General features: G+C 42.9%; 2 protein-coding genes across 3 annotated transcripts; one reads left to right on the forward strand and one right to left on the reverse strand.

Annotated features, from left to right (window-relative positions):
* Window positions 1-8,932: 8,932 nt before the first annotated feature.
* On the reverse strand, window positions 8,933-90,007 carry TOX3 (TOX high mobility group box family member 3). Of its 2 annotated transcripts, XM_020800032.3 has the most exons (7): window positions 89,767-90,007; window positions 31,507-31,572; window positions 24,346-24,603; window positions 16,452-16,721; window positions 13,766-13,993; window positions 12,541-12,621; window positions 8,933-11,012 (listed from the first exon to the last, which is right to left on the reverse strand). In XM_020800032.3, exons 1-7 carry the CDS (start codon window positions 89,866-89,868, stop codon window positions 10,287-10,289), a joined length of 1,731 nt encoding a protein of 576 aa, XP_020655691.3. In that variant the 5' UTR covers window positions 89,869-90,007; the 3' UTR covers window positions 8,933-10,286. The 2 variants fall into 2 exon arrangements, with proteins under 2 accessions (XP_020655691.3, XP_072836563.2); XM_072980462.2 differs by lacking the exon at window positions 31,507-31,572.
* Window positions 89,867-96,193, forward strand: LOC140702148 (uncharacterized). Its single transcript, XM_078380550.1, has 5 exons — window positions 89,867-89,879; window positions 89,914-89,930; window positions 89,997-93,992; window positions 94,130-94,323; window positions 95,438-96,193. Exons 1-3 carry the CDS (start codon window positions 89,867-89,869, stop codon window positions 90,921-90,923), a joined length of 957 nt encoding a protein of 318 aa, XP_078236676.1. The 3' UTR covers window positions 90,924-93,992; window positions 94,130-94,323; window positions 95,438-96,193.
* The last annotated feature ends 47,986 nt before the right edge of the window (window positions 96,194-144,179 follow it).

The raw sequence follows: 144,179 nt of genomic DNA on the forward strand, positions 1-144,179 counted from the left end.
AGGTGCCTCAGCTTGCGTCACTTACTGGATCAAGATGAACATCAGTGTGTAGATGGTCTCTGGGTACACGCTTCATTCTTTTTTTATATACGCTACAGCATCAAATGCCCCTTCTGATCTATATTTTCTAGCACACCCAGTCATGTGTAAACGTCTCTCAAAAGCACAGCCAAAGCTGAAACAAGGTGGATATTTTCGCCTCATTTCGCCTATCCCTAAAATATCTGATTCTGGATTGCCAGCTTAACCTCATCCTCTCAGATTTCAGAACCCAAATCCTGAGAAAAATGTCTTGTGATGTCTAAGAGGTTAGACAGCCAAAGTTTGAGGCTTGGCCTACTTTCTGAACCAACTGGTTGTAGAAACAGGCATGAGAGGGAAGCTGGGTAAGTGACAGAATAATAACTAGCCATTATGGCAACCTAGGGCAAACAGGAGCCTCTACTATCCATTCGGCTGTGAGGCATGAGTATTAGCCACCTTTATTTTTTAAAAAAGGACTCTGAACATGCGTGTCCCCCATAAGAAAGAGAAAGCTGATTCCTTCCAGAAAGAGAAAATAAGCAGGATGAAATGTGCCGCTGTTTATCTTCTTGAATCCCACCAGCAGCTTCATCTCCAGATCTTTTTGCTCTCTCAACACTGGTGCCCCAGTTCCTCTTCTCTAGTTACAGCCCCAACGAGGGAGGCCAAAATCTGGGTAAAATCAGGCTAAGTGGATAAAACAGCAACCAGGAGTGGAGGGGGGAAACCCATTTTCCACCTGGACAGGTGGCAAAGTGTACCTTAACACCAGCTAGGAACAAGTCCAGGTGGGCACCTAGTACTTTAAAGCTTCCTGATACACAAAAACAACACTTCTTGCTCCATCTGTAATGCTTGGCCTGGGATTTATCCCCTTGCTTAGTAACTTCAGAAAACATACCAGCTCAGGGAGACTTTCACACCTTGAGACCTTACAACTCTGGCTTGCATCACTAAATTTGGAGAACTTTGTTCTCTCTCTCTCTCTCTCTCTCTCTCTCTCTCTCTCTCTCTGTGTGTGTGTGTGTGTGTGTGTGTGTAAAAATGGTGTGGTTTGGTTTCTTCTTTATTTATTTAAAATGTGGTCACCCCTCCTTTCTCCTTAAAAAGCAGCTTACGTCATTAAAAAGATGTTCTCTTTTCCATTTTGTATTGTGCTTTTAAAACAAGCGCTGTTTCCCCACTGCTCTGATCTAGGAAGGTCCTTTGGTACATTGTTGTTTTTTTTCCAAGGGGAAAAAAAAAACCCAACAGAAAGAAATAAGCGTATAAAAATGCATCAGTGCCTTCAGAAACATTTTCTTAAACCAACATTCTCTCGCTTCGCTCCTGTCTACTTAGTTAATTAATGCGCATTGTTACAGATTCACATGTTCCTCTGATGGGAAAGGGGGGGGTCGAAATCCCCATGGCGTACCAGACAACCACAGTGATAGATTACATGTACATGCTGTGTCATATCCAATTAATTCAAATTGACTGTGCACTGCATTATGTTGTTAGTGTCTGGAAGATCAATAAATATGGAGAGGGGGGAAATATCCAAGAAGTCTTTCTTCGTTCTCCTTCCTGGTTCGAGTTGGTCTGAGACAGATCATGCTACTGTGATCTGCACGGCGGCGGCTGAAGGAGGCAGGTGGTGCATAGACACCATTCAAACTTGGCCTATTCAATTGGAGTTCCTCTAACTCTCCATTCATGCATCGCAAAACACCATCTGGTCCTCTTTCGCCTCCAGCAATCACAGCTGACCAAAAAACGATAATAACAGCTGTTGCGAGACAAAAGACAAACAAAGCCGGGAGAGAGAAAGGTTAGAATGAAGTCCAGGGCCACGAAATACTCTATGGAGTGGGGGGGAAAAAACGGGAGAAAGAGCTATTCATGCATCTCGGGAGGGGAGGAAGGGAGAGAGAGAATGGGAGAGAAATCATTATATTAAAATAACCTTTTGTAGGGAATCGCCCTGGTTAAACTTGAAATATTTAATCCATCTGTTTCCAAAAGCGTGGAGGAAAATAGCCTCCAAGCCACCATAGTCACCTGATAATATATCAAGAAAACTCTGCCCTATCAAGGCATTTAAAGCTTTCGCTCGTAGTTAGTAACTAATGACCCTATTTCGGCAAAAAAATTAAAACCCCTTATGTTCCTTCATCATGTGTCAGCCTAGGTTAATGCGAAAGTAGAAGGCAGTTAACCAGGGTGATAAAGTGGATAAACCTTGGGAACCAGAAGGGAGAAGGAAGGACTTATTAATGAAAGGAGTGGGAAAACATCATTTCCACAGGTGCCGGACAACGAAAGAAAATCGCTTACATGCTGTCCCTTTCCAGTCCAGTAATACCACTGGAAGCGATCTTGCTATCTCAGTTTTGGCGGTATCAAAGGCCTTGAGGTGGAGAATGCGGTGAGACAGCATTGAAGCAGCTCCCATTAATCAGCAGATTTCTGATCCATTGGGAAGCCAGTAGAGAAAATGCTAGTATTGTAATATATTTAAACTAAGAGACAGGTAAGCTAAGATGAAGGAAGGAAGGAAGGAAGGAAGGAAGGAAGGAAGGAAGGAAGGAAGGAAGGAAGGAAGGAAGGAAGGAAGGAAGGAAGGAAGGAAGGAAGGAAGGAAGGAAGGAAGGAAGGAAGGAAGGAAGGAACTGATGATGGAAGGAAGGAAGGAACGAACAAATGAATGAACAAATGAACGAATGAAGAAATGAACGAACAAATGAAGATGTCAAATGTGCAGGCCTCCTTTGATGCTTCTGCTATTCCATGCATGTTTACTAGAAGAACTAAATCATGCTGTGTTTGGTGTGGCCCTTGCTGCCTTATTTACGATTTTAGCCTAAGACATTCATTTAGAAAGTTACTTTTAAGAAGAATAAATACAGTGTGATGCTGAGAAGAGTTCCAAAGCACTCTCCTACCTCTGCTCACTCCCTTGCATTTTTATGTTTATTCTTTTTAAAAAATAATAATAAATAATTACTTAAGCTTGGTTTTTTAAAATTCTGACTATTTCCCACCCTCTCATGCCCAAGAAAGGGCCATCACTGGATCTCCAACTTTTCATCCTATGTGATAAAACCCAGGATTTATGAAATCCTTTAATGACTGGGACAGCACCTGCTTCTTTCTCCAAGATGGGGAACAGAGACTTCTTTCAGCATTAATCGTATGGTATTCTCTCAAAGATGCATTCTGGCTTTTGCAAGAGAGTGTAATTACAGGCCAGATGCATAATTCCTGTCCCACTCATTTTAGCCATATTTTTTCCATCAAAGATATTTGGTTAAGAAATTTGGAACATGCAAAGAGGAAACTGATTGCTACTGTTACTTAGTTTAACTGAACAAAGGGGAAAACACACACACACACACACACACACACACACATGGGAATGCAGTCCGCAGAAGCCTGTGCCACAGGGTCAGAAGACCAAGCAGTTGTGAGATCGAATCCACGCGACAGAGTGAGCTCCCGTCGCTTGTCCCAGCTCCCGCCATCCAAGCGGTTTGAAAGCATGCAAATGCAAGTAGATAAATAGGGACCACCTCGGTGGGAAGGTAACAGCGTTCTGTGTCTACGTCGCACTGGCCATGTGACCACGGGAGATTGTCTTCGGACAAAAACGCTGGCTCTATGGCTTGGAAACAGGGATGAGCACCGGCCCCTAGAGTCGAACACGACTGGACAAAAAATTGTCAAGGGGAACCTTTACCTTTACCTTGTAACTGCAAAACCAGAAGGGATTTTATAGATCAGTGGTTCCCCAGATGTTCTTGGACTGCAACTCCAAGAAATCCCAGCCAGCACAGCTTGTGGTGAAGGCTTCTGGGAGTTGTAGTCCAAGAACATCTGGGGACCCAAGGTTGGGAACCACTGTTATGAAGTGTCACCTCAATATGGAGGCACCAAAAGGAGGGGTCTTTCTTGGGATGTTCTTTGAACAGTCAGATAACTACCTGCATCTCTCTACCTTCAACAGGAATGAACACAATTATGATCACCTGAAAACCATCCTACAGTGGACCCTTGACTTACAGACGGCTTGACTTACAGACTTTTTGAGTTACAGACTTCTCTGGCCACAAAATTTAGGTTTGACTTGCAGACTGAGATTTGACTTACAGACCAGAAAAAACCCAAAATGGAACAAAAATGGCCTGTTACGGGATTAATCGGTTTTCAATGCACTGTAGGTCAATGGAGACTTGACTTACAGACTTTTTGACTTGAGAACCGCCTTCCAATACGGGTTAAGTTCTCAAGTCAAGACCGCACTGTATATTTCTTTGAGAACACATCGCTTAAAAAAAAGAGACTCTGAATATTATGTTCTATAAGCATTGGAGATGGGATTTATTTATTTTTTTGGACTACAGATTCCATATTTCTCTATTCTGAGAGTTTTACTAGACACACTGACACCTAAATGTGGGTCACCCAGTTGAAAGGTCTCAACTGGGAGACTCTGAGGCCTAGCTAGGCCTAGCTGTCCCCAAGCTTCCTGTTCTTGTCCTGATGCTAACTGAAAGGTTTCTTTTCTGAACAGGAAGCTAGGTGGAGCTAAGCCTTAGGGCCTTTTAGCTGAGCCTTTTCTCCTAGCTGAGCCACATTTAGTATTTATAAAGTGTCTGTATATCAGAGAGACCTCCTAGAATGGTGAATTATGAATTTGTTATCCCAAAAAAATCCCAAAAATCCCATCGCTAGTAAGCACAGTATCCAGATCTATGGAAGTGAATGGAGGAATGAAAAAATTCTTGCTGGATTCATGTGTATTGCAATGTATTTGGATGCAGCTTTATATATAAAGCTGTATGGATTGATATTTCACTTTGTTCTGGTTTATATCTCATAAACAGTAACAACAGAGGCCATCGAAGCTCTGGCTTGTTCTCTTTCCAATTAGGATTCCACCCAGGCGCCTCGCTTGCTGTTTTTAATTTTCATTTTATCACAAGCGGTTTAAGATTGTTGCCAGTGATAATTTGCAATTTTTATCAAGACCTCTTCATTATAGCTTCTGACAGGACAGATGCTGTAATTAATCATGCAAGACAACTGGGGATAGTGGTCGGACCGCTCTCCTCCAGCAAGGGAAGGGAAGGGGGGGTGGGAGAGAAAAAGGAGGGGCGAAGCATGAATTCATGAGAACCCTCGAGATCCTTTAGACCACAAATATTGAATGCCTGCTGAAAAGGAGAGTGGTGGATCCATTTGCAAATATCCATTGACAATATTTGTTCTCAGTCCATGACGGGATTTACAAAGGTATGCTAAAATAAGAAAAGATCTTAGTGCCGATAATTAATACTAATAGTTTTGGAGCAGGATTAAGGGTGAATGTTTATGCATAGCACCTTGACTGTGAACTGTGTTCAATTTAGTGGACTGTAGAGTGTGTATGGTAGAGTATTATAGTGCTAGACTGCTATTGGGGATGACTAGGTTTACCCTCTCCATTCGAGCTATGGAACGTACAGGATCATCGTAGGCTACCATATTTTTCACTCCATAAGACGCACCTCTCCATAAGACGCACCAAATTTTTAGAAAACAAGAAAAAAATAAAAAAATTGGTGAGCCTTATGGAGAGGTCTGTCTTATGGAACACACCCTAGGACCCTTTGGAGGCTCACCCAGTGAACCTCCAAATCGCCACCTTCAGGGACTCTTAAGCTTCCCAAGCCTCAAAAGAATCCCAGAAGGGGGCAATTTCGCCCCATCTGGCCCTGTGGGGGGGCAGGGTGAGCCTCCAAAGGGTCATAGCGTGTGTTCCAGGACCCTCGGGGGCCAGAGGGGGCAAAATCACCACCTTCAGGGACTCTTCTGAAGCTTCCCAAGCCTCCAAAGAGTCCCAGAAGGTGGCAATTTCACCCCCGCTGGCCCCGTGGGGGGATAGGGGGAGCCTCCCAAGGGTCCTGGAAGGTATGAATGCCATACGTACAAATCCTGCATGTCATGATGACATTTCCTCTTTCTGTTGAGGACCAGATAGGAAAGCTTTTAGAAACAGGGTATGGCAAATAACAGGCAGTTGACCAGCTGGGAAAAGGTTTGGGAGACAGCAAGAGTCCAACTGAGGGAGTCAAAATACCAAAAGAAAATAGACCATTCAGAATAAGGATTCCAAGCCCATATGGCATAACCAGAGAACCCTGCTTAGGAGTCCTTCATAGTCATATTCAGGCACTATTCAACCAATGAGGAGAGGAGTGCTTAAGCCCCAACCCTAGGTTGTAGCATCTTTCACAGTTACACCACTGGGAATGAAGAAAGAGAGGCTCTTGCTTATGTGTAGGGAGTTACACATGGGGGGAACCTTGGAGAATCTGGACTATACATGAACTGGGTTGTTCTGCACATCCCCAGTGTGGTGACTACAAAGAAAATGGTGGCAGAAGGTCTACAGCGAGCTTCTCACCTCAAAGTGTGTTCCCCACACTGAACTGAGGAACACATGAATATAATTTCGGCATAGGAGCGCAAGTGGTGCTGAGGGGTTAAACCGCTGAGCCACTGGGCTGTCAATCTAAAAGTCGGCAGTTTGAATCTGTGTGACAGGGGTGAGCCCCCATCACTTTGTCCCAGCTCCTGCCAACCTAGCAGTTCGAAAGCATGCAAATGAGAGTTGAGGAATAGGTACCACCTCGGTGGGAAGGGCGCTGCATTCCATGTCTAGTCGTGCCAGCCACATGACCATGGAAAGTGTCTGCGGAGAAACACTGGCTCTTGGGCTTACATGACTGGACTTCTTTGTCAAGGGGAACCTTTGCCTTTCTAGGGAAAGCACACCTAAGAAGGCAGTGCACTAGTCTTACCATTGCATCCAGTGGGAGAACATGACAGCTTGAAGGAGACTGTAACATCCATCTAAGCTTTCCATGTGAGCCAAAACATGGAAGGGGGGGGAACCAGAGTCTGGACTTCACCACGGCCACAGATAATCATCTTACTGTGGTCGCAATTACTTTCAACATAGGAAAGCTGCCTTATACTAAAGTCAAGCTTTTGGTCTATCTCACTTAGGGTTGTCTACATGGGCTTTACATCTTATCCTCATAGCTTCACGGGAGAGTCCCTGCCTGAGCAGAAGATGCTAAGGATTAAATCTGAGTCCTTCGTGTAGTGCATGCTTTGTAAATGAGCTGTAGACCTCCAAGACACAATCTTTGACAAGCGAGTTCTTCTCAGAAGCAAACAAATATGCAGACACAAGGATTGGGTTGCTTTCATTCAAGGAATGCAGGACTCAAAGGCATCACTGTGAAGGACGTTCCTTTCCACGTGCCCCTGGCATCGACGCTACTGTCCTGTTTGTTCATGTAAAACCATCTTGAACAGATCAGACATCGAGAAGAGTCCATGCATCGTCTAGCGCTGTACAAGTGTCTGCAAATTCATCTCATTTCACTGGCCACAAACAGGTCCCTGGCGGCGACAGGAGGGATATAGGCAGCAAGTCAAACTAATGGTCCCTCTAGCCAAGTATTGTTCACTCTAGCTGAGAGCAATGCCTGTTCAGGGATTCAAGCTGGATTCCTTTCTACAGGAGGCCACAGAATTGGACCTGGAATTTTGTGTCCTGCTACCAAGGTCCAGACACTCTTTACCATCTCGGAGTTTCTAACACTCAAGAGTGCTCCTGGGCACAATGGTTTGAGACCATCTTCTGAAGAGGTGTTTTCTTGGAATTGTTGTAGAACAAACGCTAAATACGAGCCAACAATGTACAATGTGGATCCAAAAAAAAAAAAGGTCAATGCTATTTTTGGTGGCATTAACAGAAGTATAATCCCCAAATTCCATGAGCTACTAGTTCCTCTCTAATCAGCACTGGTTAGGCGTCTAGAGTACTCTGTCCAAAATCTGGACACCGCAGTTTAAGAAGGAAGTCAACAAACTGGAGTAAGTTCAGAGGAGGACAACAAGAATCATCAGGATCTGGAAACCAAGCCCTAGGAGAAAAGACTCGAAGAACTGAGCATGTTTAGCCTTGAGAAAAGAAGACAGAGGGGAGATACAATAGCACTTTTCAAATACTTGAAAGGTAGTCATACAGAGGAGGGGCAGGATCTGTTCTTGATCACTCCAGAGTGCAGGACACGCAACAATGGACTCAAGCTACATGAAGCCAGATTTAGGATGGATTTCAGGAAAAGCTACGACGATGGACCCAATGACCTCAGGAGGTGGTGAGGGGGCATTCAAGAGAATATTGGAAAGTTATCTGTACAATCTGCTTTGATTTGGAGTCCTTCCTTGAGCAGGGGATTCGACTCGATGGCCTTATGGGCCCTTTTCAACTCAATTATTCTATGATTCTATGAAGATTAACAGGTATCCTTCTCTACACATTTGGGAGTTGACTCTACACGCGACAGTGTTGCCAATCAGAGTGTACCACATTTCCTCATGTGTGATGAGGAGGAACTGAAAACGTATTTGCAGAAATCCCTTGTGGAGGTTGGGAAAAGAGAATGTGACCCAAAAAGAAGTTTTTCAGCAAATGAAACCGAATCTTGCGAATAGCGCTTTAGTGCAAAATCACATTTTGGAGCAAATGCATAAAATGAGGATGGCAGCTGCATTGTCAGATGGTTTGTTTTTGAAAGTGCTCATGTCTCTCTCTGTGTGTGTACACAGCAAAAGTACACTGATTTTGCCTGGAGGGCCGTTTAACAAATTATAGAGCTTTTCACAAATTATAAGGGAGGAAGATGTTCCTTCCCCTGGTTTTACCTGGAAGCAAGAAATCTCACAGGGCTTGAAAATTCCCCATTGAGGTTCTTCACTGAGCCGAGGACACCAAAATTGACAAGAATAATTTAGCCGGTTTTCTTTGTGTCCACATTACAAAACCACAGTGGGAGGGGGGAATTATGCATATATTTGTATAGGATTTTTTTTTTACTGAAATGTGTTTATTCTATAGCAAGATAAAAGCATTTTTCTTAGATAAGCAAAATACAAACAACTTAATTGCTGCTATCAGAACTCATAAAAAAGTATAAAACAGCGTAAAAACACAATAAGCAATGTTGCAATTAAATCATTCATGTTACCAGTGTTTACATTAAAGCCTCATTTATGAAAACTTTACAACACATGATATGAAAACCTTTTACAACTTTTCAAAGAAAATATTTACAGATTTTTTTCAGACGTGTCAATCCTCTTAAATAGTCGACTGATATTATACCGTTTTAAAAATAACAAAACAAAAAAAATCCCTCACATTTTTCCTTCTTACCTTTCTTCCCTAATAACCAGTTTTATTTAAGTGCATTTCCTTTTTTTAAAAAATACAGTGTATTAAATCTGAAAGTTGGTCACCCAAACACAGAATAAAATATTCACATTTATTTATTTATTTATTTTAAAACTGGAATGAGCAGAGCGGGGATAAGAATATATTGTATAACAAAGGACTGTAGTAGCTGGAGAAATTATAGCAAAGATGGGAAGATGGGTGTTTGATATTTCAGAACTTCTACTTGCAGCGCCCCCCCACACACACACTCCTTTCCTTTCAAAGACATTTAAAAAAGAAAAAGAAAAAAAACGGAAGGACCTTTGGTTAAAAAGTCTGTGATTTTTTTTTTTACATTTTTTTTCCAATGACAGAGAATAACACCATCAACTATTCTCCCGCAAGTGTGATTGCATGAAATCCAATCATCATTTTACAGGTAGTTACAGCTGTGCTTTTAAGGGCTTCATGAATTCAAAGGAACAAAAAAAAAAAAATTCCCAAACCCCACACACCCTCAAACCAACCGTTTTGAAGTGCATTAACCAATTTTGCAAGAAGGAACGGTTTTCATCTAAAAACTGTAAAAAAAAAAAAAAAGGCCATTTATTTTATATATATATATATTCCAGTCTTAATGCCCAGGCTTATCAAAGAGTATCTGATTCACATATTTGTAGGTAAAGCTGAAAATAAATTAAAGAGGCATTGCATGGCGATGAAAAAAGAAGAGCACAGCTTTTGCTTTTAAAAAAGAGAGAGAGAGAATAAAAAGCAATCGGAAAAGAAAATTTAGAGTCAGCTAAAAGAGTATCCGCAGCTACATTGTAGTTCTTTATTGCCTATCTAATAGACAGCTTAGAAGCTCACTTCATCGGTTATGCAAATCCTGCATAACTACCATTGGCAATGCCGAGTTTTCGGGGGATCAAGGGCTCAGCGTTCGCTGAACGCATCCACCCCAAAAGCCGTTCTCTCGTCCCGCTCCCCCGAGGGGGTGCCTTCAGAAAATACTGGCTTGGGATAACAGCTGAGTCTGTGTCGGGGTTGGCATTTCGGAGGGGTGCTGCTGGGGGGCCGGTGGGGGGCTGCCGATGGCCGGAATCGGGGAGGTGATCTGCGAAGCCGCCGCCGGGGAATGTTGCTGAGGGCACGGCTGCGGAGGCGGGTGTTGCATTTGCTGCATCTGCTGCATCTGCTGGAGCTGCATCTGCTGCAGTTGCTGTTGCATTTGCTGCTGGAGGTGCTGCTGCTGCTGCTGTTGCTGCTGCAGGTGCTGCTGCTGCATGTGGTGCTGGAAGTGGTGCTGCTGCTGCATCTGCTGGTGCATCTGCTGGTGCATGTGCTGCTGGTGGAGCTGCTGCAGTTGCTGGAGCTGGTGCTGCTGGCTCTGCAAGGAGGGGCTGGCCTGGGAGGGGGAGGCAGCCGCGGCCGATGCCCCCACCAGGTTGGTGCCCATGGAGCCGATCAGCGAGGTGGAAATGTTTGTGGTGGTCAGGCTGGGGGCGATCGTGACGGAGGCCACGATCGGGCTCATGGGCAACCGCATGGCCAAGGGCTTCGGGGCAATGGCCCTGGGGAGGGACTGCTGGAGAGTCTGCGGCGAGGTGGCCACGGCTGCGTGTTGGGAGATGGGGCCGTTGAGGAGAAGAGAAGAGGACAGGTTGGTCGACGCCAGCGTCTGCTGGACGGAACGGATGGTCTGGGCTTCGGCCGACTCAGCCGCGGCCTATGAAAAATATATAGAGAGAAGTTGTTACGGATAAATGGGGCATGGAGGGGGCCTACAGTCCTCCTCCTCACCATCCACACCTCCAACGCCCTTATGTCTAAGGAGCACCCCTCAGGATACCTTTCTTTTCCACCCTGTTCAACTTACAAACTCTGTGAAGGTTGGCTCTCAAGCTTGGACTCCCAGATGGTCTTGGACTGAAACTCCCAGAAGCCTTGACCATTCGGTGTCCTGGACAGGATTTCTGGGAGTTGTAGTTCAAGAACATCTGAGGACCCAAAGTTGGGAACCACTGGCTTAGAAGGAGAGTGCTGGCAAAGGATAGGGAAGAGGGAGAAGAAGCTGCTGTGTCTCCCCTACAAAGCTAGGAAGACAGTGATCATGGCAGAGAAGGATCCTCTCCCTGAGATTCTGGAGGGAGAGAGAGACACCCCTCTGTCCCAGTTGCAACCTGCCCACCTGCACCACTACCTGGCCTCCAGTCATTTGAACAAAGCTGAGTAGGCAAAAATGTGAACCCAGGTTTCTCCATGAAAAGCTGAACATAAACCACGTTGACTCTCTCCAGTTTGCATTTTGCATCGATTATCATTAGCTCTTCATGTTTGCACACACAAAAGAGCTCTAATCAAGAACATATTCTCAGCGACTTGGTACGGCTCACCTTACGACCTGAGCTTTCATCTGAGCTGCATCAAATAAATTATGTAGTATATACAACCTTGGCTTCAGTACGCTGATATTACAGCTTCTCATAATATGTTCTATAGCGCTGTAACGCTCTATCACAAATCCAAATGCTTTTGTTTTGCTAACACAAAGAAATGCCCTGTCGGATGTAAACATTTTTCAACAGAAGCAGCACTTCCTTGTCATCTTCTCTTTCAATTTTCACAGCAGGTCTGCTATGCCTCCTGCAGCTACTGCAAGGGTATAATGAGATCCTCTTTACACATATCCCAAGTGGTTATGTGGCCACCTCTGCTCTGATCCTGCTTACACCGGTAAACAGCCCATATGAAGACTGTTGCTATGTGCTTTGGCTTTGCATTTCACAATGCTCTTCAAATCTTGACAGCTACTCTATATTTTGTATAAAACACTTATTTTACAATGCATTGTGTGTGTAGATGTATGCATATATATATTTATTATTGTTGTTAAATCACCTTGGGTGCATTTCGGAACAACACTCTAAGTTTTTAAAATCTGTGTTCCAAAACTCATTGTTGACTCCAACTACACTAGATCTATGGAATCAAGCACTGAATAGTCAGTAAATTACATAAATCCTATTGGCTAACAGGACTACTCAAGGTAAAGATGACCAATCCCAGTTAAACAGACTGAACTGGCTCAAAAAAAAATTTGACAGGTTTAGCTTCCAAGTAAAAACTTTAATAGAAAACAATAAAATATCAAGCTTTCAACAAGGAAAACATGTCCCATCATCTTCATATCTTACTGTAGTTTTTTTAAATTTTAGTTCTCTTTTTTTAGTTCATTATTTTAATGGGACTCTTACCTTGGAAACCAGGCTTGCTCTGTAAGCAGCTAGCGCCTTCAGATACTCCTTTTTGGCAGCTTCTGTTTTCCTTTTATATACCTGTATTAAAAATTTACAATTAAGACCACCTTGAGCACATAAACTTCACACCATAAAGTAGTTCTTGCCCGAAGAGAGAGGCTGGAGTCTTGTAAAATGAACAATGTCAAAAGAAACAATACCGATATGGACCGTCCTACAAAAATACTATTTTATACAACATTACATGAGTCCCTCCTCCAGCTAAAGTCTCATATTTTTTGAGACTGAGGCTCAGCCAAATGTTTTATTGTGAACATTTGAATGTCACATTGTGAACAAAGAAGGCAACAAATACAAGGCTGACACTGAGAATGTCCCCCCAACTTCATCCACCCAACTTCACCCACCCTATCCAAATGCTAATGACTTTGCACTTTGCATTACCTTCTTTGTGGCTTCTTTTATCAATGCCCCCACCCCATATTAATTCGTGTTCTAAAAAGTCCTTCACTGAGACCCCATAAACTGTCACATAAATAATGAAATTTGACTAAGCTTCAATAGGGCTGCTGGTCAATGAAGCCAATGCTGAATAACAGAATTGGTCTTGCTCTGAATAGGCTTTACTAGGTCTCAGTGATGTCATCATAGAGCCAAATTCCACTGGTTGCATAGCTAAAGTGCAGAGTCTTTGAGGTACCTATTTCTCTACACCGTTTTTCAATTTAAAAATCCCTAAGCGGTTGACAATGAAAACAAATACAATAAAACCAGTGGCCAAAAGGAATAAAATAATAAAGCGATAAAAAGAGTCAATTCTATTAAAAACAATAAATGTAAAGCCAAAGGGATGCGTATTGTTGATAATAAGAAAATAAGGAAGAAGACAGGAACGTCACCTGTTCCATGCCAAGGCTGTCTCTTTAGACAACTATTAAAACATGGAATTTGGGTGGAGATTTCTAAGCTCCATGGGAGGTGCAAAGCATTAGGGAATGGTGGTCTCTCTGTTCATTAGGCTCTGTGAAGTTTCCCTCTCAAGATGCTGCCATTGGCGAGGAACTGGTGAGGATCTTAAAACTCCTCTGGAAATCTGCTTTTTGTTTGTTTGTTTTTTAAGGCTAAAACTATCAGAATTCTAACTAGGGGAATTTCTAGTTGTAGTAAAAAAAAATTAAAAAATCCCAAAATCCCTTGCCTTGTTCCCTCATCCCTTGATTACCTGTTTCTGTTCTTCTCCTAAGCTGTCCCACATAGAGGCTACGATTTTTGACACCTCTCCAAAGGTAGCGTTGGGATTCTGCCCTTTAATGGCCGCTTGCGTATCCCGGAAGAACAAGGCATACGCTGAGACGGGCTTCTGCGGTTCGTTGGGATCCTTCTTTTTCTTTTTCTTCGGCGTTTTGGGCTTCTTGCCAGAATCTGGAGCAGCTCTTTTTTCCCCTGCGGTCTATTCAAGAGGAGGGAGAACAGGCACATTCCAAGGATGGAATGTAATTAAAAATTCACAACTACATTGAACAACAACAACAACAACAACAACAACAACAACAACACACGATCTTATTTTCAGAATGGAATGTTGTTATTTGGTCAAAAGAAAAAAAACACCTTACATAGTTCACTTTGTACAGTACTTGATTCATGTAATTTTTTTAAAATGGCCATCCATCAGTTAAATCAGATCCTTTGCATTAGATATGTGACTACGAGTGTATCTATAGTGCATGATTATAGCAGGTTCATGCCACTTTAAGTACCATGGCTTTATCCTATGGAGTCCTGAAATATGTAATTTGATGCATATTTAAAATTCTTCAGTGCTTTCTGGTGAATTCCATTAGGGCAGTGGTCCCCAACCTTGGACCTCCAGATGTTCTTGGACTACAACTCCCAGAAGCCTTCACCACTATCTCTGCTGGCCAGGATTTCTGGGAGTTGAAGTCCAAGAACATCCGGAGGCCCAAAGTTGGGGACCACTGCATTAGGGTATTTAAATTAGCTCAAACAAATTACAAATCCCAAATATGGTAGAATGGGACTTTAAAGTGCTACAGTAGTATTGTGTAGATACACACTGGCCAGCATCCTCTTGATGTCTGCATAGGGTTTGCAAAACTTGCTGAGGCTTTTTTGTGGTGCTGCAGTGCATCTCAGTTGTGCAACTGGACACATGATCAAGCACATGGCTGAGGTGCTCCCCGGCACCCCAAACAATTAGCCAAATTACCCATGGGCAAGCTACACAGACCTTATTGGAAGGATGTCAGCCATTCTGTGAAAGAACCAGAACAGATTTGGGTATGCAGCAGGCAAACAATCTTGTCTATGTGCAACATCATGCAAAGTATGTGAGGCCATTATGCAAATCTGTATAAACTCAGTAGAGTGCCAACTTCCATATCCACACTAACATGGGACAACCACGAGCTACATCATGTCAGTCATGGCTAGAACAGATCCATTGAATCAATGGGATTAATGTACATTTTGACTTAACATATCCTACTAACCTAGTCACTCTAATCTAGTTAGGAATGACAACTGGATTTAGCCGCATATGCCAAAGTGGGTGTCTTTAAAGCCTGTCATGGTCTCAAAGGAGAAGACCAGAAACCATACATTTCCTGATTATTGCTGTTCATGATGTTGTTTTAAAAAACACAACTCTATGAAATGCCTCTATATTTAGAACTCAATGCTTCAACAAGTTTATTTCCCCTGTTAGATCCTTCTGCTCTAACTCCAATACCAAACTGAAGGTTTCTACAGTTCCATACAGACATCACTAGCAAGTAAGATGAGTTACAGAAATAAGATACTCCATATGAAAAGCGGAGGAAATAACTCGTCTTTCTTCTTCCAGTCTTTTTGTTAAGGCTGCTTAGTCTGGCTTTGTTTCCTTTTCCAGGTCATGGAGCAATTAATAGAGTCATTCTTCAACCGCAGCTGAACTTCTCCGAATCCTCTCTACAGCTGCCTTCCATAGCCTGTAGGCAGAGCCCTGGTGGAAAGGGCATTTGATGGATCCATGTGATTAATTTTGGCCAACACTCCCCTGGACTTTGTCATGGATTCTGCATATATAACTTGGGCAACCAATCTCTTTATTTAGGTTTCTATGATCTGTTCTAACCCTTGGGCTCACAGTTAATAACTGCAAATCTCTTTCTACAAAAACAAAAACTGCTGTGTCAGAAAATGTGTGTCCATGCAAGAAGCACACATACTCAAAAGTCCAGCCACAAATACGAGCTACAGTGGTGCCTCGCTTTACGATTGCCCCGCATTATGATGAAACTGCATTACGACAATCTTTTTGCGATCGCAATTGCGATTGCAAAACGATGGTCTGAATAGGGGTTTTTCGCTTTGCGATGATCGGTTCCCTGCTTCGGGAACCGATTCTTCGCAAAACGACGATTTTCAGACAACTGATCGGCGGTTTCAAAATGGCCGGCGGGTACATAAAATGGCTCCCTGCTGTTTTCTGGGATGGATTCCTTGCAAGACAGCCACCGAAAATGGCCGCCCTATGGGGTTCCAATGCGTTTCAATGGGCTTTTTATTTTCGCATTATGACGTTTTCGTTCTACAGCAATTTCGGTGGAACAAATTAACGTCGTAATGCGAGGCACCACTGTACTTGTTTACAACTCCGAAAGAGACCACTATATGGAGATATTTCTGTTTCTTATTCCACCCCCTCCCCATATCTGTTTCATCTCAGATGAAAATGACTCCGACAGCGTTCTCCAGACTCTCTTGAAAAAATAAAGGTTGCTTTTGACATTAGACAAATATCTTTTTTTTCTAAATATACAACCGCAAAGAACATAAAAATCTCCAAAGTTTGCAAGTGGTAGATAGAGAGAATGACAACACTGATAAAGCCTGTTATGACTTACTCTGTTGGAGTCATCCGCATCTTCTTCGTTTATCGAACTGGACGGGGATGGGGTCGCTGATTTGCTTGCAGGCGGAGAAGGTGAAGTGTGGGGCAAATTGGCACCCGCTAAATTCAACCCCAGTTGAGTGCTTAGCTGAGATTGATTAATAGTGGTCAGCTGGTTTGGAGGCATAATTCCTGAACGAGCAGCATCAGTCATGTGGACAATGGACCTCATAATCAAAGAGTGGTCCGGGCGATATTGAGGCACATCTGCGTGGTTTTGATCCTGAAAAACGTAAGTAGTAGACTATTAGGTGGAGGCCCTAGAATAATCACAAGAACCAATATCATCATCATCATCATCATCATCATCATCATCATCATCATCATCATCATCATCATCATCATCATCTTAAAACTGCAGAGCTGGAAGGGACCCAATGGACCATCAAGTCCATCATCAACAACAACAACTTAAAACTGCTGACTTGGAAGGGATCATCAAGTCCAGCCCCTATCAAGGGGAACCAGTGGGAATCGAACTCTCAATTACTGGCTGTTGCCTAAACCACTAAGCTCTCCAGCAGTTCATTGCAAAGAATTTTAATGACTAAAGAGGAATCCTGGCTATAGTGTTCCTTAATCCGCAAAGCAGTGGTCCTTTGGGTGTGTGACCCAGACATCAGTGGTTTGGGAAATTCCCTCTCTTTTGGGGGTGGTGGCTCTTACATTATGTATATGAGGACAAACAGCAATAGAAGGAATGCATGAGATAGGGTGATGATGCTGATCAGCGTGTTTTTGTTGTGGATGAGGGATCATTGCACAAAAAAGACCAGCTAAAGACACCCATCAATCACAGTGACAAATAATCTCTTCCCCTTATCACAACAATACATCCACAACAAAAACACGCTGATCACCATGATCACCCTATATCCTGAAAAGGACAAAAGCTGATCCCACAACTATAAATACTCAGCTGTCCAAACAAACTGCACCAGAGCACAGAGTTCCGACTCCTGTCCTCTAAAGATGCCGGCCACAGAGACTGGCGAAACGTCAGGAAGAACAACCTTCAGAACACAGCCAAAGAGCCCGAAAAACCCATAACAACCATCAGAATTAATTCCATGGGGCACAATTATTATTATTATAAGCCATTTAGATGGAAGGTTTCCAAATGGCACAGAATAAGAAAACATGAAGCATACACAACACACAATTAAAATACGGCATTTTATATAGTCAGTAAAATAGATAATATTTTAGATAACCCTAAAGAGAAACAGCTGAGGACAACCCTGAAAAATTGTGTTAATAATCTTCTTTTTTATATATTTGTTATGTTTTGTATGTTGTAAGCCGCCTAGAGTGGTTGGAATGACCAGATAGGCAGGGTATAAATAAATAAATAAATAAATAAATAAATAAATAAATAAATAAATAAATAAAACGACCACAGATCCTACAAGATCCTACAAGATTGCTATATCTTGTCAAGTCACTTCTGACTTACGATGGCCCTAATAGGATTTCCAAAGCTATGTGAGATGTTCAAGGAATAGTTTATCATTGACATCATCATCCTGTGCTAATCTTAACCCCATCCTATGCTAATCTATTAACCACTTGTGGATGAAAGACAAATAACTGTATAATGTATGCATGTACATACATATGTATCTATGGTATAAGTTGCCACTGACTAAAAGTTTGTTGAGTGAATCAGAGGGTTATAGGAGCACAGGCCTAAAATAAATACAGCAACTCTTTATAAGATCCAAGATAATGCTAGGAGATCAAATAGAAATGATCGGTGTCTAATGATGAAAAGACCCCACATAGCTGTTAATTGCTCCTTTAAGTGAGAGAAGCCACCATTTTTATAAATGAACAAGTTGTGTTCAGTAATTAGTTGCCCCTTGCTTTTAACGATGACTATAAACACGTTCATAACAATAACAAAAGCTTCTTTTAATAAAGAGTTCCAGACACTAAACACATTAACGAACCATGAAATAACAATTTGTATGTAATATATTGAACAATCTTGTGGTAATGTTGTGATTATAACCTTACTTCTTTCACTTTATCCAGATCAAGATTATGAAGAAGATATTAACAATAAATTGTGGAAAGAAAATTAACTGCACAAATTGGAGCCACACAGTTTATAAAATAATAATAACCGAAATTCATGCCTATTTGTCAGTTTGGATATAATCTCTTAGTACTTTCCAATTAATTTTATTCTAAAAAATTAAAATTGGAAGCCACAGGACAATGGATGGCTTAGCTGAATATAATTGAATCATATTGTTCATGAAATAATAGCTTTTTAATTTTTTTACAGGTATCTAATGTAACCAGTCATTAGTGTTATGACGAATACAGGCACTCCTTACTTAACGACCTATTTGTTTAATGACCACTCGGACCTATGACTCTTACAATTCTATGAGTAGAGATGAGCATGGACCACTAGTTTGGTGGTTTGACGTAGTTTGTTTTGTGAACGAACAGATAATCTGTGGTTCGGTGTCCCCCTCCAGCAGGAACCTACCCATCTCTATCGATGTGTCTACGCTGGTTTCAGACTTGCTTTTAGCAACCCCCCCCCCCCATACTATGGCAACCATCTTTTTCAAAAGGGAAGAATGTCAATGGGAGTTGTATTCAAAAATCATATTCAGAATTCCTTCTCAGCCCTTTACTTATGCCTGGAATAATGAATCACTTTTTAAAAAAAATAGTAAACAAAAACATTGAAAAAGCAGATGAGGGAGTTTGAATACTGGATGTCAGACAACAGCAGAAGATAGGCAGCTGAAGATTCCAGAAATGCACTTCGAGTAATAAAAAAGGGTCTAGAAGAATAAGGATGTTTTGCCTGCCAAATTTGGGTTCTGAGTACACATCCTTGAGGAGGGAGTTCGACAAGGAGAACAAGACAATCAACAGAACCATCTTCCTGGTCATGGTGATCATCAACACCATCTTAGAAATGAAGAACTGGAAGGGACCTTATGGATCATCCAGTCCAGCCCCTGTCAAGGAGGCCCAGTGGGAAGTCAAAACCCCAGCCTCTGGCTCTGCATCCTGATACCTAAACCACTGAGCTATCCAGCCGTTCTCATGCACCTCAACACTGTTGTAGAGGAGCATCAGGAGAAGACTTTGATGCAAAGATGAATTGGTACAGAGGTAGGTGGAATGTGACATAGCATAGGAGCCCAAAGACGAATCTTTCCCAATTGTATGCTTGCCAGTAATAATGACCAATTTCAAACATTTTCTCACCACTGAGAACAATTTTGGTGCATGTGGTACTTTTTGTGGATTAAAACTTTACAGAAGTTGGAGGGGGGGTTTGCACAAAAATCTTGTATTTTTCACATTAAAACTTTTTGATTGGAGAACATATATTCTGAACACCCTACCAAGCCACGAAACTCTGGGAGTGACCTAGGGTCAGTCTCTCTCTCTCTCTCTCACACACACACACACACACACACACACTCACACACACACACACACACACACACACACACACACACACACACACACACACACACACACTCTTTCTGTTTAGCCTATATCACATGTTTGTTATGAGAATAAAGGGACAAGAGTGCTGGCCGCCCCCTTGTGTTCACCGGGGAAAAAGCAGGATAAAAATGTAACTAACTACTTAATTAACTGACTGTTATAAGTCTGGAGGGATTCAAAACGCCATTTGGTCTCTGCTAATGCAACATTCCAGCCATTTATTGTAGCTCTAAAAAGAAAGAAAGAAAAACCCATCTAATCTCATCTAAGCAAGACTTTGCATGCACAAAAATATGCTGTTATATTTTTAAATTGCTACCAGGGAACCATATTTTCACTGAGAAAACAAATGTACATAAACACATGCAAATACACATTCTAAGAATGGCTGGGTAGAAAGAAAGTTAACTCAATTTTTTTTTTTCAAAAAGAAAAAAGAAAACCTGGAAGTAAATTTTTTTTAAAAAAAAAGAGAGAGAGAGAAAGAAAGAAAAATAAAATAAATGCAAGCTGAAAAGAGGCAATTATTTTACCGTCTGTTCCTTCGATATCAGAAAGGGAATTTCGAAATTCATCAAAGCTAACCTTCTGTTATGTACAACAGGCTAAGCTGAAAAGAATGTTAACAAGTTCAATTTTCATTCAATCAGCACCACTGCTCTCTGAAATGTTTCATTGCAGGAAAGAAATAAAAAATAATCTATATGGTAATTATTAGGATGAATCCCCCAGTAACTTTCAGCAACATAAAAGGTCAGTTCTATTCAAGATATTTTATCAGCCCCTTGCACATACTCCTGTTCTGTCATTTTAAATCTGAACAGCATTTTATTTTCCCATTTACAGCTACCTGCAGAATTAAGTACTTAAGCCAAATAAGAAAAGAGAGAGGAGAGAGAGAGAGAGAGAGAGAGAAAGTGAAGAAAATGTTGAATGCTGGCAAAGGGTATAATAGCATGGAGATAAATCGTTCAGCTGCTCCCCCCTCAAGCCTCCAGGGCTCAGATTTTTCTTCTCCTGGTGCACTGTGGGTATTCAAAACTTGTTCAACATGATTTCATTTCATTTCAGGCAGTGCCTGAGAAAACTAAATTACAGAATCAATCATACAGAAGGTCAGAGTGAGACTTCATTACAAGTATTGCATGCTTGCATGAATATCTTTCATTTATGACTGACCCAATATGTCACAATAGCTGTCTAGTAAAAATAATCCACTTTCTGAAATTGATGTACTACTGATGTCAGTGCGACTCAGCAGGCTGGGCAGATTATAGAGAGATGTTTAAAGAGGGAAAAAAAGAAAAGAATATATATATATATAAAGAGGGAACCCTATAGAGTACAACTACCAGGTCTCCAGAACTGCCATTCCTTGTAGATTAAAATAATTTCTCAGGTGATCATCTAAACAGTCAACTGTGCTTTAGTCTGTAATGACTTTTGATAGCAGATGGCAATTGATTTCCATCTATTTGCGCGTAGGTATATATATTTTCTACAATACATTAAGTCCCATGTGCTCTTCTGAACTCAAGACGAGAAGTCATCCAATTTTTCCTCCAGTAAATTCATTTAAGAATATATGTTTTGAATTGGCATATTATTAAAAGGCAATAGCTTTTTAGAGAGCGTTCCTTTAATATTTCTACTTTTCTTTTTTAGTTACGGTGGTGCCTCGCGAGACGAACACCTCGCGGGACAAAAAACCCGCAAGACGATTGTTTTTTGCGATTGCTATGGTGCCTCACAAGACGGCTTCTTCTATGGCCGTGCTTCGCAAGACTTTTTTTGTGTGTTGTTGATGGTTGTTTTTTAAGAACAATGCCTCGCAAGACGAAAAAAATCCATTCATCTTGTGAGGTTCCCATAGGAATGCATTGCAATGTACTCCTATGGGAAGCCGCTTTCCGCAAGACAATTTTTTCGCAAGACAGTGCTTCTCGCGGAATGAATTAAATTCGTCTTGCGAGGCACCACTGTATTGTGATGAGGTAGGGGGACCCCAATAGGTGGCAGGCATTGAACTAAGATAAATGTGCTTTTGTTTTCCCGTCAATAATAATGAAACGAATCGGCACTATGACAAACAGACACTCTTTTTACAACAGAAACCTAGGTCGGCACCCATCACAAGTACCCTTTGTTGCTGTTCTGTTTAACTAGTAAGAGAAACGTTAATCCACCAGCAGAGTCATTTTTAATAACTTCTAGGCCATGTTCCCCTCAGCAATAAAGCAGCTTGCTTGCACTTAAAATGGGTGGCTGGACACAGTCATCCGAAGTCAGTAATGGAATGTAAAGTATTATTTATTATTCCAGTGGTCGTTCTCCCGCAAATCTGAGAGCAACCTGCAAAAGTCTATTATGCAGCTCTACACCCTGAGGGAAACATAGGAGAACCTTGGCATGCCCTGTATTTTTTTTTACCCATGCCTCTGGCAATTCTGCATTCAAGTTTATAGGTGAGCATGTCAGGTAGTAGCCAGAATACAGCCAGAGACACATTGCATTAATCATAGCTCTGCCAACGTACATTTCATTTCTTCTCTGTTTGCGCTTCAAAATTTCATGACATTTCTTCAAGGTGAGATTCTAGTGGACATGCCAACAGGGTCAATCTATAAATCCAATTAAAAATAACATCCATTTGCAGTGAAGGTGTCTAGTGCTATAGCTGTCTAACGCTATAGTGTTATAGCCAGGATACTTTATCAATCTCTCTCTCTCTCTCTCTCTCTCTCTCTCATTTTTAAAGGGAGGCTATGCTACTTTAATGGTTTCCGTTTGGATAAAATATTATTTTTCCTTGTACACCTGTAGGATTTCTCTGTCAGTACTGATTAGTGACTTGTCAACATAGAGGCATTAAAAATGAGACATGCAGAATGATGGTTCATGTGGGCCCTGTTGTGCAAGTATAGACGAATATCATAATTATTTTATGGCCTCATATTTAGTTCTTTCAGATACAGTATGCCCAATTGACCATGAAATGAAATTTCATAGTTAAAATGCCTCTTTTACTTTTATTTTTATTGCGGCAATAAAAATCTTTTTATGGCTGCACGGAAAGGTAATTCGCAAAATATACAATTTAAAGAGGAACTCTTATTATTTATAAATATTTATCAGTTTAATAAAGTGCACATTTTCAATAAATAATGGCAGGCATTTATCACCCCTATGTTCGACAGGGAGACTGGAGAATCGGAACAGAGCCATCTGAAAGGGGGAACAGAAATAAATGAAGAACTTTGGAGGTCTTCTCCCACCAGTATCTGTTGCCCGCTACATTTCAGCTCTCAGCATCCCACACCCCACTAGAGTTAAGCTTCAACATTTCTTTCATTTTATTTGCATACAGCTGGTCACAAAGACACACAAGAGGAGCTTAATCATCACTGTATTACTGTAAACTGTTTCAACCCATCTAAAAAGCCAGAAGAATAAGAAATGAACAATGAGGTTAATTTTCCTGCAGGAAGTCTAGGCTATTAAGCCATCTTTGCAAATATAAATGACGCCGCACAGCCAAATTCACATGAAATGAGCAGTCTGAGGGTCAAATGATACATTAAAGATGGAAAGGAATTTGAAAAGGGAACTCCTTATGTGATTGTCACAGCACCCTCACTTGCAGCTTGCAAACAGGCTTGTATAATATCCCAATGAACTCAACAAAGCACAATTCAGAGTGGACTTAAAGCAAAGGAGTAAAGTGAATGCATAAACTCGGAGGGTTTTCAGGTGCTGGTAGTTTGGTTTGATTTCATTTTTGGTTGAAGAAGAAGAAGAAGAAGAAGAAGAAGAAGAAGAAGAAGAAGAAGAAGAAGAAGAAGAAGAAGAAGAAGAAGAAGAAGAAGAAGAAGAAGAAGAAGAAGAAGAAGAAGACAAGGTTCAACCACAATATCAGAAACCAGAGAAATATGTTGGGATTCATTGAAATAAGAGATATAGCAATTTTACAACACTCTATATCAATATACGATGGTACTGTACTGAGTGGCTGGCTGAGTTGGGGACTGCCAGAGCCAGAGGTTGGGAGTTCGATTCCCCACTGTGTGCCTCCTGGGAGAAGAGCCAGCCTGTGTAGCCTTGGGCCAGGGGACCTCCAGAGGAAGGCAATGGCAAACTACCTCTACACCTTGGAAAACCTGGCAAGGGTTGCCATAAGTCAGGATTGGCTTCAGGCCCCATCATCATGTGGGAAGTGTAGCACTTGGGTGACTTCCTCACCCACGTTGGAGAGGGTTCTTCTCAGCCGCATAGCTCGATCCAGATTACAACATCACATTTCCGAGCTGCAATCAAACAACAGTTGAGTTTGCACACAAACTGAAAGAAGCGGTCCCTACCATATGTAACCCATTGCTTTGGATGATGCTATCTTGCTCCACCAAGTTCCGGGATATCGTAATGGAGGGAAGATCCAAGCTCTGGGGTGGAAACTGGGGGGTGAACTCGTTGCCTTGCGCACCCATTTGATCACTTAGGCCTTGGAAAGGCAACAGGAGGTCCGCCATCCCAAGGTTGGTGGGGTCCAGTTCAGGTGGTGGCGTAATAGGTGGGATCTCAAACTCTTCGTCCCCAAGGCTCGGGGTATGGAATGTTTGCTAAAAGAAAGAAAGGACAGCAACATCAATGCAACAAAACACTGCTAAGCATGGCAGCATATATACAGTTACAGTAGTGCCCCGCTGGACGATTACCCCCGCTCTACGACGAATCCACATTACGTTGACGTTTTTGCGATTGCTTTTGCAATCGCAAAATGATGGTTTAAATGGGGGAATTTTGCTTAGCGATGATCAGTTCCCTGCTTCGGGTTTCAAAATGGCCGTCGGCTGAAGAAAATGGCCCCCCGCTGTTTTCTAGGATGGATTCCTTGCTTTACAGGCACCAAAAATGGCCGCCATATGGAAGATCTTCACTGGATGAGCAGGTATTCAGCCCATTGGAACGCATTGGTTTTCAATGTGTTTCAATGGGTTTTTAAATTTAGTCTGACGATGTTTTCACTCTACAGCGATTTCATTGGAATGAATTAACATTGTCAAGCGAGCCACCACTGTACTGGGGATTCTTCTGCTTGCAAAGATTATTGCCAGCAACCCTTATCTATCCTTATTTCACAATGACGGCAAGGAAACATATGCCCAGTTTTATGGATCCTTCAGACTAAAGATTTAAGTCTCATTATCTTGTGGCTTTAATGGTGTATCAGTATTAACTGTTTTTTAATGCACACTTAATTAGCAACATTTGTCTTTGGTGTTGGGCTGAACATCCGCTACGTTGGGCTTCTTTTGTGAAAGTCTCTCCCTCCCCCCACCACATAACAGACTGCCATTTTATTGAAAGGATATGTTAACAAAACAGCACAAAGAGCTTGCGCATTATTCTGAGGCCTCGATAAAATGCTGACAATTTTGGGAGCGCACACACAACATTAATCTGGCTGTGAAGACTTCAGAACTCTTTTACAACCCATAAATGTGAAATATTAAGATGTCGGCTTCAAGTTCCCTCTTATTCTGTGTACGGAGTATAATGGACTCTTTGGTGTAAAGATGGTTGTTGAGGAACCAGGACAATGTTTTAGAAATGGGAAAGCTTGTTTTTGGCATTACATGGAGGAAAAGGCACATGTCTAAATGTTAAAACATGCATGCCTTCATGCTAGATCCTTCATCACATATAATTTTTTAATTCACATTTCTGACATTATTGTCAAATGATGCAGAGGAATCTACCTTGCAAAGGACAGTCAAGAGAACATCATTGCTTATTAAATCTTGACCATTTGTCTGGCCCATCCCCTGGGCAACTGTGTGGACAGGACATTTCCTCTGGTGGCCCCTCTCTGTGGAAATGGCACATAACTACCATTCTGGTCACCTTTAGGGGAATTTTAAAGTCTTATGCATTCTCACCTCCTTTAGTCTCTCTTTTTCATTAATCCTCGTTCATTTAAGCAGCGGTCCACCGAATTTCGCACACTTTGCACAAGTGAGCAAAGGGCACATTTTTTTTTATTAAAAATTGCCTTGTTCTAATGGAAAACGTCATTCTCATCACTACAAAACTCCCTGATTTATTCTGATCATCTGAGTAGGGTTTTTTTTAAATCTTATTTGTTGCTGTAGTCTTTTTTGCTGTTGTCATACGATTTAGATAGCAAATATTACTACTTGCTGGTTAAATCACATGATCTGACTTTTTTTAAAAAAAGTATCTTAAAGTTATGATCTATTCTGTCTGACCTTGACAAAGTGTGTCTAGTAAATAAATAGAAAGCTTTCATGGATGAAATCAAATTCCTCAGGCTAAGCACTGTCATGGATAGTGTAGGAAAAATTGTAAACAAAAGTCCACAAATCAATGCTACCTTTCTTAGAGATTTTGTTTATTTGAGAAGAGGTATGAAATTAGCCCTAGTCTTTGCTGGGGGGGGGGGGGTCAAAACTGATGCTTTCCTGGAGCCAAGAGAACTCTTCCCATGTTCTTACCCACACACAACTAACCTGGGGGATTCCTTCTTCTGAAAATATAGGCACAATGTCTCCAACTCCAACTGTAGCTTTCATGAGCTACAGGAGGTCAGAGCAGCTATGGTCAATGAGAACCATCCGGCAGTGAGGGGTAATCGTTCTAGAGCCGAAGAACCCAGGTTCGATCTTTGCTTTACCATGAAGCTAACTGGGTGAATTTAGGCCAGTCACTACCTTACCAGTCAGAGGGTCATGATAAAGATAACTATGAGTGGGTTGACCATTCTGGAACCAAGAATGACCACTTAGGCTACCTCCAGGCTGGATATAAGTATGATATAAATAGGATCAATGGTTGCCGGGTGGCCACCAAAAGCAAGAGTGGGAATCCTGCTGCTACCTTTCAGTTATGAAGTGAAGTAGTGCCCTTGTAAACACAGGGCAGTTGTGTGTACAGTCAATGGTCAATATTCCTCTGTTACCACACAGTGAATCTTTTAGTTCACTGTTGCTTCCTCTGTATCAGTGGTTCTCAACCTAGGGTAACCCACGTATTCTTGGACTGCAACTCCCAGAAACCCCGACCAGCACAACTGCTGGTGAAGGGTTCTGGGAAATGCAGTCCAAGAACATCTGGCTAACCCAAGCTTGGGAACCACTGCTCTATACGGATTTGACTCATCGCCTACCAACCTTGGTTTCTTCTGTGCAACACCATTCATAGACATGCACTCTTGCAAATCCTGGCAGGGTATTGGAGCCGTTACAGAGGGAAATAGAAGAAAACACAGGGTTATCTTCCATTTCCCCAGTAAGAGGGCAAAAGGGGGCATTGGACTGCAGCCCACATGTGTTGTTTTTGGGGGGCACACCACACTGCATTTAGTTTCTGTGCGGTTAATGTTAGTCTACATTTTTTGCTGGAAAGGTGGAAGTGGCAGGAGAAGGAGCATGATTTACATTGCCTGAAAGAGACTGACTTAATGCCAGTTAATTTTAAAATGATATGTTCGATGAAAGATCTCATTAAGTGCTGGAAATTGTCATCCTTCAAACGGTTAATGATGATATAAATTAATAACCGCTTGAGAGAAAATGGAAGCTGAAACACAAGAGAGAGGGAGGGGGGGAACCCTTTACTTGCCTATAAAACCTGTCAGCTGTCATTATTGGTCTCATACCAGATATGACGAGCGAACAGACAGTCTGTGAGCATCACAACACTGCCTTCTGAGACCTGGGTCGTCTCCATACACAAATGGGGGGGGGGGGGAGAGACTGAAACTTAATTCTTATTTTGAAAGCACTGCCCTTCATTTAGGGAAGTTTCGTTTTATTTTTAAAGGGGTGTGGGTCATCCTACAGGGGGCGTTGTGAAGTGCGCCAACCCGAAAAGCATGGGTTGGCCATGGAAGGTGAAACGGCTAATGAACATAACCCGATGGCTACGTTTGCAGTTCAGCTTGGCACAAACGCAGTCTAGTAACAGATGCGGTGGTAATTTGCGACTCATTTGCTACCCCATTACTGCTTAATGAAATCTAACATATCACATTAACAATATGGATAAACAGTCATTCCTGATATGTGGCATTTGGCTGTTTTCATTACCACAGTAATTAACACTTGAAATATTATTTCAATAAATATTTAAGGTGCTTTAGTATTTTTCCCCCTCCCCCAAACTGGATCACAGCCACATGACAAAGGTCAATGGCTCAACTCTAATGGTGCCCCCATAATAATCCTGCAACACTCATCACGGGACACTATCTTTTAAAAAGAGGCACAATCTATTCTGAGAGTCGAGGTGTCCTCTCTAAACGCAACACACACAAAATTCAAAGAAACCTCCCTCAACCAATATTCCCTTGTAATTGTGCTGGGTCGTTAAATCTACTTGTAGGGTGATAAGTTCAAAGTTCAAATGTTAACACTTAATCCTTGTGTGTAACAAAATCAACAGCAACCCATGGAGGAGGTAGTGAGGTTCCTTTTTAGGAGAGGGATGTTCCAGGGATGTTGGCAAATCTTTGGGTCTGAGTCCCACGTCTGAGTCCAAGTCCTTGGCACCAAGTCCCAAGTATGAATCTTTGGTACCAAGTACCAAGTACCAAGTCTGAATTATTGGTACCAAGTCCCAATTGAGTCTTTGGTACCAAGTCCCAAGTCTGAGTCTTTGGTAAAGGTAAAGGTTCCCCTTGATAATTTTTGTCCAGTCATTTTCGACTCTAGGGGGCGGTGCTCATCCCCGTTTCCAAGCCATAGAGCCAGCGTTTTTGTCCAAAGACAATCTTCCATGGTCACATGGCCAGTGCGACTTAGACACGGAATGCTGTTACCTTCCCACCGAGGTGGTCCCTATTTATCTACTCGCATTTGCATGCTTTCGAACCGCTAGGTTGGCGGGAGCTGGGACAAGCAACGGGCGCTCACTCCGTCGCGTGGATTCGATCTTACGACTGCTTGGTCTTCTGACCCTGCAGCACAGGCTTCTGCGGTTTAGCCCGCAGTGCCACCACGTCCCTGAGTCTTTGGTACCAAGTCCCAAGTCCCAAGTCTGAATCATTGGTAACAAGTCCCAATTCTGAGTCTTTGGTACTGAGTCCCAAGTCCAAGTCCTTGGGACCAAGTCCCAAGTCTGTGTCTTTGGTACCAAGTCCCAAGTCCCAAGTCTGAATCATTGGTACCAAGTCCCAAGTCTGAGTCTTTGGTACCGAGTCCCAAGTCCAAGTCCTTGGGATCAAGTCCCAAGTCTGTGTCTTTGGTACCAAGTCCCAAGTCCAAGTCTATTAAAAATAAGCTTCCTCCCGCCCCCGCCAGAAAAAAGGGACAGGGCAGGTGGGTTCTGAATTACAGGTTGAGACAGAATCACTGAAAACAAAAACCCAAGTCAAGTCTGAGGTGAGTTGCCAATGTGACTTAAGTCCAACTTGATAGCAAGTCCCACCACTTGCTATCAAGTGCCATCCCTGGAATGTTCCATGCAAAAAAAATAAAAAATACGCAACACATTCACCCCACTTCTACCCATTTAGGACAGAACTGTACAGTATCTTATCTACAAGGGATACAAATCATATTGGTAATCTACATGTCTGTCATAGTGGTTGGGATGGCAGCAAGAAGGAGTCACATGTACACTACTATGTATTTTTCAAGGAGAAGAGAGAAAGGAAAGCATCAAACTGCATTTCATTTGATGATTGTTGAAAGCAATGTATGGTTAAATGGAGAAAATGAATGTAATCTAAACTAGGGCAGTGGCAGGGGGGAGACTGATGTTGAAGTAGTCTTATTCTGAACCACTGGAACTATTCATGTCATAAGAAGTGCCTAAGTGTCATCGAATTTGATAGTGGAGAAAGGTCCTATTATATTCAGAACAGTATAATGTTTTTAACGGGTTATGCTACCAATCACAATTTTAAGTGCTATTAACTTTTCATACATTCCTCTCTTGGATTTCTTGAACGGGGGGGGGGGGGGGAACGCCACATCAATCCTCTACACACACACACACACCAAAAAAAAAAACCCACAAACTGTGTTTGCGGTTAAATGCCATCTGCACTGAAATGTTCGTAACATTTGTTCCTTTTGATAAAAATGCAAATCTGGAGAGCTGTTGTATCAACATATAACAGCCAATGTCTGACACGGTGAATTATCACAGCTGGAATTAAATTGTCTTTGAACAGCTGCTGGCAGTAGAGCTTTCATCAATGTTTGATTCAAATAGAGGAATGAAATTCTACAGAATGAAACATCATGTTGTCATTACAGATGGGGGTTTGTGTTCATTATCACAACTAACACTGAAGCTTGTGCCAAGCAATCTTGCCTTATCTAAGCTCTCTTGCTGGAGAGAGAGAGAGAGAGAGAGAGTAGCAAGAGAGATTGTTTCTAGAAGGTGCTAAAAAATATATACTACGTATATCGGAACATACAATTTACTACACCATTTTTCCAATCAATCTTTTCTCTCCTATAGTTTTCATAACACACAGGGGGGTGGGGAAGGAACAGATTTATTGGACCAGGGGAAATGAAAACTACTGGATTTAAAGTGAAAAGGTCAATATTGTCGATAGTTTCTTTTTAACACGTCTTATATAATGTGTTTTTTTTTTTCTGCACAGTGTCCAATTTAAGCCCAAATCAGGTGCTTTTTAAAACTGTGCCCAGATTTCTGTTGAAGTGGTATGCCAGGAGAAAAAGGGGAAGCAGGCATATCACTAGATAAGAACCCCACCCAGCCTTTGATGGTGGTTGGGCCAACAAAAGCACAGGTCAATCTCTAATGGAGGTCACCACCACGGTGTGGCTGTTCTTTCGATGATGATCATGAAGGGGACAAGAGGTTGTAAGCACAGCGACCAACACACCATGGCTGGAAAACCTTTCCCTACCTCCTTCCAAACATAGAGGCCAAAACACATCACCCCCATGACCTAGGCAGGCCACATCAATTCAATTCGGCCACTTTGGCTTCCGCCTGCTGTTGAAACCCTCCTCTCTGCCCCCAGATCTTTCCTGTTTTCTCTCCTAGAAAACAATGACCAACCACACTGTTTCCCCCCCCCTTTGTTTGGGAAATGCGGTTAAGAACACAAATTAAAAATAAAATGTTTGTATCAATGACCATAATTAGCGCATTAGCTTCTAGTGATCGCTACTCTGTTTGCTGGAAAGATGTAGACCTACTGTGCTTTTGACTTGTTCCTTTGTGGTTACATTCCTTTTCTTTTTGTTTCCCCCCCGCATATACGGGTGAAAAAGAATCCACGAGATTTGTTTCTGTTGACATGCTAGGTAAGTAACCATCTTAACAGACAGCTAAATTGACCGGTAATGGCGAGCCGTCAAGTTATTTTCTTTTTCATTAAAATCTTTATTTTGTGCTCCGTAAAACACACCCAAAACTCAACATTTTTGCTCGCCCGCCATCGAGACATCTGTAAAAATTATCAAAGCAAACAGGAGAACGAGAGTGAAGAGGGGAAAGAGAAATCACACACCTACCTCATTGGCAGTAAGAAATGCGTTATTGGCTTCTGCCATATTCATGTAGTTATTGTTGTTGCCAAACTGAAAGAAAGAAAAAATACAGGCACCTCCGTTTTAACATTTACCATAGTTTTATATATATAAATAAAAAGCAAATTTTGAACGCATTGAAGATTTTTCAGTGAGATGGAATTCATTACAACTTTCACAGCAATCACACAACTCCCTGTAAAATATATATACGTTACACCAGTGAACACTCATCTCATATGATTTCAGGGTCATGTGTGTGTATCAGAACAACAGCTTTCAGACCACTGTTGTGGCTGGAGTTGATAAAGTTGGATTGATACTCTCGGAGAACCTCTTATATTTGCAAAAGGACAAGTGGCCCCATCAGATTTTCACAAGTGGGCAGCAGAACAGGAAGGAAAGGCATATCCACTATTTGTGCAAGCGAAACAGCCGGAGCTTTGGCCTCAAGGATAAAGTCCAGGCTCTTGAAGCCCAGTCTCCAACCTTAAAAGACTACTCAGAAGGTGACAGATGAGAGAGGGGTCGCATTCAGCACTCCTGGGGCCACCTGGGTTTCTTCTGTTGACTGCAACATCCGTCTTTTCACCTTGCTCATCAAAATATTTTATAGCCATCAGGTGGCCAGGTGGACATGCCAATGGTTACAGATGCTAACTCCATCATTTTAAACTTTTGAAACACTTGACCCCCTTTGGATGCCAACATGGTGCTCATTCCTAAGTGCGTGCACTTTGCATCAAGGCAGGTTGCAGCCACAGTACAGATGGCGGTAACCAAGTGTGCTCTTCTATCAAGGTGGAAAGATGGTATCTCCAGTCATCAACATCTCCTGCAGTTCCTTCAGGGGAACACAATCCTTTTCAACATGGGCCTCGCATCTTAAGTTTAACCACCTGTATATTATTATGTCACATCAGGACTAAGCCTCAACATGTTTGCCATCATCCCATTCCGAAACTGCTTACAGATACCTTGTCGGGGTGTGTACAGTTTTCTCGGGACACTGCAAGAAACACGAGGCAGAGGGAAATTTATGCATATACTAACGGCAAATCAGCCCAAACTTTGAGGAGACTTCTCACAGTTTCATGTATCTTAGAGGTGGGACCCTTTTGACCTTGCAGATGGTTGTGTCTGCAGCAGCCAGGATCCCTTACCATTAGGCCATGCTGTCTGAGGTTTATACCTCCACCCACTCCTCTCCTGGAGTGGCAACTTGGATGGATAACACAGCTGTTGGTCCTTAAGAGGGCCATGAAAAATCACAGAGCTGCATTCTCGTTGTGCGGGTGTGAGTTGTCTACCAAGGTGACCAAGGGCTGTTTCATTCAAAAATATTATGCTTTCTATATCCTGTTGACATACATAGAGGAGAGTGACCAAGATAGTAAAGGATCTGGAAATCAAGCCCTATGAAGACCTGTCCAGTAAATGGGGACTGGATTTCTGGAGAAGACAAGGCTGAAGAGTGAGACAATAGCCGTCTTTAAACACTGGAAGGGCTGTCACATGGGAGACAGAACAAACTTGTTTTCTGTAGCTCCAGAGAACAGGATCTAAAGCAATGGGTTTAAATCACAAAAAAGGACATTTCAACTAATTCCTGAGAGTAACAGCAGCTTGACAATGGGATGAACTATCTCAAAACCTGGTAGGAACATATGAAAACAGAAGATAGACGTCCATCTATCAAGAAAGCTTTAGCAGTAGATGCCCTACTTTTTCAGGGGGTTGTACTCAGTGATCCTTGAACCCCTTCCAACTCTACAGTTCTGTGATTCCTATCGGAACAGGACCAAGTAATCAATAACGGTCCATTATTACCATACTAAGAAGTCACCAACCTTTATAATACCTTTTCCTGGGAAACAATTACACAGATATTCATAAGCAAGTGTTCGTTCTCTTTCTCTCTCTTTCAGTCCAACTGCAAGATATATATATATATACACACACATACCCTTGGGAGGTACAGGCACCTCTTTATGTCAATTGCAAAGAAATACAGGCATTTCATAATCCTGGACATCCATGAGGCGAACGGACTGGTGCAAAGCCTTCTTGGCAGGCACAACAATAAGCCAGGGTGTTTTCAGCGAAGTGAAATAAACAACAATTCTGAAGACACAAATGTCTGTATTTAAGAAGGCCGCTAGCCCCGCTGCATGCTTCATTTCTTAACAATAGTTGAAGCTAGAAGCTTTAAAAAATATTAATTTTATCTCAATGATTAGAATTACTTCTTAGGATGGCAGCTGCTTTAAACTGATTGGGACCATCATTACTGTCTACATCTTGAGTTGGGGATGATCAATAGCCATTGTAGTGAAAGCTGATGAGAGCTGTAATTCAGAATGGGTCCCCCAAAACTGATGGAGAGCTCAGTGGTTTGGGTATCAAGCTGCGGAGCCCGAGGTTGGGAGTTTGATTCCCCGTTATGCCTTCTTGATACAGGCTGGACCCAATAATCCAGAGCCCCTTTCAATTCTGCAGTTCTAAGAAAATGATGATGATGAAGGTGAAGATTTTTTCCCCCTCTAGGCTTCACTGACTGCTGCTTTCCTGGTTTTAAGGTAAGCGTCTCAGAAGAAGCTCAAGAACGTATCTGGAGCTCTCCACATATAAAGCTTGTGTATTACTACAGAAGGACATAAAGCTTCATTTGCTGTATTCGCTTAGCTAAGAATGATCGCTGGGCAAGAGGACAAGAGCTTTTTGGTCTCGTCTGCATTTTGAGGCATCTTTGCAAAAAAAAATTGCAAAGGCTGTTTTTGTACAAAACCGTATTTTGCACAAAAACACATACTTTTGTGTGAAACACAAAGTTTGGGCCCAAAATACATTGTAGTCAAGTTTCATTTCATTTGTTTTCGCTAATGCTGTTGCTCTGTTCTCATGCATGAACCCAAAACAAAACAACTTGCACCATTTGACAATCGCCTCCTGTTGTTGTTTTTTTGCCAAGGGCAAGAAAATTTACAAGCACATATAAATACTGTACATCTTTCAACCACTGTGCTATCACCTTTCCCCTAAAAGACTAAAAAAAGGATAAAAACATTTCCTCCTTCCTGTTGATGACATTCCATTATAGGCTTGGCTTTTCGTTAAAATGAATTTTGCCCTAAGGCAACTCTGTTAAGATGTTTGCAGCAACTGCTCTAAAGACGGCGGTAGCTGACAAAGGAATCCAGAAACAACTTCTTATTTGAACCTCCCTGGCAGTAAACAGAACAGATGATTCACTTGATCGTAAGGCTCCTTAGAGCCATCAAGAATTGTTTTGCATGTTTGCTGCCACCACCACATGGAAGGCTGTGTTATCATCATCAACAACATCATCACTGTTGTGGTGGTTTAGTAGACCCATTCAATCAGTAGGGATCTGGTGTATTCCATTGATTCAGATGGGTCTCCATCAGTTGTGACTTACTTCAGCATAGCAAGTCCCAAATAAAGGAGACCCATTTAAGTCCACAGAAGTACTGGACACATTAACTCACTGCATCACCACTGATTCATTGGGCCTACTCACGTGTAACTTAGTATGCTAAGCATCGGATTTCAACCATTCTCTCTCTCTCTCTCTCTCTCTCTCTCTCTCTCCCCATAGAAACATATAGTGACAAGTTTGTTACTAAAAAGTTATTCTGAAAAAAAATTTAAGTCAGATTTGCTGAACTGAATTTTGACCTGACCCTCACTGTGCAGTAGTTAAACTGTGGTACTACTTTTGAATTGTGGTGCTGGAGGAGGCTCTTGAGAGCCCCCTAGACTGCAAGGAGAACAAACTTATCCATCTTGCAGGAAATCAACCCTGAGTGCTCACTGGAAGGGCAGATCCTGAAGCCGAGGCTCCAAGACTTTGGCCCTCTCGTGAGAAGAGAAGTGTTTAGTCGTTTAGTTGTGTCCGACTCTTCGTGACCCCATGGACCAGAGCACGCCAGGCCCTCCTGTCTTCTACTGCCTCCCGGAGTTGTGTCAGGTTCATGTTGGTTGCTTCGCAGACACTGTCCAGCCATCTCATCCTCGGTCGTCCCCTTCTCCTCTTGCCGTCACACCTTCCTAACATCAGGGTTTTTTCCAAGGACTCTTTTCTTCTCATGAGATGGCCAAAGTACTGGAGCCTCAGCTTCAGGATCTGTCCTTCCAGTGAGCCGTCAGGGTTGATTTCCTTTAGAACTGATAGGTTTGTTCTCCTTGCAGTCCAGGGGATTCTCAAGAGCCTCCTCCAGCACCACAATTCAAAGGCATCAATTCTTCGGCGGTCTGCTTTCTTTATGGTCCAGCTCTCACTTCCATACATCACGACAGGAAAAACCATAGCTTTGACTATTCGGACTTTTGTTGGCAATGTGATGTCTCTGCTTTTCAAGATGCTGTCAAGATTTGTCATCGCTTTCCTCCCAAGAAGAAGGCGTCTTTTAATTTCAGGGCTGCTGTCTCCATCTGCAGTGATCATGGAGCCCAGGAAGATAAAATTTGACACTGCCTCCATATCTTCCCCTTCTATTTGCCAGGAGGTGATGGGACCAGTGGCCATGATCTTAGTTTTTTTGATGTTGAGGAGAAGAGAAGACTCCCTGGAAAAGACCCTGATGTTGGGAAAGTGTGAAGGCAAGAGGAGAAGGGGATGACAGAGGACGAGATGGATGGACAGGGTCATCGAAGCGACCAACATGAATTTGACCCAACTCTGGGAGGCAGTGGAAGACGGGAGGGCCTGGCGTGCTCTGGTCCATGGGGTCACGAAGAGTCAGACACAACTTAATGACTAAACCACAACAACAAACCACTTCTGAGTATTCTTTGCATAGAAAACCCTGAAAAGGGTCGCCACGTGATGACAAACAATTATATTTATCCTCAGTCAGCATGACCAATGGTCAAGAATGGAGTTTGTCTTCTAATACTTGAAAGGCTGCCGCATGGAAGATACTAAACAACCACTGCAGGCAAGCCTCAGTTCACAACATGAGTCCTATCCCAACATGTTCAGGCAGCTGTCTCAAGGTTGACTCAGATTCCCATCTTTCTGAGGTGGGAAAAATGAGTACCCAGCTCTCTGGGCAACAAGTTGTTGCCTGCATAATTATGTTGTAAACCATCCAGAGGGTGCTCTAGCACTATGGGACAGTGTATACATTGAAATAACAACAACAGTATCCACAGCAAAACAGGCAAGCAAGATCCATGCAAAATTCCTCTATATCTCTGCTAATGGGACAATACTCTGAATAAGGCCAGTTGCCCACTGCTATTGAAAACCCAGCTGGGGGAAAACTGAATGGAAAGCATCTGCAGTAGCATAGTGGGTGGATAATCCAGCGGAGTTTAGCCACGAAACGTATTTCCAAAGTAGGAGCAATGCATCATCATCCATCAGAGCAGCAGCATGGTGTCTTACAAGGGGGACCCCCTTGCTCTGGCAAATGAATCAGGCGATAATAAGGCTTCAATTGTTTGTGACCAATGAGCAAAGAGGAAGCCGGTGAATATGGAAAATTATCAAGCAGGTAATTGGCAGGTTGTTTGGAAATTCTTCCTCTTCCCTTGGCTGGGTTCCTACAGCACACCAGACCTAACTAAATCCAGTTGTTTGTCCCAGGAGTGGAGACGTCATGAGATGCTGTTCAGCGATGGATTCAGCAAGGGTCTAATCAAGATGGGATGAGCAACTGGACTTAGAGTGAGCGGCTAAAATGGTAACACCCTTTCCCTGTCTTAGTGCTTCATTTCAACTCTAGGTCTTTGGCTATCACTCAAGGTGCTGAGTTTGTAGGGTCAGAGGCCATCACTACAGCCTAAGAGGTGCTGAATTGGTTCTTTGTGTGTACAAAACATGTAAGCTATGACAACAGCGTTCCCTTCCACCCTTCACGCCAGCAGCATCTCAACTCTCTCTCCACAATGTCCTCTACATGGAGTGCTCAGTAGTTGTGGTGCTTCTCCACCACTAATGATGCAGCACCTTCTTTGACCAAAACGAAGCACCAAAGCAAACTAAAACCACACACCTCTTACAAAGGTCCACGGTGTCCCTCGTTATGTCTCCCAAGATTTACATTTTGCAAATAAATAACCAGAAAGGTACCGATGTGATCCATACTTTCAATTTTTCAAAGCACCTAACTCCACGCTTGCTCAGCCGTTTATTCTGTTCCCCCAAATCAAGACTTCATGGAGACTTTTTGCACGCATTCTTATCACTCATTACTCATTCAGGAGCTGCAACACCGACACGACAGACTTTTTTCGTGTCACTGAACCGAGAACAAAGTCGGATTTACATGAGAAACACTAATGGTTCTTAGAAGAGCAGTGCTCTCCAACACGAACACCTCACCCCCAAGGAAAGAAACCCAGCAAAAAGAGAAATAAAAGACAGCTGAAATAGGGGGAAAGATGAAGCATAGTTTATATGTTAAAATTGTAAATAAGTGGGGAAGAAATTGAAGACGAGGATGATATATGATCATTTTCTTGTAAGGAATACCCAGCTGATACACAGAAAGAGGCTGATGTAGTGAAGCCACACTATAGAAATATGGAGTACACACACAACGTAGGTAAAGCAAATGCTTTGTCTCTCTGTCTGTATATCAATCTGTCTGTCCATCCGTCCGTCCGTCCGTCCATCCGTCCGTCCGTCCGTCCGTCCATCCATCCATCCATCCATCCATCCATCCATCCATCCATCCATCCATCCATCCATCCATCCATCCATCCATCCATCCATCCATCCATCCATCCATCTATCCAGGCAATCATGGTGGGGAGACCCTCATTATCTGCTACCTGACTATTTTAGCTGGTGTTATCAGAGGTTGACACAACTCTGGGAGGCAGTGGACGATAGGAGGGCCTGGCATGCTCTCGTCCATGGGGTCACAAAGAGTCGGACATGACTAAACGACTAACTCTGAGACCTTTTGCAGGAAAAACAAAAGGCCATCTGCTGATTTATGCCCCCTCCTAACTGGGCAAGGAAATGTTTTCCTAACCACCAGTCCATTGTCAATAAAGTCATGGGTTAAAGCAAGCACTGTACACCACTAAAAGAAACCTGTAAGCTCCCTTGGGTCTTTTTTAGAAAATATAAATACTTTAAATAAATAAATAAATTCTATACAGTGCAGTCTGTAGGGAACTATGTAACTACTATAAAGAGAGGACAGTAAACATCACAGTCACAGGTAGGGAACTAGGAGACCAGCCTTTCTGCCTTCTGTGTTCCAACACATCAAAGCACATTAAAGGAAGTGTGTATTTCTTTTCCCTCTAGGAACGCAAACCCTTCGTCGCTAAGGAATCCTACCTCACAGCATCCAGACACAAAACAAAAGCCAACAGATTTGCAAAAGACAGCTTAAGATTGGGTCGAGAACAATGAGCCATATTTTATGACTTGAGGGATCACTCTTTCTAGTAATGTACTATTTTGTAGGTTTAGACGAAGAATATTCTCAACATCTGGTGTGACCATTTTTTAGCACGAAAGGGAGACCTTCAAGAGGTGAAATGTATCTTGGAATATTCTTCTTCCTTCTCTCCTGCTTGTAGGTTCTGAAGCTCCCATTGTAGGGCAAGATACAGTGGTGCCTCGCTTGATGACGTTAATTCGTTCCAGCGAAATCGCTGTAGAGCGAAAACACTGTAAAGCGAAATAAAAAAGCCCATTGAAATGAACTGAAAACTGCTCAATGCGTTCCAATGGGCTGAAAACTCACCATCCAGCGAAGATCCTCCATAGGGGTGGCCATTTTCCATGCCTGTGCAGTGAGGAGTCCATTTTCTTCAGCCGGTGGCCATTTTGAAACCTGACGATCAGCTGTTTTTGATCATCGTAAAGCGAAAATCTGTTCCCGAAGCAGGGAACCGATCATCGCAAAGCAGAAAAACCCCATTCAAACCATCGTTTTATGATTGCAAAAACGATCGCAAAAACCTCACCGTCAAGCAGATTTGTCATTAAACGGGGTAATCATAAAGCAGGGCACGACTGTAGAGTAATCCTGGCCAATCAGGGATCACACAGTCACTGTTGACTTCATCCTGACTATGCAGTCCCCATTAACTTGAGATCATGCAGTCCCTCTGACAAAATCACAACATGATGAGTTTCACCACTGGCGCGCCTCCCTTTTTTGCAAAAGATTGAGGGAGATCCATTCTATTATGCGGGCCCATGGACACCATTTCAGGAAATGTAAGCTACCCGGCTAAAGGAAATTACCCAAAGGATGTAAACAACAGCAATAATCTTTGAGTGAAATAAGGATCATGTGCATGCTCTGAACAGTTACCATGTGAATGTAATTACTGTAGGATCTACAGCTAATCAGCAGCGAATTGTATCCATTAATTAGCAGTGACCCTGGAGAAATGAGTGAAAAAAATCAGAAACAATCTTAACACTGAAATGTGCGGATGTGCACTGAAACATGGGTCTCTTAGTGTTTGAAGGCTGGCAGGTGGCACCTGTGGTACAAGTAATTTAAAAAGCTCTCACCTGAAGTAGAGAGCAGGAATTACAAAGCCCTTCTTGCGTATCTTTTGTATCTATATAAGGCTTATTATTAATGGCTTTTAATTTAGAGAAGGCTTGGTGATCAGCTGGGAACAGCTATAAATCATGCTAAATAGAGCAGAGGCTTCCGGAGTTCCCTTCTCCCCTCGCCCAATGGAAAATATTTAATTTGGGAAACTGGAGTGCAAAGAAGGTCCACCCAAAATTGCTCTTTTCCTGCGATCCAGACGTTGATGCTCTGGTTTGCCCAACGCCTGCTACGTTTCGGTGGCTTTCATAGGAGAGAAGAGCCAGGGATGGGGACAAAAGTCATGCGACTCAACTCGGAATCAACCCAGGATTTGTTCCCCCAATGACTCAACTCATGACTTCGAACCCACCAAAGATTCAGACCTTTGTACCAAAGACCCAAGAGTCAAACGTGGAACTCAGACCCAAAGAACTTGCCAACATCCCTGAGGGGTGCTCAACGAATGACAGCGGAATCGTATTCAAATTTCCACCACCTTTTATCCAGAATGCTGTGCAAGTCTTGACAATCAGTGTGGCAGAAGGCCAAGAAGAGATGCCCTCATCCAACGTCACCGTGTTTAACTGAAGCCTGTCCTGTAGAATGTAGATGAACTAAACTGGGAGCTTAAAAATAGGCTGCCTCCCATGTTGATGGACTCAAGACTCACAAAACCCACAGTCCAGGATCCCACTGGTGTTCATTTAAGGGGTGCCTATCTGACTAGGGAGCCATAGGTTGGGAGTGGAGTTCATCTCTGTCGATCCCAAGAGCCAGCCTTTGTGGCCTTGGGCAAGCTGCACAGTTCCAGGGTGCCCTCGGAAGAAGGGAAGGGTCAACCACTTATGTGTATTGTCTAACTAGAAAATCCTGGAAAGGGTCACCATAAGACAGAATCGACATGACAGCGTGCAGTTAATCAATTTCCATTACACGTCACTGACAAAAAGATAGAAGGCATCTCGGTTGTGCAACTGAACATATGACCAAGCGCACAACTGAGACACATCCAGGGACCCAGCCAATGACCTGCAAGGGGCCACAGTAAGTTACAGAAACTTTATGCGAGCGCCAGTAGTATTCTCGACGTAGAATTGTGGAGCTGGAAGGAAAACCTATGATCAACTAGTACAACCTGCTCATGGTGTCAGAATTCCACCACTAAAACACCCCGATGGCTTTCCAACCTCCAACAAAGTAGAGGTCAACACCTTCTGCTGTCAAAAAAAGTCTTCCAAATGTTTAGTTTAAAAAAAAAAAAAACAACTACTACTTTCTCGTTATTTATATCCATTAGTTTGGGTCCCATCTAGAGATGGGCGTGAACCGATTCGTCCCAGTTCGTAAAAGTGGCGGCCCAGGTGCTGCTCTTCCCGTCCCCTGCCTCCTGCGGCTCAAACAGGCACTCACCAGCTTGCTTGCTTTTCCCACCTCCTCGGCGAATCTCCCAGTCACGAGCAAGAGCCCAGATTGCTTCTCCGCCCCGCCCTTTTGCCTGAGTGACAGATCAGCCAAGAGGGCGGGACGGAGATGACTGGGCTGCTGCCAGGACTGGAAGATCAGTCGAGGTGGTGCTGGAAGCTACCATGCTGGCCTTGGGGAGTGGTTGTTTAAGCCAGAGGAGGTGGGGGAAGGGAGAAGCTGCCGCCTTTTTACAAACTGGGATGAACTGGGATGAACTGGTTCATGTCCATCTCTAGTCACATCCTCTGGAACAGCAAGAAACAAGCTTCCACTATCTTCCATGTGGCAGCCTTTCAGGTATTAGAAGACAAACTCCATTCTTGACCATCGGTCATGCTGAATGAGGATAAATATAATTGTTTGTCATTATGTGACAACCCTTTTCAGGATTTTCTATGCAAAGGGTTCTCAGAAGTGGTTTGCTGTTGTTGTTTAGTCGTTTAGTCGTGTCTGACTCTTCCTGACCCCATGGACCAGAGCACGCCAGGCCCTCCTGTCTTCCACTGCCTCCCAGAGTTGGGTCAGATTCATGTTGGTCGTTTTGATGACCCTGTCCAACCATCTCATCCTCTGTCGTCCCCTTCTCCTCTTGTCTTCACACTTTCCCAATATCAGGGTCTTTTCCAGGGAGTCTCCTCTTCTCATGAGATAGCCAAAGTATTGGAGCCTCAGCGTCAGGATCTGTCCTTTCAGTGAGCACTCAGGGTTGATTTCCTTCAAAATGGATAATTTGTTCTCCTTGCAGTCCAGGGGACACTCAAGAGTCTCCTCCAGCACCAGCCAGAAATGGTTAACCATTCCCTTTTTATGGGGGCGCCCTGGGACTCTGCAGCTTGCTCAAGGCCACCTAGGCTGGCTCTTCTCCCAGGAGGCACAGTAGGGAATCGAACTCCCAACCTCTGGCTCCACAGCCAGATGCCCAAATGATTACACAGCATAAAGAGTCTGTGTTAAAAAGTGCGGATGCCCATGCTTGTTAAGAATGCTTTGCTTCCAACTGTCTTCTACTAAACCCAGTTCATAAGTGGTTACATCACCATCACGAATAAAGAAAACACAACCCCAAAAGATATAATTAAAGGCCGGAATGAACTTACTTTACAGGTTTCAGTATCTTAATGCCATCAGAGAATATCATTGTATTTGGGTTAGTTTGATCATGTTGCCAGACCAACCACTGCAAAAATCTCAGGCGAATGCAACATGCGATAAGAGCATGAATTAAGAACGAATATTGTTTTGTTTCGTCGGGGGTTCCCTGCCCCCCCTCCTTTAATCCACTCTGCTCACCGCTCCACTGATTGAATGAAATGCCAAACTGAATTAACGGAGATTGGGTAAGTCTAGTTTGCTGGTGAAGAGTCACACAGAAAGTGGGACAGCCTAGACAATAAACTGACTATAATTAAAAGATGAGAAACCAGACAAATGTCACAGGAAGATTACTACAAAACAGCAAAAAAAATACACTCTTACCGTCCTGCCTACGGTCACAAAGGCGAGCGAGAAAACTGAATGTTTGGTTCAACCACACACCCTAAACGTTGCAATAGATTTACAGAAAAATAAATTATTGCATGTTGCACTGCATGAAAGGCAAAGCTCCCAGCTTTACACACAATACACTATTTATCCAGTAGTTACAGCAGGTTATCTATAGCGAACCTTGGTTGCCAACCTCCTAAATATATGCCACAGAGGGCAATCACTAATTAGTTTTCTCCTTGTATGCAACTTTGATTAGAATTTCAGCATATGGGGAAACAGTGTGTCAAGTTTCACCGGCCATGAACCATGGACAACATGTCCATTAACGTTCCCAGCGAGATGTACGAATTTGGAGCAACAGTGAGTAATAAACAAAGCTCAGACTCAACTAGCTACAAGTAATGGTTTCCAGTTCTTTTTAGTCTAATGAAAGTATTACTAGGTGGGATGACCTCTGCAATTTAACAGGGGATAGCTAGTGAAACTCCTTTTTGTGGTATAACTGGAACTGCTTACTTACTGTCCAAGTTACAGTGGGGTCTTGACTTACGAACTTAATCTGTATTGGAAGGCAGTTCTCAGGTCGAAAAGTTCATAAGTCGAATCTTCATTTCCCATAGGAATGCATTGAAAACCATTTAATCCGTATCTGCTCTTTTCGTCCATAGAAACTAATGGGAAGCTGCTATTCTGCCTTCTGCCACTAGAGGGGGATATTTTTTTCCTTTTTTCCTTTTAACCTAAGATGACTTAGCTTTAAAAAAAGGGAAAAAAAGAGTTCGTAACTCGAATCTAAGTTCGCAAGTCGAGTCCATATATTCCTATGAGAGCGGTTCGTAAGTCGAAACGTTCGTATGTCGAGCCATTCGTAAGTCGAGACCCCACTGTACAGGATTATGATCGCAGTTAAATACTGGAGAGGGAATAATGAATGGTTCAGATTATGGTTAATGCTTCTTTTGCTTCCGCTTCCCTGTGGGTACTGCTCTAGGTAGGAAGGTAGTGTGTATTATACCACAAGCCAGAAGGATTATGGTACCAACTTTAGAAATCTTCACTGGTCAAGCTCTAGGATGAATCCTATCAACTAACTCCTGTAGAGGGGTCATCTATCTCGTCCCGAGACATCTACACACTTGACTGGACCTACTGGGGCTTCTCCTAGAGTGATCTTGCTTCCAGAAGTCTTGGTGGACATACCTAATGAGAGGTGATTCTAGTGCACAGTACTGTGGATCTTCTCACCCTTGGGATTTTGAAGAACATCACCTACAATCTTCTGGAGAGATGCCATATCTACCCTACTCCAGAGCACCGAGGGGGGGTTAAATGGTAACCTTCAAGTTGCCAAGTTCTACTCACCAGGGAACATGTCAAGGTATTGCCCCTCTTAGTGAGAGCCACTACTTTGGGCACAAGAAACATAAAGGTATCAAAGATCCATCTCACCCACCCAACCAATCTCTACCCCATCACAAATAAAGTCAAAACAAACACAAGTCAAATCAAGTCCAATCAACCTGAGCAAAGTTAGGCAACCATTTTCTTTCTCAACTTAGAACCAAATTTGTAGGATTGGACAAGTGGTTTCAGAGTGACACACAACTTCTTAAGGGACTCTTAGACCCTGAAAGCAATTTGAAACATGGCTTCTCTAGATGGTCCTATACTGCTCAGGATGACACAGTAGGACCCTGTTAACTCTTAGGATAAGTGGCAAGGCAAGATCCAGATAATCATTAGAGTAGGTGTTAATGGTGGGACTATGGGACTACATAGTCAGTGATAGCCCTCACTGAACTCAATGGTGTTTCCTTTCAAGTCAACATGTATAGGGTTGCGCTGTTAGTGCTGAAAATGTATGCTTCCAAAAATAAAGAGCAATTTTTCATAATAAAATAATCAGATCTCCTCCTGATGAATTAAAAAAAATATTATATGCATAGGATAGACGGTCAGACAGACGGACAGATATGAAGCCTAAGCACTCGTTCTAATTTCAAACTATAATGACAGCGTTTTATTCCTGGAATCCCAGGGAATGGTTTTATACGACTGTTATCTCTGATTAGTATAATATTTCCTCATATGAATATCAAGCAATATATGATTATACCAGAATTGGCCTATAAGTAGCTTTTCTTAGACTCTTATATCAAATTTCACTCACTTAAGCAAAAAAAAAAAAAAAAAAAAAAAACACTGTGAATTCTAATCTGGAACATTATTTGGCTCAACTGCACAGCTGCAAATTATACTGAGTTTATAAATGTAAAAAAAATTAATATAAAAAGGGTGAAGTAGATGGAGGTATTTTATAATAATCACAAGAAAGATTAGTTGAGACGTTTTTAGGCTAAACACAGTAGATGAATGTACTTACAACTGTCTTAGTTCTTTGATACATGCATACTTCTCGGCTTGAAGAGGATAGAATTGTAAGACCTTAATTGCTAGACCTATAATGAACATTTCATTAAGAACTGCATTCTTTGGAACTGACCAGGCAGTCAAGTCCTCCCCCACCCCAGCAAACACACAACTAAATGGTCTTTAATAAAACAAAGCAAAAGGTTACCGTCTTTATGGAATGAGAATGTATGATGACAATCCCCACTTTATATTCACAGATTCTGGACTAGTGGCCATGCTGGCTAGAGCTTCTGTGAGTTTGTCCATCAACTTACGTGAATGAAAATTTGGGAATCACTCACTTAGGACAGATTTTACTTTCTTGGGCTCCATGATCACTGCAGATGGTGACAGCAGCCATGAAATTAAAAGACGCCTGCTTCTTGGGAGGAAAGCGATAGCAAACCTCGACAGCATCTTAAAAAGCAGAGACATCACCTTGCCAACAATGGTCCGCATAGTCAAAGCTATGGTTTTTCCAGTAGCAATGTATGGAAGTGAGAGTTGGACCATAAAGAAGGGTGACCACCTTCTGAATTGTGCTTCTGGAGGAGACTCTGAAGAGTCCCCTGGACTGCAAAGAGAACACACCTATCCATTCTGAAGGAAATCAACCCTAAGTGTTCACTGGAAGGACAGATCCTGAAGCTGAGGCTCCAATACTTTGGCCATCTCATGACAAGTGAAGACTCCCTGGAAAAGACCCTGATGTTGGGAAAGTGTGAAGGCAAGAGGAGAAGGGGACAACAGAGGATGAGATGGTTGGACAGTGTCATCGAAGCTACCAACATGAATTTGACCCAATTCCGGGAGGCAGTGGAAGATAGGAGGGCCTGGCATGCTCTGGTCCATGGGGTCACAAAGGGTCGGACACAACTTAACAACTAAACAACAACAACTTAGGAAAAGAGAGAAGGTGCAAAGTTAGGAAAGAACAGGAGACCAACGACTCCCAGTGAGCTGCTGGCTAACTCCATGGAACGCATCTTATTAAGTTGGATCTGAGTTGTTAAGACATTGTTAGAATGATCTTTGAGGCTGATAGCTGAAGCTCTGCCTTGACAAGGAATATCTGTGAACCCTGGGTTAAGAATGTTTCCTGTCTAGGAGAGCCCAATGGCCAATTTGGGTAGATAGAGCTAGAAGAGAACAAGAGGATGTTCCAGACCACAGTTCTGAGAGTTGACTACGCAGAACAGTTTTCCTTGCAACTAAATGTTCCTAGTTGTAGATGAGGGTTGGCAATTTCACTGCTGTTTAATATCTACATGAGGCTGCTGGGTCAGGTCATCAGGGTGTGTGGGGCTTCACATCACCAATACACTGATGACACCCAGCTCTACATCTCCTTTTCTCCAACAACAGCTGGTGCTGTTTCGTCCCTCCAGCGCTATCTGGAGGCCGTATTGAAATGGATGCAGGAGAATGACCTGAGGTGGAACCCGGACAAGACAGAGGTCCTGAGAGGGGTGGCCCTTCCATCGGTGGTTTGGGGAACTCCCTCTCCTTTGGGGGAGTGACTCTCACCACGAAGAGTGACCTGGGGGTCCATCTGGATCCAGCGCTTACCATGGAAACCCATGTAGCGTCAGTGGTCCACACTGTCTATTACCATCTTTGCTGGATTGCCCAACTGCATTCCTATCTTGATGTGGGGGGGCCTCACTACTCTGGTCCATGCACTAGTAGTCTCAAGATTAGACTGTTGTAATCCGCTCTACCTCTGAGATTGATGCATCAAGTGTGCCTTTAATTCCTGCATCAAGTGTGTCTTTAATTCTATCTTCAAACCAACTTTGCTGCCATGATCAAGGGAAGAAGGTGCCATCCCTGAAAGAGGTGAGGGCAATGGCATGTCGAAATACGGCCTTCTCGGCTGTTGCCCCCCAACTTTGGGACGTCCTCCCTATAGAGATCCGCCTGGCTCCAACACTTTTGGCTTTTCGGCGCCAGGCAAAGACCTTTCTGTATAGCCAGCATTCTAATTAAATAGTGTCCTTTAGCTGGCCATAGGAGCAGCAGGATTTATTAATATTAATGTTTTAATGATTGTTGCAAATATTTGATATTATTATAATATTGCCTATGTTTAATGGTTTTAATGGTTTTAAAGTTTTAATATTGTTGTATGCCACTCAGAGACCACTGATAATGGCGCAGCTAAAAAAAAAAATCTTGTAAATAAATAAAGAACTCTAGAAATACCGGAAGTAGCAAGAGCCCCATCACACTTAGGGTTTACTACCATGTGAAAGGTGAAAGCAAGATCTGTGAGCCTGCTTTCACCTTAAACTATATACCACTCAGTGACCATATACCATAAAAATAACTGACAACCAACCCAGAAAAGCTTTGTTGTTCATGTAGAAGATAAGCATGGAGTTGGGATAAACATAATATTGGAGGCCACTATTATGTAGCGCGACTGCCAATACTTACATTGATAGAACACTGGTATATATAAAAAAGGATTTCTTCAACTTAGCTGGCAAGTGTATATAGTTATCTTCAAACACCAAAGCCTTGATGGTTGTTATTACTTATTTTTTGGAAAATTTGTCTCATTATACCTCTTTGAAAGCCTAACGACAAGGTCATTCCCTAGTCTCTAGAGCAATGGTTCCCAACCTTGGGTCTCCAGATGTTCTTGGACTGCAACTCCCAGAAATCCTGGTCTGCACAGCTAATAATGAAAGCTTCTGGGAGTTTTAGTCCAAGAACATCTGGGGACTCAAGGTTGTGAAGTGGTGTTCTAGGGATTCATCTGAGGCTGAAATACAAGTTGAGTCTGTTGGAGTATGGTGTTCTCTCAAAGTCTCTGCATTCCAGACTGAAACACAGATGAAGGAGCTTGAAGTTGGAGTAATCTCAATGGGTGGTCTAAGGCTCCTTCTTTCTTTTTTTTTGTTGTTGTTGTTGTTCTTGCTTAGTATTCTTTTCCCAGAAAGAAAAACAAACAGAGGAAGTAGGGGAGAAAAGCAGGAGAGACATGAATTGAAAGAGAGAGAAGAGAGAGACGCAGTAGTGTCACACAAAATGAAGTAGCGCTACATTGCATAGGTCTACTGCCCTCCATTGAAAATTCAAGATCTCGCAACAAACTAAACATCTTAAAATTTCAAAGGATGGAACCATTGACACTGAAGTGGTACCAGCCTGCTACAACTGCACAGTGCAGATATCCTATGGGTTTCCCCCCCCTTCCTTCCTCCCTCCCTCCCTTCCTTTTGTTTTAAGCAAAATAAGTCATGACACAATGCTATGGAAAAGAGTGGAGTTCCAATGGCCTTAAAACCACAATCGCACCAAATACATGTTCAAAACTGAGCCTGTTGGCTACTCTTTAGGAGGCCATTTCATGGCCCCTGAAGTTCACCCTAAAGGTCCCACCCTAGCTGGATCATGGTGTGTTTGTGTGTGTCCTCCTACTAGTCGGAGATCTTGATAGGGAGGACTTGCAGCAAACCTGTCACAGCCAGGATTAGCTTGTAACAAGCTGAATTATATATGTAAGAGTTGTAAGAGTTTTAAGTTTTAAAGTAAAGCATCTGGCTTACATCAAGTTGACACTTCCAGATAAGATATGGCAGCATAACAGGTTATACTTGCAATAATAGTTTGTGATTGGCATATCATTCCACTTAACTACTGTTTGGCTTCATTCCAGGGAAGGGTGCAGTACATTATAAACTGTTCTGAAAGATGTCTTTGTATTGTTCCGTATTTACACAGTGCGCGCTTTATTTTCTACATGCCAGCGCCAGCAGAAGTGGAAAGCCTTAGAAGCCATTCCACTTGGCAAGACCAATTCCACTGTTCCCCACCAAACTGAACGTAAAAATTAAAATAAATGCTTTAATAGAAGCAGGTGATCATTTGGTTGAGAAGGGTTTTGCACCATGCTAATAATCTCTCGAGGTTAAAAGAGACAGAGAGGAGTGGGGTTGAGGGGGGGGGGCAGAGAGAGAGAGAGAGAGAGAAAGGGGGGTTGATTGGTTTGATGCAGCTGTTCCAACAGATTTCTATCTAAGCTCAATTTGCATATTTCTGAATATTCCCTTTCAGGCCCCTGCATTTTTTGTGAGCAAAATCAATTTTCGGCGAGACAAAAAAGTGAGATTTGGTGTAATGATTTTAAGCTTTTAAATAAACATGAAGTACACTGGTATGAAGAGGTCGGCCCCTCCTTTCAAGACAAGCCCCTTGTCTGGAAAGAAAAGATTTTCCTGCTTCCATGGCTATCAATTGTCAGCGACACATTTTTAACACACTGCGGAGAGAAAAAGGAAACAATGAGCAAGGCAAAAAGCGACACAACCGAAAGAGACTAGAACTCTAATTACGGAGCCACAAATGCAGACGGATACTAAATTTAATTACAGAGAAATGCGGCAGGCCAAAGTCAATATTTATAGACACGAGCAACGAGAAACCAAGTCTAATACGCAACACATTGACAACACATTTTCGAAAGCGTTGTATTTATGGGGGAGGGAACTGTTCCCACCACCAAATAAGGGCAAAACCAAAAAAAAAAAAATCTTCCCAGTGCTTAATATCAAAGCCGATGTGGTGTTTTTCTCTCTCCCCGACCGTTGTAAGCCTCTGCTAATAGTTACTGTTTGCACAACTGTAAGTCAGTCCATTGCTATCCAGGGCTTCAATCTATACAAATTTAAGAAACGCACATGGCCAAGGAATGACTCATCTATCAGTCTATTATACGCTACAGGGCTGACTCTATTAAACAAATCACTGTTCCCTACTGTTGAGGAATACAAGCTATATACGGAGCAGAGGTTACAGTCTAATTTAAATCTTGGTTTGCTTCCCAGCGTGTGCAGGACTCCAATTTGTGAAGACGCTGGTCTCGGCGACTGCCAGAGAGCCTGGAGAAAATGGCCTTGGGAGGTGTCCAGAAATATGTCTGCAAAACGCCAATCAACAAGTCGGCAAAGATTAACGGCACGATTGTACTAAATTAATTTAAATTATGGAAACATATGGCCAGAACGTTTTGCATTGCACCTACCAACCCCTGTTTAAACACACACACACACCATTGTTTTAGCAGGATCACATACTGTAAAAAAAAAACAACCCTTGGGTTCAACACGGAATTTCCCCCCCTTCCCAAAATGCATGAAACGGGGGTGGGGTGGGAGGCTAACAAATTGCTAACTTGATGTGTATTGTCAGCTACAAGCCACCATTTTTGAAAGATGTTAAGTCTAGAATGCCTTTGTCTTTTTTTTTTAAACCAAATCAAAATGAACTGGGAGAAACCAGCCCAGGCATGATTAGTTTGGTTGCTTTCCACCAAATAAGATGAAAATGCTTAATCTGCATAATTGGGATGTGGAGGAAAATAAAAAGGAATATAGAGAGAGACGTTTGTGCTTCAATGGATAAATCCCAAATTGGGTGTGCATTTTAAATGAGCCAGCCATTAAAAAAAAAAAAATTAACGCCGTTTCCAATGTCAGTTTTGACTTGCTTTCCCGAAAGGCCCTTAAAAGAAAGTTTTCCAGCACACACACAAATTGTAACGAATGGGAAAGTGTCACTCAAGGTAATTCAGAAATAAAATCTCGCATCCTAGAAGCAATCTATGCGACACTTCCTTCCTCCTGCCTTTCCATAATTTTTTTTTAAACAATAATCCAATAGGTGTGATCCTGTCCCAAGACTTTAAAATAAATCCGTAATGTTTCTAGCAATATTAGGCCCGAGGAGGGGCTGGATTTCATGAAAGGGGAAACTGGGAAGCTATGTCCGGTTTCTCTCGACTGCTTTTCTATTATTGCCTAGCTAATGGAAATGCATCAAAGGACTGTTCTACAAGAGCTGTAGATATTAAATTTGACCTATCCATGTAGGAGGAAACTGAACAATGGGGCCCACTTTTAGGCCAAATATGACACTGATAAATGGAGCCGTGAGGTTCCATCACACCATTTCGGCAACCTGGGCTGCCTGCCCAACATGCGACTCTTATATGGGCAGTTTTCGTCATTCATCTTCATTAAGGCACTCCCTTCAAACCAGCTTCAGAACATTCCTGTCAAACTTGAATCTTTTTCTTTCCATTTTTTCTAAAAAAAAAATCCCTTCTTTTTCTTCTTTTGTTTTGAAGCTGGGAGGTCTGAAGTCCAATGAACGTTACCATTTTTATTGTATTTTAAAGGGAGGGGGTATCTCGAGAAACGAATCTTACGCTAGGTATTTGTTTATGAAAGAAATGTTTTTTTTGTTTTGTTTTTTTAGACGGCTAAGATCTGGAGATTTCAAAGCAGTGTACAATACCGGGGAAACAATAAACACAAAGTAAAAGATAGCCACAACACTGGCACTTCGTTGGACTATGCAGGGGCGTCTTAATACAAATAGCTTTTGAAAAGGATATTGCACAACAGCATGTTGGAGTATGTCAGATTTCTGATCGTGTACTTAATACATGCTTCGGTTTTCGAACTCTTTGTTCTTCTGCAATTTACTGGAATGTTTTCCTGATTTTGTTCTACATAGTTATTAATCTTTATTGTAATATCCCTCGTAGGCAAAAGCTAAGATGAAAATGTATTCAGGAAGGAAGGAAGGCTTGTATTTCTGCAGAAGACTTATTATTTGTTTGTCAAATGCCATCTGTTCCCTTCTGAATTATGGTGACCCTTATAGGGTTTTCATGAGGGACGTGGGGGCGTTCCGTGTCTAGTCGCGCTGGCCACGTGACCACGGAAAATTGTCTTCAGACAAAACGTTAGCTCTATGGGTTGGAAACGGAGATGAGCACCGCCCCCTAGAGTCGGACATGACTGGACAAATTGTCAAGGGGAACCTTTACCTTTTATAGGGTCTGCAAGGTATGTGAGATGTTTGATGAGTAGTTTACCATCACTACCCTCAATGAGTTTCCATGACTGAGCAGAGATGTGAACCCAAGTTTATTGACTTCGAGTCCAACGCTCTGTCCATTAAAACACACTGGCTTGAATTATTACTAGCAGTCTCAGTCTACTCATCTCCTTACTGGGGGGAAAAGGTTCAATCTATCAATCAGTTAATCAATCGGTACATCCATCTTTATCTCTTAAATACACACAGCCCATTGTGAGCATGAAAAATAGATACTTCACCCGGGGGGGGGGGGAGAAGGACCGAGACAGAAAATTCTGAAAACACCTCAACACTACTACGTATCACTACCAGTAAATGCATTAGTATGGTTCACAGTATTTCCAGCATTAGTAACTTGTTTTTCAGTGGTTCCCAACCTTGTGGACCCAGGTGTTCTTGAACTGCAACTTCCAGAAGCCTTCACCACTACCTGTGCTGGCCAGGATTTCTGGGAGTTGTAGACCAAGGACGTCTGGACAGCCAAGGTTGGGAACCACTATTGTATATGATCCATGCACTGGGTCTTTGGCATACTGTAAAGCATGGGGAGGTGACAGAGCCTGGAGGTCTTCTTTTTGGGATTGCAACTTCCATTATTAACCTGCAAGGGTGGTCAGTAATCATCCTAGGCAGCTGCAGTCCAAAGAAGCAATTTCTCTTAGTCCTGGTCAACATCAATGTAACATGGACATTACTCACATAAGTACTGACTCCAGACTATGCTGTCTTCTGTTTATGGGAGTGCCAGCACTTCAAAATGGGGTAGACCCTAGGTTGCCTATCCATTGAGAGAGCTCCCTGCCGTAATAACAAAGACTCATGTGCCATCATGCCAATTCTGACTTATGGCAACCTTTTCCAGGGTTTTTCAGGTAGAGAATACTCAGAAGTGGTTTAACCTTCCCTTCCTCTAGGGGTCATCCTGGGGTTGTGCAGCTTGCCCAAGGCTACACAGGCTGGCTGTACTCAAAGGAGGCACAGTGGGGAATCGAACCCCCAACCTCAAGTTTTGCAAGACAACACCTAAACCACCGAGCCATCCCACCAGCTCCTCCTGCCCTAAGGAGGATACAGTTTATAAGCCGAGAGACGGGGGAGGAAAGGAGGAAGGAGGAAGAAAAGGTGTGCAGTAGAAAGCATGAAGAATATGTGTCTCTTTCTCTTATAGTAAGATATTATATGTCATTTAAATAAACCAACATAAAGACAATTTGCAGGCTTTTAATGGCGCCCCAAGTATCTTGAAAGATGGTGCCCCCACTCATCAAGAGGAATATTGAGCCTGACACAGGCTGCACGGATATTCATGAGCCATTGGTTCCATTTGGGGCCCGAGAAACGCAACTATGCATTCAAATTAGTATGTACATGGCGAAATGAAACTGTCTTCTATTTTCCTTATTCAATCACTGTTTCTAGTGAGCCGGAACCAGTAGGTTTAGCATTCTTAATCGAATACAATGAGAGTTTCATTACATTAGGAGATTTATGTTATGTCCCCATTATTTTCCTTTTTCAACGTCCCAGTCATAATGGTGGGTGATTTGATTATTCTGTATTAACTAAAACGAATAAGAATTCAATATAAAATAGCTATTACATTGGAGGATAAGGGAGGCAGGAGGGGAAATACTAACAGGAATTCATAGTGACCTCTAATATTATAATTTCCAATGGGAATTCTTTTGGGGAGAGACGTGGTTTGGGTAGTGGGGGAAGCTTATCACCTCTGATACCATATTACGGTGGCTATTCACAAGTAGATATCAGGTAGGCCACACCACTCTGTTTTTACCCACTAGACCAGTCAATCTCAACCTTTTGGGAGGGGCATGGCCACAATCGCAATATGAAAGTAATACCTGTATAGGCAGAATCAAGATTGTACAAGTTGCATAACGAATCTTATAAGGTGGTGTGTAAAGAACAGTTTACAGTCTGTGGCCCCCTTCAAATGTGCCAGAGCCCCCCAGGGAAGCATATGGCCTCCATTGAGGCCGGTTGGACTAGACACAAAATGTATTTCTCCTTCATCTTTCAAAAAGTACAGTGGTGCCTCGCAAGACTATGTTAATTCGTTCCGCAAAAAAGCTGTCTTGAAAAAACATCATCTTGCAAAACGCAGTTCCCCATTGGAATGCACTGAAATCTACTTAATGCGTTCCAATGGGGAAAAATCGTCGTCTTGCGAAAATCGTCCATAGAAAACATTGTCTTGCGAAGCGCAACAGCGATCGCAAAAAACAATTGTCTTGCGGATTAATCGTCCCGCGAGGCAATCGTCTTGTGAGGCACTACAGTATAATCATCACCCTCATCCTTCTCATCATCTCCACAGAGCTGCTGGAAGGGACTCTATGGATCATCCAGTCAAGGAGGCACCGTGGAATTGAAATCCCAGCCCCTGGCTCCACAGCCAGATATGCCCTGACAATGTATTGATTAGAAATCAAGATAACCTTTGCTTTCAGAATCTAGTTTTAAATCCATTACTCGCAAAAGGTTTCCAGAAGCACATAGGTCCTCCATGCTTCAAAAACAGCAAAATGAAATAAAGCAATGAATGAATGAATGAATGAATGAATGAATGAATGAATGAATGAATGAATGAAGACAGACTTTTTTTTAGAAAAAGGAAGTTCAGCATCAATTCACATAAGGTGAGGTCTCCTTTTTGGTCTTCTGTATTGGTCTCCTACATAGAACTCTACAATGCACCAATTCTACAAAGGACAAACTACTGTTTGGTCAAACAATGTCGACCCAGGTGAATGAGGAGAAAGGAAGCATGCAATTTGGCACATGCCGAAAATTTGGCTTGGTGAACTGAAACACGACGGGCAAAATCCTATTGAGAAAAACCCACCCACGTAAGGGGACCTGCTTAACTCTGGCCATACATACCCAGCCGAGTGCACAAATGGGTGTGTGATGGCTTTCCTGAGTTGGCTTAGCAGAGGAGCCTGATGGCCAACTGGCCAGGTAAGCTCACATGGATGATTGCCTAGTTGCACAGCATGGGACCAGTAGGATTATCAACATCTCAACCTAGCCACTCCCTTCAGAGGTCTGTACTTCTGCTTATTTCCATTGTGAGCTTGCAAACAGGGTCTTCCTGCTATCACCTATGCCCTAACAGTAACTAGTGATATGTTTGTGATTGCCCTCATCATCACCATCAGACCATCTCTAAACCCTCTAGATGTGGCTGGACTACAAAACTAGCATTCATAGCCACTGTCTGTGCCAACAAGACAAGAACATCTGGAAGCCCACAATTCAATCATTGCTCTAAGGCAGTGCTACCCAGCCTTAGGTCCCCAGATGTTCCTGGACTGCAATTCCCAGAAATCCTGGCCAGCACAGCTAGTGGTGAAGACTGCTGGGAGTTTTAGTTCAAGAACATCTGGGGACCCAGATGTTTTGTGCTTATTCCAGGTGTCTAGAACCCAAGATGTTCTTGAACCTTGGCCCAAGACATATAGTTCCTAAACCACAGACTGCGACTAAATCCTTATGAATTCTTCCCATCTCTAACTTTGTTTGTTTTATTTACAGTGTCCTTTCCAAACCAGTTTATTTGTAGAGTCTCCATAATTTATAATGCAGTATTGTTTATCTCAGGAGCTTCAAGGCAAGGTTATCAGTTCAGGTTAATGGATTTATGTTGGGAGAAGCCATGATTAGAACAGGGTTGCCTACAATGGCCTCTACTCCGCATTATACAGTAGAAAACATAACTGCCCGATTGTTATCTGTCATCAGGATGGAGAGCGGGGGGCTTCATAGACCCAACACACTCAATTCAGGTGTGTTTGCTGTATTCCATTTGGGTTTCACGTGTGAAAAAGGTGGATAACGTACACACTCAGAATAAACATTAGAAAATGCCAAGAGTGATAAAGACAGCAGTTAATCTCTCTAAACAAATAGTGTTACATTCTTCTTCTTTTTGAAATAGCAAAGAAATAAAAAGCTGTTGCAAAATCTCAGCAAGTCAATGCAAGTAGAAAAAAAAGAACTGCCAGCTGAATAACACCTCCCACATAAGATATATATATATATAAAAACCAATATTTTGTGAGAATTATTCATAGACGAGGGTATTTAAACATGATTTTGTAATTTAAAGAAAAACTCCATAAGTTGAGACTGAAATGGGAACTGAATTCTTAGTAGTCATATGTAGGCACTGACAACATGGATCCTCCATCCCAGCCCCCACTGCCATGCTTTATAATTATCATCATCATCACCTTAGAACTGCAGAGCTAGAAGGGATCTGATGGATCATCCTCTGTCAAGGACCCCCAGTGGGTCCATAACCAGATGCCTAAGCCAGTGCAACTTTAATTCAGCAGTTTTGATAAGGTGGACGTCTGTTATTTTGTCTTGCTTTCCTCCCCAGGAGCGAAAGTGAGCTTCTGGTCATGTCCAGTTTTGCAAAAAGCAAATGGAAGAGATATATACTGGGACGGAATACAGCCTGCAGAGGGAGAATTTGTCTCCACAGGCACTGAACCTGTCTCACACTGAGATATGTGGTGAAGACAACTGTCTATTTATTAAAATGAATAAAGGTACTGTGCAAAGGGGGGGGGGAAGCACTGCACACCCGCCCCTTCAGTTTCTGCTGTTGCTCTCCTTCACATGGAGGATGATGAGTCAACAATCATATCGCTACAGAATCCGAGGCCTGCCAGCGACCCTAAGGGTCATCAAGGCCAACCAGAAAACCTACAAAACATTGCTGAGAAGTGGCCATCTAAGCTCTGTTTAAATATCTCTGCTGAAGGACATTTCGTTATCATGAGACACAAGTCAATTGCACTATCAAACAGGTCTTCCTGTCAATTATGGTGTGGCGTCATGTCAGTTCTGGGGACTGTGCAGCTTGCCCAAGGCTACACAGGCTGGCCCTACTTGGAGGAGGCACAGCGGGGAATCGAACTCCCAACCTCTAACTCTCTGAGCTGTCCAACTAGCTGTATATTCACAACAACAGGGAAAATGTTCAAAACTAGACTCACCCATACCGTGCCACAGAGCCCTGGGAATTACAAAAGGAAACAATCTCAATGTTTCCTTGCGGAGAGAAAAAAAATTAAAAAGAAAAAGAAACATTTAGAGCGCATAATGTAATTAGGCTTTCATTTCAAGTATTTCAAGACACTGTTAACCTTAGACAACTGTGCAGAAACCTTTTAATTAGCAAGCTATCTTTCATGCAATTAATACCTTGTTGCTCTTATGTTATCTCCAAATTAAAAAGTTTTACTATCGAAGCGGCATCAACGAACTAAGAAACTCGAAAAGAGCTTCAACGGGATTCACAAAGAATATGGAAACGGGTATATTTAGACAGGTTACTAGCTGTAGATCCCAGTCCCAGCACATCCGAAGAAGAAGGGAATGGTAAACCACTTCTGAGTATTGTCTACTTTGAAAACTCAGAAAAGGGTCGGCGCGAGTCAGAATTCACTTGACGTCACATGATTATTTTTTTTAATCGCTTTAGCTCAGCCAAGCTTCAGACAAGATGCACATGGTTCACATTGCCAACCACAATTTTACAGAGCTACGTTAGACACACTTACCCTAAGATCGCCCAGGATGTTCAAGGCTGCCTGGAGAAAGCCAGGGTTTACAAGACACATCCCTTGACCCTTAATGCTAAACACACTCACGGATTCCTCTTCAAGTCCTCCTCTACCAGACCCGTCCACATCACAATTACAACCTTGTCCATAAATCCAGAGACTACATATAAGAGTTTCCATCAGTGTGGACACTGGAGGTGGAGAAGAAGCCGGGTAGCTTTCTTCACTTGCTAGAACAACAGGGTGGGGAAAAACATTTCATCCTGTAACCTCAACACCCTTTTTTGTTGTCTAGATTGAAAACTGTCCTGATTTTCCTGTACTTTATATGGGGCCTTGCATTCACTGGACTACAGTTCCTATCATCCTGAATCATTATGGCCCTTGAAGATGGAAGATAAGAGTTACAGTTGGGAGTAAAAGAGGGATCCTTCTCTAACGCTTCTGCTGCAGGGAAAATTGTTTCCAAGATCTTTGAAAGAAAATAAAGGCACTAATTTAAACTTGCCTGATAAAATCTCCTCTTATTAATTGCAACTTTCTAGGCTCTCAGACACAAGCAGAACGCAGTAGGAAACCCACCAATTTTGTAATCTGAGCCTTCTATAATTTGGTCAGTACAAATTCCAGCGATAAGATCACTAAGCAAGTGTAGCAAATTAGTTTTCTCCTTGCTCTTTCAGGCTTCGGGGCTGAATCCATCTCTGGGGAAGGGACAGAAGTGTGTGCATTAATGTATGGACAGCTGCCTTGACCCAGAACAACAGATAGACAGTGGCCATTTTTTTTGGCAGAGGTAAAGCTGGAGAAACTCTCAATTAGAAAGCCACTGGCAGTTGTTCTCACCAATATTAGATAAATGAACCAATGGTCTAATTCAATACAGTATAAGGCAACATCCTAAATTCATTCCTTCCTTTCCACTCCATAAATGAAACTCTGTCATCCTGCAGTGAAGAACTGGAAGCCTACTGTAGTTGTGTAGGTCCTCAATACACACATCTGGTCCTCAGACGGTAAAGATTCTTGAACACCCCCCTCCCTAGCTGGGAAGGGGTCAGAGAACTTGGGTTAATATAGAACAGTGGTCCCCAACCTTGGGCCTGCAGATGTTCTTGGACTACAATTCCCAGAAACCTTCACCACCACCTCTGCTGGCCAGGATTTCTGGGAGTTGAAGTCCAAGAACATCTGGAGGCCCAAGGTTGATATAGAAGATACATTCTTCTAAGTTTCCTTTAATTGTTTTGGATTTTCTGCACTGGAGCCAAAGGTTGGCAATCTTGAGAAACTAGTTTATGCTCCAAAACCTTGTCATCATCTAGAGGTCACCCTTGCAAATGGGGAAGTACTTGGACGCAGTTCAGATGTTTCTTTCCAGACTTGATAGCAAAGAATTTTGTGGCATTTTCAACACAACACATTTATTTTAGCCTGCACATTTGTGCTTTCGAGTCAGTTCTCTAAGCTCACTCTCAAGAACAGAATTGCAAAAATCATGCTAAAACAAGTCATTAATCATAATGCTACAAGATGCTTTATTGTTTAGTTGAAAAAGATTAATACAGCCAACCCTCTAAAGATATTGTGGCTTAGTAAGCTAAGATATTCATGAACTTTTTCCTTGTGTTCTCTGCCTGCAACCCACCCTTATCTCTCCTTCCTCCTTGGTATACCATAATATGGCAGAAGAGCTTTAATTAACCATGGTTTCCCATTTTATCCACACCAGTTTGAACCTTGCTTAAGATCTTAACATATTCTGAAATTGATAACCATAGTTTCCCAGTTCAGATTTAACAGGAATCTGAGGAACTGCAGAAGAAGAAAAAATACTTCTACTGCTAAACCCAGAGATATTCTCTCTCTCTCTCTCTCTCTCTCTCTCTTCTTAACAGAAATCTGTGGAATTTCACATACATTTGCAAAATATTATTAAACAAGGAGATGAAAGTGTCTCTCTGTATTTTGAAAAACTATGTCCCCCACACAGCATGCGCAAACCGGGCTATACAACCCTGAAGGAGCTGATTGGGTTGTGATCTGTAGCCTGGGATAAACATACAGTGGTGTCCCGCTTAACAACTACCCTGCTTGACAACGAATCCGCTTCACGATTATGTTTTTGTGATCGCTATTGCGATTGCAAAATGATGTTTTAATGGACAAAATCCGCTTTACGACGATTGGTTCCCTGCTTCGGGAACCGATTCTTTGCATTACGACGATCAAAACAGCTGATCGTCGGGTTTTCAAAATGGCCACCGGTTGTTCAAAGTAGCTCCCCGCTGTGTTCAGGATGGATTTTTCACTGCACAGGCATCGGAAAATGGCCGCCCTATGGAGGATCTTCGCTGGACGCTGAGGTATTTCGCCCTTTGGAATGCATTGAACCAGTTTTCAATGCATTTCAATGGGCTTTTTTATTTCGCTTGACGAGGATTTCACTCTACAGCGATTTCGCTGGAACAGATTATCCTCGTCAAGCGATGCACCACTGTACTTGGATACTGCTTGTCTACCGAGTGCATACAAAACCATCCTACCATGTGCCATAAAAAAACAGTTTATATAGCCTAATAATAATGCTAATAGAACTCCAGTCTCTATTAAGGAGGCACAGCAGGGAATCAAACTCCCAACCAGATGCCTGAACCACTGACCTATCTACCGGTTTAATTCATGCTTGTATAGGTTTCTGCACTAAGGTATACATGTGAAAATAAAGTTTCAGGTTTTGAGCCATTTTATTAGAATGTATTCAGTCGTAGAGGAATAATATTCAAGATGTGATGCAGAATGATTTCTATGCAACATCAGGTGATCTCTCTCTCTTTTTCTTCTCCTTTATAGTTAACCTCCTGCATATTTACTTGATTCTCAGTAATTACTGTTCTTTAGGCAACAGATGTGGCCTTTTTTTAAAAGAACACACAGTTCCCGTAAGTTGTCTACTCTGTGTACTTCAATAAATCTGCGACTGAACGGTATGAATGTCACTCTTTCAAAAACTAATAAGGATCAGAATGTATCAAGAGCACAAACACTTGGTACAGAAATGGATATTATGCATTTGTTAGCCATTCAAAGACGTGCAATGAAATCTTATGCACACTTTCTTGCAAACGAGGCCTATGGAACTCAAGAGGGTTTACTCTGGAGTAGATAAATAAAATCCAGACCTCAGACCAGAATGTAAAAAGGAGAGACACATTCCTTTGCCTGGCTGCCTTTTTTCAGATGCCATACTCAATACACAGGTTCCGGATTTCTACATAGTTTGGAACATTTTAGAGCTTGGGTTCTAGATCACATGCAAGCCCAGGCATCTAGAATCCAGTGTGTAGGCGACGGAGGACAATGTTGTCAAGTTCAAGGAGCCAGGTGACATCCGTGGCTTCTCCTCTCTGGCCTCAACAAGGGATGTGAACAGTATTAACTCGATTTTCTGTTTTCCTCAGGATAGAGTGTATTGACACGTTGAGACATCTTTATGAGGAATTTTCACACCCAACCAAATTTCTCACTTGCAGCACAGGAGTGAAACAAAGGTCTCTCCTTCCCCCCCCCCATTAAAACCATTGCATTTTGCACAAAGCATCTTTGTGCAAAATTAACATTTCAGCACAGTTAGCCAAAGCGTTCACTCAGCAAGCACAGAAGGGCTAGTTGATAAATCAAAAACACAAGCAACCCGCCCAATACTTCTGACTCACAAAAATCCATGCAACAAAGCAGCCGCTGTTGTACTTTTGGACAATTTGCTTCATTTGCATCCTTTGCACAAAATCGGTTCTTGGGGGAGAAAAACCTCATCATGACTGACAGAAAACGAATCTCCATCTCACAGGCAACCAAAGATTTATATCCCTAAGCCTCACTTCCCCTTACCTGCATGTACCAAAATGTCAACTTTCTCTGTTTCTTAATCATCTCAAGACCCCAAATGGGTGACTGAGAACAAGCTCATTATCACAAGATGACACTTGAGCTAGGGATTCTTTGACACTCTGACATCATCAATCTACTAATAATCTAGTACATCAGTCTGTATAATATATTTTGCTGTTTATTCACAAAAGCTATCCATAGGGTGATCTTGCCAACAATACACATTTTCAGGCCAGTTCATATAGCACTGGTTCCCAACCATGGGTCCCCAGATGTTCTTGCACTATAACTCCCAGAAGCCTTTACTTCCAGCTGTGTTGGCCAGGATTTCTGGGAGGTGTAGTCTAAGAACATCTGGGGACCCACGGTTGGGAATCATAGATGTATAGGCATGTGTGATACCTACCTAAACCCATTTAATTGTTGGGTTCTAATGGAATGGTGCCTTCAGTAACTAACAAGGTGTTTCTGCACAGTTATTCAGTCTGCTTTTAGAGCTCTAACAACACATGCCTTTGCCAGATGTTGTGTCCATCTTGTGCATATAAAGCATGTGCTCTATCGCTGAGCTGGGTGCATCGGGGATAAACCAGAATTATGTGATGAGACTAGTGCTCACACAGCAGCTACATTCCACCTTTTAAAAATAAAAGAGCAAGAAGGGAGTGTACAACCTTCTTAATGCCAATGGATCACGAATAGGAAATAATGCCAGCGGATGGTAGCCTTTGATTCTTCATGCTATGATTGGGAAATTTGTTCTGCTTATATACTTGTCAAAACCATGATACAAAATGTTTATGAAAAGGCGTGGAAGCTACAAGAAAGGAACTTGTTTTTTTTTCATGCACAACAGAAGGAACCCATCCATGTCCTGAATTCATAAGGGAGTATAGTTGGGCATAATCAAAACTATAATTGTATGCCATCAAGATGGTCCTATTTTAGGATGACTCTTGCCTGCCCAGTCTGGAATAACGAGACAGACACAGGGATATGGGATCACTAGGGCCACAACTTTATTAACTTATTTATAACCCAAACTTTTCCTTTTACAAGGGAGGGGGTCTACCGTAGTGCCTGAACTGGTCTGTAACCGGAGTCAACCTTGACCTTCCCATCCAGGCTGCCAATCAAGTTCCTATTCTGTCTTGCCGTCCAGCATGCTTCCGTGTATCCCGTAGCTGTGGTACCCCAAGTTTTCCCCATCCGGGTCTCCAAACTCTCTCTGCTGAGCATCCCCTGGGGTCACCAGCTTCCCCTCCTCTCAACTAAACCTCAGCTGCTGCCCTTCTGAGAGGAGGGGTGCTCATCACCCTCTAGAGGCCTTCCTAGGAACCGATCTACCCTTATCCTTTGGCACTCCCCACTATTGTGACCTATTACATGGGTTTAGTTTAACACCGCCTCAAACCGCCCTCGCTGATAAGAAGGGGATGGGGGAAAGAAACACTGGCACTCTAGGCCGATTCGCGTGCCAGTCAAAAAATCCCATCCGGCCCCAAAGCAACCAGCTAACCTCATTCTTAAGATAAGGGGTAGGTGGGGCTCGTCAGCCATGGAAAGCAGCCCATCTAGGAGAAGGAAAACTCCGATTTCAAACCTCCACTGCCTTGTGGCTATATCCACTCATGAAAAAGGCTTCAGGAGTTAACCTAGAGGCAAAATCCGGAGCTGGAGTCCCGAAGGCAGCATGTGTCGTTCTGCCAGCTCCTGCGATATTGCTGGAACCAGTTGTATTGGCTCTTGCCTTTCCATTGGACTTTTTCAGTGATGTGGAGAGGGGGGATTTGCTGCTTGGGTAACAGCCTATCCTCCATATTACTTTACCCAGGCTTCATGCTCTGGAGAGGACACTGCTTGATTCAGAGCATGTTACCATAGTCTCTTGAGACTGAAGGATGCCTATGAGGTGAAGGGGGGGGCAACTCAATTCAGCAAAGGAAGGGCATTCTGCCTACCATTTTTGCCATGAAGATGATAGGAAGCAATTGCTCTTCAAATCATCTGTTCTAAAATCAAAGGACAATGTTGCACAATATAAATAATCTTGCAATCTATTCATAATCCTTATTATTTCAGGTATGAACAACCTGAGTTAAGCCTTAACTTAATTTCCTTGCTCGTTTGAGTTTGTCTCACAACAAACTTGTTCATTCACTGTACATTGACATTCCACAGTTCCCCCAAGAAGGGAACCCATAATTCTGATGTTATGTCAACATGTACTTGGTGTTTATTAAGGGAACACTCAGCTATGTTATTATTTTCTCAGTTCATGAAATTTTCAACATGGGAGGAGTGAGGGTGGAATCTTTAGATCCCTATTTTGTAAACTATACTGCCATTTACATTCAAGACTGTTTTAATATATCATCAATATTTAACTACTTTATGAAATGAAGTGTGACTTTTATAGTGAAAATGTCAGTCTTTGCAGTTCATTAAATTCATTTAAAGCACAGATGTCGGGATTTTTCCCCCTCCTGGAGAAATAAAGAAGTATTAACTGAGATATCAGTTTTAAACTTAGCGTATATATTGTTTTTAACTTCAAAATTAACATTCAAGGCTTGCTATGGATTTTACAGACATAGACCATGGTGATTTCTCCCCATTATCTCTCTACTTTGTAATGTCAGTCGTATAACATATGCAAGTGTTTATCACAGTTGGACGTGACCAGTTGGATACTGTAAAGGATATTAAGATGTCGTATGCTATTATGAATCTGTGGAATTCCACGTGTAGTATTAAAAATGCATTATTTGGAACTGCAGTGTCTGGAGAAATAAACCATATATGACTTGAAATTTAATCTCACATTTTCCAGCAGGGTTTTTGAGAGTGGCATATTTCTCTTTCATAAAAAATATTATTCAACAAGGGTCCTTCTGCAAAAAGGAGGAGTTATACTTTTTGCCGTCCCGAGCAGACATGGTCTAGAGGGGCGGGGTATAAATTTAATAAATAAAAAAAATACTTTCTTACTTTGAGAAAGATTATGAGCTTATTTTCTTTCTTTTCAGAAACAAAATCCAACATGTTTTTTTTAACATGTCGACGGAGTTTCCCACTTCTGGACTCTGTACAAGCAAAGCAGGAAAAAGAACGGGCTTTTTCTACTGATTATACCACTTACCCTAATGTTTGGTAGAATGAGGCAGGCCCCTCAGGCATCAGACTTGGGGTATCAAGAAAAAGCACCAAATTATTATCAGATTTGCACTTGCTAGGGATGGAGAGAAATGCTTGTGGGATATTCTGCCTTGTATGTCAAAATAACTTGCCTAGATTAGGCACTATTCACTTTGACTTTGATGGTGACCTTGCTTGATCCAGAGCATTAAGTAGCAAAATGTCTTGAGCCAGCAACTGGATTTGGATCTATGGTAATTTATGGATTTCTAAGCGATGGGAGCTGAGACCTACCCGGGAAGTATTTTTTTCTGTGCTGTCATTTCAGTGGGCATTAAAATACTGTTATCGATTGTGTTTCTGTTGGTACAGTAGGTCCCTCTTATTCACTGGGTCATTATTCACTGACTCACTTATTCACGGACTGAAAATATAAAAAATATTAAAAGAAAAATCTAGAAAAAAACTATGTTCATAAGTATTACCAGAACTGGCCACTAGAGGGAATGAAAGACTGTGCTATGAATACATAACATGTTCACTGCCACCCTTTAGTGTCTAGTTATGGTAATGCATGTGAAAATATTTTTTTCTGTTTTTATTTTTTGCCAGGCTATATGTATGTAGTGTTCACTATTATCCATGATTTTCAATATCCACAGGTGACTTCAGTGGATATATGGGGATCCTACTATATTGAGAATCCTGTCTTAGAAAAACATGGTTTATCCAACTATCCTTGTTCAGGAGAACAAAAGAAATCACACCAGGATTGGATAAAAAGTGGATCTGGACCTACAGCTAGACTTCTAGATAATATCCAACAGATCAGGAAAGATTTCCAACTCATTTTCCCCCCAGTAACAACAAACTCAATCCCCTCACCCTGTCCCCTACATCAGCGGTTCCAAATTTGGACTAAAACTCCCATAAGCCTTCACCATTAGCTGTACTGGCCAAGATTTCTGGGAGTTGTAGTCCAAGAACATCTGGAGACCCAAGGTTGAGAACCACTGCCTTTGATTACAAAATACCAAAATGAAGAAATATTCTACTCTTCTGGTTTTGGGTAAAAGTACTGTGAGCTACATGTGGTTCTAATATTCAGTTCCAAACTTATGTGCTTTTTCAGGTCGGTGGGTTTTGAGGTTTAGACCAAAGAGACCAAATTAGAAACTAAATGGAAAAATCTGCTGACTTCTGAATTACATTCAACCCCACAATTGTCTACTTTCTCTTTCAGGCATTCCAAGGGAAACACCACAAATTACCAGTGAGGCAAATACATATTAAATGCAGTCAGCTGATGACATTTATTCAAATTCTATACAATTAATGACACAATTGGCCTTAAAATCAGGTAACGGCTCCAGTTTCAATGTTTGTGTTGTGAGACGGTCTACAGTTCTAACTGCACGATATTATAAAGCTACTCCTCAATGTTGATATTCTTATTTTTAATCTTGATGGTGTCGTCTCAAAGGTTTGTCATCACCCTATTGAAAACATGTTAAGAAGCACACCCAGTATCTAGAAACAAATGCTGTCCCTATGGTTACCATAACTAAGAGGCACTATAAGAGATATACATACAACAATGAAATGAAAATGTTTAGGTTTTATGCCCAAGATGTGGGTGAGTTGTGGTGGGTGGAAGACGGAAAAGGCCATGATAAATTATATTTCTGTGTTCTCCTTGAAAAAAAAAAACATACCCTAACCAACTTGTCAATTAATAGATAATTTGCTACAGAAAAAGAATTTATCAAAATGCATTCATTTTCAAGCCAAATTTTTCGAGGGAAGTACATTATTTGATACAAGAGAAAACCCTTATTATTATATAATTAAGACATAATTAAGCCATATCTAACTACATATAAGTTCTTAGCAAAGCCCCATCCAAAATAAACTTCCATTATTCCATTATTGATATCAAACCAAAATCTTCGGAGGAACACACCAACATTTTCTTTATTTCCCAGAAGGAACACTTCACTAACAAGTTTTGCAAACAAGGCGACAACAGGAAGCACAGAGGCTGTGCCGGGGAGCTCAGCCAGTAATCATCCTGCAGTGGTGGTACAATCTGACTGTTTTCTCAGCTCCACAAGCACTGACGTAAGCGTGGGCATAAATCCAAGGGGTAGTCCAAACTAGACGCTAGTGTTGATTTGCGCTTGTATAAGAAATTCGCATTTCTAGATCTCAAAGAATGGCAGCGAAACTAGTTAACTGGGGAACATGAGGAATGTTTCTAGTTTGTTTCGAATTTCCAAGCACAACCCAATATTTATTTATTTATTTATTTATTTATTTATTTATTTATTTATTCATTCATTCATTCATTCATTCATTCATTCATCCATCCATCCATTCACTCATTTTCTATACCACCCCTTTAGTGCAATGCTCTACTCTGGGTGACTTAAGAGTCCTCAAAAACACAATGAAAGTAAATTCAGCAAAAACAACATAGAACGAGGCTTAACCAATAATGCCCAGGTCAGAACTGCAGAATAAAACGAGGCACAGGGCATACATAGAAACATACGTAGCAGCAAAGGAATACATCAAACATGGCTATCGAAAAAGGCCTCTCTATAAAGCGGTGCTTTCAAGAGTCTTTTGAATTTTTAGGAGGGTGGGAGCCAGGCGTTGATTCCAAAAAGTAGGGGCTGCAGCAAAGAAGGCCTTACGTCTAATAGATGATGTCCTGATCTCCTTTGGAGTGCAACCTAGAGGATCATGATCTGGGAGGACCTAGTGGAGGAGGTGGATGAACGTGAGGAATATGGGTGATCTGGCAACTCACAACCAGGGGAAACCACCTTTTGGTGACCAGGGAAGTGAACAAATTCATACAACAAGTAAGAAGTTTGTTCACATTCCTGCTAGCACTTGCATCTCACACAACCTTACCTTCGACATATATGACGTGGAGAATTTTTCAAGGTCCTCTACTGCTCCCAACTCAGATTAAAAACCATCACTGGTGCCAACTGGATTGGGTGCCCACGCTCCAATGCCACCTAATACACAATAATTAACCCTTGGTCTCCTCCAACCCTGGTCATTCTCAGATGTGTCTCCCTGGAAGGAGTTCCAGGGAGAAACACTGTCATCCTCCAACACTTTGTCCGACAACTTGAGATGTGAGAACTTTAACTGAAAATAATATATTTTGGTGAACAGGATGTATCAGAATAGGTCCCACCCAAGACACGTGGGACCTGTCCTCTGAAAACTAGCATTTCAAGATACATCTGGTTTTACAAGTCATAAAACCACCTGTTCTCAAAGCCTTCTGTTGACACAGCAGTGAGAAAACACTAATGCACTCAATTCAGAATTGACAAGAACACTAAAACTTGAGAACAATGAAGAAGAAAGCTGGTAGAGTAGCCATTACCTATGACTCTATAAACAAGTTAAAGAACTTTGTTGCGTATACAGCTTGCATGGCCAACCAAGCTAATATTCTGGGACAGATTTTTCAACGCTGAAGTCTATGAGAGAGAGCACAGCCAGAAGGGAACTGCTCAAAGGAAAGTAACAATCTGTTGGACTGAACTCCAAACAAGCAGGGACGGATTACAATTTGCCCCATAGATAGATAGATAGATAGATAGATAGATAGATAGATAGATAGATAGATAGATAGATAGATAGATAGATAGATAGATAGATAGATAGATAGATAGATAGATAGATAGATAGATAGATAGGTAGGTAGGTAGGTAGGTAGGTAGGTAGGTAGGTAGGTAGGTAGGTAGGTAGGTAGGTAGGTAGGTAGGTAGGTAGGTAGGTAGGTAGGTAGGTAGGTAGGTTGGTTGGTTGGTTGGTTGGTTGGTTGGTTGGTTGGTTGGTTGGTTGGTTGGTTGGTTGGTTGGTTGGTTGGTTGGTTGGTTGGTTGGTTGGTTGGTTGGTTGGCCTTCGGCCGGTCGGTCAATTGGTCGATCGGATTGGATTTATATAGTGCTCAATTTAGGGAAAACCCACTATTCTGGGAAGTGCACACAAAAGAAATTAAACTGACAGCAGCAGCATCACCCCCCCCCAAACAACAGTATAAAATAACAAAATAATATAAACCACAAACACAACAAAATCATATGGCAACATCAAATTATGCCCCCAAAATAAGAATCTTAAATCTCTAGATTTTTACAGCCCTCTTTTATAAAGTTCTGCCTTGGCAGGTTTTCTGTAAGTAAGGAGGGCTGGGGCCTGGCATAAATCTGATGGAAGGGTGTTCCACAGAAAGGAGACCCACCACTGAGAAGACCCAATTCCTAGCTGACATTCTTCTGGCCTCTCTCGGAGTGGCCACTGTAAGAAGCAAGGCCCAGGGGGAACGGCTGAAATGTGTAGCTGTTCTACGCAATCAAACCTTGGCTGCTGAGTCCTCAACTGACCCATTTATAACCCTTCCACCACGCTGGTTCTTAACTATCCTGGACTACAGGATAATTGTGATGTGCTCTGAAAAGTATAAATCCAAGAATTATAATTATAACACCACAATCTTTATGTTCCCATGATTGCAGACAAGTCATTCACCTTCCAGAATCACTGGAGGGACATAGAGGAGAGAGAAGGGGTGATAATATTGGGAATATGAATGTTCTTGTGCTGCATCAAAAACCGGCATGCATTGTTTTTATGATCAAACCAGAAGTGTAGTAGATGAACTTAGTTTTTCATTTTTATCTTCCCCAGCATGAACCCAAGACAAATAAAAATCAGCTGAAACCAGCACATCGTACGAACGTAATAAGTAGTCCTACACAATCTGGAGGAAAATGAAATCAGTAAAATGCCTGTTGACCACCCGAAAGTAGGGCTAGGGGGAAATCCCACTGAAAACCATGGAGACACACAGTCAGTTGGACCTGACAGTTCTGAGTTGAAAGGACCAACTCTTTCGATGACCACTTTCTGTCTTTTTATGTTCCCACTCCTCCAAATCTACCATCCAGTCTAACATCTGAACCCCTTCCTGTCCTCTCAATCCGGAAGCATTCAAACTTTCGTGCCTGACAGCCCACCAATGACTCAAACAACATGCACGAGACCCATCGTGACTGAAACAAAAACACCTGTGTTCAAGATCTTTATACGTTTTCCAGGCCCAATGTTATTAAATACACAGTTTCTCGTAAACTGAAACTGACAGATGGAAGAAAAGGGATTGGGAGGAAAAGTGGGTGGTCGTAAGACCAGATAGGCAAGATATTAAATAAATAAATAAATAAATAAATAAATAAATAAATAAATAAATAAATAAATAAATAAATAAATAAATAAATAAATAAATAAATAAATAAATAAATAAATAAATAAATAAATGTTCAGAATTAGTTCTGGCTTGCCAGAAGGTCACAGATGTGCACTCCATGGCAGGTGGAGTTGGTAAGAAATGTCAAAATCCCACTTGCAATGAGAATCGAATAAGACTGAATTCTTAGTCGCCTCTAGGGATGGGATTTGTGGAATTCTTTTGGAGTAGAAATCCCTTAATAGAGGTGATAATTCCCTTCTATTCAGCACTGGCTAGGCCTCTCCTTGAGTATTGTGTCCAGTTCTGGACACCACACTTCAAGAAGGACGCTGACCAATTGGAACAAGTTCAGAGGAGGGTGACAAGGATAATCGGGAGGCGGGGGGGCTGGAAACCAAGCCCTATCAGGAAAGTCTGAAAGAACTGGGCACATGTAGTCCTGAGATAAGAAGACAGATGGATGATGTGATAACACTTTTCAGATACTTGAATGGCTGTCATACAGAGGAGGGGCAGGATCTGTTCTTCATCATCCCTGACTGCAGGACACGCAACAATGGGCTCAAGTTACAGGAAACCAGATTTCCGTTCAATATCAGGAAAAACTTCCTAACTATTAGAGGAGTACGACAAGGGAACGAGTTACCTCAGAAGTTGGTGAGTGCTCCAACATTGGAGGCATTAAAGAGAAACTGAAGATAACCATGTGGCAGATATCCTTTGATTTTATTCCTGCCTTGAGCTGGGGGTTGGACTTGATGGCCTTATAGGCCCCTTTCAAGTTCCCTATTCTATGATTCTATGATAATTCTCCATTCTGGGAGTTTTTACCTGACAAACATACCTTATAGACCTCAAAATTTGGCTCACTTGGGAGAAAAGCCCAGCTAGAAAGGCTTTGAGACTGTGTCCTAGTTTCCTCAAAATAATCACCGTGATAGTTACAATAACTATTTTTCTCTTTCCAAATGTGAATCAAGACAGCTTCTTTAGTTACTTTAAAAAAGGACAGTGTTGTAAATTGTTGGATTGTGGTAGAAAACACAGTCTACCACTTTGTTCCTGTCACAAGAGTTACCACGTAGTACAAGGCACACGTCCTCGTGGCATGCTTCTTCCACAGTCCCAGAAATGTAAAAGTAACTAGAAAGTTACAGGAACAGTGCAAAAGAGGGTGGTTTTATCCACCACTAAGTACAAACATAATGCAGTGTAGTTGTTAAGTCCATTACTAAAGAAATAAATCTATTACAACAACATATTTTCAAGGTCTAATTAAATAACTAACCATGCAATCATGGATGAATCAGGGACAGTGCAAATAAACCTCACATTGTTTGTTCTGAAGCAATGATTTACACACACACAAACACACAGAGATAAGCTACCACTCTGTATTTTAAATACAGGTACCCTTGCAATAGGATATTAGTTAATAAATGTTTGTAGTGTCAGTTATTTTTAAAATATGCCAGCTCAAGGCTCAATGTTTTCTTTTTATTGCAGCACCTCTTAAATGAACAGGGTCTTTGCCAGGAGGAGGAAAAAAAGGTAATTAGAGGTTCCACCTGCAAAGCTGGAGAGAACATCTAATTACATGGAACAATGCAAAGGGAAAATAGTCTGTTCTGTACTGTGGTAGGAAACTACAGCCACAAAGGATCTTAGAAGAATCCATCGGTGAAATCTGAATTTGGTTCATGTTACACTTTTGTCATTTCGTCAACGCATGCAAAACATTTTTTAAAAAATAAGGATTCTCTTTTCCAAATACTTAAGATCTTAATGAAATGAACAGTTGGCCATTAGAAAGCTTGTTAGCTGAAGACCATCTCATTAATAAACACACCATTAGCCCATATTAAGCACCCTTTGAAACAAAAATTTAGTAAGGACATCGTTAAGCCACTGCGGATGAAGTCATTTACAGTATTTCAGCAGTAGAGTCATTTAGATTCTTATTGCACAATAGAAGAATTTCGAAAGAAAGCTAAGGCATGAAATAGCTGCAGTCTGAGAAATAGGCAGGCTTGGATGTCTCTCGGAGCCATTCTTTTTTGAAGACCTCCGACTTATGGCTACCTAGGAAGGAGAGATCTCCAAATGGCCTGTCCTCAACAGCCCTTCTCAGCTCCTGAGAAAGGATGTGAAAGCAGGTAATTAAAATAGACTCAATATATCAGTGTATAAATAGCTGGCCGGAGAGCTGTGTGGTTTAGGTCTCTGGCTGTGGAGCCAGAGGCTGGGGGTTCAATTCCCCAGCGGGCCTCCTTAACAAGGGCTGGACTTGATGATCCATAGGGCCCCTTCCAGTTCTGCAGTTCTAAAACTACAGTGGTGCCCTGGAAAATCGCTGTTAAGCGAAATAAAAACCCATTGGAATGCATTGAAAACCAGTCAATGTGTTCCAATGGGGAAATACCTCATCATCCAGCGAAGATTGCCCATAGAGAACCACTGATCAGCTGTTAAAAATCACTGTAATGCGAAGCCTCCGTCCAGAAAGCAGCCATTTTGAGAAGGGAGGGAATCCATTTTACAAAGGGAAGTCATTTTGCAGAGTTGGAAAAATCATCGTTTAGCGAACAAACGGTTCGTGAAGCAGGCTCCTAATTGACGGCAAGTGAAAAAAAAAAACCATTGGAACCATCATTTTGCGATTGCAATAGCAATTGCAAAAAAGTCATCGTTAAGCGATTTCGACGTCATGTGGGATAAGTGTCAAGCGGGGCACCACTATATTATTAAGAATTGCTGGATAGCTCAGTGGTCTAGGTCTCTCTGGCTGTGGATCCAGAGGCTGAGAGCTTAATTCCCCACTCCTTGACAGGGGGCGGGTCTTGGTGATCCATAGGACCCCTTCCAGCACGGCAGTTCTAAGATGATTCCCCAGCTGACACACTCCAGTATGCGCATGTTGTCTTCTAGCGTTTACAGCAAGAAGAGGCCACTTGGGGGTCCCCATGCCATTTGGACCACATCTTCTTTCACTGCTGATCATGATGATTTGTGTTGCTGAACAGGGCACTAGGTTGCCTAGTTGGAAGTCTTTGTTAAAGACCGGGCATCAGATTTTCATATAATTTGGACAACAGTTCCCAGAATTCTGGCTAAGAGGAATTCCTGCAGACTTCTGGGAACCACAGCCCCAAAAATACAAAAGTCCCATGCCTATTAAAGACCCAGTTTCAAATATTAGTTTATTCTTGAAATAGTTGAGGAATGGTTTTACCAGTTCCACTGAACCTAACACAACCCACCCCCAAGTAAATTTTCTTTATAGGGAAAATCCTGAGTCCTAATTCATTACAGTGATGCCTCGCAAGACGAATGCCTCGTGCAATGAAAAACTCGCAAGACGAAAGCGTTTTGTGATTTTTTTTGGTGACTCGCAAGATGAATTATTTTTCCAGTTCATTCCTATGGGGAAATTTACAAGACGAAATTTTCACAATACGACGACTCGCAGAATGAATTATTTTCATCTTGCAAGGCATCACTGTATTCTATCCACTATGCCACCCTGGATACGAAAAGGAATGGGTTCAAAATTCCTTAGTTCTGTACACATGTTGTTGGTAACACTCTGGGACTCCTACTGGATCTCCAGATTCTATTACAACAACAACAACAAAAGATTTTTGTGGGACATAGTGCTCCTTCATATCTCCCCTCGAGGGAAACAGACAAAAATGAGGCAAAAGGGAACTAAAGCCCACTGTGAAATAAAGCATTTTCCTCCTTAGTCATACTGGTGAAATTGTACATTTTAAGCAGATGGATAGTATGCTGTTCAAATGGTACTCAAGTATCACGTTTTTCCCGGCTATGGGTGCCACACACACAATCTTGAATTAAGAAGCTAACAGTGGAAAGGCACGACATACAGGGGAAACGACTAAGAAGTGATTACTATATAAAAAGAAAACGTGCAAGCGAATTGAGTGAAAAACTCTGCTAGAACCCTGGAAGACGTATTTAAAAGACTGGAAGGTTCATTTATTTTAAGAAGCCTGTCTCCCATTTGCTAGAAAGATAATGAAAAACTTGGTTGAACTGTGTGCCCCCAAGCGATGCTTCCATCGTCTGCAGCTTTGCCCCAATAGGTAGCTCTTGCCTGTAATTGCCATGCAGAATGAATGAATCTGTTAATTGGTTGAGCCGTAGGCCTTAACATCAAAAGATACAAATAGCACATAACAGATTGTCAACAGTATCAAAGTAACTGAAGCAGACTCAATTATATATACAAGATCGTCCTGACAGCAACATTAGCAGTAATCCTAACAACTGCAGCCAGCAGCGTATAGCTTCGGGATTAAATGTCACATCCCTACAGCTGACCAAATGGTATCTTTTTCAGTGACAATCATTAAGGAACACGATTCAACAGAGAGCTAATAATAGTCTTTCAGGCAACAGGAGAGGAGCAGAAGAGGAAATGGTTCTTAGGAAGAAATGAACATAGGAAGTTACCTTATGCTGAGTCAGACAGTTTAGAAGAATGGGTTGTTTTGGTTTCCTGGACTACATATACCATCATTCCCCATTCTGCACACCTTATGAACGCCTAAATGTGGTGCACCTGGGAGAAAGGCCTCAATTAGAAGGTTTTGAGACTGAGCTCAGCCTAGCTCCGTCCTGTTCAGAAAGAAAACTCCCAGCCAGCACTGGGACAGGAACAGGAAGCCTGGGTAGAACTAGGCCTAGCTGAGCCTCAACATCTTCCAATTTAGAAACTATTTCCAGGTGCATCACATTTAGTTGTCTGTAAGGCAACCTAGGGTGGAGAATTACATTACAGTAATGCCTCGCAAGACGATTGCTTCACATGATGATTAATCCGCAAGACGATTGGTTTTTGCGATCGCTGCTGTGCTTCGCAAGGCGATGTTTTCTATGGACGATTTTCGCAAGACGACGATTTTTCCCATTGGAACGCATTAAGTAGATTTCAATGCATTCCAAAGGGGAACCGCGTTTCGCAAGACAATGTTTTCACAAGACGACGTTTTTCGTGGAACAAATTAACATCGTCTTGTGAGGCACCACTGTACTTGTAATCCAGAAAATCCACAAATCCCTTCCCACCTAGCTCAGTACCAGCAGCATCTCTGCAGGATCTCTGGCAAAATTCTCACCTGGCCCAATGAGGCACATTCTCTGGCAGTCTCCCATCCAAATGCTAACCAGATACAGCCCTGCTTAGATACCAGGATCGGGGGGGGGGGGGAATGGGTGCATTCCAGGTGGTATACACCCATGGTAACTCTTCCACCAAGCCATTTTGCAGTACAAAAAACATCCCAAGCATCATTGGCATGGTTACTAAATATGCCAGAAAAAAGTATGAACAACAAATCTTTACGCAGACCCAATCTGGCACAGAAAGAACCATGTCAGCACAGCAACTTAACATGTATGTGGTTCCATATAGCTAATTTTTGTAATGCCTTCAGAAATCTAAATTCTAAGAAATGGATTAGTGATGAAACCACATACTCCAAAAGGATCTTGTAAATAAAAAACAACAACAAATACTTGAAGTCACATATGTTGTAAGAAACAACCTTCTCAAGCTTGAACTAGCTCTCTCTGTTACAAAGTAATTACATATAGTATACAGTTCTTTGGAAAACCCCAATTCCTGTCCTTAGATACTATCCTTCTCCCCATCTCTCATCTTCTTTCCTTTATCTTATAGCACCCCAAAGCGTCTCTTGATTGTCTCTCCTTTCTGACGTCTTCTATCCGATCTCTTTCTTCCTGTTGTCATCAGGTAGAAGACTTGAGAGTTCCACCACAGATCTAAACTGGTCACAGCGATTCACCTCTAGGACTTTGGCACCTTCAGAGTGGTCTATTTTAGTGTGGTCTATATTGGGTCGTCTGTGAAGAGTTCCAGAGAAATGCAACTCGGTCAAAATGTGGCCACCAGACTGTTGAGAGAGCAGGTCACAAAAACCTACTATGCCACTTTTGATCCACATGTATATCAACATGATTCAATTTGGTGATCTGAGACATGCATGATCCTTTTGGATTTACACATAGGCCAATAACATTCAACTGGAGAAAAAAACAAGCTAAGAAAGCTACTGATGATTGTTGTAGGTTTTCTGGGCTGTTCAGCTGTGCTCTGGAGGTTTTTCCTCCTAACGTTTCGCCAGTCTCTATGACCGGCATCTTCAGAGGACAGGGGTCAGAACTCTGTCTGTGTTCTGGTGTAGTGGGTGGGATAGTTGAGTATTTGTAGCTGTGGGATCAGCTTTTTGTTCTGTTCAGAAAGAACAACAAACACACCAAAGGTGGAAAGCTAACTTTAAGTATAGTTTCTCTTTTATTTCTCTCTATAAAAAAGAGGGTATAAACTCCATAGAATTCACAGAATAATGGAAGAAATTGACACTATTTCATTCAAAGAGGGCAAGAGGGTAATGGTATACATCAAAGACAGTAATCAAAGCAGATGACAGATGATTGCCCAATGTTCTCTTGAATGCCACCAGCATTAGAGCGTTCACCACCTCCCATAGTCATTGGTTCCATTGTCATACTACTCAAACAATTAAGAGTTTTTTGCTGATAGTCAGGCAAAATCTGGTTTCCTGTAGCTTGAGCCCATTTTTACATGTCCTGCACTCTGAGAACAGATCCTGCCTCTCCTCCATATCACTACCTTTCAAGCATTTGAAAATTGCTTTTCCAGTCTGCTAATCATCCTCGTTGCCCTCCTCTGAACTACCATAGCACATCTACCGATATTTCCTCTTTTATGATCAGTGCTCCCTTTTCCACAACCCTGTCACCAACCATTGGTTTTCCAATGGTGAAGTTTCATAAGCATGGAAACAAAGTATTTGTGAAGGCTTTCATGGCCGGGATCTAGATAGATAGATAGATAGATAGATAGATAGATAGATAGATAGATAGATAGATAGATAGATAGATAGATAGATAGATAGATAGATAGATAGATAGATAGATAGATAGATAGATAGATAGATAGATAGATAGATAGATAGATAGATAGACAGACAGACAGACAGACAGACAGACAGACAGACAGACAGACAGACAGACAGACAGACAGACAGGAAGGAAGGAAGGAAGGAAGGAAGGAAGGAAGGAAGGAAGGAAGGAAGGAAGGAAGGAAGGAAGGAAGGAAGGAAACCCTGGCCTCTGAGAACTAACTGCATTGAAACTAAAGAGAAACAATGACTTTAAGTCTGAATTTATAGACACCCGATGAGGTGTGTAGACTTGGTTCAGCCATAAGAGGAAGAAGCTCTTCTTAATTTGAAACACACACACACACAAGCAAGATGTGAACTGAGGCTGCTTAACAGACTGTTTCATGTGTTGGTGACTGCTGAATATTTTCAGTACGAGGCATGTAATTGACTCAGTAACTAGGAGAGGGGAAAACGCTTGTTTATTTTTAAAAGCTACAAAGCTAAAGCCGTTGCCCAAAATTACTTCTCCATCAGCAGAACCATAAAAGGGCTCAAGACAGAAGCAGAATGTCGAACAGCTGGTATCTTTCAATAGAGAACAATATTCTGGGGGTTTTGTTCGTTTTTTGCAAACGTTTTCATACGGTCATATTTTTCACATTAAAAAAAAGTACTTGAAGTTAGGGTTTGCCTAAAACGACTGTCCTTCAAACTCGCTACAGGGTTTTACAAACTGAAGCTAAGCTGAAGTTTCACACTGCTATTAGAATCCAACTGCTTTGTGGAGTGAAATATGATTTGCACAAGGGGTGGGTGACTGTAATCCATTTTTTATGGGCTTCAGCTTCCATAATGCCTCACTATTGGCTCCATCAGCTACAGCTGAAGGGATCTGTATTCCAAAAAACAGCTAGGAGGTAACAGTTGCTCACATGTGGGGTGAGTCAATGTATAACAACCTTATATAACATATAACAACCCTAATAGGGCCATCAAGGTAAGTGAGATATTTAAGGAGTGATTTTACCAGTTCCACTCCCCCAGTGGGTTGACATGGCTGAGCGGAGATTCGAACCCTGGTTTTCAGAATCCTAGTTCATCACTCTATCTACTGCACCATGCTGTGAATCTCACATATGGCTTACATTTACCTAAAAGATTTGCCCGTCTTTGGAGGCAAAAGTGAGGAAACTGAGGCTGCCAGACTTTGGGCACATCATGAGAAGGGAAGATTCCCTGGAGAAGACAATAACGCTGGGAGAGGTGGAAAATATCAGGAAACGAGGAAGACCAAATATGAGATGGGCTGACTCCCTGAAAGAAGCCACTGGCTGGAGTCTACATGAGCTGAGCAGGGCTGTTGAGGACAGCGCATTTTGGAGAGCACTCATTCATAAAGTCATCGTAAGTCAGAGGTGACTTGACAGCACATAACAAGAAAAACAATACTAAGATTTGCCTTTCTTATTCTGATTAGCATAACTATGAAAATGTCCCAGATAGAGTAAGCATCATCAGCCAATCCCTGTCCTCCAAAAGGATCCAAAACAGTGGTACCCATAACATGAATGTTACCCTTGTAGCTAGAGATGAAATATTTGTATTTGTATATGATGTCTCAGCTCCTGCCAACCTAGCATCTCAAAACCATGTAAAATGCGAGTAGATGAATAGGTACCACCTCGGTGGGAAGGTAACGGTGTTCCGTGTCTAGTCGCGCTGGCCACGTGACCACGGAAACTGTCTATGGACAAATACTGGCTCTACGTCTTGGAGATGTGGATGAGCACCGCACCCTAGAGTCGGACACAACTGGACTAAATGTCAAGGGGAACCTTTACCTTTATGAATATTCCAGACCCAGATAGCTGGGATTGCCAGTCCCGCCTCTCGGAAATAACCCATCCACTTACAGGTTGTCGTGCAGCGCGCACGGTCAGCATCTCGCTTGTCGCACCAATGTTGCCCGTCGCCTGGCTGGCGTTGTTCCGCCTTCCTGCTCTTCCAGCAGGATGATGAGTCTCCCCCCTCAGTGGCCAGAAAAGCAGGAAGGCGGAGCAGTGCCAGCTGGGTTTCAGCCCACACTGACATAATGAGCAAGAAACCAGCCACATTTACTGCATGGTGACCCATAAGTGGACGGGTCAGGGAGGCGGGACTGGGGAATCCCAGCCACTTGGGTTTGGGATATCCGTATTCATTTACGAATATCCCGTCTCCATACGTTAATGACATAAAGGCAATGCATTATACAGTAGATACTATGGAATAGTCTTAGGTATTGGCAATACTTAAGTGGTTAAGCCACAGATCATAAGATCATAAACTTCCAAGTTCTACTGGTCCTCCTTAAGAATCTGCCACCTAGCCTTAGGTCCCCCTACTTGTGAAAGACTAGAGAAATGAATCAATAGCAGTAAGAAAGGGAATAGCACTTGTTCCATTGTAATTTCCAGACCAAACCTGACCTTGGGCCAATCACCTTCTTTCAACATACCCTAACTTAGAAGTTATGTTGAAAATAAAACTGAAAAGAAGGAACACACAGGACCAGAAGCCCAGAATAACAGGCCATTATTAAAACAAAGTCTAAGAGGAGCTCTCAGAAGCTTCTGTCCCTGTTCAAGGATTGTCTATGTTTTTGAGACCCCCACTGAGAGAGGCAAGTACTCCAGCCTACACACCCTGTATCTTTCTTTCTGGTGTCCTCACCTTCCCATAGGTGGATCATGATGAGTCGGGTTCGCCATATGAGAGAGAGATCCTTACTACAATCAACACATCAGGTACGTTCTCCATATGAGTTGCGGTCTTCTCTTATGCCTCTTAGGCCTCCTGAGCCCTAAAACTTTAGAAACAGTGTCACATAAATGCTTTGGGCATAATATTTAGCCCATAATATTTGCGAGATCCACTTCTGGATGTCTTCTATGGCCAGTGGAGCATGTCTCATATCCCATCTGTCAAGCAGTGCTTCACTCACATAGAGAAGGTGTTTTGTTTCTGATAATGTTCTTCCATGTCCTTATATAGGAAGGCAAGGTTGCAAATCCTGCGTTTGGCCATTGTGAAGCTGGCCACAACGTATTTCTATAGTTATCCTACAAGCAGTACAGGATTTCCAAGAGGCAATGTTATATCGTGCTTCTTTCTTTGCTTTTGCTTAAAAGCTCTCAGAAATCTTCACCGCCAGCTATGCTGGCATGGATTATGGGAGTTGTAGTCCAAGAACATCTGGAGACCCAAGACCGGGAACTCTTGGTCTTAAATATTAAGAAAGTTCAGCAGGGGCTAACTGCAATTCCATTTCCCTGTGCCTTTGGGGATGAAGGACACTTGGGGGAGAGAGAGAGGGAGCAGAAAGCAAAGGAGAAACGCAATCCTTAAGTAAGCAGAACCTTGTCGTCCATGAACAGTAAGGTCATCAGTGAAACTGGCCAATTGATGGTCCCAAATTCATACTGATGTACGCAGGATTTGTGTAGGTGGTTCTTGTATACTTTTCCTCTACTAACCTGTCACCTCAAACTGGAGTTGGAGAGAGAGATCCATACAGCTTCATTCATCTTTTTGTGTCTATGTCATGCCCAGAAACTGGAAATCTTTAATTTTTGGACAATACCTTCCAAAATACCCCAGCCATCATGGGCAAGTTCATGCTGGCTGGGGTATTCTCACAGTTGTATCCCAAAGAGTAACAATTCCAGTTGCTTCTGATGCCTCTGTTTACTAGGCTCAAATTCATTTATGTGACTGTGCATAGAAAAGGTGGCAATGCCACCGGTGGGAGAGAAACGGTGTCAGTTTCAGACCGGAAGTCAAAAAGTTCCATAAGTGTGTAAAAATTCAAAAGTTGAAGAGGATGGTGCTAGCTTAAAACACCCATTATCCCAGACATGGTGACCTGACCTAATACTTGATCAAGCCACCAACAACAGTAGAACATAGACCCACCATTCTCAACCCATTTTTTGGGCCACAGCCATAAACACGGTATGAAAGAAATATAGGCCAAATCAGGATTGTAGAAGTCACACAACGAACCTGGTAAGGTGTTGTGTGAAAAACTGGTTCCAGCTTGTGGGCCCCTTCAAATGTGTCAGGGGGAGCCCTATGGCACCCAGTTGAGAATGGATGATCTAACCACGCAGCCTAAGTATTATCATCCTAACAAACACTGCCAGTTCTTTTGGGGGCAGAAGAGATAAGAAGGGTCTTGGGATCGTCCAAAGACTAACAACTGTTATTTGGCATATGATTTCATGGACTATACGCCATTTCTGAAAATGCATTTGAAGATATAGCGGACACTCCAGGATAGTATGTGCAAACTAAAATCTGTAAGTCTTGAAGGTGCCACAGGATTCTTGTAATTGGGGTTTTACCCTTCCCTTTCCACTCTGCTCCTTTCCTTCTTAACTGACTCATTAACTAACACAACTACCTTGTGGCAACGGGGAGGGAGTGACCTAGTCAACACAACTCCGATACAGCCTGCACCCTGTCTCACTCAGTCCTTCTCGACTCTTCTTTTTTGCCATGGCCATCAACCCAAAATGAAAGAAATACAGACCAAATTGGGATGGTAGAAGTCACATCACGAACCTGTTAAGACAGTGTGTGGAGAATCGTTTCCAGCCTGGAGCCCCCTTCCAATGGGCCAGGATCCCCCAGGGGACCACATGACCCCCCCCCATTGAAAATGGCTTCAACGTATCTCTAAATCATGGGCCTACCGAATCCAGCTGCCAAGAACCTTTGGACATGCCTGAAGAAGTGGGCATCTGATCCACGAAAGCTAGCTGACTGTATGTTTTTTTCTTAAAAGTGGTCTAATAAAGGTATTGGCTATCCAACACTGCATTTTGTAGGGATTCCATTTGAAAACAAACATGGATAACGCTGACCTACACCGTAATACCAATGTAATATAATAGCTGTCACCCAGTACTAAAGCAGGACACCGTTGCCATTCATACACATCTGCTGCTTTGCCCAGGGGCGATATGTGATCTGATAGCTAATTCCTCCATCGTACAAAAACCTTTAGAAGTCCTTACAGTAACAACCACACATGCCGGCATTCCTCTCCCCGCCTGTTTATGTAGCTTCCCCTTGATTTCACAAAGTCAGCTACCTGCAAGCTAATGCTGTTCCTGCTCAGAGACATTAGCGCTCCCTTGTCACCAGCACCCAGCTACCAAGTGCACAGCACTTTGCCGGGGTCCCAGATGGCTTGTTTGTAGCATCCATATTTGCAAGCTTTTCCCAGGAGTGCATCGGTTTTACATTAGGCTGTTAGGCAAGCTTGCAGAGTTACCCCCATAGTTATCAATAGAAGAGGCCGCAAAGAAAAATGTGGTGGTGGGGGGGAAGGATCCAGCAAATTGAAAGTCAAAATTCCAGCTGCACGCCATATTCTGCATGGATCATCTTAGAATTGGAAAGGACCCTATAGATCAGTGGTCCCCAACCTTGGGCCTCCAGATGTTCTTGGACTACAACTCCCAGAAGCTTTCCCCATCACCTCTGCTGGCCAGGATTTCTGGGAGTTGAAGTCCAAGAACATCTGGAGGCTCAAGTTTGGGGACTACTGCTATAGATCATCAAGTCCTGCCTCGGTCAAGAAGCCCCAGGGAGGAATCAAACTCCCAACCTCTGGCTCTGTAGCCACAGACCCAAACCACAGAGCTATCCAGCAGTTATAGGAACTGGAGAAGGGGGGGGACACATCCAGGAGTGTTTTCTGAATTGTAAATGTTCTGGGAAATCCTTTTTCCTCAATCTGTGTGACTGTTGAAGAATTCCTGTTTAAATCTGTGGTTTCTGGAAATGACCCAGAACCAGGAGGGCTGGAGAGAACCCAAAGGCTCTTCTGGATCAACCCCGAAGCAGAAAGGAAATCCACCAGCCAGAAATGGGTTGCATCCACTCTTCCCATAGGGCAGTTGGCTGTTGTGCACCCAATATCCCCTTGCAGTCTATACACATTGCAGGGAAGAAGAATGGGTACATTAAAAACTACCTTACAGTGAGGTCGCCTCTGCTTCTGCCTTGTTTACAAATGTCTACCCCGCAGGATCACGAACCCTCTCCCTGAATTGGCACCCAAACTCTTTGACTGAATGTTAGAAAGTATTCTGGTGTTTCCACCTCCGCCTAAAAAATATGGGGAAATCACAACTCCAGGGGGTACAGATCTCCTCCTAAACAAGGTGGGCCTCTCATACTCCATTGTAACAACAAATCTATGCAAGGATTTGTTTGTTCCTCAAACTAGAAGTGTGTTCCCCCACCTTCTCTCTCTCTCTCTCTCTCTCTCTCTCTCTCTCTCTCTCTCTCTCTCTCTCTCTCTCTCTCTCTCTCTCTCTCTACCAACCTCTCAAATTTTAATATACTTTGTGGACTCTCATTGAGTCATGGTTAAACTGTAATACTGCAATCAAGACTCCGCTTGTGACATGAGTTCGGTCCCCACGGGCTCAAGTAGCCGACTCAAGGTTGACTCAGCCTTCCTTTCTTCTGAGGCTAGTAAATTGAGGAACCATGCAAAATTAAATTGTAAGCCACCCAGAGGGCTTTAAGCACTATGGGATGGTATATTTTCTTTTGCTTTACATTTTCTTTTCCACCATGAATGTGTTCATGAAAACGTCCCTCCCTACTGTTAGTTCAGCCGAGTTTTTAACATATGAAGCATTGGGTCAGACTGCAGTTCAGCTCCCAAGGGACGGCACTATGGAGATGAACGGTTACTCTTTAAAACAAGCTGGGTGTATAGTAACTAAGTAGGCAAGAGACGAGAAAAGATTAAGTTCCTCTTCCTGGTTGTAGCAAACATACAGGTAAAGGGTCACCAGAAACACAAGCATCCGTTGGCCATCTGCTCCGTCTTTTATCTCCACCATCTATTTACCCAACTCTAGTGTATGCATTCAACGTTTCAGATGGTGCAGCTGCAACAACTCTTTCGCCAGGGCCTTCTCTTGTGAAACATCATTTATATCATGTTTCCCCCTTCTCTTCTGGGAGATAGGTCTATTTAGGGAGCCAGAGTGCCCCGGTATCCAATCATTCAAGCTTAGGTACCTATGGACCATCTTTTCAAGATCAAGCCAGCTCGGTGAGTATGTCTGTGTGCTAACAAAAATGAATCATGTTCCCAAAAAGAACTGCAAGATAGGCACGGTGCTGCTGACCAAGGAAACGGGGCATCAGCATTTCGGTCTGCGTTTAAGCATAATTTTACTTTCTATAAATTGATCGCCTGTTGTTGTGGGGGATGGGGACACAGATGGGGCCTGACACCACCTTCCTTTCTCTCCTCTCCCATCAGTTATCTCATTGATGTATCTATCTATACAGTCGTGCCCCGCTTAACGATTACCTCACTTTAGGACGAATCCGCTTTATGATGATGTTTTGCAATCGCAATTGCGATTGCAAAACGATGGTCTAAACGGGGGAATTTCGCTTAGCGATGATCGGTTCCCTGCTTCAGGAACCGATTTTCACTTTACGACGATCAAAAACAGCTGATTGTCAGGTTTTCAAAATGGCCACCGGGTGCTTAAAATGGTTCCCCGCTGTGCTAAGGGATGGATTCCTCGCTATACAGGCACTGAAAATGGCCACCGTATGGAGGATCTTCACCGGACGGTGAGTTTTTAGCCCACTGGAATGCATTGAACGGGTTTCAATGTGTTTCAATGTGTTTTTTAATTTCGCTTTATGACGTTTTCTTTTAACAGCGATTTTCCTGGAATGGATTATCGTCGTTAAGCAAGGCACCACTGTATCACTCTTCAACACAAGGCTGGCTCAGGTAAAAGATCCAGGAATAGCAGATCAGCGTTGGGTTCTCTCCTTGACTGTCCCAAGTGGTCATCTACTCCCTGGAAGCAAGCTATCTCAAGGACCGTGTCTTCCTTTACGAGCCTGCCCGAATGTTAAGATCATCAGGTCAAGACCTTCTCTTAGTCCCACCACCCTCACAGGTGTATTTGGTGGGGACCCAGGAGAGGGCCTTCTCTGGGGCTGCCCCCAGACTTTGGATCTCCCTCCCACAAGAGGACAGGTTGGCCCCATCTTTCCTGTCCTTCCGCAAGCAGACGAAGACCTTCTCTTCAGGCGAGCTTTCCCTGAGTGACTAGCTGCCTGAGTTGGGTTTTTCAATGGATGGGTGTGCCTTACTGCATCGAATATGATTTTGTTTATCATCTTTCCGTGTGCTATTTGGTCCTTATGAGTATTTGTATACTTGCTGTTTTTAGCTTTGAATGTTGTCTTTAATTGATTTAAGCTGCCTTGGGTCCTTTTAAAGCAGAAAGCCCCTATAAAAATATATATTTAAAATCAACAAACAACATCAAGTCTTGTTCATCTTTAGAACACAGAAGATTCCTGAAGAATCAAACTGAAGGCCTATTAAGTCCAGCCTTCTGTTTCCGGAATGGCCTCTCAGTTGCCCAAGGCTGTGAAGATAACGGCTCTTTTCTGCTCACGTTCCTCAGTAATTTATGTATGAAACAACGGCTAAACTCTTGTTGCTTAGTGTAGTAAGTTGCACAAGAGTTGGCATGTGGCGAGTCCACTCCTCTGTCAATTCCATTTATTCAGGTGGGCCTACTCAAGTTGCAAGTCCTGTAAGCCGCACATAGAGTAGGCCCATCTGAACCAATGGGGAAGCTGACTCATCAAAATCTCACGGACTCAGTGGGTCTACTCTTCTGTTACTTACTAGCCTAAGCAACAGGATCTTGGCCACTGTCTGTGGTCCTGAAGAAATGTATGCTCATGTTGACTTGTGGCCACTAATGATAGCCTGTCCCACAAAGGTTAAAACCCTCCAGAAGGGTGGCCTTCATTACATCTCATGGTAGCAAATTCCAGCTTAACCACACACTGCTTTAAGAGGTTCTACCTTGCATCCGTCCCGCATCAGCCACAGTTCAGCTTCTGCAGATGACCCCATCTAGAATCCAGTACTGAGACAGAGAGAGAAGAGGTGGCTCTATCTTCTGGTTGATCTTGCCATTGGCATTTACTTGCATATAAAGCTAAGCTTCATGACACATCTGGGTGATTAATTAGGAATCCGCTCATTTGCAGAGTGACTTGTGAGAACAAACTTCTCAGGCCAATCACTCCAGACCTGCTTTGCCCAAACTGGAAACATCCTTCCACTGATGGATTGGACTCATTCCATGGCATCTCTGATTCACAGGCCATGGGCCAAACAAGCAAAGGAGTGGTGATCTGACACATTGAGGCATGTCAGCATGGGGAAAACCCTACCAGCTTCACAACACTTTGCATAAGAATACATTTGCAAATTATAGCACCTCTGTACTGTACACTGTGAAAGAAAGTAGCAACATTTGCTCAAAGGAATTAAGACGAATGCATACATTGGCGGATCCTTGGTAACCTACTGATGTCATACTTTGCAACTCACAAGCAACCCAACAGCACTGCTCGACCCCAGATGGATACAGTGAGAACATAAGCTCATATAACGTCAGACCATTTGCTCTAAAGAAGTTCCAGTGGACTGATGTTATTTTTAAGTAGCTGAGACTGTAACCTAAGAGCTTTGGCAGAAACACACAAACAATGTATTTTGTTTTATTGGGTATTATATTCACCCTTTCCTGCTTAGACGCTAGGTCAGATTGCTGGCCTGTTCCTTCAACTAAGCAACACACGCTTTGTTACGGCATTAGCCAGAGATTCGACACACACAAAAAAATATGCAAATATTAATGCTGCTACATCATCGCGACGTACAGTAGATACGCGGCCTGATCTTGTAACTCATTGCAACATGTGTTAAAAATATACAGACACAAGGCAATTTCTGATGACAAACCAGCCAGAAACAGCTTGCATGAGATCATCCAAAGAAAAAAACAAGGTTTGTAGGACCAAATCTTCAGCCAGTTAGCCAACTGTGGTTTGAAAGGGCAGAAATGAGTAAGAAATCTGTAACCTCCGTCTTTAAATGACTTACTCAGAAGCAACGATGCCTCTTAGGTTAGTAGGTCTGATCTCAACAGTGCTGTAAAAATAACAATCTCCATGTCCTGAGCCTCAGCATGTTTTCTTACAGGTCGTTTTGATTCCAATGCATTTTCCACCCTATTTAGAAACACAGCCTCAAAAAAACATTCATTCTCTACACAGCAAATGCAGGCAGTCAAAGAGACAGGAAAGTGACAGAGAGCTAGCAGATTGCTAGCAGGTCGAAAGAAAGTTTGATGTTCTGAGAAATAGGACCCAGCAGCTGGCCTTCCTTTTTCCTTCTTTATCATGCATTAGAAAAGTGTTTGGAAGTATGTGCTGACGGCTTTGTAGCTACTCGGACATTAAGGAGGTTTGAAAAGTGCGGACACCCCATTGTTTCCACTAGTGTTTTCACCTCTTCTGATAAGGGCCCTCACCCAAATGCACATGAAACACATGTGCACCAGAGAGATGTGCATGAATTAAGTGCCAGCTGTTCTCTGAAGAACTCCAGCTTCACGCCGTTGGCCCTTTTACCCCGTGGCGGTAACACTGTGATTCAGCGCACATTAGAAAAACTGAAAGTTCAAAGGTGACGCTTTAGCCCTTAATTTGTATTAAAGAGTCCCTCCTCCTTCCTTTCATGCCGTCAACATTGCAGCATGCTTCTACTCTCCGGGTTGCATTTTCCAGGCGCATGTGCAAGCATGCATGCTTCCGAAGCGGTTCCATATCACCTGGTTTTCTTTTCAAACCATGCACTTTTGGGTTGGACGGGACACGAGACCACCACACCCAGCCAAACATGTATCTGACATTTGACCCTTGTCAAAAGAAAGTTGGATTTAGGGATACCCACCCACAAATAAGCATCTGATAGATGCAGCTTGGGAAGGGGTGGGTGGGTGGAAGAAACTCTCTTTTCTGTCCTCCCCAGTTAGCATTTTGGTTCGACAAAACTTTCATCAAGGAGGACAGGAAGAAGGAACCAAGCCACCAGGAACGGCTTGAGGAGCATCATTTCTTTCTCAGCATCCCGGGCAGTATCTCACAAGGGGCCCCCAGGGTTGGACAAACACAGCATGGGGGTGGGTGGGGGAGAGGCTGCAGCTGGCTGTGAAAGGGATCTTTATATACATGTATGAAGGCCCAGTGCTAATAACTCAGCGCGGTGTTGACACAGCATAATGTAAACAGTGAAGTCCCTTTCAGAATAGCATGAGTCATGGTGTCTATCTTAAAGTTTGCTTTTCTCTGTTCTTTCCTAGCTGTTGGCGAAAACAGGCTGGCAAGAGTTACAACATCTTTACATGTGTAGCTATAAATGCACGGGGGCCCCGCAGAGAATGCTCTTCCTCTTCTGGGTATTGCAGGCAGAATGTCACTTGCAAAACCCACAAGAGGTGAAGTAAGACACAGGACTCAGTAACTTAACCAAGGATCCAATCGACTTTTCTTCCAAGGTTAGTGGCCGCCGAGAGGTCCACTTAACTGATTCTCCTCTGGAATGACCTTCTGTACTCGTCCCCTAAAGCCCATGGACTCTGATGTAAATTCCCCGGGATTTCGAGAAAACTTCCAGGGTTGGTTGGAAAGCAAAGCCTTCGCTAATGTGTTAGTACAACTGCTAAGTTGTGGTGGCTGCCGAGAGGGGGGGAAAGAGGGGGAGCCGTTGTGAGATGGGGGGGAAGAGGAAGGAGAGCAGAAATGCACAACCCCCCAGCAAGATGTGCATGCTAATAGCATCTCAGTACCGCTTCTGGACCAACAAAAAGACCCCCACACAACCCAAAAAGATTTAGATCTAATCTCTAAAGCAAACAAACCAGCAAAAAAAACACAGAACACATGACTGGCAAGCAGCTGGCTCCCAAGTCCTTCTCCTAGACTCAGCAAAACTGTGCATTGTTCCAGGTTTCTGGGGAAAAGCCCCAAAACTGCATCCTTTTTTTTTAAAGTGCCCAATTCCATTTTTCGCCCAGATGCATCACACTCAGGCATAAATACGCTCCTTCCAGCAGCCATTCCACACACACACACACACACCATCCATGAAGAAACAGCAGCCCTCCTGCCAGGGGGCACCTTCCAAGGGGTTGTGTTCCCAGAGAAAGGGGGGGCTCCTTTTCAAAAGATTTGGGAGTTTTAAGACTGCTCAGAGGACGAGATCCCCCCCCCCTTCCAAAGTGGAACGGTGTACAGGGAGGGTGGTTTTAAAATAAAGACGGGGGGGGGCTTGCACATGTCACAGGGAAGGACGAGTTTTTCTTTCCCTCAAGACTTGGGAAAGTTTTGATGAAAAACAACACCACCATGCTATCCCATTGAAGCCAGCAGGGAAACAAACGGGTATTTTTTTAAAAGACCTTGTTCTTCTTTCTTTCTTTCTGCGCGCCCACCCCTTTGCCAAACGACACCCCCTCCCCCCCAAAAAAATCCGGAGCATCCCAGCCACACAAAACTACGGCAAAGAAATCCTCCGGAGCCCCCCGCAGAAAACAAAGGCAGGGAAGGAGGGCAAGCGCGCGCGAGAGAGAGGGAAAGTAAAAGAAGGAGTAAATCACCTTGTTGTAGCTGTAGTAACCCAAACACTGGGCAAAGTCCAGGTTGGAAGGCTCTCCGGGAAGAGGATTGCCCGACGCAGCCGGATAAAACCTTACATCCATGTTGGAAAGGGGCTGGAGTGGATTTGGGGAGGGGAGGAACAAGAGTTCGAGGCTCGGCTGGGGTGGGTTTCTTTTTTGGGGGGGAGGGTGTCCTTGGGGTCCAAAAAGGGGGTGCAGTCCAGCGATAGATCCACTCTTCGAGGTGGGGGGCCCCTGGTTGGTTGGTTTGTTGGTTGGTTGGTCGGCTCCCCCTCCCCCGCCGGGCTGTGGCGGAGGGGCGCAAGCCCTCGATCAAGTTGTCCGGAGGGGCGAGAGGGAGCGAGGGGGGGGTCCTCGGACGAAGTGGCCAGGCGAAAGAGGCGACGCTTCCCGGAGCACAAGGGGGAAGAGAGGCAGGGAAGGAGGGAAGGAGGGAGGGGGCGACACACCAGGGGAGAGAGGATGGAGGCGGGGGGGGGGAGGGAGGGAGCAGAGCGGCAGGTGAGCCGGAGGGAGGAGGGACAGGTGAGGGAGGCGGGGAAGGGAGGCGCTGGCACCTCGCCGGAAAGGCACCGGGTGCTGTTTGGGGAAAGCGGGGGAGGCGTGGAGAGGGGTTGCGCCGGCGTTTTCTCCTGCCGGCTCGCTCGTTCTCTCTCTCTCTCTTTCTTTCTCTTTCTCTGGCACTCTCTCTCTCTCTCTCTTGTCCCGACCCCCCACCCCCTTCTCTGAATAGCAAAGACCCCAGGTTTGGCCCTCCTGCCTCCCGGACCGGCTGCGCCACACAAAGAAGCCACGCGCCCGGGCGCACAGGCGAGGAGGACGCGGCGGCGGCGGCGGCGGCAAGAATCGCCAGCGAGCAGGAATCGCCAGCGAGCAGCAACAGCAAGCGGCGGCGGCAGCTTCTGTTTCTTCCCCCCCCCTTTTTTTTTTCCCCCTTGGAGAGGGGAGGGCGCGGGAGAGAAAGAGGGGAGGGACGCAGGGAGGGGAGGGAGAAGGCTGGACGACCGGGCGCGCGTCCAGGCGCACGGCGCCGCCGAGGATGCTCGCCTCCCTTCGCCTCCTCGAGGGCGGATGGAGAAGGGAGAGCGGGGCCAAGAGAAAGCAGGGGACCCGGGAGTGGTGGGTTCCAGTCCTGACCTCCATTCCCCTCAGAGGAGGAGGGTGCAGGTCTTGACAGCAGGACAGTTTTTTGGATTACTTACCCCAAATTCTCAACCCCAAAATCTTACCTATAAAGAGTTCTAGAGAGCCAAAACATGTTTTGGTTGTAACTTTCTAGTGAGCCAATAGAGGTATTCTTGAACCCAGAGCAATATATTATTATATATGATGGCAGCAACTAGAGATGGGCACGAATCTTGCTTTGGAGGTTCGTGCTGATTCGTGCCTTCCCCTGCCTCCCTGGCCAACGACCCCACTCATCACTCAGAGCGCACTTCTTCTCTCCTCCTCCTCCTCAGCTGTTCAACCCTACCCTACCCCCCCCAGGAGCACATGGGTTTGCCCCTCCCACCTCCTTGTCTGTTTGGGCAACCAGCCAAGGAGGCGGGGCCTGTGCTCCTGCCAGAGACTGGCTGAACAACGGAAGAGGTGGAGAAGAGCCACAATCTGCCCTTAGTCCCTTTTTTTTATATTAAACCATTTTAAAAGCATCAAAAGCTTATCAGTATTCCCATGCACGCTGCTGAAAGAACCCTACTGTACACCCGAGGGGGTATCTCACATCTTTGGAAGTAATTCTAGGTACGCAGGCATTTGTATGCACTGGCCTCTCAGTTGTTATGGAAGTAGTGTGCATATAATCTTCTCCCCTGCATTTATATAACATGAATAAGATGGGTGATGAGAAATCAAATTATGTGCATGCTTTATGAGCCAGCCCTGTGCATCCAAATGCAGGCCATAAAGGCTGGTTGACTTGTGTAGACATATTACTTTTCTTTCCACTTTATTATTATTCCACTCATTGTGGCTAGCTACTAAATGGGTAAGTGTATTCCACTCCTCCAGAAAGTACATCCAGTAGCTAGTCTCAACTGGAGTAGACCCAAGTTGCATCCATTGCATTTCCCATAAATGTTGACTTAATTAGTCAGCAGTTGGTTCAATGGGTCTACTCCAGTTGAGACTAGTAGCTGGATTTGGTTCGTGTGTCTGAGATGATAAGAAACAATGAGAATTCTCCCTGCCATGGTTCATTCATACACAAACATTCCCATTTATGCTGTAACCATACATTGATGGGTAAAATAGCTTAAAATATCCCAGGATTTTTAGTTAGTATATTCAGGGGCACCTTGTGATGTATTTGTGTGCTTTAATTAGAGCATAGGAGATGCTGAAGGGAGTGTAGTGATTACAGTGCTGGATAAGAACTCTCAACGACCCCGCCGCAAATTCCCATCATCAGCATCTTAGAACTTCAGAGCTAGAAGGGACCCTATGGATCATCCAGTCCAACCCCTGTCAGGCTGGCACAATGGGGAACTGAACACCCAACCTCTCCCTCTGCAGCCAGAAACCTTAACCACTGAGCTATCATAGAATCATAGAGTAATTTGAGTTGGAAGGAGACAATAAAGCCATCAAGTCCAACCCAATGCAGGAATCCAAATCTAAGCAGATCTGACTGATGGTTGCTGAAATTTCTCTTCAATGCCTCCAGCATTGGAGCGCTCACCACCTCCCAAAGTCATTGGTTCCATTGTTGTACTGCTCTAACATTTAAGAAATTTTTTTCCCCTGACATTCAGCCCAAATCTGGTGTCCTCCTCAGGGTTGGTTACAGGCTTAATAGCAGTAAGGCCTAGGTAATGGGAACAAGGCTGTGGGCTCAAGGAAAAGATCCTACAGAAGTTGGGTAGGAAGAAGAATCTATGGGTCAATACATTATCCTTCTAGCAGAGCAGAATTGGAGGCAGACAAGTAGAACATTCTCTCTCACCTTTTTGTTTATGTTTATTTCCATTCCTTTCACCTCACACTCCAGTGTCCAGTGTTCCCCCTGAGTATTCTTTGAGGACAAAATTCCCCCTTTTATGGGCCATGTTGGCAGAATCGAAGGTCATTGGGTTTCAAGTCCCTAGCTTGCTTCCCCCTACACTCAGGAATGGCACAGAACAGATAATGCTGGGAGAAGTGGAAGCCACAGGAAAAGAGGAAGCCCAAAGATGAGAGGAATTAACTTCCTAATGGAACCCACAGGCTGAAATTTGCAGGAGCCCAGCAGGGCTGTTAATGAGAGGACCTTAACATTTGCAGATCACTCATGTGTAGGGTGGCTAGGAGTAGGAAGCCACTTGGCAACATGTAACAACAGGAACAGAACAGTATGGCAGAAGCAATGGAAGTGTCTAGAATGGGGAAGTTTGCAAAAGGGGGTCTCCTTCTATGCCCTAACCCTATTCTCTCCATGGGCAGAGAGGACAACATGCTAAAATCTGCATCTGTATGGCACCTGGCAAGATGATTCAAGGACTTGGTCTTCTGTCTATGCCCTAACCAGTGGTCCCCAACCTTGGGCCTCCAGATGTTCTTGGACTGCAACTCCCAGAAGCCTTCACCGCCACCTCTACTGGCCAGGATTTCTGGGAGTTGAAGCCCAAGAACATCTGGAGGCCCAAGGTTGGGGACCACTAACCCTATTCTCTCCATGGGCAGAGAGGACCACCTGCTAAAATCTGCCTCTGTATGGCACCTGTCAAGATGGTTCAAGGACTTGGTCTTCTTTCTAGTTAGATCCACAGGGTGTGGGTCTCAAGACACCTTTGCCCAGGGATTAAATATCCCTATCTTGACAGAAGCTTCTTTCAAATCAATGAGAAAAAAACGCTGTAGAAAACATATACATTCATTTAAGAGACCATTCCCCGCCCCCGAAAAAAAAAATAATCCTCAATTTCAGACCATCTTTATTTCTGATCTTCCTGAAGGCCATTGGTCCCCTAGTAGGCAACCTGTAATGACTTGTTTTTTTAATAGCCACACTGAACAGGGTTAACTAACTTTCATTTTCTAAGCCTGAAAATCTTCTCCATCGCACCCCACTTGACTTTGCCTGGACATGCCTTTTTTCATGCAAATTCTTCCAAGTCCTCCAACCTATGATATTTTGAATATGCTCCTCAAATATCCATCATAAAGCGGACGAGCTGCTGAACAATGAGGCACATCCAGAGTATTATGAGACGGTCACAAAGGAAGAGGTTGGTTTTCAACCCTGCCTTCTTTCTTTCCTAGGGGAAGGTTAAGCCTTGCTGGATTCATTTAGCAAAGTCCTTTTGTTGTCAAGGTCATTATCACACCCACCCACCCCATCCCGTTCCCTTGCCTTTAACTGCAGAGGTCTCCTTTGGAGTATGAATCAATGCACCACAAGTTCAACCACTGCACCACAAGGCTTCACAACTCATGCAGAGAAGCTCATCTTGGGGATTTGAACTCTTGACCACTGGTTCAACTGGGCATATATTCCATCTCCATGAACTATTGGCACATTTCTATTTATTCGTTCCTGGCCACCGTTCATATGATAAGGTGTGTGTGTGTGTTGTTGTTGTCTTTGTTGCCTGCATTGCTTTAATACAATGGTTCCCAACCTTGAGTAATTGAGGTGTTCTTGGACTACAACTCCCAGAAACCCCAGCCAGCTCAGCTGGTGGTGAAGGCTTCTGGGAGTTGCAGCCCAAGAACACCTCAGTTACTCAAGGTTGAGAGTCACTGTCTTAATGGACCTTTATCTTATCAAAACTGCAATGCCCAAAATGGTACCGATATAGCTAATAAAATTTACACAGCCCGATTGGATCCTTCCTCTTCCCCTCCGAACTGTGCATCCACTTACCACTTGCTGTGCCCACGGCCATCATCCTTCACACCCCGCCAATAGTGGAAGTAGTCCACCTGGGGCTTTCCCACCTCCCTGTGCTGCTGACCAAGGGGTTGAGACTTGTTATCCTGCCCCCTCACCAGGTTAGTCAGCAGCACAGGGAGGTGGAGAAGACCCACCTGATTCACAGGAGGAGGGTTCTATGGTGGTGAGATTCGTATTCATCTGTCCCCCCCCCCGGAAGATGAAGACAAAGCTCTCATCTCTGGTCAGAATTACTGATTCCTTTTCAATTGTTTCTGGAGGAATTGCACTGAGGAATCCACATTGAGCAGGATAACACTGTGGCCATACAAAGTCAATCGGGTGGATTTAGGTCCACTGACGGCAAGCGAGGGACGAGTGAGAGCAAGTGAAATTAACTGACAAAATTTGCCGTTCTTCTGAGGTAGAACAGTTTCACCACTCTGTGCCCCTATGTGTAACTAGGGGAAAGTTTTTAACAACTGCTTTTGTTTCCACCGTTTAGCTGTGGTTCATATCACTCTGTCACACACCCCTCATTTAATATTATTTAGATGTCAAAACCATCATCCATGCATATATTACTTTGCATTCTAGAGCAGTGGAGGGGAAAACATTCATAGCTGGACTCTGTAGGTGTTGCAACCCGACTTGGTAACTAGAAGAAAAGAGGAATTTCTTGTTTCCCTCTAAACAGAGGTAGCCAAACATCAGTATGAATCAATAAAGTACATTACAAGGGTTGGAGGAACTGCAATTTCTTCTCCATCTTTCTCTTTATGTGTATTTTTTTTCCAGACAAGAAAAACAGCAGAAAGTGTTCACCTGGAGCATTTTGCAAAAAAATGAAAAGAAGAAGAAGAAAAAGCAGCAGCAGAGGAAGAAGAAATGAGTTTTGAAAGCAAATGCCAACATCTTTTGAAAACTATATCAGGAAATAAAGGATTGGTTGGTTGGTTGGTTGGTTGGTTGGTTGGTTGGTTGGTTGGTTGGTTGGTTGGTTGGTTGGTTGGTTGGTTGGTTCGTTGGTTCGTTCGTTCGTTCGTTCGTTCGTTCGTTCGTTCGTTCGTTCGTTCAACCTGCATGCCACTCTGATTAGTCATAAACATTATTCTGGGTGGTTTACATCCAAAGGGAAACAAACACAAAATGAAATAAATCTTAAATAGCTTACTTTAAAACACAAACAAACAAACATTACATATAAAGAGATAAGGCAACCATAAACTAATAAAGAAAAACTAAATGAAAGTGGCCAACAACCTAAAGATGTTCAGTGCATGCTACATTAAGAGAGGATGGTCTCTAAAGCTTTAGTGAACGGCCTTGTTTAAAGCCTCCTCTTAAAGTGTTGTTTCCCAACCTGAGTGTCGCAACCCAGTGTCTTCTGGAGGATCATGGATTATATGTTCTTTAGCCCTTGTTAAATAATTTCTTCTTTGACCTTTCGGAGAGGGATACACCTAGTGTGTTTGTGTACCTGTGAGAAACAGGTCCTCTGTTTTCTGAAAAAAGCGATGACTTTACCCCATTAAACATGCTTTTTAATGCAAATGTGACGGGGACCACAGATTACTTGGCTATTATAAAAGGGGGTCACAACTTGAAAAAGGTTGGGAACCAGGGCGTTAAAGGCTCTGATAAGTGACTGCAAAGAGTAATAGAGCCCAATGAGCCTCATGGAAGATCAGAAATGAATGAGTGATGGCTGTCCAAAGTTGCTACTGCTGAGGTTCCCAAGTCCTACAAAGAAGAGTCCTTTTTCATAACAACCACCTGCTTATTTCTCTGCCTCTTGCTCTGCTTCAGACAACGGTGGTTGTGATGCCACTGTAAGATTTGCTCTCTGCCTTTCTGCTAGAAAAACCAGTGGGTGGCAGCCGGCGGGTGGAAGCGTAGCAGGGGGTTATGAGAAAGAGAAGGTAGATGAGCTAATGTAGGGGAGGAAACCATTGAGTTTGTCCAAGGGGTTTCCAAAACCTGCGACTGGTGTTGCTTCGGAGGAGGAGCCCAAAATGCCATGCCTAAAAGTGCTCCTATTTTCATCCATTCCTCTTTGACGGTTGCTGAAAGAGGAATGGATGAAAATAGGAGAGGGACGTGGTGGCGCTGCGGGTTAAACCGCAGAAGCCTCTGTGTTGCAAGGTCTCTAGATCTTCAGCTGTAAGATCGAATCCACGCAACGGAGTGAGCGCCCGCCGCTTGTCCCAGCTCCCGCCAACCTAACAGTTCGAAAGCATGCAAATGCGAGTAGATAAATAGGGACCACCTCGGTGGGAAGGTAACAGCGTTCCATGTCTAAGTCACACTGGCCACGTGACCATGGAAGATTGTCTTTGTTAGGCTTCTTTCTACGGCTCTGACCTTCCTTTCCCAGCATTTGGCAGAGTCAAAACTGGCTTCTGGACACCCTCATGCATCTTCTCTGTTCTTTACCGCATGAAATATGCATCATGAAAAATAATTGAACACACAGCTCCGTGTCTGCTCTCACTTTCCTCAATCTAGACGATGTGCATGCAAGATTCATGGTTATTTCCTACTTTTGGATTCTCTTATTCATTGGAAATCCATCAGTGCTGGCATGGCTCCTGCACAACAAGCTTTGTGTTATTTATGTATATATTTGTTTCTTGCATTTATATTCTGCCTTTTGTCCAGTAAATTGAAGTTGGCATACGTGGCTGTTCTTCTTTCCCACTTTCCATCTTAAAAGAATAATTGAAGACACATTTCTATCTCCATCCATTATTCTCACCCTACCCGATCTGCATTCAAGATTAATGTTATTTTCTTCTTTACGCTGCTTTATGTGTTGGGAACCTATTAATATATGGGTCCTGCATGGTATCTTTTATTTATTAGTTACATTAATCTCTCCCTTTGCTCTCAGTGAGTTCAAGGCACATCCGTGGCTGTCTCTAGCCATTTCCATCTTCTTAACCACCTTGTGAGGTAGAAACAGGTTAAGAGAGTGTGACTAGCTGGATAGCTCAGTGGTTTAAGTCTCTGGCTGCAGGGGCATAGGCTGGAAGTTTGATTCCCCACCGGGCCTCCTTAACAGAGGCTGGACTTTACGATTTTTAGGGTCGCTTCTAGCTCTGCGGTTCTAAGATAATGATTCATCATCATAAGCATCCTTCAGTCTCGAGAGACTATGGTAACATGCTCTGTATCGAGAAGTGTCCTCTCCAGAGCATGAAGCCTAGGTAAAGTAGTATGGAGGATAGGCTGTTACCCAAGCAGCAAATCCCCCCTCTCCACATTGCTGAAATGGTCCAATGGAAAGGCAAGAGCCAGTACAACTGGTTTCAGCAACGTCGCTGCTGGATAGCTCTGTGGTTCAGGTTTCTGGCTCCAGAGCCAGAGTTTGGGAGTTTGATTCCCCAGGGTCCCTCCTTGACAGGGGCTCGACTCCGTGACAGATAGGGTCCTTTCCAGCTGTGCTTTTCTAAGGTGATGGTAATGGTGACGATGAAACAAGAGTATTTCACCTCCCCGTTTAGTAAGGCTTTTATTTGTATTCCTTTGTTGCTTTCCTTACATCGGATGTCAGACTGGATGCTCTTTGGGGCAGGGTCCTCTCGCAAGTTAGAAGCATTCAGACACACTGATAGTGCTAAGTTCGTTGTCATTTGCCTTCAAGATCACACTACTTCTTGTTCCACACCATTCCACCTTACTTAGGATTGTGTTCTAAACCAGCGACCTATCTGAATGTGCATTTCACTCGACATTTGGAATCTATGGCGGCCACCACAACGGCATGAGTAAGAGGCAGGAGAGCTATCCCATCCATCCTCAGAAATATCAATGTTCCATTTCTCTCGTGCCCATAAGACTGGATCCGATTAAGTTTATCGTCTTGTAGTTACCTTCGAGGACCTGCCTCCAAATTCATCGCCGCCTTCCATGTATTTTCCAGGTCTTTTTAGCTCATGATCCTTTGTTCTGTACTGCAAAGCCGCTCAGCCAGCCTTGTTAACATTTATCTTGCCCCGTTCCCTTTGGTGATCAGGCCGATGCCAAGATGTAACTCCTTAATTTCCTCATTTCTAAAGAACACAAGACCTGGATTCTATTGCCTTCATAAATAACCACAATATTTCTGCCCCGGCCACTTCCACAATGTTCCTGTCATTGCACCTTTTCTGTTTGTACGAGACCTGCTCCATAATAAGGTAACCAAAACCTCCCGACTATTTTGTGTGCACTGACAGCACCCTCCGTTGGGCTGATCCATTGCTATTTGGTATTTCTGCGCTCTGACATGTTTGCATTTTATTTCATTAAGACCGACACAGATGCCTTTTCATCGTACCGTCATCTGTCCGCAGCTTCTCCCTCTGAGTCACCGTTGCTTCTGTAGCTCTGGAGGACCTGTTTCGTTCTAACTAGTTTTACTCTAAACACAACTCAATTTTCCCTCTGATTAATGTTTACAGGAGCTTTTCCATTGTCGAAGTCAAGATTACAGGCCTACAAACCTCCGAAGATGCCTTCTATCTATTCTTAAATAGACGTTATTTTCCATCCATCTTTACGGCTATTCTTTGTAGAGAGGTTAAACATAGCTATCGTATCAAAATCCGGCTCGCATGCTAAAAGGTTATTAATACTGGAGATTAAGCAGGACCAAAAAAAAAAGATGTCCTAGATATGTCTCTTGCCATTTAGCACTTGAGTAAGGAAAAGAACATCTGGATTCCTCATTGCCACCATTTTCTGTGTATATAAAGATAAGAATTAGGGGTGTATTGAATGGGTGGGCCATTTCTCCGTCATTTCAAGCACTTTGCCACTTTGAAACCTGGTGTTTTATTTCAGTGATATGTTGGGCTGAGGCAAAATATTCTTAGCGGGAACAGGGTATGACTGGTGGTCTTTTATTTCTCTTTCATTTTTCTCAGAAAGGTCTACTCCGAGCGTTCCGAATGTTAGAAAATTCAAAATGGCTGCCAACTGGCAACATGGCAGCCTTCTTTGTCTGCCTCAGGGAGCAGTCCTGAAAGTGAGCAGCAATGTAGTACCTACAGAATATTTATTTATTCGAAACATTCTTATTCTGCCTTTCTCCCTCAAAAGAACCCAAGGTGGCTTATACACTTGATATGCACTTTCGTGTAATGCTCTCGGAGCTGAATCTGGTGGTTTCTCATGACAAGAGACCATTGGAAGAAGGAAGACATGGTATCTGTGACGAAAATAAACCAGAGCCCGTATCAAAGCTTTTCCATCTCTTTAATCAGGTTGATGTTTCTTTTGCAAAGTGCAATTGATCCTCATTTTTGGACTGTCTGAAAGCACTTCCCGCTGTAAATGCAAGAAGATAAATAATGAGGATCAGGATAAGAGAAGCCACTTGTTCCTTGTTAGAGAAGAACCACAGATGGAAATGTTTGCTCCAGCCTGCCTGTCTTCCTGACTACAGTAGTGCCCTGCATGATGACGATAATCCGTTCTGGGAAAATCGCTGTTAAGAGAAATCATCGTCATGCGAAAAACAATTCCCCATTGGAATGCATCGAAACCCATTTAATGCGTTCCAATGGGGAAGTTACCTCATCGTCCAGTGAAGATCGCCCATAGGGGAAGCGATTTTCTGAGTGCCAATCAGCTGTCAAAATGGCTGCCCTGCGAAGCATGGGTCCAGAAAACATAGGGGAGCCATTTTAGGAACCCGACGATCAGCTGTAAAGATCGTTGTCTTGCGAATAAACAGTCCATGAAGCACGGACTTAATCGACGTCCAGCAGAATTCCCCCATAGGAATGACTGTTTTGGGAATCGCTATAGCGATCGCAAAAAGTCACCATCCTGTGGATTCATCGTACACCGGGGTCGTCATCTAACGAGATACCACTGTCCCTGCTTTCCTGAGTGGGTGTAAAACTCACAGGTCCAAAAACGGCTTTGAATTACCCTTTCTGTTATGCATGTTACGCTTTTGTGTTATCCAGTTTTGTGACAGGTTTGTAGGAAAGATTTTGTTGCCTTTGTGGTTTTAACGTTTCATAGCAAGCCACTCACGCTTGGGAAAAGGGGTTGAGGTGTACACTTTTGGATAGAGTAGCCTGTTGTTTTCACCGTCCCTGGGATTCAGATTTAAAACACGCACGCAAGTTCTTTCAGTCCCAAATTAGAAGAAATTCTCATCAATGTAGGTAAACCCTCTAGACCTGAAAGAAGATAAAGTCTCCATCCTTGGCACCATCAAAGTTCAGTACATACTTGCTGGTACTGAGAGCCCCCCAGGCAAAAAGGGGGGACATTAGCAGGACAGGTTGGACAAGGTAGCATCTAGGACAGCTCCAAATGAGCACTTTCCTTCAGTAAATTCTGAGGCCCTTCTGAGATAACCCATTCCTCTTGGTCATCCCAGGCTCCATCCTTTCCCATACATTGGGAAACTTCAACACAGAGGTGAACAACTACCACAGGTCTGGCAGCAAAATCAACTATTGGACCTCCAGAGGCCTCAACTATCCCCTGATACACATACCCTTAATACTACCTCTATCCCCAGCATGGGGAGGCCCATGTTGTGTCCAGTTGCCATTTTGATGTTAAAGTCAAGGCCCCTCTGAGGGGAAGAAAAAAAATATATAGATGGCAACCCTAATTCAGCGTCAACATGGTTGGATCCACAGAAGTTCACATTCAGATTTGGAGAAGTTAGATTTGGATGCTCGAATGTTGCTTGAGAAGCCAACGGAGCCAAAATGCCCGCCGATCAATAAGACACCCAGTTCCCCACCAAGGGAAACAGAGCTAGGAAGAATGGCTTTCTTGGGTCCACCTTTCCCAGAATTCTCCAGCCATCCTGTGACTTTTCCAGATTCTGAATACGCAACAGGCATCACTTCGAGGCATACCTGCATCCGTGACCTTATTCATTCCGACAGGGGACCGCAGAGCGCCCAGATTAGGCACGCGACATAAACTTCCATTATGTTAATGTGGCTTTAAAATATATTGTGCCGAGTGTTAACAACAATCAAATTATCAATTATAATGTTTCCTCCAAGTCGGAAAGTGTTGCAAAACAGAGGGTTGATTATGGCGGCGCGACTCCCAATCTGCATACTCATTGTTTAGTACGGGGGAAAACAAATTATCTCGCGGTTGGCCTCAGTTCAAATTTAATTAAATGAGTGCAAAGCAATTATAATAAAGTACAATGGTGTAGTAATGAAAGGAAAATAACTCATTAACCTATTAATCTTTATTTATGTTCCTCTCAAATAAGTATGTAATTTCTTTATCACGGCATCCCATAAGAAAATTGCCGGCTTTTCTCCAGCTCATGGGGGCCCCGGATGTGCTAAAGATCATTGTAGCATTCTATGGCTGTTATTTATATACATTTGATTTTTGTGCCTTAGGTTATTTTGCTTCCTTCCCTTGACTCTCCCCCTTTTGCGAGCCGGCTTTCAATCCATTTCCAACATGGCTCTGTGATGTAGATTACAACAGTGTTCACCTGCCCCCTCTCCATTTTTTCCCTCCCTCTCCCTCCTTTTCTTCTGTTCTCGACACGTGTCAGTTCTCAAAAGTAAACCAGACCGCAAGCATTGGTATGCCTTGGTTGTTGCGCAAGAGAAGGACGCATTCCCCCCCCACCAACCCCAAACATCTGCTATGTAAGATAGTGTTACATTAAGACACAGGATGAAAGCATATTATTTTTAAGAGGACTTGACACAGCTATCACTTTCTAATCTTCCTCAACTGAAGGGGGTTGACAGCAAAACACCGGCTGTCTCAAGGAGGGTGTTTAAGATTCTCCGAGCAAGTTCTGCAGCATCGCTTGTTCAGAAAAGAAAGGGCGGGGTGGAGAGAGATAAAAACCTTTTGGATTTACTTTTCAAGGAGGACCAAGTGAGGTAAATGGCGGTTTGGTTGGAGGGGTCCCACACACACACACTTTTCCTCACTTGATATTTATATTTGATTTTTTCAAAACGATATTTTTGTTTTGGTTTGGTTTGCTGCTCTTTTCTCTTGGTGCCTAAGAATAACATGCGGGTAGAGAAAGGAGAAGACTCCCTGGAAAAGATGCTGATGTTGGGAAAGTGTGAAGGCAAGAGGAGAAGGGGACGAAAGAGGACGCAATGGATGGACAGGGTCACCAAAGCCACCAACATGAATTTAATCCAACTCCGGGAGGCAGTGGAAGACAGGAGGGCCTGGTGTGCTCTGGTCCATGGGGTCACGAAGAGTCGGACACGACTAAACGACTAAACAACAACAGAGAAGGGAGAGGGTTTTGTCCAAAATCAAACTCCTTAAGATCAGTGACTGGACTGAGAGATCTGAACTGGAGATGGAAGAAGGGTCTGGAATTCAGCCTACAAACCAGATAAGGGTTTATTTATTATAAATGAACCCCCTCCGCCTTTGGGGACTCACCTGTAGGTTGTTTTTCTGGAATGGGCATGAGGTGGTGAAAACAGCTCTCACCTCTTTCCCCACAGAAGGACTCCCTTTATGAGGTAAACGTATGGAGAGCATCATAATTTTGTGCTGTCAAATCTTTGCCCTTCTGTTCCTCTAGGGGGCACCCTGGAACTATGCAGCTTGCCCAAGGCCACCCAGGCTGGCTTTTTCCTCGGAGGCCCAGTGAGGAATCGAACTCCCAACGGCTAGCTCTGCAGCCAGAGACCTAACCCACTGAGCTATCCAGCCAGTATAGATGCCATAAAAATGGCAGCTGTCAAATGGCACCCATCTTTCCCCCCCTCTCTGAACAGTGGTGCCTCGCTTAATGATTACCTCGTTAAATGATGAAACTGCTTTACGATGAAGTTTTTGTGATTGCTATTGCGACCGCAAAACGATGTTCCTATGGGGGAAAATCACTTAATGATGATCAGTTCCCTGCTTCGGGAACTGATTTTTCACTAGACGACGATTTTAAAACAGCTGATTGGTGGCTCTAAAATGGCCACCCACTGTGCAAAATGGCTCCCCACTGTGCTTTTGGATGGATTCCTTGCTTTACATGCACCGGAAAATGGCCATGCTATGGAGGATCTTCGCAAAACGAGCAGGTATTTCGCCCATTGGAACGCATTGGTTTTCAATGCATTTCAATGGGTTTTTAAATTTCGCTTGACGAGGATTTCGCTTAACAGTGATTTGAACGGAACGAATTATCCTTGTCAAGCGAGGCACCACTCTATCTGTTTTGAAACCTTCAAGCTTCTTTAAAGGCGGATGGGCAGAAGAGCAGGTCAGAAATATTACCATTAATAAAGTAGTTTGGGGTAGATGTCTATGCAGGGAAAGATCCCTTCAGTTTTACAAGAGGCCTCTATGCAGTTTATCATAATTTCCATAGACAGAGAGTTGACTGCCCCTTGCTTCTAACAGCACTGATGTTACCTGTCTGTCATGGGTTTGGAGGGAAAGTTCCATCCTATGGGGAGTGGAAGGCGGGACATCAGGAGGAGGGGCTGTACTGTATAAATATGTGATGCCTGTGTGGTGGAGGACACACTAAGGGAGATGCTGAGAGACACTGGGTTGTGATGAAGCAGCAGCTGGGAAGAAGAAGCTGTTGTGGGAGTCTGTGTGTCAGACAGGGTACTTCTGTGTGTCAGAGTACCAACCTGATAGGTTCAGGTGTCTGTTGGTTAGCCAGAACTGATAGGTTCAGGGTCTGTGCTTTAAGTTAAGGTTCTGGGTGAACCAAACTGTGTGTATGTATGAGTGAAATAAGCCACGTTACTTTATATTATTCACCTGATTGTTTATTTTTCCCTGTGTGTATTTAAAATAAACCTTATTCTTTTTATTGTTTGAAAATCCATCCCTGGTCTGTGTGACTTCTTAAAGGGAATGGTTGGTGGCAGCTTAGTGAAACTGTGTGACATATCCCGGTAGGTCTGGGTTTGTCACATTGATTGGTGTCCAGCGTGTGGGATACGACTGGTCCAGTTGTCCAGCGGTCCAGCAAAGCCTTGGCAAGTGTGCCCAGAGCAAGGGGGGTCTAGTCAGGGACAGTCTGAGGCGCGTAGGTAATCTTCTAGGTGTACCTCACGGGGAGGTGCGCTAGTAGAAGAACGTGCCAACTGGGGAGACTTAGATTAAGGTGCTCTGAGGCAGCCTAGTTTTGGCGGGAAAAAGCTGAGGCAAAACTGCGTAGCAACAGTGAGCTAGCTTGCCAGCTGAGAGGCCCAGCAGAGGGGGGTAGGCTCTGACTCGATACTGTTGCAAGTAGTGCTGAAGAACAGCAGCAATCTCTAGGGAGAGCTGGTTCTGAGGCAAGAAGGAAAAAAGTGGTCGTTTTATTTTGAGGCTTGACTTTTTAAAGCAGCCTGTTCTGAGGGGGGATTATGCCCTTGACTCGAAGCCAAGTAACAGAAATGAGTGAAGTGAAAGACCCCCAGATTGACCAAGGTTCTGAGGATGAATTTGGCTCAGTGCAGGGTGACAGCACAGGAGAGCAGAACCCAGAACTCAGAAAATTGCTCATAGCCCAACAGCATGAACTGAGGATGAGGCAATTTGAAGTGGAGGAAAGGGAAAGGGAAAGGCAGAGGCAATTTGAAATAGAGAGATTGGAAAGAGAAGAAAGATTGGAGAGAGAGAGAATGGAAATGGAGAGAGAGAGAGAGAAAATTGCTCTGGAAAAAGAAAGAATGGCGTTTGAATTAAGAAAACTGGAAATGATGAACCAGAACAATAATAATAATAGGGATTCTGAGGGAGGCCAATTGTCTAAGGCTGACCTGAAGAAATTCCCTGTGTACCACAAGGGAGATTGTCCTGAGGTGTTCTTTTCCTTAGTGGAAAGAGCGTTTGTGGACTTCTCAGTGAGGGAAACTGAGAAGATGACCATCATGCGATCTTTAATCAGTGGTAGCCTGGCTGAGGTTTATGCCGAGATGCCTGAGGAACTGATGAAAGATTTTGCAGAGTTTAAAAAACTGGTGTTTGCCAGACATGGGATAAATGCAGAGCAGCTGAGACAAAGATTCAGGTCCCTCACAAAAAAACCAGAGCAGACTTTTACCCAAGTGGGGGCCCAATTGGTGAGGCTGCTTGAGAAATGGCTGTCGCAGGAGGGGACAGAGACCTATGAGCAGCTTAAAGATTTGATAGCACTGGAACAGTTCTATTCAGTCCTGCATGGGGAATTGAAATTCCAGGTGAGGGAAAGGAAACCGAAATCTGTGGCAGCAGCCGCAGAGATCGCGGATTTTATTTCCCAAATAAGAAAGCCCTTGGGTGAGGGGAAATCTGTAGGTAAACCCAAAGAAACCTACAGCAAGTACTCTCAGGGACCAGGGAAAAGCCAGCAAGGGGGAGGGGCCCATGGTGAAGGGAAGCCCTCAGACATGAAACCAAGACCTCAGGTTTTGGAGGGAAAACCAAAACAAGATGAGAGAGAATCAAAATACACCAGAAAATGTTATTTCTGTCAGGGAAAGGGTCATCTAATCTCAGAGTGTGAGAAATTGAAGCAGCTAAAAGGAATGGTGCCTCAGAATTCTAGTGGGACCAAGCCAAAAGCTGTGTTCTGTGTCCAGAAAGAGCAAAGCTCAGTGTCACTGAGGGAGCCGGTTGCCATGGCTACTCAGTCTGGAACAGCTACCTATGCTGATCAGGCTGAGGAAAATGGTCCTCTTGTGGAGGTAAAGCGCTGCTTGCTGGTAAAAACAGATTCTCAGTTGTTTGAGACAGCCGGGGTGGACGTAGGAATACTGGACCGTCAGTATAGGGGGCTGCGGGACACTTGTTCCCAGGTAACCCTGTGCCATCCAGATATCATCCCTAGGGAGTTTATAATCCCAAATGAGAGCATGAAGGTGGCAGGGATTGAGGGGCAGGTAATCTCTCTGCCAGTAGCAGAGGTACCTGTCAACTTTCAAGGCTGGAGGGGAGTGTGGCGGCTAGCGATTTCATCGACTCTGCCAGCAGCCGTGCTCGTGGGAAATGACCTGGCTGAACATGTGAAACGGGTGCTAGTGATTACACGCTCACAAGCCACCACAGGGACAGTTCAGGGGGGTAATGATGAGCCAGAGACGGAAGCAGAGGGGAGTTCAGAAGCTGTGGTGGAAACCTTAACCACAGACAGCAGATTTGGACAGGAGCAAAAGGCAGACGCCACTCTCCAAAAGTGTTTTGAACAGGTGACTGACGCCCAGCTAACACCTGAAACCCCAGTGAGATTTCTGGAGAAAAAGGGGATTTTATATAGAGAAACCCTGAGGAATATCTCAAAAGGGGGAGATGGGATCAGAAGTCAGCTGGTGATACCTGAAAAGTATCCCCCCATGATCTTACAAAGGGGTCACTCTAACATGTTTGCTGCACACTTAGGGGTGAAAGGGCCCCTAGATTTGATCAAACAAAATTGGGAGCAGATCACCCAGGATGACCCACAAGACGTTGTGACATACATAGACACCTTGATGAATGACCTAAGGAGAAATCTAGAGCTGGCAGCAGAAAACCTGCAAGCTCAGAAGGTCAGACAGAAAACATGGTATGACCACAAAGCTAGAGAGAGGCACTTTGACCCAGGGGAGGAAGTGCTTTGGCTTAGGCCCTGCAGAGAGAATAAACTGCAGCTCAAATGGGCAGGACCATATAGGGTCATTTCCAAGATGTCAGACCTGAACTACCTAATAGAGCAGGAGGAGAACCAAGCAAGGAGGGTGGTTCATGTGAATGCCCTAAAACCCTACTACCGAGGGGAACAGAGGGTTTTATTCGCGATAAAAGCAGCTGAGAGTGAGGAAGCGGAATTACCCTTCTGGGAGGGTAGAGGGGAAGTAAAATACAACCCAGAGGAGGTAAAGATCAGTCCTGCACTCACCCAAGACCAGCAGCAAGAACTAAAAATGCTGCTTAGTAAATATCAACAGGTGTTTTCTAACAAGCCGGGGATAGTGAAGGGAGTGATGCATCGGATCCACACAGGGGATGCACCCCCGCAGGCAGTATCCCCATACCGAGTAACGGGACCCTATAGGGACAAGGTGCGGAAGGAGCTGGACGAGATGCTGAGGGAGAACATAATCGTCCCCTCTTCTAGTCCTTGGTCCTCTCCGATAGTCCTTGTGGACAAGCCTGATGGGAGCATTAGGTTTTGTGTTGATTACAGGAAATTAAACCGTGTAACCACTCCTGATGCTTACCCAATGCCCAGGCTAGACAACCTGATTGAAACCATAGGGGGTTGTCGGTTCATCTCATCGTTGGACCTGGTAAAGGGATATTGGCAATTAAGAATTGATCCCAGGGATCAAGAAAAGACTGCCTTTTGTAGCCCTTTTGGTCTCTATGAGTTTCGAGTCCTGAGCTTTGGTCTCAGAAATGCACCAGCCACATTCCAAAGGCTGATGGACCAGACCTTGGCAGGGCTCAGTGACTTTACAGTGGCCTACATTGACGACATAGGGATCTTCAGTAATACCTGGGAAGATCACCTGATACACCTGGAGTTAGTGCTGCAGAGGTTAAGTGCAGCAGGGCTAACAGTAAAGGCCAGCAAGTGTCAGCTGGGTAGCCCAGAAATAAAATACTTGGGTCACATGGTAGGGGGAGGAGTGATAAAACCCCTGGAGGCCAAAATAGAAGCTGTTCGTGATTGGCCTAGACCCAACACCAAGAAAAAGGTCAAATCATTTCTTGGGTTGGTGGGCTACTACAGAAAGTTCATCCCGAGGTTTAGCGAGATTGCGGCTCCGCTGACCGATCTGACGAGGAAGAAGGCTGATGACCGCATCCCGTGGACCAGCGACTGTGAGGCGGCGTTCCAGAGGTTGAAGGAGGCGTTAATCAACTATCCTGTCCTGCGTGCTCCAGACTTCGACCGGGAGTTCATCATCTACACCGATGCGTCTAACAGCGGGGTAGGAGCAGTTCTGTGCCAAGAGGATGAGAATGGTGACCAACATCCAGTGTCCTACCTGAGTAGGAAACTTCAAAAAGGTGAGAGACATTTGGCAACCGTGGAGAAGGAGTGTTTGGCCATAGTCTACGCGATCCAGAAGGCCAAGCCTTACATCTGGGGAAGACATTTTATTCTGTGTACTGACCATTCACCATTGCAATGGTTAAAGACAATGAAAACCCACAATAGCAAACTTATGAGGTGGGCTTTAAACCTACAGGACTATGACTTTGAAGTGAAGGTGGTCAGAGGGTCAGTGAACTGTGTTGCTGACGCCTTATCAAGAAGACCTGAAGAATGAAGACGGCGAAAAGAACATGGACTATGTGTATATAATGATGACAAAAAGTTAAATGTACCTGGTTTTGAATTTGGTTTGTATGAATAAAGGTAAATTGATGTAATGTTAATGGTAAATGTTTAAATGCCTAATTGCTATGGTTAACTTAGAATGTAAGTATAAGTAAGTATAATATGGTATGTATAACTGTTGTTGTGTATTTTATACAGGTTGTTTTTTTGGTGAAAAGCACGTTAGCTTTCCCCCTACAAAACAACTTATAAAGAGGGGAGGTGTTACATAACAGCACTGATGTTACCTGTCTGTCATGGGTTTGGAGGGAAAGTTCCATCCTATGGGGAGTGGAAGGCGGGACATCAGGAGGAGGGGCTGTACTGTATAAATATGTGATGCCTGTGTGGTGGAGGACACACTAAGGGAGATGCTGAGAGACACTGGGTTGTGACGAAGCAGCAGCTGGGAAGAAGAAGCTGTTGTGGGAGTCTGTGTGTCAGACAGGGTACTTCTGTGTGTCAGAGTACCAACCTGATAGGTTCAGGTGTCTGTTGGTTAGCCAGAACTGATAGGTTCAGGGTCTGTGCTTTAAGTTAAGGTTCTGGGTGAACCAAACTGTGTGTATGTATGAGTGAAATAAGCCACGTTACTTTATATTATTCACCTGATTGTTTATTTTTCCCTGTGTGTATTTAAAATAAACCTTATTCTTTTTATTGTTTGAAAATCCATCCCTGGTCTGTGTGACTTCTTAAAGGGAATGGTTGGTGGCAGCTTAGTGTAACTGTGTGACATATCCCGGTAGGTCTGGGTTTGTCACAGATGTCTATGCAGGGAAAGATCCCTTCAGTTTTACAAGAGGCCTCTATGCAGTTTATCATAATTTCCATAGACAGAGAGTTGACTGCCCCTTGCTTCTAAATATAAGTTCAGTGTGTCTATCTTTGGAGCATAAGTGGCCTTTGAAATCTTCCAAAATATATTTCATTCTTATATGGTCGTTGTGAGCACTCTCCCGGTTCAAGTATCATAGGTGAGCTGAATTCTGCTGTACATGTTTTAAAAATCTAGTTATATAGGCTGAAATCCTATTGCTTAGCTTAGGAAGTCACAACTAGAGGAGGCCCTTTAAGTCAATGGAATTTACCCAGAAGTTGACTCACCAAATCCTTGCTGATTCATTGAATTTACTCTAGTTGTGACCTTATACAAGGGGGAACGCATGAGTGTATTTTCCCTTTCTCCCCAGTTAATAGCAAATGTGAAAAGCCCCATGCAGTGCTTGCCGAAAATGTAAAATGTTCCAGGAGAGGGCTGTTGATATTTGATGGGTGCCTCATAGTTTTCAGCCTCAGCATCTGACATTTCTGTTTGCAGAAATCTGAGCCCCCCCTCTCTGATATTTTCAGCCAGGAATGACACTGTATCTGTGGTTCTGAATACACAATGTGTACTCAGAAACAAGTTGTTTACTGCCTCGTTTTTGTTGCAGAGATTTGAATTTCTGGTTAAAAAAAAACAACCTTTTTCTCGATGCACAGCAGAAATACAGAAATTCAAAGAGAAGAACAGCTTAAAGTTCCGAGATAATCCACCCTTTTTTCTCATCAACCGACACTTCGAGTCTCGATAACTTACTCTGAGACAGTGTGGCATAGTAGGTAGAGTACCAAATCAAGACGCGGGAGACCTTGGCTCAAATCTACTGAAACCATTGAGCTACCCAGCCAATCTATTCTAGGATTCTAGGGGACATGCACACATGTTGGTTTGGTGCATCTTTATTCACCTCTAAGGAATATACCAGACACATTTCATTTGCCAATTAGGAATGGACTGAAAGTTACTAATTTCCTTACCCAAAGCAACAAGACTTCAGCCACTAGGGGGTAGCCATGATAAAACTATTCCCTGACCATCTGAAATACTTTGAAGATCCTATTAGGGTCACCCCACCACCATACATTGAAATGGGCTTTGCAGAACATAACACATGCAAACACAGGCATACATGTCCATATATATATATACAAATGCACATACTGTACATGCAAATATGCACAATATGTGAACACATAGTTACATACTCTTCTTAGTAAGGATAAATCATTTCAAAAAAGTTCAAGTATATATGAACATTCTTGGGGGTCATGGAAGCATCAACATTGCCGTATTCTATTCTTGTAAATGCCAGATATAAAAGCAGAGCCGGTGTACTGCAACAGATAGGGAACTGGACTCTATCTGCTGCAGAGATCTGAGTTCAAATCCCCGCTTGGCCTTTGAAAGTCGCGGTGAGCGGGTGTGACTGGTCAAACCACTCCTTAAATATCTCCCAAACCTTAGAAACCCTGCTTAGATCAGGAGAAGTCAGAGCAGACTTGACGGCACCTAACACAACACACCTAACACAACACATCCATAACCCTGGCACTTCCTCCTCTCACGCCAGGTCTGGGAAGGAGAGGCTTCGGCTTTCCTGTTGGGAAATTGTGGCTCTTGTTCAAGTCTTCGATGGTGAAAAACTGGAGAACGGGTCTAGCGGGCTGCCTTTGACGTGTGCTCACAGGACCAGCGTTTATAACCCCTGAATAGGGCTAATTACTTGTGGTTTTTTAACAGTAATTTCCCAAGTTCTGTGAGGAATATTGCAGCTATGAGCCACCGATTTGGAATGATGGGACAAGCAGTTGAATTTTGAGGTTTCAGAAGTTTGATTTTGCCTTCCTGCGCCTCTGAGGATCTTGTTTTAACACCTTTTCTGCCACAGCATTCGCGACAGTGTGCTTTTGCTATGAAAAGGGAGGCTGTTCTCTCCCTTGATGGGTAGAAAGGTTTACAATGGCTGTTTCAAACAGACGAGTGACTTTCCACGAGCTAGACTGGGTCCTGCACAATTTTGAAGATGCTCCTGGCTTCAAATTCACCCCCGGATCCAGCCTCAGGTGCCTTCGCAAAGAAGGTGAAGTGCCTGGGCTCCGTGAGGCTGCCAAGAACAGATGTTGGCAGCGTCACTTGACAAACATGGTTGAGTGAGATGGCACCGCCATGGGGCATATGCCCTCTCTCCTTTTTGTAAATGGCGGGTGATCCCTCTGGACTTCAAAAATGGTTTTGTGTGTGTGGCATTTCTAGAGCAGACATCTGTGGGGCACTGCAGACACAGTTGCCTACGGGAGGGACACATAATGGCAATTCTCATCATCAGTGGCAGGCATCACTGTCTGTGAATTACATCATCTGACCTTGTTGGTGTCGCCCATCCTGGCATAATTGTCACGAGTGAGACATTGATTGTTGTGTGATGCCTTGATGCTTCCTGGTTTGTTGTTGTTGTTTTGTCATCATTGTCCATAACTTCGCCTCCCTCTGCTCCCGTCTTCCGTCTGTAGTCACAGCAACACAAATGTGAAAGGGACCGGTTCCGATCCATTGTACGGTAATGTATGTGACATCTTTGTCACACACGAGGTAGCAACAAAACTGGAGACGTTTTCCTTCTGGGGGCCAACAGGAGGAAACAGGAAAACACGAGGGTGGCTATGAAACAGTCAGGGGGTGGTTGAAACGGATCTTCCCACCGCCACCCTCGCAGATGCTGAAAACAGCAGATACAGTGGTGGCTCGCAAGATGAATTTAATTCGTTCTGTGGTTAATGTTGTCTTGTGAAAAATTTATCTTACGAAACGCATTTTCCCATAGGAATGCCTTGAAATCTAATTCATGCATTCCTATGGGCAAAAAAAAAGTCAGAACAAAGTGAAATTTGTTTTACAAAAGGTTTATTAAGTGCTCTTTAAAGCCATACATATTGTGCAGATGATTTTTTAAAAAAATTCAATCAATTTTTTTTAACTTTTTAAACATCATAGAAAAACATTTAAAAATCAGCAAACATGAGGCAGGAACAAAAAACGGAAAACATTTTTCTTGTGAATCATCAGCCCCATTGCCAAAACCATTTGTCTTGAGAGTTTTTTGTGCTGCGACGCATTTGTCTTGTGATGCACCACTGTATGCAAACCCTGTCTAGTGGCCAGTTCTGGCAATACACTTTGGTAATGCATATTTCTGGGTTTGTTATTTAATATTTTCAGATAGCAGATAAGTGGAACTGTGGGTCCTGATCCCGTGGATATGGCAGTCCTGCTGTATATGTAAAATGTATCACTTTCCCCCCGTTTACTCTTCAAACAATCACAGCCATCAGCTTGCTACTAATATTTGGCGTAGCCTGTCTAGAGAGCATTATCATATCTGAATGCCCCATTGTATGTTTCGACGTTCACGCAGACTGAGAATTCTCTCTCTAATCTTAGCAGCAGAAGGTCCATAAAACTGAGTGTTATGTTAAAAAAATCCCCTATTAACAACTGTTTTCATGTGCTTATCGACTCCGGGTCATATAATCCTTCTCTTGGACTACATGGTGACCAGCTTGGATACATTAACCAGGACTATACCAGCCCTTATCTGAAGTGTTAACCATTAATTTATAAAAATCAGTCCTCAAAGGAGACAAGGAGGTGAAGCTGATGGCCTCGGCATTACGGAGGCCATGGATTTTCCATGCTTTCAAACTTAAACGACCGAATACACAACTAATTGCAATATAGATAACAGCCAAATTAAGCAAGCACCGTTACTCTACAAAAGCACGGAGGAAGCGTAATGAATTTGCAAATTAATGTCTGAGTTGATTATGAGACCCAGATGTTTAAGACTCTGATAGGATTCTTCAAGCAACCCTAAGCAGATTTACATACTCACCTAATGGGCTTTTTTTAAAAAAAGAAAAATCCAAATTGATAGGCAGTTTTCTCCTATGGAACTGGACCAGAATCCAGAGAATCCGCAAAAATGTTGTTCATGGAAAAGAAGAGGAAAATACTTTTTCAGAGCTCGGGAAGTTACTTTTTAAAAGTAGTCTGTTATTGCGTGAAGAGGCCCAAATAGTTACTGTTATAGTCACAATTTTTAAAAATATATAGCATAGTTTGCCCGTTCTTAAAAGTAACAAAAAACAATTACCTTTATATTTTTGGATTCTCCCCCACCCCCAATTCTGCACTTCATTCAGGAACAACACTTAAACGATGTAATAATCATTCTCCCTCTTTTAGTGAGGCCACCCATCTCACGTTATGAATCTGATTTATAAGCCACAATTCCACCATGAAAAAAGAGGGAGTGAAATGATCCCCTGTTAAGTAGTAATTATAATGCCGTGCATTTGTAGCTTGGTTGTTGAAAAAAAAGTTTATCCATTACTTCTAAGATCTGACGTTTTTGGTGCTACACCTAACTACAATGCAAAGGTCTGTTTCATAGGCTAATTGCACACAGATCTATACTTTGTCCATATCTATCACACACACACACGAGTTTTGATCTAGCCTTTTCAGAATATATAGTGTTGTGGCAAAGGACAAAATTAAAAAAAAATCCATTCATAATGTAAATATAAAGGCAGGGAAGCTTGGAAGATTATGCATAAGGATCCTCCTGTAAGCTTCCCCTTCAAGTTGGGAGGTTTCTTAGAGTGGAGATTCTCAACAAAAAATTTAAAAATTGCACAAATATACTTTACCGTAGAAATTTGCAAGTATGTGAAGCTTGTCATTCAGTGTGTTTTGAGGAAATAAGTATAAAAGCATGTCTACAACTTCTTTTTTTTTTAAAAAAAAAGTGAACAAATAAAAATGCATTAAATTGAGTTGTATGCACAAACACCCTTTGGTCCATAGGGACATGCATACATCAATGTGTACATTTGGGGGAAATGCATTAAAAATGCATACATCAGGAAGCATGCATATGAAAAATGTATATGTATTCCCATGCAAGAAGGAAAAAAGAGTCTTAAAACCTGAGATGAACAAAGGATGCGGGGGAAAATATCAGATGGGATTTGGTGAAATGCAATGGAGTTGAGACAGAGTCTGTGGTTTCTTCCCACTGGAGGAAAATCAGCCAAGAAGCTTCTTAACAGGTCTAAATAAGTTGTAGATGCAGTGAACCTGATGTGAGTTTTAGACCCCCTCAAAAAAATGCTATGGGAGCTATCCGTGGTCCTGGACTGTATTCTTAAAATAAGTCCGGCATCTCGGATATGGTCCTATGATGTTTAAAGCGAAACCTGGAGTGGATTTCCCCATTCCTAAAACTGAAGTCAGTTTTGTAAATAATAATAATAATAAAAAACCCCAGACCCCTGCTGTTATTGGGTCAGGAAACTTCAAAAAGATCAAAGTAGAGGTCCCTCCAGCTTCATGCTGCACGGCAGTGAGACAGGACGATATGGTCTGTTTCCAGGCACAATTCTAAGTGCTGGTTTTAACCTATAAAGCCCTAAATGGCCTGGATCCAAGCTATCTCAAGGACTGTGTCTCCCATCATGAGCCAACTCAGGTGTCATGATCATCAGGCGGGGCCTTTCGCTTGATCCCACCACCTTCACAGGTGCGTTTGATCGGGACACAGGACAAGGCTTTCTCTGTGGCTGCTCCTGGCCTCTGGAACTCCCTCCCACTGGAGGCCAGGCTGGCCCCATCTCTGCTGTCCTTCCACAAACAGGCAAAGAGAAAGGTGGGATAAAAATAAATAAATAAATAAATAAATAAATAAATAAATAAATAAATAAATAAATAAATAAATAAATAACAATATTATGCAGCCAGCACATGATTAGAAGAGCAGCTCCATTAAGAATGTATGTTTCTTTCTTCTAGCATCAGCTTGCCTCCTTCCGCAGGATGCAGCTTCCCTTTCTCTTGTGATTGGTCTTTGGGAGGTAAACAGGTGCCTCATTTGCAAACCCGATGGCTTGGAACTTCAACAGAGCATTGTGCTCCTAGAGGGAAATGTTCTGATAACAAATAATGAGCAAGGAAATACATACTGGGTGCTTTAACCCTATGTGTTCTTTAAAACAATATAAAGTTCCTGTTAGTGCTTCTCCTTCCAAAGTTACAGGAAATGTTTGCATAGGCCACTTTCATCTTCCAGTAAGGAGTTGGGTTTAACCCATCATGATGTGATTGTCCCTGGCTTTTGAGGAACAAGGACACCGAACAAGCGACAGAGACCAGGAAGGAGGCAATCATAATGTTTCCACGTAGAGTTGAAAGTGACAGAAGGCAGATCAACATAGCAAGGGTATGTATTGCCTCATTTAAATGGATGCTCTTTCCACTGCTTGATTGGCATGCTGCTCTCTTTGATGATTGACATCCTCGAGGGCCAGCTGTTCACTTGGTTTGCTCTTCAGCTCCTTGTCGAAAATGGAAGGAAAACAAACCTAGGGAATCTGATCTCCTTGTTACCATTTCTTCTGCCCCAGTGACATGATGAAAGGGGCACTGTGAACATAGACTTTGGAGGCAACTATTGACAAATGACAAGTTATTTGTAATTAATTCTTTTTTTCTTCTCTTTTGCAAGCAGTACGACATAATTGCGGCTCAGAACAGATACTTCAGTGAATGCGCCATTAAAAGAAAGGATCAAATTAAAGTTTTGGCAAAGCAATTGCCTCTAAGTAATGAAAATGCAAGCAGTGTCTTTGTTTATCTCTTGGTGACCAACCTCAAAACACAGCAAGGCAATTTTTAAGTGGCAGGAGATCAAAAGAACACAGTCAGAAGACAATCAGGCCAGTGGCTTGTAATATCCTTTGAACTACCAAGAAACAGTTTGAGTTACTTTTCATTACTTTTCAAAAAAAATAAAGAACACATTTAAAAATAATTAAAATGTAACTATAACTAACTACTTTGAAAATCTTGCCCTACAACTGTAGCTAATTATTTTTAGGAAGTGCTCTTCTTTGTGGGGAGCTAACACAATGACCAGCATCAATGTAAACCTTTGAAAAGTTGAATTTTTCTATACTAGAACCGAATGCCTTGGGGGAAGAAGAGATTCAGAGCCTTTCCTGCATGCAGCAGCAGTAAAAAGCTCCTTTTCTTCCCAGGACTACGTTCCTTTGAATCAAATCCATAGTTATTTGTGCTTTAAATTGCTTGCATTATGCCATATGGCTTTGGCACGGGGTTGCCTATAAGCTGGCTGCTCTTCGAATACCAATAGATGGATGCCGCAATTTCTGCTGCACATCCAGTCGAACGCATAAGGCGAGGAAAAACGACTCATTTCTGCTCTGTGATAGCTAGGATGGATTATGTTCCAAGAGGGAACAGACCTGTTCTTTCCAATCATTTCTGAGTTATAAAATTAGCACCGCAGAATGAATCATATTTCCATCCTAAAAGACATTCATCTGGAAGCAAGCCCTCTCTTTTTTTGCTGGATGTGATTATAAAATAAAGGGGGCAGCCACTGAGATCTGAGTTTTGCATGGCTGCTTGGAGCTTGTGGACGGATCCTGGGCCACTCACACCCTCCCAGCCTAAGCCAGCTCACAGGGCTGTTGAGTACATATAATAGAATTGTAGAGTTTGATGGGATCCTTAGATCATCCAGTCCAGCCCTTGCCAAGGAAGCCCAGTGGGGAATCAAACTCCCAACTCAGGCTCCACAGTTAGATACCTAAACCACTGAGCTATCCAGAAGTTCATAATCATTATATGGGGAATTGAACTCCCAACCTCTGGCTTTGCAGCCAGATGCCTGAAGATCTGAGCTAAAATGCGGGAGCAGGAGACCTGTGTTATACCATCCCAAGAGCCAGAGAAGAGAAGTGGGATAAAAAATGCTATGAATAATGCGATGGGTCCAGACATGGTTCATACTTGGAATGTAAATGTGTACCGTCAAGCTAGTATGGGAACCCTAGAAGGGTTTGCCAGATATGGGAGATTATGGAGGAGTAGTTTACCATTGCTTACTCATGTGAGAGTTTCCTTGGACAAGTGAGGCTTTGAACTGACATTTCCTGGAGTTGTAGTCTTGCCCTCTGTCCACCACACCACACTGATATGCTTGGCATAGTCTCACTTAGAATACACTTCTCTTGAATTGAACTGATCTGAGCAGCGTGGCCTGGTTATACATGGGCTTCTTCCCAATCAATCAATCAATCAATCAATCAATCAATCAATCAATCAATCAATCAATCAATCAATCAATCAATCAATCAATCAATCAATCAATCAATCAATCAATCAATCAATCAATTGTGCTGCTGTTCCTCTCCAAATAGCGGTCTGAGAAAGGTGGATCTCAGGTTTGTCTGGGGCCCCATTGATGGTAGCATAATGGACCCTGGTCTGATGTCAGCTGCCTGGCTGGCCCCCTCTCCAGTCATGGCGGCTCCACATGGTGGCCATGGAGAGTGCTGGGGTATGCCAGGAGGCTGACATGGATTGGGGTAGGGATGTGTCTGTCTGTCTGTTTGTCTGTCTGTCTGTCTGAATCAACTATGCTTTGTAGTTACATTTGGGAGGGGGCATAAGCATTACGCATGGATTTTGAACAACACAGATCTGAGCTACTTGTGATTAACCTACATCCCATTAACTTCAATGGGTGAACCCTAAATGCGATGAAATCTGATTTCAACCCCATGTTCCTAAATCTCACAACTTATTTTTCCCTTCCGGATGTTTTTTTTCTTGGCTTTATCTCACCCAGAGATGGAGAGAGGCAGGAATGAAAGTTGATTTCAACCCCCGCCCCACCTCATAGCATGACACCTTAACACACAGGCAGGGTTCAGGCAAAAGAAGTTTGTTTTATATTCTGCTCAGACAAGCAATATCTGTTCTGATAATTCAAAACGTGGCATTTCCTCAAAACCGAAAGCCTTTCATAATCTACAGCCATGATGGAAGGAAGCAGGAAGGAATGTAATACACATTTAATGTGAGATGACTTAAGGAATATGCTCCGTGACAATTCACTGTAATACAAAGCATTTCCCTCATATGGGCTACTGATAAGATAAATCTTGTTTACAGAGCATTAATCCCACGTCCCAAATGGAGCCTGTCTAAAAGGAGTTCCATTCTTCCTTAGAAGAAAGAAACCTTCATATACATATAAATAAATAGAAACCAATTGCCAAAGGTTTGAAGGAACCCAACCATTGTTCCAATCAAGGCCGGCCCTATTGTTGGGTAAAGTAAACCAATCAACTCAGACCCAGGAGAGCAGCATCGGTAGCCCCTTAGCTGTTGCTCTGGAGCCCAACAGCCATTTCCCTGAGTTGGAGAGCAGAACTGTATGTCCCTAAATCAATCTGTAGCTCACAAGTTGGTTTTGTTACTGTTATGGGTCATCGAGTTGCCTTCCACCGTCAAGACTTCTACCTCTCACATCTGCCCACAGACTGAGTTGTAAACTGATCCTCTAAGGGGGCCGTCAGACCGCTCCAAAGGTACATGCCATTGGATAGGGTCACTTTAATGGGAGTGATCTTCCTTAAAGCAACCCTTTGGTCTGCCAGGGAATTACTTCAGTCCAGCCCCCAAAAGCAGAAGCCCTACAACTGGACACAAAAGGCCCAGCTTAGGCACGGATCGAGGTCAAGTTGGAGGGTGTTTCTCTGTGCGTCGTGCGATCGCTGGGAAATAAATTGCACCACACCACTCTAAAAGAGGTCCAAATCACAGTCTATGTTCCCATGTATTCAAACCCTAATACTCACATATATGCAGTCCTCTTCCCAGCTGCTTTTCAACTCCTGCTCTCTGAGAAACAGCAACGCCAACGTCAAGAAAGGACTCTATTCCCAGCTAAAGATCTGAGAAAGCAACGTTGCCACCTTTTTTTTTGCTTGTTGTTTCTCCCCTCCGCTCCTGTTTTTGCTTCATGCTGGAATGGTTTGCTGCTTTCTTTAATACGCAGGGAAGAGTAAGTGGTAATCAATAGTGATATCAGCTTGAAACTCGGTGCCTTGATGAAAGTGCTTTTGAAACACAGCACAGAGTCCGATTCTGCTATTATTTAGTGCCCGGAGTTATTACCTTTGCACTAGTGTTGAGTCTAATTTATATACCCAACTGTTAGCTGAAATCTATTAAAGTTTATTAGTACCATTTCAGAATACAGTTGTATTTTAGTAGGTCCTTCTCTTGTTAAAATTGACCAGCTGGTTTAGCTCCGTTAGCTACTGAATCTGAAATGAGCTGCTACCCACGCTTCAGCTAGCTTTTTTAAAAAAATAAAATCAGTGGAAAGAGAGTCAGCCATTGTATGACACCTAGGGGGCATTGTTCAGATTTCTTTAGCCCCCTGTTTGTTTCTCCTTCCGCATGCGAGAACGTCACCTCAAAGGTGTAGGAGGAATGAACCATTAGGTCAAAATGTCAGGTATAAGGTATGGAGGATCATTGCCGGTAAGAAAGAACAGTGCTAACTGGCATGAACAAACGGAAGAATGTAACAGAAAACATCATCTACATATCAAAGGAACACAACCAGTGCCCTAGGGCTACTCCTTTTATACTCCCTCCCAATTTTCCATGCAGGTCAGCCAATCAGCTAGGTAGTGAGCCCTGTTGCTGTAGGCTTGTCGTTGTCAACCTTGGGTCCCCAGATGTTCTTGGACTACAGCTCCCAAAAATCCTGGCCAGCACAGGTAGTGGTGAAGGCTTCTGGGAGCTCTAGCCTAAGAACATCTGGGGACCCAAGGTTGGGAACCATTACAGTAGATCCATGGCTCTTAAGGTCAAAGCATCAGGACTGGCAGCTATCATATTCTGTGTTCCTTCTGAGCTTTGCTGCAGTTTTCACTATAACTATAGATGGTAGATGCATTTCACCTTCAGCAGCATATTGCCACGAGGGATCCCTGTTCTTATGCACAGTATTTTGGAGTTAGTTGAGCTTGGATGGAGACATGAGATCCATTAACCTTACAAATCACCTCCTCCTAGTCAAGACAAAAGCTTTTGGAACTGGTTTGTTGACATAGATCACCATGTCATTATTACATGCCATCAAGACAGGACTGACTTCTAGCAACCCTCATAGGTAAGTGAAATATTTAAGGAGTGGTTTTACTAGCTCATCACCCCCAGTGAGCTTTCGTGGCTGAGTGGAGATTCAAACCCAGGCCTCCTCCATCACTCTATTCTCTACACTATACTGGGTATCATTGATCACCATAGCTCCTGTATTTGTAGACCTTCCTTGAAGGTGCTCAGTTGGGGGGGCAAGGAGAGATAATTGTGCTCTCAGGATTGTTGTTTCAAAATGCTAATAGGTTAGGAGTGTCTTTCGGATTGAGATCGGACTGAACCATCTGAGAAAATCTTGGTCTGTTCACAGATGAACTATAGATGAACTTCACAGATGATTTCTTGGATTTTTCTACCTTATTAGCTACAAGAATCACCAAGCATCTTCTCGTTCTTGCTTTCAGAACCAAATTATTCATCTGGGTATTTCTTCTTAGAGTTGGTTATTATATTTTGCTTTCGGTTCAGTGAGTAAATTACATGAACATTCTCACGGTGGGAAAAAACAAGGAATATTATACAAAAACACTTGATGAAGATAGCTGCAATGAAATCTATACTCTGTGTGTGTGTGTGTGTGTGAGAGAGAGAGAGAGAGAGAGAGAGAGAGAAATAATGATAGATAAAGAACCAAGACAGTCATTTCAAATCATTTAATGGGAGAAAAAGCAAGCCAACATTTCTCCATGAAGAAATATTCTTTTTAATGGTGGAGTCTGGTATTGAATGCCAAAAAGTGGAACCAGTACAGGGCCACTGAGGGCTGACCTAGAAGACATAATTAGCCCAATTAAAAACAGGGCTTCCTTCAGCAGCAGAAGTTAAAGCAACTTGCTTTAAAAAAAATTATAACTGGTCATTGGTAAAGAATGAGTTGAACGTGTCAGGCATGGTCCCTTGGAAAGATTTGTGTGCCTAGAGGGAAAATAATAGGAAGTGCCCTGGATTGGGAAAATCCAGAGGTTTCCAGAAGTATGAGGTGGGGGAGCATCAAGGGAACACTCTCCCACCGACACCTTACCCAATGAGACTTAAAGGCGCTCAGGAAATACAGAATGTTGATTAAGAGTTAGAAATGAAAACTGGGTGGGTGGGTGGGAATAAAATGTTCTTCACAAATCAGATATGTGGAGGTCTGGAGGAATGGTTGTTGTTAGGTGCCATCAAGTTGCCTCCAACTTATGGCGATTTTATGAATGAGTGATCTCCAAACCGTCCTGCCACTTCCATTTGAGAGTCAGTCCATCTTGTATTCGGCCTTCCTCTTTTCCTACTGCCTTCGACCTTTCCCAGTATTATTGGGGTGGTGTTGGTGTTCCAGTGAATCTTCTATTCTCACGATGTGTCCAAAGTAGGACAGCTTCAGCATCAAAATCTTTGCCTCCAGAGATAGCTCAGCCTTGATTTGCTCTGGGACCCACTTGTGCATTTTTCTGGCTGTCCAGCGCATCTGCAAAGCTCTCCTCCAGCACGACATTTCAAACCATTTTTTCCCTTCACTATCCAGCTTTCACACTCATACCTGGTGGTTGGGAATACAATCATGTGGATGAAATTCAGTCTCTCTCTCTCTCTCTCTCTCTCTCTCTCTCTCTCTCTCTTTTTTTTAAACTCACCGAACCAAAGATTTCCCTGGGGCTTTATCTGAGTATTCTCTACCTGGAAGACTCTGAAAAGGGTCACCACAAGTCAGAATTGACTTGATGGGACATGATTATTATTTCCCTATCTATGCTACAAATTATCTTGAGAGCGTTGGTGGCTGCCTCAAACCTTAGCATTCCCTCCAGGAGATAAGAATACTTTGAAACATTTTGTTTCAGCCTTTATTATTGATATTAAAGGGTTGGTAAATAGATTCAGAGAGAAAGACATCTCTCGCCCCCAATTTTTTTCCCCTGGAAAACATGGAACAAAACACTATTACAGAACTGCAGAAGGTTTTAACGTTGTCTAGATGAGCTGAGATCACTTCAGCGCTGTAGCTAAATTGACTCTGTAGCTTGTTTCTTATCACATAGCAACATGCAATATAGCAGAGGCTCAGTGGAAAAATAGCGTTCTTCTAAAACCCAAAAGAGGTATCGAAATGACTTACAAATTCATCATGAGCCTAAATCTTAATGTCAATAGTTTTGTGAGCTTGGCATCAGATCTAACACACACACACACACACACACACACACACACACACACACAAATTTACATCGCACAGAAGATCTAAGATATTCCAGACAAAAGAGCCAATCAATGGAAAATTATGATTATTGAAAAAGAGAGGAATAGAGGGGAAAGGCAATTATTATTGAAAAAGAACATTAGTTTGATGTTCAAGAAGAATATTAGCTAAGCTGACGATGGGATGCTGCTGGTTATTCTTCAGGTGATTTATACAAGCTTAACATTTAAAGGAAAGGATTTCAATTTCTGTATTTCCTAAATGCCAGTCAAAGGATAAGAACATTCTGACCCTTCTCTGCATCTGAAAAGAGAGAGAGAGAGAGATTTCATTGGTGAACGCTTGTTTGCCTGTTTACTTCTTTGTTTAAGCATTTCTAATCCACCCTATATCTAGAGATCACAAGATGGGGTGAAATCAATAAAACTACCTTGAAAGAATCTAGAGCAATCTTTTGCTTTGAAGCAATTTGAAAAGCTTTGAAAACACTTTAAACCAATTGAACAATCCCAACATATGAGAAACTAGCAAACTGGAAGACTGGAGATTCAGCCGGGGTTGAACTAGATGCCAAATGTTTGTTTGAACAACCTAATGTAGTAAGAAAGACAGCGCTGGCACCATTTGGGAGGGCATTCCATAATGGGGACACAGTGGAGAAGTCCCTTTCCTGCATATCCATCTAACAGACTGTAGGACCCAGAGGAACCCCCTGCCACCAGATGTTCATAGATAGTGTCTGTTGGTGTGTTTAGAGTTAGGCACTCTCTCAAATATCCATGTCACAATTATCTCATGGTCTTGGATGTCTGCCACTCACCTCAACAAGTCTGGGGTTGGGAAGGCCTACCAATTTCTCCTACTTTCCTCCCCACATCTGAATATTTTGCCATCACATTTGTTCTACCCCCCCCGCCAAATGTGAAGAAAATTGCAAATTTTGACCAAATTTGAGCTCTCCCTCATTTTCCCTGGCTGAACGGAATACAGTGGTGCCTTGCTTAACGAGCGCACCATTTAACGACGAATCTGCATAGCGACGTTATATTTGCAATCGCTAATGCGATTGCATTGCAATGTTTTTAATGGTAAAACATTGCATTGCGATGATCGGTAAGTGTTTTGCTTACCGATTTTCACATTGCAATTTTTTTTTAACAGCTAATCAGTGGTTCCAAAATGGCCACCGGGTAAAGAAAATGGCCGCCTGCTGTGTTTCTGCCTGGATTCCTCACTTACCGGGCAGCGAAAATGGTGGCCGCATGGAGGATTTCCGCATAGCGGTGAGTTTTGTGCCCATAAGAATGCATTAAACATGTTTTAATGCGTTCTTATGGGCTTTCCCCCCCCCGCATAGCGACGAATCCACATAACGACGATTTTTTCAGAACGGATTGTTGTCGCTATGCGGGGCACCACTGTATCTCATTTAGGTCCCTGTGGCTAGAAAAAAGGCAGGACTAAATAAAATAGACGGAAGATGAAATAAAATGAAATAAAGACACAGAAATTTCACTGTTGTTCCTGGGAGGGAGGGATGACATTGGCTCCTTGCCTCTCAACATTTTCCTCAGAAATCTTATTTCCTTCCCATCATAGGCAATGGTAGCAAAATTCTCTGGTCTAAAAAAATCTTTCTTTGGGTTGCAGGCTTGACCTAGAGAAGGGAAGGTTTTGGGTCTTGCACATCCAAAGCTTCTCCTACTTCGATATCACCATCCTACCCATACAATCAGATTTCTGCCTTTCTAAACGTGGAGCTTTCATGTCAACAAAGGATAATCTGTAGAAACATCTCTGAAGACAGGGGGAAGTGGGATGGTCATCTCTGCCTCCAAAGTAGCAACTCTGGGTTAAATCCATTACATTTAAATCAACGGAACGTACATTAGTTAGGATTAAGAAATCCCCTTTAATCTGGGCACAATCTAGTAATAACCGCATGCTGTCAAATCAGTTCCTGATGTATGGCAAGCCTTTTCAGAGTTTTCTATGCAAAGATACTCAGAAGATACTCATTCCTTGCTTCTGGGGAAATCCTGGGACTGTGCAGATTGTCCAAGGCTACCCAGGCTGGCTCTTCCTCCTGAAGGTCCAGTGGAGAATTGAATTATGGCTCTACAGCTAGGTACACAACTCATTGAGCTATCCAGCCAGTTGGGTGTACTCTAGTGGAGACGAAAGTTTTACTTACCCTCCAGCCTTGAAGGGGGATTTTTAGTCTACGCCATGAGCACAAGGACCAAACAGATTCCAGTCACAAGCTTTGATTTCTTTTATTTAAGCAAAAGAAATGGTCAGTCCAGAAATCTTGATCTCTAATGCTCATCAGAAGAAAGCCCTCTTATGTACCTGTGTTTTTAGAATTTGTTTTTTCGCATTACGTTAAATACCCAAAGGCAATGAATATTATAGATACAACCGCATATATTTCTATATATGGTTTTGAGTTTCAAAATCTATTCCAAAAGTGTTGTAAAGTGTGCGGTGTTGTAGATTAATGCGCTGAATACATTTCCGCCGAGCCTGATGTGTTTCATAAAAGGTCCATTTCAAAAGAGTGCTGTATTATAGGTGAACAGTTGCAGTAAATAATCTTGTTACCGAAACCTAAGCAATTTTTACAAGACGTATTTCTGGCTGACTGAACAATTTATTCTCCAAATGTCACGTTGCATTTTTCCAATATAAGACGAAAGAGGGTTTTTGTTTTTGTGTTTAAAGAAAGAGAGGAAGAAAGAGAGAGCGAAAGAGAGAAATTGAGGGAAAAGGCAAACAATGTTTTAAGAGGAAAAATAGAAATAAAGCTGGTTTCCTTGAAAAGAGAGACTATATTTGTCAAACTGCTAGCTATTACATATACGTAATGACACATCTGAGAGTAGTACATTTTAAATTTCAATTATAAATAACAAGGCCAATGGGCTATTTTCATGAAATATACCTGCCCTGTTTCATAATATGAATACAGAAGATTGTATATGTCTATGCAGCTGGATGGCTCTGTGGTTTAGTTCTCTGGCTGAAGAGCCTGAGGTTGGGTGTTCGATTCCCCACGGTGCCTTCAGTAAGTAGAGGCAGCCTGGGTAACCTTGGGCAAGCTGCACAGTCCTAGGGTGCCCCCTAGAGGAAGAGAGGGGAAAATCACTTCTCAGTATTCTCTTGGAGGAAAACCCCCAAACAGGATGTCATAACTCAGAATTGACTTGACAGCATATGATCATTATTACAGTGGTGCCTTGCTTAACGGGTGTCCCGTTTAACGACGAATCCACATAGCAATGGCTTTTTTGCGATCGCTTTTGCGATCGCATTGCAATGTTGCCTATGGGGTACTTCCGAAGCCACCGCCACACAGCTGGGCAAAAATGCCAGCGGTGGCTTCGGAAGGACCGCTGATCGGCAGTTCCAAAATGGCCTACCGCTGTGTTGCCTCGCTTTAGAGGCACCTAAAATGGCCGCCCCTATGGAGGATCTTCGCCTAGAGTGTTCTTAACCGACTAGATAGGCAGGATATAAATAAATAAATAAATAAATAAATAAATAAATAAATAAATAAATAAATAAATAAATAAATAAAAACGGTGAGTTTTTCCCCCCATAGGAACGCATTAAACAGGGTTCAATGCGTTCCTATGGGGTTTTTTGCCCCGTATAGCGACAAATCCGGATAGCGACGATTTATCTGGAACGGATTATCATTGCTATGCGGGGCACTACTGTATATATATGTGTCTATGTGTGTATTATTCATTTGTGTTTTCTATTGCAGGGAAAATCCTACATGGTCTCATCATAGGCTGAAGTATATTTGACAAGCAAGCACCTATCAAGCTTCAATATGGCATGTGCCAGCAGCCCAAGACCTACGAGGAGGAGCACTATGCAAACTTTTTGCAATCTGAGGCAAAGCCACAAACGGTGCCTCCCGCAGGCCAGCCAACCTCTGGGGCCCACGAGCTGCAAAGCTCTTTGAACTCAGATTAAGAAGCTCCATGAGCTTTGGTTTATTGTCTGTCGTCATCGTCGTTGGCCAGTCCTGTTAGTAAAAATGCAACAGCAAAGAAAATGACTCATAATTGGAAGTCCTTTGACAACATCCAAAACTGGCTGCAGAAGGCAGCTGTTCCCATCTGCCTAACAGTAGGGCCAGCCCCAGTTATGGGGAAAATCAGTGGATAGATGAAGTCAGAAATGTGGATTCCATAATTAAACAGCCAGTGGTGCATCCGTGGTTGTTTGTATTCATTTTCATGTATTTGTGTATGATAAGTCAGATTTCATTAACTCTGTTGGAATTACACCATGAAGACATTTATATCAGCGTGTTAAAACCTGTTGTTTCAGAAGCTCTGTCGTTTCCAAGTTGAATTGCAGCCAGGGAATACTGGCACTCTTTAAAGAGATTGCCTACCACTACTTTAACATCTCCTGAAACTGCCAGCCATGGAGGAGTTTTGGGTAAATTAATCCTTTGAACTTCAACCCCCAGGGTGACCAGTCATGACCACTAGCTCCAGTTGGTCTGGGACTGTTCTGAGCCCTTCTAGTAAATGTTTGCTGTTGTGAATTTGAATAGATTATCCTGATCCACCCATCATCCTGATCCACTCCACCCATCGGAACTGGATTTGTCTCTGTATGTACTTGGATGTTGCTCCCTGTTGTCCCTGTTGCTCCCTGTTGTCTACATCCCAACACCGATTGTCCTCTCTTTTTTTGCCAGTCTTCTCCATTGTCTCCCTGCCTACTTCCCTCTTTCATCCCTTCATTCTTTGTTTTACCCATCCATAAGAGATGGAGATTAGAGATGGGCACAAGCTGGCAATTCTGTGTTTCTGTGCCCCACCCCCTCCAGTGGGCACCCACTCAGAAGCAGCATCTGAGTTTCCTTGCCCTTCCTCCTCCGGGCACTGTGTTGAAGTCTTCTAGGAATCTTAGTCCAAGAACATCTGGGGACCCAAGGTTAGGAACCACTGTCCTAGACTGAGGGCAGGCAAGAGTTGGGGGGCTTCACTGTGCTGGCCAGGACTTCTGGGAGTTGTAGTCCAAGAACATCTGGGGACCCAAGGTTGGGAACCACTTCTCTAGGACTTCATGAACACCCACCTCCCCAGCTCAGCCTTTGGCTCTGACTTCTCAGGGCATGGAACGCTGCTCAATGAGCATCAGTTTGCAGCCGTTCAGTCAGCCAGTGAACACAAGTCATGTCGCCCATGTTGTGTCCTTAAACCAGGAAACACATAATCCATGTGCAGAGGATCTGATCGCTGTGTCAACTGAAGTAAGTGCTTTCTTTGCAAGCCATGTCCCTTCTGTTCTCTTTCCTCCTTCTCTGGCTACTTAGTCAATGCTATTAATCAAAATCCTATAGCAGAAAATGCATGCATTAAGTCCAACACATTTATTGCCATAGCAACAATCCAGTCTTTCGTTCATGTGTCAAGCTACATCAGTGGAGATAAATTCTTTTGTTTTCATCCTGGCCGTCCTCTCTGTTTTGGGTTTAATTCAAGGCAACATATAGTTTTGGCTTCCGAGTTTTAATATTTTTTATTATTATTATTTAAACTGACTGTGCTAACTCCCCGAAATGTGTATTCTTTCCCAAAATGTCAGCTTAGCAGTTGTGACTTTATGATTTGATCGTTAAGGTTGTAATAGCAATTAAAGTATCAGGATGGCCTAGTCCTCATGATATTGTTTTAATCCATGAGATGGCTTGAGAATTTAATTCCTTGTGAAAAGAAGAGCTTACTGAGGTGAATATAAATCATTATGATACCGAAGCACAACGTTTTGGAATTAGATTTCAGCATTTCAAAGAGAATGCCTGTAAGCCATGAGTGAAGTTGATTTAATTCATTTTCTAGCTATGATGTAGATAGTATATAATTTCTCCCTTAATATTGAAGGCAATCTCTACTGGTCCACAGAAGTTGATTGTGTGCTTCATCGTGACTGTAACCAAAAGTCTACCTAAATTTGGCATCAACTGGAGGTTCCAAGTAGAAGATGACCATGAATCTTTGGGACCAAGTCAAACAGCATCCCATTGCCTGATATTTTAGGACTCAAACCTGAGACTAGAGCAGTAGGTCCTTGTGATGTCATAGAGGAAAGGCAGGCAACGATGAGACCAGCATGTCCTTGTGATGTCACAGAGGTGGTGGACCACAAACAATGTTGCACTGCTCAGTTAATTTTGACACTATCCGAAAATGAACGGGGATGGGTGCCCAGCCTTTAAGGACACATTTCACAAGGGAATCGAACCTTATTCTCCTCCAATATGACTTGCCCTCAAACATGTCTGTCCATCTGGAGGATCCTGGTGAGAAGAGCAATTTCCTACGACTACAATTTCCATCTGGGATCAACAGACTTGCTCCCAAGTAAATGGATTCAGATTGCAGTCTTCAGAGAAGGATCCGTCCAATGAAGCAGCTAGGCTCAGATGCCAACACCAAAAGGACAATGAGGAGAACATCAGAGACTGAGCGCAGAGCTCCGATAGCTTCCTAAGCAAGGAGCCCAAACCATAATTAGAGATGGGCATGAACCACCAGTTCGTGCTGGTTCGTTCCTTGGCCAAAAAGGTGTTCAGTGCTTCCCAGTTCCACCTCCTCCATTGAACTCCAATCAGTGGCCGGAGAAGGTAGGGCAGGAAAGCTGGTGCACTTCCTTCCATTGGATGCCCACCAGAGGAGGTGGAGCTGGAGACCCACTGAACACCTGTTCAGCCGAGAAACGAATTGGCACAAATCCTGAACTGGGGGGTTCATGCCCATCTCTACTAACAATACATAGATCACAGCCAATTTTAATGTTAAACTAGCAGTGAAAAACCAGGACACCCCATCTCCTATCTGTTACTGGAAGTATTTTTCCTGTTAAAGCTAAGTAAGGAACACTTAGCCTTCTGAACACAGTTTTAATTTCACAATATAATATATTTTATTAAAAAGTTGATTCTATGACGGCACATTAATATTCAGGTGGACATGAAGCTGACACATTGAAATAAATGGTGGCTAGAAACAAAAGATACAATTTCCCCTCTCCACTCCATTGTTCAATATTTCATATTATTAATCAGAATTAATCACAGGATTAATGCTTTGTTTAATAATGTGTTTAATGTAAATTAAAATGTAAAAGATATACAAGTCAGGCAGTGAAAAGGCTATTAAATCTTTCCTTTGTTCCTTTAACTGCTTCAGGCTTCAAACCTCAGAATCATTTACTCTGGAATGGTCTCATTGACTTCAATTAGAGTAATAACCCTTAGTTAATTTTGATCTACTGCTATGTATAATATTTTATGGATTTGGGGGTTTTTTTTGTAATTAGATTTTTGAAAAATCCAGCAAAATGTATAAATAAGTATAAGACATCTAAAATGAAATAATTGTTTTGGGACTGTGCCAGGCAGAAATATACTGAAGAGCCAGAGATGAATGGATTGTTGCCCTTGGTCAAGCTGTGGTGCTGGGTGAGTCTAGTCAGTCTACCTAATTCAAATTTTGTCTCCAGAATTCACAGACATTGCATTATGTCCATGATCCAAACCGAAAATGGATATTTTAAGTCCCACTAGACACAATCCGGAGAAAGAATTAACCAATGCTTAATTCTAGATTTGGATTCTGATGAGAGTATTAAATCAAGAGGTGCTTTCTTATCTTGAGCTCCAAATTACTGTAATTCCAATGAGAGGAGACTCGTTGAGATCATTGGTCATATTAATGTTGAGGATCAAGTCCCATTGCTTTCAATGATCTATCTGGAACTAAAATTGGTTTTAGCTTTAAAGTTCTTATTTGGATATTCAAATACTTGAAAAGCTGTCCTACAGAGGAGAGGCAGGATCTGTTCTTGATCATCCCGGAGTGCAGGACACGCAACCATGGGTTTAAGTTACAAGAAGCCAGATTTTGGTTGAATATCAGGAAAAACTTCCTAACTGTTAGAGCAGTATAACAATGGAATCAATTACTCCAACACTGGAGTCATTCAAGAAAAATTTAGACAACCACCTGGCAGATATCTTTTGGTTTGTATTCCTGCATCAAGTAGGGGGTTGGACTTGATGGCCTTCTAGGCCCCTTCCAATTTCATCATTATATGATTATTTCAAAGAGCAGAGAGCCCTCCATATTACCATTGTTGTCAACACTGCCTACCTTCAAAGCCAGCCCTGCTATTTGGCAAAGTGAGATAACTGCTAGAGGTAAGTGATTTCATTTCAGTTTGGTTGTGATCAGCATTTAGCCAACTTCACCGACATCTGAATACAGAAGAACGCAAGACTGACGTGATTGCCAGCTTTATCTCATTGAATAAATCTATCGATGCATTGCTTATCAAAGAACAATTCCATAGAATAAGGAACAGGAAGCAACCCAAAAAATATTATGTTGCAAAGTTAGTATTCCTGCAGTGTTGTATGGCTGTATGTAAGGAGAAAGGAAACTCTTGCCATTGGTGGGAGGTGGGGAGGTGGCATTGCTTGGAGACCACCAGATAAGAGCAGTTCTAAGGACTAGGCTGCTTGCAGTAGAAAATCAGTCTTTAAATAACTTGAGCTTATTCAGCTGGCGAAGGCATTGCAAGGAAAGGGTATTTGGTTTCATAAAACCTTACCCTGGGGGGGATTCAACCACATTCCTAATTACTTAAACCACCAACATGCTGAGAATAAGCAAACAAGTTCTCTCATCATTATGATTTTTCTTGACATGTGAGTCTATATATAGTAAGTCTATATATATACGGCCAATTAAATGTAGTTTGATGGATGTATTTTTAAAAGACTGTGCTTGGCTGCTGGTGTGGAGGCTCAGATTGGTCAGAGCTGGATAACCTGAGCTTAGAAAAGGTATATTTATTGGCTATTTCTCCTAGAGTTCCCCCCAACTACTCTGAGGTCTGGGGTCTGCAAAATAACTTTTCCAAGTTCTGAATACAATTCCTAGGTTCTGAGCCCTCTAACCTTTCCTGGACTGATTAACAAAAAAAAGTAACTTTTGTTGCCGTTATTAGATGTGGAAAACAGAATGCCACGGGTCCAGATTTAGACTGGCTTAAACATGTGTTTAGTCGTTTAGTCGTGTCCGACTCTTCGTGACCCCATGGACCAGAGCACGCCAGGCCCTCCTGTCCTCCACTGCCTCCCGGAGTTGTGTCAGGTTCATGTTGGTTGCTTCGCAGACACTGTCCAGCCATCTCATCCTCGGTCTTCCCCTTCTCCTCTTGCCTTCACCCTTTCCCAACATCAGGGGCTTTTCCGGGGAGTCTTCCCTTCATGAGATGGCCAAAGGATTGGAGCCTCAGCTTCAGGATCTGTCCTTCCAGTGTGCACTCAGGGTTGATTTCCTTTAGAACTGATAGGTTTGTTCTCCTTGCAGTCCAGGGGATTCTCAAGAGCCTCCTCCAGCACCACAATTCAAAGGCATCAATTCTTCGGCGGTCTGCTTTCTTTATGGTCCAGCTCTCACTTCCATACATCACGACAGGAAAAACCATAGCTTTGACTATTCGGACTTTTGTTGGCAAGGTGATGTCTCTGCTTTTCAAGATGCTGTCCAGATTTGTCATCGCTTTCCTCCCAAGAAGAAGGCGCCTTTTAATTTCAGGGCTGCTGTCTCCATCTGCAGTGATCATGGAGCCCAGGAAGATAAAATTTGACACTGCCTCCATATCTTCCCCTTCTATTTCCCAGGAGGTGATGGGACCAGTGGCCATGATCTTAGTTTTTTTAATGTTGAGTTTCAGACCGTTTTTTGCACTCTCCTCTTTCACTCTCATTACAAGGTTCTTTAATTCCTCCTCACTTTCTGCCATCAGAGTGGTATCATCTGCATATCGGAGGTTGTTGATATTTCTTCCGGCAATCTTAATTCCAGCTTGGGTTTCTTCCAGTCCAGCCTTCCGCATGATGTATTCTGCATATAAGTTAAATAAGCTGGGGGACAATATACAGCCTTGTTGTACTCCTATCCCAATTTTGAACCACTCAGTTGTTCCATGACCAGTTCTAACTGTTGCTTCCTGTCCCACATATAGGTTTCTCAGGAGACAGATAAAGTGGTCAGGCACTCCCATTTCTTTAAGAACTTGCCATAGTTTGCTGTGGTCCACACAGTCAAAGGCTTTCGCATAGTCAATGAAGCAGAAGTAGATATTTTTCTGGAACTCTCTGGCTTTCTCCATAATCCAGCGCAAGTTAGCAATTTGGTCTCGAGTTCCTCTGCCTCTTCGGAATCCAGCTTGTACTTAAGTCCAGATTTAGACTGGCTTAAACATAAGAAGCAGCAGATGGGAACCTATTGAATACTCATACAGTGGTGCCTCGCTTGACGATGTTAATCTGTTCTGTTAAAATCGCTGTTAAGCGATATTGTTGTCAAGTGAAAGAAAAAAAACCCATTGAAATGCATTGGAAACCGGTTCAATACATTCCAATGGGTGAAATACCTCATCGTCCAGCGAAGATCCTCCATAGGGGAAGCCATTTTCGGTTGCTGTCTTCCGGAAATAGGTCTGGAAAACAGCAGGTGGCCATTTTGAAAACCCAACGATCAGCTGTTTTTGATCGTCGGGAAGTGAAAAACTGGTTCCCGAAGCACGGAACCGATCGTCATGAAGCATATTTTCCCCATTTAAACATCGTTTTGCGTTTGCAATAGCGATCACAAAAAAGGCATCGGAAAGTGGATTCGTTGTGGAGTGGGGTAATCGTCAAGCAGGGCACCACTGTATAGCACAACACAGGATAGCTCAGTGATTTAAAGTATCTAGCTGTGGAGCCAGAGAGGGACTGGATTCGATGATCCATTGGGTGCCTTCCAGCTCTGCAGTTGTAAGATGATGATAATGAAGAAAAAGATTGCCTATACGGAGTCATTCGTCCCTACTTGTATGGAAGCAAATATAGAGAAACCAGGGCTGTTGCGCATCACAAGAAGGCAACACCCATCAGAAAATAATGCTAGGAAAAGTTGAAGGCCACAGGAATAGAGGAAGACTAAATATATGGATCCCAAAGGAAGCCAGAGTCTTGAGTTGGCAAGTGTTGAGCAGAACTGTTAATGGTTGGGCATTTTGAAGATCACTGATTCAGAGGATTGGATAGCATGATCACCATTTGCAGTAGCCATGGTTTCATTTTCAACACCACATCAAAGCAAATTTTGTAATGGCGAACACTGTCAAGCATTACTAACACAGGGTTTCCCCCTACCTTGTATGCCTTTATGATGATCATAATGCCCTGAAAGCTATAATCGTCAGAACATTTGCCATGAAGCAGTCCCACTGACTTAAACAGAGTTACTTTGGTGTAGGCAGGCTAGTAGTCTGAAGCCTTAGCCAAGTGAGCTGTGATGGTTTTATTGTACAGGAGTTCATTAAACGTGTTCTACTGCTGTATCAAAACTTTGCACTCATTAAACATCTATGAAAACACATATGCTCCGGCAACATTAAAAGGTATTCCTGACAGCCCATTTTTAATGGCACTGTTACAAACATGCTTTGTAATAGCTCTGTGTAGCGTTCAACAAAACTAGAAACCAGTAATATGCAGACATGTATTTAAGATTAGCAAGCATGCCAGAAAGGAGGGATTAGCACACAATTAATATACGAATAATTATTTGGGTATCAAACGAAGCACATTCTTAGCTGCTTATCACGGTGAACAGGCAATGAGAGATGGAAAAATTAAACTGTAAGATAGGACAAGAATCTCGTAGACTCTTTACAACTACAAGATGTAGTGAAGCTAATATGTGATCCAAATTGGAGAGGAGAGATTATGAAGATTATGCCTAGAGCTAATTAAAGTGATTATGCCTGCTTCTAATTGCAGCAAAGTGATAGCTGCCAAGCGCACCTCAAACATGCAGTGCGGGTGACCAGAAGATGGAGGCTGCGTCCACATAGCTTCTCTTTGTAGCAGTTTCCAGGAGCAAAGATGGAGTCTATATATGGATATATGTTCCATATATTACTATGGGATCCATAGCTCTGCTTTTCCCTACTGGGTGTTCTGAAAGGGAAAAAAAAATCGAGCATGAAGCCTAGGTCAAAGAAGGTACTTTGACCTACCAGAACCCATTTCTTGTGTGTGTTTGTGTGTATTGTGTATTTCTGAGTCTTGAAGTAGGACATTCAAAGTAACAAGAGTATTTAGTCCTTATTTTTAGTATCTAACAATATGTTCTCAATATTATGAACTGGCAGACATCCTAATAGCACTGGATCTGCCCAACATCGTCTCTGGCCAATAATGGGGGACCATCTTAAAACACCCTCTCCTACTGGTCATTGCTGAAGGAGAAACAGAAGATAATTTAGAGCGACCCCTATTGAACCCCAATCAGCTACACCCTCTGATCAATATAAACGGCAGCAATATTCATTTTCTGTACCTTAAACAGCCAAACATAGACCTTAGCAACTGTAACTAAGCAGTGAAGCCCTCATATATAGTAACCTTGGGAGAGTTTTAAGGCCTAATCAGAAATACTTTTACCTCATATTTAATTTCACACTGAAATATCTGACCGTAGCAGAAAATCTAGAAGTGGTTGTAATTCTAAACAGCAGTTCCTTTTTCTTAAATATGATGAATACAGTGATAATATATAATACACAATATATGTATATGTATATGTATATGTATATGTATATTATATTATATTATATTATATTATATTATATTATATTATATTATATTATATTATATTATATTATATTATATTATATTATATTATATTATGCATGTGAACTTGAAGGCATACATAGTACAGCTTTATCCTTGTTTGCAAAGAAGGAATCCCCACTGAACTCCATCTCACAAGGCAGTGTGCCTACAAGACCAGACCAAAATATTTTCATGATTAAGATGAAAACCAAGATGGCGCTTCAACCCCACTTCACCCACAGATGTTCACGGGAAAGGCAACTGGATATGATGGAACAGGCTAATGGGGCAAGGGGTGTCCAGATGTGTTTCTGCTCTACACGGTTTTATTCTTCGGTAGAAAGGAAATGAGGAACAGCCAAGAACCAGCTAGCATCACTCACAAGATCTACTGTAGGCATAGACAACCTTCCACCATTTTGTTCTGGACCCTGGACTCTTTTGGATCTGTCATCAGGCCCTTCAAGCAAAGTTGGAATATGCAACAAACAAACCCCATGCTTTTAGGTTTTGGTGGTGGGTGGGAATGTTGGATTCTCCCACCAAAACAAAGTATGGGGGTTATCATCAGGAGATGTCTTTCTCTCAGTCCCAGCACTTTCACAAGTGCATCTGATGGGGACTCAGAAGAGGGCCTTCTCTGTGGCTGCTCCCAGATTCTGGAACTCCCTCCCAGTGGAGGCCACCTTGGCCCCATCTCTGCTGTCCTTCCGCAAGCAGGCAAGGACCTTTCCCTTCAGGCAAGCTTTCTCTCACTGACTACCTACACAAGTGACCTTTAGATGGATTGTTATACATTACTGCTCTGACTGGGTCTTTAGTACCATTTATGTTTATCATCTCTCATAGTGGTGTTTGTTTGTTCCTTTCCAATGTTTGCATGCTTATTTTAGCTTTAATATTGTCTTTTAATGATGTCAGCTGCTTCTTTATACTCATTGTTCGTAGCTTTAAATATTGTCTTTCAATGATGTCAACCACCCTTGCATATTCATTGTTTTCAGCATTAAATATTGTCTCTCAATGTTGTAAATTGCCTTGGGTCCTTGTTAAGGAGAAAAGGTGGGGTAAAAATATTTTAAATTTTAAAAAATAGCCCTGTGGTTTAGATATCTGGCTGTGGAAGGCAGTGACCTCACTCTGTTTAATGGTAGGGCCAGTCCTCTACCCACAGAATTGCAGTTTTCATCTCCCTAATCAGTGGTATGTTTGTATAACCCTAAACCCTGCAGAGCAGCTATTGCTTGACACAATAAGTATGCTTTGCTTAACTGGACGCGTTCCGTTTTATTCATGCTTTCTAAACTGAAGCCAGGGGTTCAGTCGCCTGGAGGCAGAAAATATTTTCCTATTGTCCCCACAGCTGGCTTGTTGCTATCATAAAAACATGTTCTGTGATGCCTTTCACCGTCTGTTTCTCTGTTAGATATTAACAGTCAAGCATATTTGCATGTTTTGTGCATTTTGGTGTAACTGGTTCTTGCACAACCCCAGAGTAATTAACTTATTTCAGTGTAAATACAAGCTCAGATCTGAGCTTAGCCTTTTGAATACCTCTGCATCCTGCCCCCACAAAAAGCCTAGTAGAGCAGAGAAATACCTGGTTGTCTGAATGCATTAATCCAGTGCAAATCTTCTAGCATTCTTGTTTGCTCAATCTGAGAGCTATTCAAAGAGGTTAGTATATTGCTACAATTGCTTTTAGTCATACATCCAACTGCTTCTTAGCTCCCCCCCCCGCCCGTTTCAGGAGCTTACTCACCCATCCTTTGTCACAGGTTTGATGGAAAGAAACACATGCTAAAAAGGACAGCATTCCAAGCAAATTACATCAAAAAAACAAAGCAAGTGTACCAAAACGCCTTACAAGGGAGTATATCGACATTTACAGAATCATAGAATAATAGAGTTGGAAGGGGCCTATAAGGTCACTGAGTCCAACCCCCTGCTCAAGGCAGGAATTCAAATCAAAGTAGATTTGACAGAGGGTTGTCTAAATTTCTCTTGAATACCTCCAACATTGGAGCACTCACCACCTCCCGAGGTCATGCGTTCCATTGTCGTACAGCAATAGCAGTTAAGATGTTTTTCCTGATATTCAGCCAAAATCTGGCTTCCTGTAACTGGAATCCATTGTTGTGTGCCCTGCACTCTATGATGGTCAAGAACAGGATCCTGCCCCTCCTCTGTAGGACAGTCTTTCAAGTATTTGAAAAGTGCTATCCTATCTCCCATCAGTCTTCTTTTCTCAAGGCTAAACCTGCCCAGTTCTTTCAACCTTTCCTCATAAGGCTTGACTTCCTCCATTCAAACAGCACCACCAACAAGAACCATCTTCCAAAGCAAAACCCATTAGAGTTGACCACAGTAGTCTCCTGACAGACCCACACACTGCATAATGAACCTCGTCAGTGGTCCGAAATGATGCTCATTGGTCTGGCATTGACCAAGGATTTGTGTAATTCTGAAGAGAAATATTTGGGTGAACGATACCTTCCTTGTGTCAGGAGAGTCACATAGTTACAATTTTTTTTATTGTCCCTGGACTTGGTGGGCTAGAAAATGAAGGTCTTTAGCAGCTGTGTGTACATCGGAGGAAGCACCAGCCAAGTCCAAGGAAGGAGGCAGAACCACCTCTCTTGAAGCCAGGAAAGGAGGCTTCAAGTCTCTGATGGACCTCTTCCATTGAAAGCTCCAAGGAAACTTTTGGTGGCACCAACAGTTTGGAAGCGGTCTCCTCAAAATCTCTTTTCCTCAACTTAACTGGAATTCACGCTTTTGGAACAACGAAGGAGTCACTGCTTAATGTACAGTCTCCATTAGTATATAGCCACCATTAGTTATATAATCAAGACTCAAGAATATTAGGACTGGGGTTGCACCAGGAATTTCACCAGAATATAAATTGCTACCCAGCTTCTACCTGGCACCTATAGGTGTATCCAAGTAGGACTGCGAACACAATGATCTTTTGTGATTTTGGAAGCTAAGTAGAGTCAGTTCCCATTGACAGGAGATTACTGAGTTACACAAGGCTGAAAATAATCAACCCAAAGTCCTGTAAAGTTGTTGCCAGTCAGAGTTCACAATATTGGGCTAGATAAACAATGTTCTGCTTCAACACGAGGCATGACCCTATGTTCCTGAGGTGTAAACCAAAGTGTCTGTGGTTAGGACCCTGGACAGCGCCCAGTGAGGTGAATGCAGAACTAGGGAACTAGAAGTACAGTTCTAGCAATGATCTGAACTAGTTTGTTGAAGCTTCATGGGTTCCATTGATATGTTTACCATAAAGATTAATGCTAGATGCAACTAGGGAAATGTTCAAGGCCCACCTCTGCTGACACTGCTCTGCTCACATCAAAAGATACATGAGTAAAGAGACTCCTCTGCTTGTAGAGGCTCTCTGTGTAAATCTGAACCAAGGGAAATCAGGATTCTGGTTCTCCAGGAGAACCTTCATGGAGAAGTTTCTCCTCTTTGCATCTGTCTCTTTTGATGTGAACAGAACTTCTGGGAGACAGAGCTAGCATGCTTTCATCTTTGTGAGTTATTCAATCTTCATGTTGCACACATGCACAGAGCTGTCTAGTCCTGCAGTGAAAATCAGGGATAACTCGAGGTACTCTAAACTCTACATTCTAGAAGACAATTGTGTGAAAGATACCTGTCTTCTAGCAGAGTTGAAATGCTTTATGAGGATGTGTTGAGGCTACAAATAGTTGGTGGAAACAGCCCTCTGAGTTTGAGAAAGCAGTGGCACAATTTCTCCTGGAGGTGTTACAGCTCTTTGTTTTCCATGGAATATTTGAGCAGAGTGAGTGGTTTTATAATTCTTGCAACCATTTCCTAGAAATTCTCAGATTAGTTGAAATATATTAAGCATGATAGGTAAAAACTCCACAACAGATCCATGGCCTAAATCCAATGGTTAGCCCAACCTCAAGAAGAGCCATTGAAATCAATGCAACAACATTAGTGCCAACTGGCAAGTCCCATTGATTTCAATGGGGTCACTCAAAGTTGAGACTCCACCTAGATTTAGCCCCATGCTTATAAACTCCATCACAAATCCATGGACTACCTTCAGCTATGAATCCCATATGAAGCAGACCCACTAAGATGAATGGGATCCATATTAGTGCTGACTAGCAAGTCATATGCATTTCAATGACATCTGTGTTGGCTAACAAATCCCAGTCATTTTAGCAAATCTACTCTAGTGGAGACTAGAGTCAGATTTAGCCCTAGCTTTGCCGTCATTCGTTGCACATCCGTCTTCTGAGTCAACATCCGTCATGAGAAGAGCAGTGTCATGAAGCAACTGCGTGATTTCAGTTTTGCATAAGCTGAGATCTCGCATGCATATAAATTAGTACAAATTAAATATAGGTTTGCATGTATGCATAAATATACTTGGAATAATGAACACCTTATTGTTCTTATGGCAGAACAAGAAGGATTTGCTGTGTTTCCCTGAAAATTAGACAGGGTCTTATATTAATTTTTGCTACAAAAAATGCATTAGGGCTCATTTTCAGGGGGAGTTTTATTTTGCAATCATGTCATCTTTTGGTTGCTGCACAATGCTGCACAAGGGTGAAGGGCAGGGTTTCACTTATTTTTGGAGTAGGGCTTATATTACAAGCATCCTGAAAAATCCTACTAGGGCTTATTTTCAGGTTAGGTCTTATTTTCTTGGAAACAAGGTAGTTTGGGATTTTAAAAAATATTATAAATATCTTAGTAAAATTTGAATCAATAACACTTTCTGGAGCAGGCTTAGAAGAGAATCAATTCCTAGATTATTATTTTTCTTTTGTTGGTGGTGGTGTTCTTTAAAGAAGGATACATTATTAGCTCAGTAACTATGAAACAGAAAGAGATGAAAGAGTGCTGGGTTTTATATTAAAAATGAGCACATCTGCTCAGTTACATAATGATAATAAACTACTCTTAGTCTCCATGGCAATGAAGAAGTAATAGATGCAGCAAAAGATATTTTTATAAAGCAATTTTTGGAAGGGGGGGAGAAAAGCCTGTAAATCCGAATTTTCTTTGCTAGGGTTTCTTTGGGGTGAGCACTTCAGTGGGGAGTAGAATATTACTGTGTGTATTTTTGTTGTTGTTGCACAAACAATACACGCGTTTATTGGGATTGCATTCCGGCTCCCTTTTTTATTTCATCCCTCATGTGCGTTGAATAAAACATGTAGAGGTCCTACATATTCAGATGTGATTTGCTGCAATGATTCGTTGGCATTGTGGCTCAAAACTGAGGCTGCTGAAGCTTGGAGAAATATTATGTTAACAAGATCCTTGGTTTAACCATTTATTTATGATCCAGCCCTGTGAGACCTGATGGTTTAGCATTGTGATTGGTGGTATTAGAAATCAGCCCTGAAGCCAGAATTTCATGCTAGCAATGCCAGGTGGAAGCAAGGTTCTAACGTGGCTCCGATAGCAGCGAGGTGGTCCATAGGCATGCGATTTTTGGATTTTCTGAACTACAAATCCCATAATTCTTCATTCTTGACTTGATTTACAGACACTTTTCCGTGGCTCACCTGGGTGAAAGGCCTGAACTAGAAACTCTGAGGCCTAGCTAGGCCTAACTCTGCCTAAGCTTCCTGTTTCCATCCTGGTGCTTGCTGGGAGCTTCCTTTCTAAACAAGAAGTTCTCTCCTAGAGTCTTCTTCATCAAAACCTACAGACAACGCCATGCCTTCCCAGACATAAAGAAAAAGATCTTGGTCCTTCTGCAAGAATAAGGTTGATAGGAATTATACACTCCTGTGGGTACATAGTTTGGTGGATTGAAAGCTATTTCTCCCCCCCCCCAAATATCATTCACCTCTTCAGCCATAACACATCAGGAATAGAGATGGGCACAAACCATCAGTTCGTGCTGGTTCGTTTACTGGCCAAACAAGTATTCTGTTCCCAACCTTGCCCCATCTGGTGGATGCCCACTCAGAGGCAACACCTTAGCTTCCATGCCCCGCCTCTTCCAGGCATTGCATCTGAATGGGTGGCTGCTGGAGGAGGCGGGGCTGGAAACCGCTGAACACCTGTTTGGCTGGTAAATGAACCAGCATGAACCAACACCCAGTGGCTTATGCTCATCTCTAACTGCGAAGCAAGCAGAAGTAGTTGGCCAGAAGGCTCTGAAACAAAACGGGTGAGAATTTTGCTGTAGTTCGTTTCTGGACCATTTCTGCCATAATTCGCCAAAACCCAAATGTGCAAAAGTGATGCTGACCAACCTTCCCAATCACAATGGATGGGCACGAATATTGTTTTTCACAAGGATTTGCCAGAAATGTACAAAATCTGAGTCTGGCATAAAGAAAAGTTGCAAACTAACCCACCCGGTGTGGTAGCTAAAAATGTTAACTGTGGAACTTCCTCATTAAACATCACATTGAGATTTATACCTCCATGAAGAGCTGTTACAAGCAAATTGTTGCTTCATGTATTGCTTGTTCGTCAGACCCACATCCACTGATATTACTGCTTGTGTTTGGAAATTAGTTTATAACTGCTTAATAGAGAGGAGGTTATGCACCATGAATCAGGAGAAAACAAAGCAGCCATCATATAAAATGCTAATAACCTTTATGTTGACAGCATAGAATCTAGCTCACTTTGTGTGTGATCGTGAGAAAGGCTAATATTTCCAGCTAGAGTTTTATAGTGAACATTAAAAAGCCAAATGCCATTTCAAGCTGCATTAACAGACGTATAGTCTCCAAATCCTGTGAGGTGCTAGTTCCCCCCCCCCCCTCTATTTGGTACTGGTTAGGGCAACTGTTGTGTACCATGGCCAGTTCCGGACACCACACTTTAAGAAGGATGCTAACAAATGGGAACAAGTTCAGAGGAGGGCAACAAGGATGATCAAGGGGACTAGAAACCAAGCCCTATGAGGAGAGGCTGAAAGAATCAGGCATGTTTAGCTTTGAGGGGGAAAAAAGACTGAGAGGAAATATGATAGCACTTTTCAAATATTTGAAAGGTTGTCATACAAAGTAAAAGCAGTATCTTGAAGGCAACTGCATCTCTACGCTTCTTCTATATTCACAAGATCATCATCTGATTCACCCTGTGCATTTGCATTTTAATTTCCACTTCCTGATTAAAGCTTTCACTTCATTAAACCATTGGCAAACCATGCTTGGATTATGCCCTGGCATGGCACCAAGGCAGCGGCAGTGGCCACATGTATCGAAAAAGATGGCCAGATGGGCTGACGGATGGTCAGTTGTGTGTCTCACTAGCACTGGGACACCAGGCAGTGGCCTTGAACGAGGGAAATTAAAATGAGGTTCCACAGCTCTAGTTTTACCAAGTTCTTGCTCAATGGCTGATCAGCCCCTTTCTCTTCTTGAAAAAAAAATCCCTTTAGTCACCCTGAAATGGGACATAAGCAACCTACGCTTTCTGCCACATCAAGATAAGACAATCCAGTGAAATCCATGTCACATTATTGTTCTCCTCCTATCAGAGGTGTGGAGGATCACAATGACTTTACCAAGTTTGTATGAGCTCTAAATAGTGATGGCAAGTATTTTGTCCATAGCTCCACTGACGCAACAGGAGTAACATCACCGGCAATATCAGATTCCTGCTTGTGTAATACATTGGGTTGTATGCATCATGTACACATTACTGAAACAGTGCCGTCTACGTTGGCTTGGGCATGTCGTGAGAATGGTTGATGGTCGGATTCCAAAGGATCTCCTGTATGGAGAATTAGTGCAGGGAAATTGCCCCAGAGGGAGACCACAGCTGCGATACAAGGACATCTGCAAGTGGGATCTGAAGGTCTTAGGAATGGACCTCAACAGATGGGAAACCCTGACATCTGAGCGTTCAGCCTGGAGGCAGGCGGTACATCACAGCCTCTCCCAATTTGAAGAGACCCTTGTCCAGCAGGCCAAGGCAAAGAAGCAGTCCCGAAATGAGCAAAACCAGGGAGCTGGACAGATTGGATTTGTGTTCAGTGTGGAAGGGACTGTCACTCTTGAATTGGCCTTCTCAGCCACACCAGACGCTGTTCCAAGACCTCCATACAGTGCACGATACCATAGTCTCTCGAGACTGAAGGATGTCTACAAGAATACATTGGGTGTTTGCCACTACTAACAAGCAATGGGATGAATTGCTTTTACTAAGTAACAATGCTGGCTTCATTGAGTAACGCTATTTCACCGTGCAGGATCTTTAGAGTTTGGGCTTCAGATCCTTCATGTCGCCAATCTACAGTTTTAAGGGTCTGAAGAACATGTATTAATTTCTTTCAACATCACGTGTGTGTCTGTGTGTGCATTACCTTCTTTGAATGTGTTAATTATATATGGTACATCTTTATTCATGGGTGCATTTTAATGTTACTTTTGAAGGGATGCTAATTAGCAGGAAATCCAACTTGACATGATTAGAGTCTCTTTTCCCCCCCCACCTAATTTCAAGTCTGCAATTACATTTTAATTTGTTTGGACCCAGATATATCTT

Source organism: Pogona vitticeps, chromosome 10 (genome assembly GCF_051106095.1).
Source record: "Pogona vitticeps strain Pit_001003342236 chromosome 10, PviZW2.1, whole genome shotgun sequence".
NCBI lineage: Eukaryota > Metazoa > Chordata > Lepidosauria > Squamata > Agamidae > Pogona > Pogona vitticeps.

Bases quoted from the DNA above. Each gene is read 5' to 3' on its own strand.
- TOX3 (XM_020800032.3), bottom strand. From the start codon at position 89,868: ATGGATGTAAGGTTTTATCCGGCTGCGTCGGGCAATCCTCTTCCCGGA. The intron at 24,604-31,506 runs GTAGGTGTGTGA...TCTTTCTTTTAG, and splicing joins CATTTCTTACTGCCAATGAG to CAAACATTCCATACCCCGAG. The intron at 13,994-16,451 runs GTAAGTCATAAC...CCTCTTGAATAG, and splicing joins ATGCGGATGACTCCAACAGA to ACCGCAGGGGAAAAAAGAGC.